General features: G+C 38.2%; 4 protein-coding genes, 3 long non-coding RNA genes and 1 pseudogene across 17 annotated transcripts; 2 read left to right on the forward strand and 6 right to left on the reverse strand.

Annotated features, from left to right (window-relative positions):
* The first annotated feature begins 21,861 nt into the window (after positions 1–21,861).
* LOC103406614 (uncharacterized) lies at positions 21,862–25,379 on the forward strand. The gene is made up of 3 exons (XM_008345608.4): positions 21,862–23,162; positions 24,049–24,310; positions 24,773–25,379. Exons 1-3 carry the CDS (start codon positions 22,138–22,140, stop codon positions 24,950–24,952), a joined length of 1,467 nt encoding a protein of 488 aa, XP_008343830.2. The 5' UTR covers positions 21,862–22,137; the 3' UTR covers positions 24,953–25,379.
* Positions 25,380–26,537: 1,158 nt separating this feature from the next.
* LOC103406623 (large ribosomal subunit protein eL43-like) lies at positions 26,538–27,662 on the reverse strand (annotated as a pseudogene).
* A 26,175-nt stretch (positions 27,663–53,837) lies between these two features.
* LOC103406634 (metacaspase-1) lies at positions 53,838–57,765 on the forward strand. Its single transcript, XM_008345625.4, has 5 exons — positions 53,838–54,489; positions 55,869–56,199; positions 56,813–56,933; positions 57,007–57,261; positions 57,543–57,765. The coding sequence occupies exons 1-5, from the start codon at positions 54,111–54,113 to the stop codon at positions 57,600–57,602; spliced, it is 1,146 nt and encodes a 381-aa protein (XP_008343847.1). The 5' UTR covers positions 53,838–54,110; the 3' UTR covers positions 57,603–57,765.
* Positions 57,766–66,296: 8,531 nt separating this feature from the next.
* On the reverse strand, positions 66,297–67,472 carry LOC139191582 (uncharacterized). The gene is made up of 2 exons (XM_070812499.1): positions 67,119–67,472; positions 66,297–67,049 (listed from the first exon to the last, which is right to left on the reverse strand). Exons 1-2 carry the CDS (start codon positions 67,470–67,472, stop codon positions 66,297–66,299), a joined length of 1,107 nt encoding a protein of 368 aa, XP_070668600.1.
* Positions 67,473–69,580: 2,108 nt separating this feature from the next.
* On the reverse strand, positions 69,581–78,637 carry LOC103406650 (eukaryotic translation initiation factor 4G-like). 8 transcript variants are annotated; one of them, XM_070817320.1, is made up of 11 exons: positions 78,432–78,637; positions 78,123–78,329; positions 77,736–77,872; positions 77,389–77,538; positions 77,100–77,173; positions 76,922–76,978; positions 75,109–76,473; positions 74,959–75,013; positions 71,913–74,922; positions 70,186–70,377; positions 69,581–70,085 (listed from the first exon to the last, which is right to left on the reverse strand). In XM_070817320.1, the coding sequence occupies exons 2-11, from the start codon at positions 78,281–78,283 to the stop codon at positions 69,755–69,757; spliced, it is 5,532 nt and encodes a 1,843-aa protein (XP_070673421.1). In that variant the 5' UTR covers positions 78,284–78,329; positions 78,432–78,637; the 3' UTR covers positions 69,581–69,754. The 8 variants fall into 8 exon arrangements, with proteins under 8 accessions (XP_070673421.1, XP_070673425.1, XP_070673424.1 ...); XM_070817324.1 differs by having other exon boundaries at positions 77,389–77,508; positions 78,432–78,620; XM_070817323.1 differs by having other exon boundaries at positions 78,123–78,289; positions 78,386–78,613.
* Positions 78,638–119,653: 41,016 nt separating this feature from the next.
* LOC114823774 (uncharacterized) lies at positions 119,654–122,161 on the reverse strand. 4 transcript variants are annotated; one of them, XR_011574798.1, is made up of 5 exons: positions 121,872–122,161; positions 121,702–121,770; positions 121,515–121,609; positions 121,044–121,102; positions 119,654–119,925 (listed from the first exon to the last, which is right to left on the reverse strand). It is a non-coding gene; the product is annotated as an uncharacterized lncRNA (long non-coding RNA). The 4 variants fall into 4 exon arrangements; XR_011574794.1 differs by lacking the exon at positions 121,044–121,102; XR_011574795.1 differs by lacking the exon at positions 121,044–121,102 and having other exon boundaries at positions 119,654–119,976.
* Positions 122,162–123,758: 1,597 nt separating this feature from the next.
* On the reverse strand, positions 123,759–124,289 carry LOC139193736 (uncharacterized). Its single transcript, XR_011578188.1, has 2 exons — positions 124,097–124,289; positions 123,759–123,929 (listed from the first exon to the last, which is right to left on the reverse strand). It is a non-coding gene; the product is annotated as an uncharacterized lncRNA (long non-coding RNA).
* A 340-nt stretch (positions 124,290–124,629) lies between these two features.
* Positions 124,630–126,995, reverse strand: LOC103406643 (uncharacterized). The gene is made up of 4 exons (XR_524611.4): positions 126,859–126,995; positions 126,656–126,777; positions 125,402–125,468; positions 124,630–124,811 (listed from the first exon to the last, which is right to left on the reverse strand). It is a non-coding gene; the product is annotated as an uncharacterized lncRNA (long non-coding RNA).
* Positions 126,996–144,179: the final 17,184 nt, after the last annotated feature.

The following is a 144,179-nucleotide window of genomic DNA, read 5'->3' on the forward strand; positions in this document are numbered from 1 at the left end:
CTCGACCAATCGTAAAAGGTCGAATTGGGAAGTGGACAATGGCGTTGTCTGAGTTTAGCTTGCAATACGTGCCCTAGAAAGCGGTCAAAGGCCAGACACTGGCTGATTTCCTTGCTCAACACCAGTCCCCATATGGTTTTGGGGGCAACGACGTCGAAATCGGCATGGTTGAAACGCGCGATAACTACTGGACGATGTACTTTGACGGCTCAAGTACTTCATCCTCAGCTAGCGTTGGAATTGTTATTCAATCCCCAAACCACGATCGTTGGTATTTTTCGCTCAAGTTGGATTTTGAATGCACAAATAATCCGGCCAAATACGAAGCCCTTATCATCGGCCTTGGAATCCTTCATGACTTGCGGGTGACCCGTGCCCTCATCCTCGGCGACTCCGAACTTGTGATTAACCAACTTAATGGTTCTTTTTGATGCATGAGTTGTACCCTGACACCCTATCACATGGTCGCCAGCTATTTGGCCGAATCCTTCGACAATATTACATTTGAACATATTTCCCGAATTCATAATACCGACGTCGACGAATTGGCTCAAATCTCCTCTAATGCACAACCCCTAGGGGGCAAGCTAGGCCGAGAAATACCCATGTTACGACAACTATACCCGGCCTTGGTTAACCAACAAATCCTCCGCCGCGACAACGTGATACGCACAAGAGTCATGTCCTTACCTTCGTTGTTAGACCGACAAGACCTTATAGATGTTTGCGCCATCGAGGCAATACCAGATGATTGGAGAAAGCCCATTATGCAGTATCTTGACAATCCCAATGGAAAACACAGTCGTAAAACAAGAGTTCACGCCACAAACTATGTCATGTATCAAAACAAGTTATACCGAAAAGGTGAGGATGGTCTATTACTGTTATGCCTCGGCCCCCAAGAGGGTGCTCAAGTAATCACAGAAGTCCATGAAGGGGTTTGCGGAGCTCATCAGTCCGGATGTAAAATGCGATGGTTGCTTCGACGACACAGCTATTTTTGGCCAAGAATACTATAGGATTGTATCGAGTTCGCACGAGGGTGCATACAATGTCAGATTCATGGTCCTATACAAAGGGTCCCGGCTGAATCATTACATTCGATCACCAAACCATGGCCGTTTAGAGGATGGGCCATGGACGTAATCGGTAAAATCACACCATCTTCCAGGGCTGCCAAGCACGCATGGATACTAGTAGCAACCGACTACTTCACTAAGTGGGGCGAAGCAAAATCGTATGCGAAGCTAACATCTAAGGAAGTTTGCGACTTTGTGAAAGAACACATTGTGACCAGATTCGGTTTACCAGAAGCGATCATAACTGACAATGGCACAATCTTTACAGCCAAAAGGTTTAAAGAATATACTGCAAGTTTGAAAATTCGGCTTGAACGGTCTACACCGTATTATCCACAAGCAAATGGGCAGGCCGAGGCAAGTAACAAATTGTTGATCGGTATTCTCGAGAAAATAATAAAAGAAAGGCCTGGCATATGGCATTTAAAGTTAAATAAGGCTTTATGGGCATATCGAACATCGCTCCGATCGGCGACTAGGACAACCACGTATGCACTAACCTACGAACATGATGCAATGTTACCAGTCAAGTTAAGCATAAATTTGTTGCAAATAATTGAACAAAGTAGTCTGTTCAGCGCCGAATATAATCAGTCCATGAGACAGGAGTTAGAAGATTTAGAAGAAGCGCGACTTGATGCTTATAACTTGCAGGTGGCACAAAAACAGATTGCCGAGCGAGCCTATAATCAAAAGGTCCAACAGAAAACATTTGGCGAAGGAGAATTAGTTTGGCAAACTATGTTGCCCATAGGAATTAAAGATCCTAGGTTCGGCAAATGGTCATTGAATTAGGAAAGGCCGTTAGTCATACATAAGGTTCTCGGCAAAGACGCATATCATCTTAGAGATCGGACCAGTTTAGTTCACAAATTACCAATCAATGGGAAGTTTTTAAAGAAGTACTATCCAGTCACATGGGAAATGTGGGAATAGAAATTCATTTCATTAAGATCGATAAAAGAATACACAAAGTGAATAGGTCGATCAGTTTACATTTGAATAAATTCAGGGTGAAGAAAGAAGAAGAGTGCCGAGAAGGGCCTTCAGCTCCAACCACCGCACCTCGCCCATTATGACCTCGGCTTGCCGGTTCTTCTTGTCCATCTTCAACTGCTCGATTCGTTTCGCTCTCACCACATACTCGGTTAAACAATCTTTGCAGCCCGACTCAAAGTCCTTCACAAGCTCAGAAGCAATAGCCGACCTTTGTTTTGCCAATTCGGCTATTTGACGGTCGAGGTTAGCCAAGGCTTCTCCTTTCGCCTTTAAGGCATCGATCTTCAGCCGAATAGCGTCTTGGACGGCCACGACCACTTTTAGATCTTGTTCAGCCCTCAGAGCGTTCTCGAGGACACTAAAGGTTTCCCGAACGCGCTCCAAGGCGGACGATGCTTGAACAATAGCCTCGGTGCTCATTTGACCATCGGCTCCGAGATCGTTTAGGCATGTACCCAACAAATTAAGACCTTTGCACTCAAGGACTTGCGATGCCGAGAGAGACAAAGCTTCTTGCAACCAAGCCAGAGTAGTTGAATCAGCGGGTTCAGTTGTGGTGGTCGAAGAACCAGCCGCTCCAGTAGTGCTTGACAAGAGAGCTTTGAACTCGACTTCCCATGAAGGCTGCAGCCAAAAATCAGTGTAAGCTCAAGGACATCACAAAAAAGACAGCAAGAAAGTTTTATGTTAAACCTGCCGAGATGAAACTTCGGCCATATCTTCAGGTTCGTTGCTAGAACCTAAAGAACTTAATGGCTGAGCCCAGTGTCTTAAACTGCTTCTCAGTTCACGCGGTCGATGGAGGTTATCTACGTTCGATGGCCATTGAGGCGGCTAATAAATATAGATAACACCTTTCGACGCTTAGATTTTTCGATGAAAAGAGTGGGCAGACATTTAATATTTTCCTGGTTTAGAGCTCTAAGACAGAAAAATAACCAAGGAAAGCGGTAGGGTTACTTACGAAGGCCGAAGTGGCTTCTTGGGGAGGAATGTTGAAGTCCTGGTCCTGCGGGTGAACGGGCGTCTCCGCCGCCACTTCTGGCTCTACGGCAGGTCGTTTGCCACGATCGACTGCAGAATGGCCAATTTGGACAGCTGCCTTGGACCTAGAGGGAGGTTGATTACGGGGTTGAAGGCGACCCGCCAGCGGAATCTCGTGACTCCCATCGCTCTCCTCTGGCTCTACAACAGGTCGTTTGCCATGGTCGGCCGTAGAAAGGTCGACTTAGACAGCTGCCTCGGACGTAGGGGGAAGTTGATTGCGTGGTTGAAGGCGACTCGCCAGCGGAATCTCATCGCTTACGTCACTCTCTTCTAGAACGACTACCGCGTGTTTTGGATTTTTAGGGGGAGTTTTCTCGGCTAGAAGGACTGCCTCTTCCACGACAGGTGCAACGACCGACCCAGAAACTACAGAGGGCTCAACCAATGGAGCAATCCTTGGCCCAGTCACGACTGGAGGGTTAAGACGAGCTTTAGAGGCCTGACTTGTCGGAGCCGGCTACACGACCATCGGCACGCGTACAGCTGGGGTGGAAGGAGAAACATCAGGAGTGGCTGTTCCCGATGTTTGGCTAGAGATGACATGAATTTCTCGTTGCCCTTTATTTGCCAATTTCTTGACGAGTTTTGTAGGATGAGGGACTGCGGCGGCCGTCTCAGTCTCCTATCGGGGTCGTTTGCTCGGCTTTTACCTTTTTCTTGGCTGCAATTACAGCCACCACTTTTACCTTTTTTGGCGCTCGGCTGTTTGAGAATTGAAAGCCAAGTCAATAACAGTAAGGATATATATATCCAAATATATCCAAAAATGTAAATGAAGCTATATACCATGGGTAGCCTCTTTAGGTTAGGGAGTATGAGCTTTATGGGGATGATCGTCGAAGATCTTGTTAATGACGTATTCGACCAGTGCGTTGAAGAAGCTATGAGTGTATTCTTCCCACCAATTATCGAAGGTATCGGTGCTAAGACATTTTGCAGTGACCGGTTGAAGGTAGAATTTTTGGCATCGCTCCTGGAACTCTTTGTTGGCGTCATTGCATTCCTTCTTCAAAGAACCGGGTTCACGTATGCGGCTTAGGACGGACCTTGAGGAGAGAAGGGGGACCGGGCAACCTTAGAGGTAGCCAAGCTGCCGAGCGAGGAAGTTGGGATGATACACTTCCCAACCCGCTCGGCGACCCTCACAACCGAGAGGCAGGTCACAGGTAAGCACGAAAGACCCTAGGATTGACGAAGGTCAACATCTTCATCTGCGCCCTACACGGATGTAGGAAGCCTGATCAACAAAGGGTATTCTCGACGACGACAGATCAAGAACTCGTCATTAGAAAGATCGTCGAGAGTGAAAAAGTATCTGAACACCTCTTCAGCTTGGTGAGGGGGTGTTGGCCGAGAAGCCAGCTGAGGGCCGAACGCTTCCGTAGGTGAGAAATCAACGATCGTTGGCCAAAGAGGGGCGAAGTAGACCTGCAACCAAAGTTGGAAAACCCAGAGAGGACCATTCTGGTGCGTGTTAACCTTATCTAGGGTCGTTTCGGCCAAGCAGCATAGGAGATGGGCGAGAATGGCCAGGCTGAGTGCCAGAGTGTGACTGCTAGCTAGGGCTTCGGCCACTGGCATGTTCTCGACCGGACATTTAATAGATTTGGTACAACAAATAAATTTGTTGTACCAATAGAAGAGGAAAGCCTCGTGTTCCCCTTCTCGCAGAGCCTCTTCTCCTCGACCGAAAAAATGGAGATAGAGGGTGTTATAATTGAAGAAGTTCTTGTGAAGTTTGTGAACTTCTTCTTTTGAGGGTGCTTGGCCTTCACCGCTCAGCGTCTCTAGGGCTCGTTTGTCGAAAAGCACCTTCAAGTCAAGGTTCGACGGGTACTCAGAGAGGGTGGCGTCGATTGGGATCCCAGTCAGGGAAGTCCCCAAGATGGCAGTAATGTCAAGGATGGTAGGACCAATAAGGCCGAGAGGGAGGACCATGATGTTGGTAACCGAACACCAGAAGCATAAGGCTGCTAAGAGGAGCTCCTTGTCCAGGATGACTTCCATGAATGAAAGGTGAATGGCGTCGTAGATGCCTAGGGCTTTCCATTGCTCGCCGAAGAGTTTTTCCATTCGTACGACCTAAGCTGCCCAGGCTGTAGTAGTCGAGGGCCATAAACTTTGAGGCCTTGCCAGGTCCCACTTCGACCATTCAAACCCTTGCAGCAAGGGTGATATGCAGTGCTCCTTAAGAAGTCTAATGATGGTTGGTGGTACTACCACTTTGAAGAGAGGACCCAAGATTTGATGAGGGGTGCCCATGTCACTTTCAAAACGGATGGTTTTGATCGAACTTCGATTAATAATTTTCTGGCATTGGTCACATTCCTTGGAAAGCTTGGAGATGAAAGAGGCCATTGTAAGTGGGTTGAAGATGCGACACGAGTGGAATTTTCTGGGTTGGGGGGTTTGAAGACGAAGATCTAAAAGAAAGGGATTCACTGGAGAATGAGGGCAAGAAATTTCAGAAAGTTTGAAAGCGTAAAGTACAAATGAGAGAATTTCGGTATTTATAGAATTGTGGAAAGAAGGGCAATCGTTCGAAATTCAAAATGAAGGGTAAAATCGACCAAAGAATTCGCTAATCATTATGAACATTCAGAGAATCCAGTTGAAAAGATCGAAGGTTTCGTGTTTTGAGGGGCGCACGATTGCGTGTGGCGACGAGATTTATGGTGAAAGACGTTTTGGGGTCTGCACGATGGTGAATGGTTCGCGGATCAAGGTGGCATGTTTGTGCTCAGCAACAAGGTTATGATGGTATGACGGTTCAGGGAGCCGCACGCTTTAAACGTCATCATTAGGGATTAGCCGTGTTAAAGGATGCCACGTGGTGTATTGGTTAGCAGGATCAAGATCGTGCAATCGTGCTCAATAAATACGCCTTGGAAATAGAGTATTTGGATTTTGAGTATTAGTTTCGCTTCTTCAAGGTCGGAGCTCGACTAGAGGATTTAGGCCAAAGACCTTAGAAGCGAGGGGCAATGTTTGGGCCCAAAATATTAGTTTGGGCCGAGTATAGAATCATTCTCGGCCTGGAAGGCCTTACGACAAGGTTACCATGGAGCGTTTAGTTCGTGGGCTTTCAAACCTAGGTCGGTTAAGCCATACTGCAAGACGAGTCGAATCCTGGCGCAATAAGGAGTCTCGGTGAGATTAATAACTCGGAAGTGAATCCGGCTCGATAAAGGATTGGGTTCAAAATCGAGGTGAAAAAGGACTGGTCGAGTTGGTTTTTGATTAAGAGAAGAAGTCCTAATCCGAGTAGGGTTTTGACTCGACCTAGAAGGTATCCGGTGCTATAAATAAGGGAGGTTGTGCATCGTTCAAGGCTCTCCAATTCAACACACAACTGCCCTACGCAAACTCTCTCAACAACTTGATATTTTTTATTTTCTCTTTTCGCTGACACATCTTCCATTGGCATCAACAGCACTGTGAAAGCAACCGGTGATATCTTCAGTCGGCATAGATAGCTCTATCGCCGTAGAATCAGCCAATCTCACAGCATCTTCCGTTGGCATCAACAGCACTATGACGAGGACGGTTGGTTACCTATCCAAGTCTCGGTTGAGAAAGGTTTCTGAATCCTTATTAATTGAGGTTATCTCATTAGCCTTCTCGGCGAAGTGAGGTGTTACAACTTACTGAGCTCGGCGCATTGCACGCCGAGTTATTTTATGATTGGATACTCTCAAGTGGGATTTAGAGTTCGGCATTCAGACGGTCGAACCACGTTCACTATTGAGACTCATATCCGCTTTAAGTATCTGTGCCCTTACACTTTGGTGTCGATTCGGCGTGAGTTTACTCTGACGAATACCATCACTATGACCGAATCCGACGACGACAATTCGTGAACTTCGTAAGAATAGTAGCCTTGTCTTCAGGTTCGAGAACCCAAGAGGCCGAGACGTGTTCCTTTCTCGGCCGCAATCGTAAGACGCAAAAGTCAGCCGCGCACCAAACGCAACATCAACAAATTTACTCCTCGGCCGAGCTCGGCCGACGAGTTGGCACGCCCCGCATTCACCGAAGGACGTAGTTAGCTTATAGATTACTCGGCCTGCGCGCCACGTAGGCTTAGTAGTTTTTAGGGTCAACACTAATATAGTATTTGTATAGACAAGAACTCAGAAGATATACATACAAATATGAAAAATGTGAAAGAATATATAAACACTCGTGATTCATTATTATTCCTCCACAAATAGATAATGGTTACACTTACATTATCGTTTAGATTTTTAAAATCCTCCAAACCTTCATGAATAATGTTTTTTATTTGAGGGAAAAATTAATAAAATTAATAATAATTATTATAGAAGTGTAAAAATGTAAAAAAAATATACAATCACTCATAATGACAAACTTTACAACTTTCATGAAAGGGTCAGCTTCAAAATCCAACACTATAATTCATAAACCTTAAATTTATATTTAACCATCGATTGCCATTTACGCTTTATTCTTCTTACTGAATTTCATTTTTTAAATTTTCTTTTTTGAAAGCATGATCATCTAGTGGATGTAAGAAGATGAACGGTTCAGATCTATGATATCACATTTCGATATTTACGATTAACTGAAATATGAGTCAATGTTATGTTTGTAGAAACTTTATAAACATCAAGCAATATTTTCACTAACCGTAAAACACTAAATATAATATCACGATCCAAACTGTTCATCTTCCTACATCCTCTAATAGATCAAGTTTTCAAAAAAGAAAATCTGAAAAGAAAAATAACAAAATTTGATGAGAACAATGAAGCGTAAATGTAAACAACAAACAACAACAGTTAAATTTTGATCTATGCTTTATATGATTATAGTGGCGAATTTCGAAGTTAAGCTCTTCATGAAAGTCGTAAACCTTGTCATTACGAGCATTTATATATTTTTTTCTATATTTTTTTACACTTCTACATTAATTAAAAAACTATTAAAGACTTTAGGTAAGTGAAAATATACTTAAAAGAAAAATGCGTTTTTATGTTTTGGATGTGACAATATGGTATATACTTATTTAGTATTATGTTTTTCATTTGATTATTTATTGGTTTAAAATATATTTTCCTTAATGGGTAATGGATCGGATCATATTACCTGTTAATATTATCGAGTCGATTTCGGGTCGGGTCATTTTACCCGTTTATTTTAACGGGTGTTACACGACACGACCCGTTAAGATATCGGGTATGACATGAAAACGACATGAACACGGAAAACACGACACAAATGCCAGGTCTATGTATGATCTAGAAGTTAAATGCGTAGGAGTGTTTGAAGTGTGGCATTTATGGCCGGTTTGGTATTGCTGTGCTTTGAAAAAAAAATTGTTTTTACTGTGCTACGAGAATAAACAGCTGTGAAATAAAGCAGTAAAGTGTTTGGTAATTTTTTTTGTAAAAGTGCTTTTAGCAAAAAAAGCAGTGTTAAAGTGTTTAGTAAATTTTTATGTAAAACCGCTGCAACTATGTAAAATGACTAAAAACGATATGATGTTGAATATTATATAATAATTTTTTTTTTATCTTTTCTTTTATTATTACATTTATAAGATTCATATAAACTATTTATAAACAGTTGTGAGAGGACGGAAGAGAGACGTGGCGGGGTCGACGACGAAGTCTACGAGTATAATGTATAATTTATTTAATTGCTAAATGTCATTTTTGGTATTGGAAAATTTCATTAAAGGCATCAGCGCCTCTTGTGAAATCGGTTTGCGCAAAAGCTGGGCAAGCGAAAAAAGCCGTTTTTTTCAACGTTGGGTTTTGCAGCTTTGTGTTTTTGGCTTTTTTAACCCAAAACTATGAAGAAAAAAAAACTGAAGTTGAATGCTTACCAAACATAAAAAAGCTGGAAGCTTTTTTTGATACCCACTTTTTTCAGAAACACCTCAATACCAAATCAGGGCTTAGTCTCATGAGTTTGTGGTGTGGGATTTAAAATTATCATATTCTAAGCTATTCTAATTTATGATGATGGATTCGAACTTTGGAGACAACACACTGTCTTGACCTACAACCCTAATTCATGTCTTCAAAAGGGATTATAAAGAAACCTAATTAAGGAAGCGAAACGACAAACTAACAAAGTCTTAAATTACAAAAAAAAAAAAAAAAAAAGTAAAAAAGACATAAAAAATGCTTACAAGGGAAGGAACCCGTTGGACTTTATAGAAATCCTCTCCTCCTTCGTTAAGCTTATTAAAGAACTGCGTGATGGGATTTGTTGGTAAAATAAAGATTACGTGATGGTAAAGTTTGATTATTGGATAGAAATTTATTGATAATTTTAGTTTTATTGTTACTTTCATCTTGTACATGATGGTAATTATGCAATAAGGTAAAAAGGACAATTCATATTTAAAGTTTAAGTTCAATATATAGTAATTGTAGGGATTGAAATAAAATTTCTCTTATTTTTTTCTATGGTTTAACCTTTTGAACAATCTAACTCGGTAACTATATTGAAATGGCCAAAAAATGTGGTGTGAATATTATACAAGTATTCAACTTTGGTTCTCTCTCAGTCTCGACATGAGAAGAATATAATATCAGATATCGTTGCATTTGACCGCCAAAATTCTTTTTACTTTTTTTTTTCTGAAAAAAAAGAAAAGAAAAAACATTCTTACTACTTGATGTGCTAATTAAATGGGATTGCAAACAACTTGCTTTTACAACAAAGTTTGTTTTGTTCACGTTGGTTAGAGCTGTGTGTTTCTTTATTTGCTTATAAAATATGAATTTCCTTTCTTGTAGTTTAAATTAATTTAGCACAAACTACTCGTTGGTGGTGTAATGCAATCCCATCTAAGTATAATATCCTACGTTTTACAAGATATATGATTATGCTAAGGTTGCAATGATTAATACAGATTGTTATTACTATCATATGGTTGGTGGTTACGTTGTAAACGTCATATTACACTGTTATTGTAAGTTAATTTACACTGTTAGTGTAAGTTAATAACTTACACTATCAGTGTAATATAGTGTACTTGCAGTCAATCGTTTTTTTTTATTAAAAGGTACGGTAATAGATAATTGTTGATTTTGTTATCTCTAATTTTATGTTACATCTAATTAAGAAAATAAAAAGTTTGTCCACAACCAAACAATTTGGCATTCAAACAGAGGAAATAGATTATTGTTGATTTTGTTGTTATGATAGATCATTGTACTTGCAGTTAATTGTATTGGTTTCTTGTCTGAGGCAAATTCCAATGATTGGACAAGTTCAACCCATTAATTTCGACCTTGGTTCTCCAAATTTGGAAAGAAAAAGGAAACTGGTTGGTATGACTTAGAAACATAAAACATATGTACATTTTTAAGTTGTGATTGTGGCTCATGTGAATAACATTTGGTTATTCCTACACACACACACACACACACTAATTAGTTGACCAGTGGTTCCGTTTTCGGATTAATGTAGTTTTTGTTGTCTCGCTTAACAAGTGTTGTAGTCGTGCTTTTGCAATAGTTGTATGTGGTCTTTGCTTGTGAGCTATGAATTTTGTGGTCTAGTCTATCAACGATAACTTTATGTGTTATCAATCTTTTCTGATGACTTTATGTTGTCTAAGCAATGATTGATGTGTGTGCCAGTATAGGTCTGTTGCGTCTACCATTTGAGACGGAATCTGTATTGGTGCTGATTTGTACGGTTGTGCTTTGTCATATAGGAGTTTCACTCAATTTGTGTGTCTGCAAATTCACTCCAGATCACTATGAACAATGTACCTAATTGACACCTTTGTATTAATGAGTGAAATACTATGTCCTTTCTTGTCACAGAAAAACTATATCTTTAAAATTTCTGAGATCGTATCTGTAAATTTTCTATATTTGGTTGCTTTCCTTGTCATTTCATGGCAAATTATGGAACAGTGTACCCAGTTACTAAATTCATTGTTCAATTAAGAGAACCCTAACCCTAAGCAATCACAAGAGTCGTACATAGCCAAAGGGTCTGAAAGAACAAATGAATATCTTTTTTTATATAATGAAATACTGACAGTCAGAGGTATAAAGAACAATGAAAAGAGTACCAAAAAATAGTTTTCACTTTATTTGTCTTCCAAATAAAGACAAATATCACTGATCCGTACAAAGAAAAGAGTACCAAAAAATAGTTTTCACTTTACACCCATATGACTCTTCATTGATGATGAAATATTTTGGACCAAAGCTTGAGCCTTTTATAATTGAGCAAAAAGCTACTTCAATCATTTTGAGATTTCATCATTCTTTTTCCATATTTGAGCAAAGGGTTCAAAAATACAAAAGAAAAACAACTTGTGGCGATTGGCCCATGGCCAAGTTGCAGATTCATACAATTGTATATTTAATAAATAAATAAAAATAACTGCAGAAATATGTTCAAGTGCCACCATATGTGTCTGTGTTGTACAATGATAAGCCGATCAGTGGTTCTGTTCTAGGATTAATGTAACTTTTGTTGTCTTACTTAGCGAGTGTTGTGGTCGTGTTTTTGCAATTGTTGAATGTGGTTTTTGCTTGTGAGCAAGGAGTTATGTGGTCTCGTCTATCAACGATAACTCTATGTGATCTTGCTCTTCTGCGAAGACTTTATATCACCTCAACGATGACTGAGTATGTGCCAATAAAGGTCTGTTACGTCTACTGTTTGTGACGAAATCTATATTGGTTCCGATTGTACAATTGTACTGGTGGTTGTCATATAAGGGTATTATACTCAATTTGTGTGCGTATGCAAATTCACTCCAGATAATTTATGTCACTGAAGCAATGTACCCAATTGGTCTTTCTTGTAAAAAAAACATTATATATGTTTATACCATACTAAGGGTCTCCGTATTTAGACCTCGTATAAATACTCGGGGGACTCAAATGTAATTATGTAATAAATGGAGGGGGCAAATATGTACTAAGTGAGGATCCCTTATTCTATAAAAGGGCCTACTCACCCTCACAAACGGGAAAGAGCCCCCTCACCCTCACAAAGCTCTCATCCTCACATACAGAGCTCTCTCCCTCACAATCCTCTCACAAACAGAGAAATACAATATCAGTGTGGACGTAGCCCAAACATTGGGGTGAACCACGATACATCTTGTGTTCTTTACATTTCTTGCGGATTCACGGTCGGATTTACGTTGTTCCAAGACCCCTCCGGTTTTGTGCATCAACATTTGGCGCCGTCTGTGGGAATCGACACGAAAAACTATGTCGGTTCTCTTTCATTTTTTCACCTCCACCGTGAATCTGCAAAATCTGCAAAATCTGCAGAAACCCAAAACCTCCTTGGGCTTTTCCAGAAAACCCCCACAAAACAAAGCCACCATGTCATCTCCTCTCTCTTTCTCTATCTCTCTCTCTCGGTCTCTGCTCATAAAAAAAAAACCCCAAAGATTCTCTTTTTTCTTTTTCAAAGTCCTCATTCTTTTTCCTTTTTTGGAGATCGAGATCTCTCAGCATGCATCAAGACCAGATCTCTCTCTCTCTCCTCAGCAGTAAAACTTCATCTTCTAAACAATGAAGGACAACGATCCATCCATCACTCTTGCTCTCTTGATGTTGTCCAATCAAAATGCAAAGGCAAACACTAACAGACAGATACAAGACCGGCAAGTGCTGCAGTAGAAGACAAGAGAGTCTACAAAGATAACTGGTTCAATCGAATGGCCATTAATCATCTTTCACAGAATGTCCAAGCTGCAACAAGGTTGAGAAACAATAAGAGCGGGTATGAAAGCTTGGTGGAGGCAACAACAGTTGCATCCAGGAAGTTTAATCTAGAAAAATAAAGAGAACTAGTTCTTCAAGCTCTTGATACTGCCTTCCCAAAGCCCGTATTTTCCTTGGGCCCTCGAACTTGGGTTGCTCCCAAAAAATCATAGCTGAGGCCAATTTACTGGTGGTGCACTGAGCGCACCCTCGACTGAGGCCCCGGTGGTGGACCATATCTGATCGTCGACGACGGTGGTGACGCCACCCATTGCCCTGCTCCCCAGTCATCGTCAACACCAAAACCTAGGTGGCTCCCTCCAATCTAGGCTTTTCATCCGCCGTCTCTAAGCCCATCAACCTTCTGAGAGCCAAAGCTACCCGCAGCGGTATTATCTCCAGCATTGGCTCAACTCTCGGAGCTTGCATGGTGTCACTGCAGTCACGAGGAGAAGATCAACCTCGCTAGTCACGAGGAGTATATTGATCACCGAATAGGTTCTGCATCAACTGGAGCTGCTTCTCCTCCCCCATCACTGCTGCTATGTGTTGCGCCAACGGTCATCTCGGTCCGTCCATCAAAGACCAAGGACAGCGCAAGCAATGTGAAGAATGAATACAGGGATGTCGGTGATGGTGGGCCCACCTTTGATATAAATTCTGCAACTTGTATGTATTTTCACGATGTTTAGTGCGAAGATGAGCAGCCACAGGGAGTCCACCATCCCACTATCTGAAAAAACACTCACGAAAAAGATAAGCTTTTTCAATACTCAGCCTATTATTATTCCTGCCATCTGCCAGAAGCAAAAGCAAAGCAGAAAATCAAAAGCAAAGCAGAAAAACAAAAGCAAAAGCAGAAAGCAAAAGAAGATAAAAAGAAGCAGACATAATTGCGGTGGTGATGGCATGTAGAAAGGGGAATTATGGGTGTGACCCATTGAGCAGAGGGTTAGATTTATTTTTGAATGATGTAATTTATTTTTCTTATTTTTTCGGAGACATTTTTATAACCCCATCAGAGGGTAATTAAAAAAAAAAAGGGCAAGCCCAAAATAATGGGCTGAAATGTTATGGAGAGGGTCAAGGCCCATATGCCCAAAAGAGCCAAGCCCTATGGCTCCAAATTTATTCGGCACCCTGCTGCTATTATCACCAACCAGGTGATTAAAAGTACGCCCAGTACTCCGAATTTATTCGGCACCCTGCCGCTATTATCACCAACCAGGTGATCAAAAGTACGCCCAGTACTTCAAATTTATTCGGCACCCTACCGCTATTATCACCAACAAGGTGATCAAAAGTACGCCCAGTACTCCAAAATTATTCGGCAGCCTGCCGCTATTATCACCAACTAAGTGATCAAAAGTACGTCCAGTACTCCAAAATTATACATGACCATCACTCATATCAATCATACATAAACATTCATGAGCATCACTCATGTCAATCATACATAAACATTCATGAACATCATTCATGTCAACATTCATGAGCATCACTCATGTCAACATTCATGAGCATCACTCATATAAACATTCATAAGCATCACTCATGTCAATCAGCTTTGAAAGCTTCATTTACAGAGCTCCAACTTCTAAAGCTTCATTTACAAAACCTCCAACTTCAAAGCTTCACTTGCAAAGCTTCACCTACAAAGCTTCAGTGCAAGGTATACAAATACCGCCTCCGAACAACCGCCACTTCGGCCCATACATGGATTTAATTTGAAGTCTTCAGTCAACAGACTTTCTTGACTGAAGACTTGAGGGACTACTGTTTATACCATACTTAGGGCCTTCCTATTTAGACCTCGTATAAATACTCGGGGGACTCAAATGTAATTATGTAATAAATGAAGGGGGCAAATATGTAATAAGTGAGAAGCCCTTATTCTATAAAAGGGCCTCTTCACCCTCACAAACGGAAAAGAGCGCCCTCACCCTCACAAAGCTCTCATCCTCACATACAGAGCTCTCTCCCTCACAATCCTCTCACAAACAAAGAAATACAATATCAGTGTGGACGTAGCCCAAACATTGGGGTGAACCACGATACATCTTGTGTTCTTTACATTTCTTGTGGATTCACGGTCGGATTTACGTTGTTCCAAGACCACTCCGGTTTTGTGCATCAACAATATATATATATATATATAGATAGATAGATATCTTTCCAACCAGTTACTAAATTAGGTTGCTTTCCTTTGTCATCTCATGGCAACTTATGGATAGGCCAAGAATTAGAATTAACTTTAAACCAGTTACTGAATTATTGTTCCATTTAGAAAACCCTAACCCTAAGCAATCACAAGAGTCGTAGCCATGGCCGAAAGGTCTGAAAGCTCTTTCAAAAATGAATGTCCTCAGTCTCAGATTGATTCGTTACATGAGTGGTGAAGCAAATTTTTGTTGAGATCTCGTCTACCAGATATTGAGACACATGAAGCATGGATAGCAGTGTAATCGACTACACATCCGGTGGTTTCAAGGCCCCTGGCGTGCTAGACCCTCGAATGGTTCCGAAATAAGGCATTTGAGGGTGAGAATTGAAATACTTGTCCTGGCCATTAGGATAATTTTCTTTTAACTCACCCGTGTTCACGGTTCAAACCCTTTTTCTTTTTCTTTTTTTATTGTAGATCAGTGTAAAATATCGTTTGTAATAAGGAAAAAAAATATATATATATGTATATAGCAAAGACTTTGACTCCAATTGTACAGAAAAATAGAAGACTTTGTCTCCTAGCTGGTACTGCCCCTTAGCTAGCCTTGTAACTTAGCATCCCCGTCTTTCTCATTTTTATTTTTTTTTAACAAATGATTTTATCTACAATAAGAAGGTGAAGGAGTGGGCTAAACCTTAATAGGCTTGCAAATAATACGGTTCAAATTTATTTTTGGTGAAAATCGAATAATGTACACAAAAATCACCATGTATATGTAGTAGAAATTATCACTTTATTCACCAATGATTCTCACTAAAATGTAAAATGGAATGACATGAATGGCTATTTTCATATAGAATAATAGAAAATTAGAGTACACATAATATACAAACAACACAACATTACAAATATATTTAATTTGAACAGAAAATCAAATAAATACGTTGCTAAGACAATTACAAACTGATGACTACATTTTGAATAACAATAGTTAGAAATAAATTAATGCAAAAACTCTTATACAGAGAGAAAATTAAAGCAAATACTAATCCTTAGCTGGCATGAAACCGAAACATTGGCTTATAAGAAAACCATAAATAATAAAATAAATAAATAACTAATTTTTCAACAAAAACATCACACGATGAATACGAATGTACTTCTATAAACTCTATGAATTATTCTAAGGAGAATTCTGCACACCTCCTTTTTAAGATTTATGATCTTTAATATAAACTTTTGTTACTCTTGAGGTTAAGACTTACAAATTTTTATGGAGTAATTGGCATCTTCTACATTTTTCCAACTTGATTAAACTAAACATTGGTTACTTTACAAAATTTAATTAAGATGCTTTGATCAATTGTCAACTTAGCATTTTTCTACTTATTTAATATGTATCATATTGACACATCCTGACCCGGGATATCCACTAGGACTCTGAATCGAGCTGTGCTGACCGACACCTGGAAGGTGACGAAGCCATATAAGGTGTGATGATATGGAAAAATGTGAATAAATTTAAACCTAAGAGTGCCTAAGAACCAGAGTGCGCTGGTGATGTAACACCCCACCCCGAAAATTTTTATTTTCGGCAATAATTATCGGTGATAGGCCATTAAGTTCCTTAAGTTCCTTAATTCCACACGTTCTATAACCTGAATTCTCTTAACAAAGCATAACAATTATATTTGTCAATTTACTACCTTTACTGCACTTAAATAAATTTACGATCTAAGAATAATTCTCAACTAAAAATTAAATTCTCGGTTATTTAAAGTTGCATCTAACACTGTTAGACTGCCTACGTACCCTTGAGCAGGATCAAGCCTCTCGTAATTCACATACACTTCCCATTAACTTTAATATCTTAGTGACCAACAATCACAAATTCAGTCCAAACATTTTCACCCACCATGTGAAATATAAACTATGGATTCAAAACATCAAAATTAGCATAAAAAATGGTAGAGTCGGCCCACTGGCTAGGCACCGCCACACGCGCTGCCGCGGGTGGCGGTCGGCCGTCCCGACTCGTGGGAAAATCAACTTTTTCCAAAAATTTGTAAATTTTACAGTCAAGTAGATCTTAATGAGCAGAACAACTTTCATACCTGTGGCCAAAGCTAATTTGGTCGGGAAACACCTCAAATTGTCCACGAACCGTCAGAACCCTTATTTTTTGGTGTTCTTGATTCGGCTCCAAAACAACTGCAACGCCCTAACCAAATCATGGGCTTTGTTCCTGGGTTTAAGGAGAGTGTTTTGGTAGCGGAAATGGGAGGAGTTAGTTTCAGTTCGTGGCGAATTTAAGCTCAACCCGTGCACCCCTCCATACGGGTTTCACCCAAAATCCACCCAAGTTTCCTACATTTTCAAATGAAAATGGAAGTGAGATCGATGTTTCTCGAGGTAAGGATCATTTTGACACCAACCTTGTCATCAACGGTGACCGGAGTTGGGAGATTACGCCGGGTCGGGTCACGGGTTGGGGAAAACCCCAGTTTCCCCATCTTTCTCCCCTTTCTCTCATTTCCTCCGGTCCTCTCCCTCATTGGTCCTCTTCCCTCCTTATTCCTCTTCGCCTTTTAATCCCTAACATCCACGTGGGTGATCAGATTTCTCCAGAAATCTGAAGCCTTCCAAATTAATGACCAATTTACCATTTTGTCCCTAACTTTAAACATTAATAACTCTTTCGTTATAACTCTGTTTCATGAACGGTTTGCGCCCACGTGTTCGTGAGGTCGAGCTCTATTCTCAAATATAAATTGACCTAAAAAGGTCGACGGATTTTAAATAATTAATTTCCAACTTCAAACTTCATAACTATTTTAATTTAATACTAGATTCAAATAAATTAATATAATTTCTCAATGAATAACATAAAATCTCAATAACACTTTACATAACTTATAATAATTTTCGGAAACAAAACTTTAAAATTTCCCAATTCTATTACCATAATCATAAATCGATTTATTTTCGATTTTTCCCACATATTCATAATTATGAATAACTATTTCATATATTTAAAATTTTCAGGATATTACAGGTGAGAGGGAATGAACCCACTTCACACATGACGTTAGAGCATGAGTAAGTACAGTAGAGTGGGTTGAGAATCATACCATCGAAAGAAATCTCCAATACTATGATTTGCCACGAATCCTCGTCGATAAGAAAGCTCAACTAATAAACTTGGAGGGTGAAAACAAAACAAGGGTGAGTGGCCCAGGAAATAAAATTTTAATAGAAACCTTCTAAAACTTTATAACTCCTCGCTGCAACACCTGTTTAGTTTCTAGAAAATCATACCACGTATCCATGTGAAATCAAAAGTATATCAATAGTAATTCCATAAATATACCACGACACAGCATCTCATCAACAATCTAAATAATCATGTACTCAATAATCTATATTAGCACGCAAGTTAGAGTCACCTAATGTGGCATGTATGACTACACCCATAACATATCAATCAATGCTAGCACATAAGTCGGAGTTACCTATAGTGACCTATACGACTTACCCTTCTCATCAATCAACGCTAGCACATAAGTCGGAGTCACCTATAGTAACATAATACGACTTACCCATATCTCATCAATCAATGCTAGCACATAAGTCAAAGTCACCTATAGTGACCTGTACAACTTACCCATATCAATCAATGTTAGCACATAAGTCGGAGTCACTTATATAGTTCACCTACCAATTCCTGCACACGAGTCGGAACCACCTAAAGTGGTCTATACGACAAGCTAGGTGTAAATAAATACGCTCAAGTGCTACGATCACGTGAAGGCTGTGCGAAGTATCGCAAGTCACCTACGAGTCAGAACCATCTAATGTGGTCTGTACAACAGGCTAGCACCTACCTTGGATCCAAGGTGAGCGTGTGGTGCTGGAGGTGAACGATTACGTGAAGGCTAGACCCTGTCCTCGGGCGGAGCACTAACACCGAGGTGCATGATAATGAACATTAAATGCATATAAACATAACTATACACACTGCAATCACTATCATCAACATGTACTCACCTGAAGCTTACTTGGCGTCCGCAGCATCATTTGGCATAACCACTTTAACACCCCAACATTCTTAATCAGAACTATACCTAGTGATAGGCCAGAATAAAATCAAGGTTAATCTCTACGCTGTTAACCATTATAACTTCTTTCTTTAAAGAAATCAAGTACCATGTTAAATTCGGATTGTTTTATGGCTGCATCTAACTGTCTTGTTAGACTGCCTACGTACACTCAAATGGGATCAAGCCATTTGTAGTTCAACTTAGTACTTCAAAGCATTCATAGTAATTATATGCCGATAGTATGCATATAGATATACCATAATGCAATCTAAAACTCAACCATACCATAGTATTTTACCATATATATAACATGGCATAAAATGCATAGAACAATTTAAAAGCATTTGTGGAATTATCAATCATAACTATATACAATAAAAGAAAAAGACCCACTCACCTGAGGTTCGCGCTACGACTCCCTATCACGAATATCGAGACATCATGAACCATCGTCGCCTAGAACAATTATCAAATCACGTCTCAGAGTTTTTATCAATAGAACACGTAACTTACATAAAACATATCATCAAGGACGTTCTATAATGATTTGTAACTCATTGACCAAAAGTCAACCGTCGATCAAAGGTCGACGGTAGGGTCCATAACTCTATCTGGGGGATCCGCACCTCGGGCTTTTGATACGTAACTTCCACAAATTCACATTATACTTTTGAAAAATTATACTAAAGTTTTATTACAATCCAACGGTTGGATCTCCTCCAATTACCAATTCAAGTGGTGGTTAGCGTTTTATTTTACGAACTTACAAATCCAATTTGGGAAGATCCGTACGTCAGATTCTCAATCCGTAAGTTTCTAATATCCTCAAATATTACTTACTATAATTTATTAAAAGTTAATGACGATCCAATAGTCGAATCGTCGGTTGCTGTAATAATCAAATGGCGGACCTTAATGAAACTAAGTTCAAACGACGGAATTTCGTCAATCGGACTTCATAAACGGAACCAAGGTATTCAACTTTATCCTAGGAAAGTCAGGGGACCCCTCGGCCCACGCGGTGGCGGTTGGCCGCCTCGACTTGCCGGAAAATTTAACTATATCTAAAAGTTACCAAAATTCACAGAAATGAAGATCTCAAAGAGAGTACCAACTTTCATACCAGCGACGAAGTCCAAAAGTGGACGGAAGATAGTCAAATTTGCCCACAAAGCTAGCCGGTGCCTAAAGCTTCCCGGCGTCAATTCGTCGTCTACGGTGTTCCAACGGGGTCAAGGTTGGTTGGTATTTTCTCCTAGGATGATGGGATATAAAGCCCAAGTGGTGGCATCGGCCATTGTTTTATCGATTCGTCGAAAAATTGAAAATGGTGGCTGGAGCACCGCGAGAACCGTCAACTTTCGTGGTCTCAAACCGCCTCATATAGTGGTTAATCAAGGTGGTTCTTGGTTGGGTTTTGTAGAGGGGAATGAGAGCTTCGAGATGGTGGTGGTGGTGTCGAAAAACTCCATCAGAGTTGGGCGGAATCGGCCTTGGAAGATGGGATGTCGAACTGGGTTGGTGGCGTGCACGGGAAAGCTGGGAGCTTTCTCTTTTTTTTTTTCTTTTTTTTTTTTGATTGGCTGATTGGTCCCTTTAACCCATTTATCTAATTGGTCCTTTACTAACACAAATCTGATTGGCCACTTTCCCACAAGGTGGGAATACAAATAATTTATAACTAAACTTTGAATAATGAAAATCAAACGTCCGTACCTAGACCGTTATAATTTGGACTCGCAAACGGCTTTCGTCTATATGTTCGTACCAACGAGTACTACGAGGATATGCTAAAAGAATAAGTCATACGTCTCTCTAGCCGATGGTCAACGGAAGTCAAAGTCCTTGCCTCTAGGGCATTTTCGTAAATTCACGCTTTTAAAATTAATAAAAACGTAAAATTTGGGACGGGTTGTCACACATAACATTAACAAAATAACCTTTTTTTTTTGTCATTAAATTTAATTAGTCTCTTCCTCCATAACATTTATGAAAACTTCATTAATTGTTAAGAATTTATGTATAGTTACATAAAAAATGTATTTAAAACTTATGGTAAATTTGAAAATAAATGTTGTACGTTTAGATTCTACAACAAATAAAACATACTAGAAATTCAAATGTACCAATATTATAGGTATTCAAACATAGCAATATAATCATCACTCAGTATTACCGAGAGTTTTAACAAAACACTCTCGATACTGTTCACTTTTAACGAAAAACTACATTTTTACCTTTCTCTGGTACTATTCACTACACTTCTAGTTGTCATTTTTCATTAAAACTATTTTTTTTTAACTTTTCATTAATTTTTCTTATAATAAAATGTATGTCTAATAAAATTATAAATAAATATTTTAAAAAATAAAAATTTAATTAATAAAATGAAAAAATGATTTCACATAACGTGGATCAAGCAATGATTTGAAGATGGAAAATTCTACCCATATTTGGGGGAAGGCGGATTGTCTGCCCTCCTGTTTGGGTGCCTTTTCCATCCCTTTCTATTTGTGCTATCACAATTAAGTTGCGTCAAAATTTTATATTCTTATTTTTTGTTTTGTTTTATTATCTCTATAAAAAAAATTAATATAAAATATTAACATGACTTAACTGTGACCGTACAAAATAAGAAGGAATGAGAAAAGCACCGAACAGGAGGGTCTGCCCTCCCATTTGAGGACCCTCCAAATCCCTATTATTTGTCGCCTTGAGTTGTCAGATATAGTCGGTGGACCCCTCTGTTTCTGTCTGTAATATTTTCAAAATCGGAAATCAAGGATTGTATATCACTCTCCACTCTTAAGCCATAAACTCAGCGCACGCACCGCCATTCCCAACATCTCATCTTCCATCCATCTCTCTCCCAATCATCTCAACCTAATAATACACACAAACATTCTCCCAACCCCACAATCGAATCCAACACAACACAAAAAAATAACCCTCTGTCCTTTTTGGTCGTCGTTTTTAATCGTTGGTGTTTTTTGTTACTGTATTATGTTTTTCCATATGTAATGCATCAGAAGAAATCTGAAGCTCAGATCGGAAAAGAAAGCATTGGCGTCTCTTCCGATTACAACCCAGTCTCAGCCTCAGCCTCAGCCTCAGCCGCCGCCGCACCACCGCCATCGGCGCCTTCTTCTTCCTTCTCTTCCATTTCCGACCAAGTCAATCACATCACCCAATTCCCTCGCTACCCATCTCAACATTTGCCCCACCATGACCCCCCAATCCCTCAAACCACACCTTACAAGCGACCCCTTTTGACCCAAACCCCCTCCTCCCTCTCCAAATCCCCGACCCTCTACAAATTCCCACCTCCTCCGCAAAACCCACCTCTCTTTTCCCCTTCTCTCGCTGCCAAATCGGCCTTCTTTCGCCTCCTCCGCCGCGTTCACCTCCTCCGCCGCCGCCTCCTACTGCTCTCTTTGCCCTTCTTTTACTTCCTGGTCTCTCACCCTAGCCACTCTTTCTTCCTTGACTTCCTCTCCGCCTTTGCTTTCTCCGCCGCATTGCTCTTCTCCCTCAATCTCGCCCTTCCCCGCCTCCCCTCCATACGGCTGTTCCTGGCCAGGTCTTTCCCAAGCAAGCTCAAGACCTCCTCTAGCCCGCCGTTGCCCGTGTTTTGGTCAATCGGGTCGCGGCCGAAAGCCGAAAAGAAAGGGAGTTCCGGGTGTTGGGTTGAGGTTTACAGCAACGGTGACGTGTATGAGGGTGAATTTCATAAAGGAAAGTGTTCAGGAAGTGGGGTGTATTACTATTACATGAGCGGGAGGTTTGAGGGGGATTGGGTTGATGGGAAATATGATGGTTATGGTGTCGAGACGTGGGCGAGAGGAAGCCGGTACCGCGGGCAGTATAGGCAGGGCCTGAGGCATGGTTTCGGGGTGTATAGGTTCTACACTGGAGATGTTTATGCAGGGGAATGGTCTAATGGGCAGAGTCATGGGTGTGGAATCCATACCTGTGAGGATGGGAGTAGATATATTGGGGAGTTCAAGTGGGGTGTCAAGCATGGCCTTGGTCACTACCATTTCAGGTAACTTTTCGCATTGCTGTGTTTCGGGATTCTTGTTTTATGATTTTGTTGTTTATGTATTTTGTTATTGCAATATCGATGTTGTTTCCGCATTGTCCCTGAATTGTTTTGGTTGGTCTGTTCCCTGGTTGTCATTAGATTGTAAAACTGTTAATTACAGATTGTGCCACTTGATGTAGGTAGGTTTCTGCATTTCAATACTTCCCTTTGGTTTTACCGTGGGGATAATTCTGGATCCGTACACATCAACAGAATTGAGTTCTTTCTGTTAAAATTTGTTGTAGAACTTGAAAATAATGGGCTTCATCTCTGTTATATGTAGGCAAGTGAGATGATTGTTGCTGGAAATTCTTGGCAGCAAATACTTTAGGCATTATGTGTTAGGAACTTAGGATTGTTAATGTTGGGGGAAAAAACGAATGTGAATAGAAATAAATAAACGGATGTGGGTGATGCTCGAGGGAGTGCAACATATTAATCTCAAAGATCATGAAAGTGGAGATGATTTATAGGTAGTACTAGGGTTGTTTGCTTATCATTTATTGAAATGAATGGCATAAGTGGTGAAAAATCTTACAGTCTAGTGCTTTGAATTACGGCATTTGCATCAATATTTACAGTTACATGCTCATCGGAAGATGAGACTGGTGAATAATATAAAAACCCTTATTTAGGGAGAACAGTATATGTTGATAATGAAAACTTACATACAGAAATCAGTTGTGTTCACCATTCATCGGGATATTGAGATATTGTGATGATTTGCCATGCAAGTACACAGGCATGTTCCTTTAATGCCCAATTAGTTTTGTGTTTGGTTTCGACCTTATATGTAAATGCTCAGTATTTATTTTTGACAGAATTTCTGCTTCTTTTTTTCATTCAGAAATGGTGACACGTATGCTGGAGAATATTTTGCGGACAAAATGCATGGGTTTGGGGTCTATCGATTTGCAAATGGGCATGGGTATGAGGGAGCTTGGCATGAGGGTAGAAGGCAAGGGCTTGGTATGTACACATATAGAAATGGGGAAACTCAAGCTGGTCACTGGCAAAATGGAGTCCTTGATGTTCCAAGCACACAGAATGCAACTTCTCCTGTATCTCCCATAGCTGTTAATCATTCCAAAGTACTTTATGCGGTTCAGGTACTTACTATTACTTAAAATATTTCTGTAAACCCTCTGCATGATCTGTGGAATGCAATAGTAGTGGATGTGTGACAATTTTGTGCCCTTAGTTCGTTTAGCCCATTGAACAGAATGGTTGGTCAACACCTGTATAGTTTTCAGTGTCGCCATATCACGTTGTGTCAATTTAAAGAAAGATTGCTGAAGCCAGGAAAAAATTATAATTAGCGTGACTTAAAATTCATTCTAGCTCACAATTTCAAACCTGTAATATTTAATGAACTTTTGCATGATTGTTTTTCATGTGTTAGCATTGAAAGAAACACATGGAGCACTTATACTCTGCACTTCAAATAATCCTTGGTTTCTGCAGCAATGACGTTCTTAGTGAAGCACGAAAATGGGTTGAGAATTATTATACCTCTATGAATAGACAATGATTTGTTGTTAATCTGTTTTGTTATTCTGTGTTACAATCAGGAAGCGAGAATAGTGTCCGAGAAAGCCTATGATGTAGCAAAGGTGGATGAAAGAGTGAACAGGGCCGTAACAGCAGCTAATAGGGCAGCAAATGCAGCTAGAGTAGCAGCGGTGAAAGCTGTCCAGAAACAAATGCAGCATAATACTAGCAGTGACCACATGCCAATTCAAATTGTATGAAAATCCCGGGAGGACTCATTTATCCGTACAAATTTGGGAGGTGTGAGAACAAGAGGAAGTTTTATGGTTTCCCTTCTCCGGCAGCTTTAAGTTTTAGGTTTGTGTTCTCTTCGGCATCTTGCGTTGAGATGATGGTGCTTCTTTAAACTTATTTATGGGGAGTATCAGAGTTTACATCTATAAAGTTTCTCAGATTATGTAAACGTATAGGGGGAGAGAGAGAGAGAGAGAGAGAGAGAGGAGGGAATGCCGATCGGCATCCGGATGCTTTAGTAATTTTCGTCTGCAATCTTAGTGCGTAGTGTATAGATGAAGTAGATGTAATATATAAGTGCTGTGACCAGGTAAAACCTTGAGCCAGCCAGTGCTGTATGTCAATTGCTACTTTGTTAGTACTTTAACAAGCAGAAAAAAATTTATGTAACCATTAGCGGTTCCACCTATGCAAATCTTCTTCTGTTTGTCCATGAACAGGAGTACATGGAGTGCAAGTTCAATGGGAGCAGACGTTCAAATGAGTTAGAGGTGAGGATTAGAGATCAAGACGTACTAAAGAGCAAACACTTTTGCTATCTTGTAACATAACATAGAATTGGATGGAGACCTCAATCATAGAATATAAGTTGGATGAATGAAGTGGAAGAGTATCGTGCCATTAAAGCTTAAGGAATAATTTTATAAGACGGCAATAAGGTCAACAATGTTTTATGGCACAGAATGTTGGGCACTTAAGCATCAAGATGTACACAAAATGAGTGTAGCGGAGACGAGAATGCTTCGTTGGATGTGTGGGCATACGAGAAAGGACAAGATTAGGAATGAGGATATTCGAGGTAAATTAGGAGTTGCCGAAAGTGAAGATAAAATGAAAGAAAATCAGTTAAGGTGGTTTGGACATGTGAAACAAAGACCTACAGACACTCCAGTTAGAATATGTGATTACGAGACAGAGGCTTAGGATCAAATGGTAGAGGAAGACTTGAAAAAAGACCAAGAAGAGACGTAGACTATTTGGATTTAACGGAAGACATGACATCTAACCGAATGCAATGCGTTCTAAGATTCATATAACGAGCCCTAGTTAGCGGAATAAAGTTTTATTGTTGTTGTTGTACATGAACAGGAGCACAAAATGAATCATTTACTCTTATGTATCTCGATTCCAAATCGATCTGTGCATAAACTCTTTCATTGTGTGATTTGAATGAGTCACTCCAGCATAAGACTCGTGGAACGTGTAAGGCCGCCAAGCGGCATTCGGCCACTCGCTATTGCGCAAGTCTAGAGTTGAAGCATGATTAGACCGCTATAGTTAGATGACTCTCCTTATTTTTTGCAAAATTTGTTTCGAACAAGGAACAGAAATTATCAAGGTTGGTTGCAACTTGCAACTTGCAACTTGCCAATTTTGGTAAGACAATGAATGGTTTTGCAGGCATTGGGCTTCGATGTCACTTCTATTCATTAAGAGCGCGACGTGCGACGTACGACTCAGATATATTTTGTATGAAGGGAGGTGTGCGGATTTCATACCTACAAATTCGGTAATTACTCAACATGACATTCATCTCACGAACAAAGATCCTTTACTCGGTAACCATTACTCCAATTCATCAAAAAAGCTCCGCATACGAGTATATAACATAAATCAAAGTTTAAGAAAAGGATAGATCGTTTCAACAAAAACGAGAATAATGCAGCTCTAACTCTCAGTCTGCTCCCTCAGCCTTCGGATGGTGCTCCTAACAGTCACTGCACTAGAAGTACTGCAAAATATAACATAAAACACAATTATAATCTCAGTAGAACGTCAGAGACATGACAAACAAAGCCTATCACCGGAAACTCCTTACTTCAGCGTGTAGGCGCCCCCGGCTTTCACTTTGCCAGTCTTCGCAGCCCCATATTCCAACAGCCTTACGCTTAATGGCGTACTGCAACCAAGTATATTTATTAGAAAAAATTGCATCTTCAAAACTGAAGTCTCGTACGAAAACCACAAGACTAGAAAATAATCATAAAAGAGATAGGGCAACATAGTAGAGTAAGTACCTTCCCACAGAACTCACAAAAGTACTTGCTGTGCTGAGAGACTTCCATCTTCTTGATTTGCTTCCTCAAACTAGCACCATATCGGGTGCCTTGATGGACAAAAAAATAAGTAATCCACAATTGTAACATAAACATGTTACAACAACAACAACGAAGCCTTATCCCACTAAGTGGGGTCGGCTATATGAATCATAGAAAGCCATTGCTCTTGGTTTTGTGTCATGTCTTCCATTAGATCATGGGTATTGAATCCATGCTAAATATAAAAAATATCATGGGTAGTGAATCCAGACCTATGTGTCCCCCTTTTGAACAAAAAACTGTAATCGTTTGATCATATACCAATAACAAAGCACCCACCAATTCAAAATCCAAAAATTTTCTAACTGAACTGTGACCGAGTTTCACAATCATTATAAGCATAAAACTAGAATAATCATTGAAAAGTACCCTCTGCCGGCCTGCGTGCGTGAATGCCACACACAAGTTAAACCGTTTCCTCATAGGACCTTACTTGTCATTTCACAACAAAGCTTTTTTTTTTTTTAAATTAAAAGGAAGAAGAAGGCACATACCGTACTTCCCAACGACACCCGCCTTCTTGGTTCTCTTCGTCTGCATAACACCAGTGAAAATCAGAATGGAATGCAAGGCAACAAATTCAAGTTCTTACTAGAATTAGAAAGGAAGAAAAATGTACAAACTACAACGATAACACTAAAGGTGTTCATACCCAAAGGTGATATCAATTGAGATGGAATCGCCTAAGAAAAACTTCCAAGGGAAAAAAAATACAATTGAACCACGACTGCTGCATTTCTTCGAAACAGAAACAGAACAAGAGGAACAAGGCACAGAATCTAAAAAAAGGGCACAGAAATCAGCAAACAGCGACAGTAAGGTGTTGGGTTTTTGGCTCAAAATTAGGATGATGCAATAAATTATGTTTGTGTTATCTATTTGGTTTTGGTGTCCTATTTGGGTTTGGATTTGACTTCTTAGTTAGTTTCTTTGGTGGAGAGATTTTGTTAAGACATTTTATATTAGCATTCCACAAAATGTTGAATGTACCCTACATTAAAATTTAATATTAATAACTTATTTACCCTACTATGCAATTACAATTTTGACCTTATTAGGTTTAAAGAAAATAAAAAATTTCTAAATACACCCCAAATCACTTTTAACGTATTATTTATCTACTTCAACAATCAAAACCCCTCCCACCCTCCATTGTTGAATAAAACCCTAAGCAATGAAACTACAAACATGTTTATTGAGAAAAATTATTTTTGACCGGAACATGAAATCGGTGTTTCAAAAGCTTTACATGAGGTAAGACTTCATATTTTTCTTTGTTTTAGTGATTTCGACGACATCGATAATTATTTAATCTCACTCAATCTAATAATTCAAGAATTAGCACTTATGAATCTCATAATTCAAAAACCATGGCATGTGAACTGATTGCAGATTGAGTCAATGACATTCATAAGGTGCTTTCTTGCAGGTCGACTTGGTTCGACCAAAATATGCACAAGAAAATGGAAACAACATGGTAGCTTTGAAATCATTATTATTGTTATTGAAAAACGTTCAAATGAACCTAAACATTTTTTCAAATCATTCAATTTGAAATCATTCGGCAAACTAACATTCAGATGGTTTGAAATCATTCGGCAAAATTAAAAATGAGTGTTACAAGATTTGAGAAATGTGAGGCTATATGTAGAAAATATAAGGTGTATATTAAGAATGTGGGGTGTGAGGGTATTATGGGGAAGGAAGTGGGGTGTATTAAGATAATTTTTAATTGAAAAAGTAAATGTGGGCTGTATTAAGTATGTGGGGTTTATTCAACAATTTGTGGGGTGCTAATATAATTAGCCTTTGTTAATTACCTATTTGATTAGGATTTAGATTTATTTCCTATTAGGATTCTTATTGTAACCTAAGCCCTATGCACTATAAATAGGACCTGAGGGTTAATGTATTTAGTGTGGCTCATTCGTGTGGCAATTTGGTGAGACTCAATTTGTGAGTTTGTGAGTTAGAGAGCAATTTGGGAGAATCTTTTCTGTTAGTTTTGGGTTCTCTACTCATTTGGTTTAGGGTTTGTAATTTATGGGATTTGGGTTGTGAGAGTTTAAACACTCTTTTGTAATCTCCATTTGTTTAGTGAAATTCATCGATGTGCTTTGCTCGTGGACGTAGGCATTACGTTGAACCACGTAAATATCTTGTGTTAGTTTGAGATTGTTTGTTTTAGCTTTCACCTACAACGTTGATATTGGTACTTTGTTAGAATTTGTTTCCGTTTACGCATAAAAGTACAACAAGTGGTATCAGAGCCTAGTTTTCGGCTTGGGCTTTGCTTGGCAGTCACTATGAAGCCTTTTGTGTCATCGGTGAAAGTTGATATTGAAAAGTTCGACGGCAATGACTTTGGTATTTGGCAATTGAAGATGCGTGCTTTGTTAGTTCAACAAGGGCTTTTGAAAACGCTAAAGGGTGTGAAGGCTTTGCCGAATTCGTGGACTGATGAAGAAAAAGAAGATGTTATGGAGCGGGCACTTGGAGCAATCCTGCTGACTTTATCGAATGAAGTCTTGCGTCAAGTTGGTAGCATCAAATCTCCAAATCCCTTGCTAAACGGTTGTATTTGAAGAAAAGTTTGCATACTCTTCGTATGGATGAAGGTACTTCAATTCATAAGCATGTTGATGAATTCAATAAACTTACGATGGATTTGAAAAGTGTGGACAACCAAATTAGTGATGAGGATTATGCGATAACTTTATTGTGTTCTTTATCTCATTCGTATGAACACTTTGTCGATACCATGCTATTTGGTAGAGAAAGTCTTAGTTTGGAAGATATTAAAGTCGCTTTGAATTCTAAAGAGCTAAAGAATAAAGTGTCTCACACACAAGATGGAGCTTTGGTAGTTCAAGGAAGGAATAAGGAAAGGAGCAAACTTGGAAAGAACACTTGTAGCTATTGTTATAGGGATGGTCATTGGAAAGTAGATTGCCCTAAACTCAAGGGCAAAAAGAAGTTGTTTGATAAGTCTTTTGCTAGTGTTGATGCAAACATTGTAGAAGATCGTTGTTCTGAACTCCTCTAAAGGTTATGTGAAGAGGTGGAGCTTGGTACTACTCAAGCTCTTTGGGTGGAATGCAATTCACACTTTTTGTTCATATGTTCAAACTTTTGCTTGGATTTTTGTTTCGTATTTGTGAGTTTCCATAATGGAATTTGTTGGAGAAGGCGTTGGAGGAAATTTCACGTTTGAAGACTTTTAGATTTTTTTTTAGTCTAGGTGGAGGTCAGTTTAAAAAGAATTTGGTGCACATTTGTGTTTGTATTTTGGTATCCCAAATTTGAAGTTTGGATTTGATTTGGAAGTTTGCTAATTTCTCGCCGAGGTGGAGATTGTTGGGTTTTTGGCTCAAAATTAGGATGATGCAATAAATTAGGTTTGTATTACCTATTTGGTTTTGGTGTCCTATTTGGGTTTAGATTTGACTTCCTAGTTAGTTTCCTTGGAAGAGAGATTTTGTTAATTACCTATTTGATTAGGATTTGGATTTATTTCCTATTAGGATTCTTATTGTAACCTAAGTCCTATGCACTATAAATAGGACCTTAGGGTTAGTGTATTTAGTGTGGCTCATTCGTGTGGCAATTTGGTGAGAGTCAATTTGTAAGTTTGTGAGTTAGAGAGCAATTTGGGAGAATCTTCTCCGTTAGTTTTGGGTTCTCTACTCGTTTGGTTTAGGGTTTGTAATTTGTGGGATTTGAGTTGTGAGAGTTTAAACACTCTTTTGTAATCTCCATTTGTTTAGTGAAATTCCTCGCCGTGCTTTGCTCGCGGACGTAGGCCTTACACTGAACCACATAAATCTCTTGTGTTAGTTTGAGATTGTTTGTTTTAGCTTTCACCTACGATGTTGATATTAGGGGTGGGCGCTTGGAACCGAAAACCGAAACTGAAACACGAAACGAATCGGACCGCACCGAACGGTTTGGTTTTACAGTTTTGAAATGGTTGCAGTTTCGAAATCGAACTGCGGCAAAGAAAACGGTTTGGTTTCGGTTTTGGGTTTTCAAAACCGCACCAAACCAAAACCAAAACCGCACCATATATCTTACTAGTTGTGATGTTATGTTGCGTGGGTTTGTATGCACATATCCTTGCTAGTATTCGGCATTTTCAATGTGGATCCTTACTACCGTTCTTTCAATCGTTTGTGCTGCTATGTATGTGGTATACATTGCACTATCTGAAACTTGCTACGTGATAATTGATAATGCCAATGGTAGTAATTTTAAGTACCTATGAAAGGCTGGATCACATATATCATTAATACTTTAACCAAAAGTTAGCCTCATTATTTCCAATAGATGGTTTCCTTCTCCAAAACAATGGACAAAAACTAAAATATGCCAATGGCAAGGGAGATATTACTCTGCTTGCAGATAGCATCGAAAAGTATGTTAAAAGTGATAACATCTGGTTGACATTCAGGCTCTTGACAATTTGACAAAGCATTTCATTGAAAAGTTTCAATCCTTACTACCATTATAATTGATAAATGTGTTGTATGGTTTACCTCGTAATGGTGCTAAGTTATTTCTACATTTTTGGTGTAGTTTTTCTGCAGTTTCGGTGCAGTTTTGATGCAGTTTTTTTTTTTTTGCAGTTTTGCTGCATTGTTGTTGCTGTTTTTGCTGCTTGTTCATTGATTAATATATGAAAAAAAATAAGACCGTCTTATGCTTAAATAAGTGTATATTTTAAATTGTACTTTTTTTTCTCGAAAACAGAATCGAAACCATTTGAAACCGCACCGCATCGAACCAAACAGTTTGGTTTCATTTCGGTTTTGGCTTCAAATCCGCACCGAACCGCACCGCAAAAAATTTCGGTTTCGGTTGCGGTTTCACTCGAAACCGCAGTGAACCACACCGCACCCATCCCTAGTTGATATTGATACTTTGTTAGAATTCGCTTTCGTTTACGCATAAAAGTACAACATAAGGCACCAACTATCTAACGAATTATCTTGAACTAAAAGACAAACCGTCAGCAATACCATTCGACAAAAGATTAAAGCAATAAATTCCTTCAATATCCCACACCACAACACATAGAAAACCCTTCACATTCACACTCCATTAGCTACAGATTATATATTATATATGTGTGTGTAAATACATATACATATACATATATATATATATATATATATATATGTGTGTGTGTGTGTGTGAGAGTGTCTATATCTTCCTCTTTTGCAATTCCCATTTGAACACAAAAATAAAAAACGAAGAAAATAAGTTTGCAGACGCACAAACTTATGCAATATATTCACGAAATAAAACTAAAAATTTAAAAGGTTTTGCGTGAAAAATATATAAAAAAAAGTTATGAACGATTATTATGCATTGATCCTCAGGATCGTTAGTAAGAGAATACGGAGAAGATCTAAATCCGTTTTTATATATGGTCGCCTACCGCAACCGCAGGCCATCCCTCAGAACGGAAGATGTGTCACGTATGCGTGTGTGTGGGGGGGGGGGGGGGGGGATTTTTTTGCAGTGTTATTCTTCTTATATAATAAAATAATAGTTTCTCTGCACGCGTTCACGCACATGCAAGAGGTTTTTTTTAATCACAGGCGCTACACGCCCCTTAAGATGTGTTGTGGTAGTTGTTTTCTTTCTCATATGGCATCCTAAAAATAAAATACAACATACAATTACAAATAAAAAGTATTGAAATATAATTGAGTTGGGTGTAAAATGCGTGATAAAATAAATGCTCCTTATACGCGTGGAAGCACATTCAAAGAGATTAGGAAAAAAATACTTCAATGAATCAAATAATAACGTAAGAGAATAAATTAAACAATTAATCTATGACATTAAGTTGAAGAGTAAGAATTCATATATATATTTTTTCCTTACAGTACCACAAAATACATTGACTTTTATCACATTTGTTTGAACAATTTATCTTATTAAAAATTGCTGAAGATGGAGTTACATAGTATGTTATCTATTATTTCTTGATATATTTCTTACCCTTTCCCATTCCGCATGCAAAGTGCTTTGTCAATTTTATGCTGCCACAATTGTAAGAACTCAATTTAAAAGCAAACTCCATTTGAATGAAGCCACCTATTAAGAAATCAAATATTATTATGACACACATAAACTATGGACTAACCTAGGAGCGAAGATTCTCAGTTTTATCTACCAACAACTCAATCTTCTCACAGCGATCAAGAACCCGCAAAACATATGAATTTCGATGACCAAAATCGATCCACATTTACGTACATGTAATGAGAATGGAAAAGGAATATGAATAGTAAAAATGAATTAGAGTGAGAAAAGTCAGAATGACTATTCTCCAAATGAAACAGGCATCAAGTTCAACAATAATCGTTCCATATATAGATTTCCCTATAAGAAGAAGGAGAGGGAGAAATAAATCATTCGGTAATTGAAAAGCATATTACGAACTTAAATGAAAACCCTAAATACTCTATAGACATTCTACCAAAGAAAACTCACAGCTCTTATCTTGTCTTCTCCCATGTTCAAAACTCTATAGCCATTCTACCAAAGGAAAAAAAAAAAAACTCTATACCCATGTTTTTACCTTTTTATCCCTCTACGTGGTAGTTTTGTTTTGCTAGAAGACTACAAATTGAAATAATTTTTTTTTTTAAATCTGAATCAAATAAGAGTATTTTTGGATTGTGGTCATTTTAAAATTTTTGCCCTATGGATTTATATATATAGAAGAAGAAAGTATAATAATAGTAAATAATATTATAAAAATCCATGCAAAGAAATATTGCATGCCAAGAAATTGAAAGAAAGCAGGATAAAGAGGGAGATCGAGGATTTGGCCTTAATTCATCAAAAGCTTGGAACTGCAAGAAAAATAATAATCAATAAATGGTTGTTATAAGCACATGAATAAGAATGCATACATTATAAATAATTAGATAGAATCTCACACAGAAAGGATAAACAACAAAGAATTAAAGCAAGAGAGATTTAGTGAAATCATTACTATTTGTAATCCTGTCATACCGTTACAAACTACAAATTTATAAAAATTGCTAATATACAAACCAATGAAGTGAAACACCTCTTTCTTATGGATCTGCCACATTTGAAGTAAAGGGAGAATTAAAAATTACCATCTTCTAATCCCTCATCAAAACCAAATCCTTACCAAATGGCTAGAACCTCCACGTTGTCACCTTCACCGCCCCTTTCTACATACAGTGGTAAAATGCCCCAAGCACAGTAGATTTTTTATGGGATTTTATTGAAAAACTTGTTCCTGTGGAATTTCATGATCATGGGATATGCCTACAATGGATGTCCGTTCAAGTCTTTGGTTTTGTACTGTGAAATACTTAGTTTGGATAGAAAGCGGACAATTTTACGTACCCCTTTGTTTTCAATGCTTGCAGTGAGATGTTCGCTGTAGAAATTGGGAGTAAGGTTTCAATTCCTCGTAAGTTATTTGCAAACCGAGTTGCTCCGTCACAGAGATTACTCAACTCAAGTCGGAGTCGCATGCTCAACTCCACCAAATAAGGTTGTTGCTGCTTTGGAAATCGGGGTTTCACTACCCACTGCAGCATGCTTCTAATCTCACCTCGATCGCTGTCATTTCAGAGTCGCATCTAAATCCACCGATGGATTCCTTCCAGATTTTTTCCTCTATATTTTTAGCCGTAATTTAGACTTCAAATTCATTCTTGATAAGACATGATGGAGAAAGAAATCAACGCTAAAAAGAGCAAGAGAATAGAAGAAAGAAGAAAATAAAGAAAGATACCTGAGAGACTAAGGCGATTGAGTTTTTGAGTGGTGGATGGTGGAAGAAAGAGAGAAACCGAACGCAACTACTCATAGCAATTCCAAACCAAAGCACACTCATCTTTTCTCCTGTGTAGTAATACTGGTTTTACCATTTTATCCTCATTTTCTAAACTTTTTTGTATTCTGATTGTGAAGGAAACAAATGGGCATTTTTGGCATTTTGGAAAGCTTCACCAAATTGGGGCTCTCCCTTTATATATATATATATATAGATGATGTATGTGTCCGTATTTTGGTCATTTAAAAATCTCTCCATGGTTTGGTGTTGATGCGGGTATCATGTCATGGGCTTTCTGTAAATGTCTTGTCTTTGATTTGTCTTTGTCTCCTTTATCTGTAAGGAATTTTGAGGATATACATAAAATTACAACAATTATTGGATCAGTCACAGTTTCATACCCCATCTTTAAAAAAATTCAAAGTCATACCTCATCTACGAATTTGTTACAATTTCATATCTTCCGTCAATTTGTTTGTCAATTCGTCCGTTAAATAGTGACGTAACTTGAGATGGAGCCCACTATCTATAAAAAAATTAATTAAATATTAAAAACTAAAAATAAAATAAAATCATTTATTTATTTATTTTTTTGCATGGGGGACCCACCCCTTATCCCCTCTTACCCATCCTCTTCCTCCTTCAACTCATTGTCATAATCAACCATCGAACCCAGCACCAACTCTCGCCGGCCACCTTCTTCCAGATCCAAGCCACCAGCTTAGTCAAGCCACCCATCCTTGTTAATACAACGAATCTCACTATCTCAATGGCGCAGTTCCTGAACATCGGCGTCTTCCTACATTTTCAGAGGCGGCGCATTTTTCGCGGCCATGTCGATTCACGCCAATGCTTTTTAGAAACAACGCAGTGGAGCGATGGTGAGAGCCGCGTGATGAACCAGTTCTGGCCGCTTCTAGTTCGCTTCAAGCAGATGTGGTTTTCATCACCTATTTGGAAAGGTCGTTGATGGGTGCATGAAGCTCAATCAAACCCTAGTTCGTTGGGAACAGTGCGATGTGGTCTTCTCATGTGGCCACCTCGGATTTGATTCACCACCAATTGAATCAACCTAAAGAATTCAAATATGTCTTCAAAAAACTGGCGAACTATCTATCGCTTCCTCCTCTCCAATTTCTCCAACCCATGTGGTCCCTTTTTCCCTCATCTGATCCTTCTGGATTACTTAATTTATCCATTTTTATTGACACTAATTTCTAATTGCAGGTTAGTGATTGTGGATTTGAGCAACTATGGGACATCGGGCGAGATTAAAGGTCAGAACTCACTTCATGATTTGGTCAACGCGGCCTTGATTTTGGCTGGTTTGGTTAGGACCCAGGGTTGGGTTTGAACCAACCTATGTTCTCCTTCTTCAGCTTTCTCTCTCTCTCTCTCTCTCTCTCTCTCCTTTTCTGGGTTGGGGTGTTTCTAGTTTTGGGTTTGGGGAAGATGGGGGGCGGGGAAGAAAGGGTGAGGGGGATAAGGGGTGGGTCCCCCATGCAAAAAGAAAAAAAATAAATGATTTTATTTTTTTTACTTTTTAATATTTAATTAATTTTTCAATAGAGAGTGGGCTCCGTCTCAAGTCACATCACTATTTAAAGGAAAAATTGACAGACAAACTAACGGAAGGTATGAAATTGTAACAAATTCGTAGATGAGGTATGCATTTGAAATTTTTTAAAGATAGGGTATGAAACTATGAATGACCTAATAGTTGAGGTAGTTTTATGTAATTTACCCTACATAGTAATACTGTTTTTTAATGGAGAAACTTTAAATTATTAGAAATTTTAAAATAACAAAAATTAAATTATCGTTAAACTCAATTTTGTCAATTACAAATTTTATTGTTTGGAGATTATACATGTGGAATTATGACAAAAATTATAATTCTATTCTTTGAATAACTCATATAACTTGCTGAAAAAGTACTAATGAACTACAAATGCACCGGCAAAGCTACACCCACGACTACAGTGGCTTGTAGCCTGGGGTGGATTTTAACAAACTGTAGTTATAATAGTTTATATATAAGCTTGTTGTTGCTTATTGTAGGTATAATTGACATACCCCGATACTAGAATCAAGGCGTGCTGGCCGTCACGTGAGTGTGACGTAGCCAAAAGTGCAACACGGAAGCAAGATATAACAGAAATATGAAGGAATTTAAACCAACCACTAGCAGCATAACCTACTAGCATACAAGAGAGAGTTATAAAGTAAAACACACGAATTCAAAGCGTAGGTATAAGTGCAGTCAAGTAGGACCATAATTAAAGTACAACACCCGCAGGTGAGTCCTACATGCAGAACGTCTGTCAGAATGCCGAAAAAGACCTCGTGAGCCACCAACTGCTAACTAGAACCTGGAGGGGCACAAAACAAAGATGAGTGGGTCAGTAAAACCAAAATTTTCCAAAACATTTCATTTAAAACATTTCTAACCCCTCACCGTAAAACCTGTATACTTTCCCAGAAAAATAGTATATAAACATATATATATACACAAATCATCAAAACTCAGCTTACCATCTATCAACATAACATCTCAGAAAGAATATGCCATGCCATGCCAAAATATAATATGAATGCATCAATATAACTCAGGTGAAATAACAAATCAACCAGAGACCCTGCAGTGGTCCTGTACGGCTGATTCTATAGCTCAATATCCCATCCAGCCGGAGTCACCAACTGTGACCTGTACGGCCGTGCCGGAGTCACCAACTGTGACCTGTACGGCACTACACTGCACATAAGTCGGAACTACCTATAGTAGTCTGTACGACTAAGATGGTGAAATAATACGCTCTAGTGCTTCTCTTATCAATCATCTGTGCACATAATCTAAAGTCACCCACCAGTCGGAACCCCTCTAATGGTCTGTACGACTGGCATGTCGGAACCACCTCTAGTGGTCTGTACGACATCCACCTACTTGGATCCAAGGCGAGCGTGCGGTGTGGTGAATACTATAAGCACTAATACCAAAGGTGCAGTTTATGAGCTCACAACGCAATCACATCATCATTCATTCATATAAACCATATAAACTCACCGGATACTCACCTGTGCGTCCACGACACCAATTCACACATATATATGCATCAATTATCAATTCATAACTCAACAATTACATGCATGGCAATTTAAATCATATTTTCATATAAACGCATTTTCTGGGAAAAACAGTAGTATATAGGTAATACGAAAACAAAACTGCCCACTCACTGGTAAGTTGATGGGTCGTAACCCCCGTGACGTCCCTGGATGCGCTCGTCCTCGGGATAGGTGTCACCTATATGCGAAACAACTATAAAAACGTTAATTTAAACACATAACCAACAATTCGAAATAACTTCTCATACGATGCTCAATTTGGGTATATGAATATACCACATCGACCTAATCGACGTCACGAACGTCGAGAAATTTTTAGAAATTTTTTTGGAAGCTGCACACGCCCCCACGCGCCGGACAGGCATGGGGACACGCGCCCACACGCGCATCATCCCTAACCTCGGCTCGCCGGACTGAACTTTCCGACGGCCGGTTTCCGGCCAAATTTGAAACTCCTTGTTCTCCTTCGTTTCTCAACCATTTTCTTCGTATTTTATATCAATTTGAAGCCCCAAACATGTAGATTCACGATATACTACTTTAAAGCTCTAAAAACAACTAAATCTCACCGGGAAAATCCAAGAAAAACCGGCCAAACTCGAACCTAGTGATCCCGACGTCCAAAACCTTCAAACGAAGCACTCCGAGCTTCCTTGGGACCTCACTAAGCTCACTATAAGCTTAGAATTCCCTGAAATGCAACATTTCACGTGTGCATGAACAGTGCACATTTTCGGGGTTAGGGTTTCACGACGATTCCGAGGGTTTTACTTCCTAAAATTAGTACCAATCAACTCAGAACATCACAAGGATAAAGAATCTTACCTTGTTTGCTTCGATCCACGGAGTTTTGGAGGGTTTTGGGTGAGGTCTGTACGATATGGGTGAGAGAGAGTGAGAGAATCGTGAGGGAGGAGAGAGAGAGTTACGGGAAAGAGGGAGATGACAGGGAGTGTGTGAGGTGTCCAACACCAATCCTCACCATCCATTTCATCTAATTCCCTAACCACAAAATTAACAAAAGCCAAAATTTTAATCCAAAACTTATAATAAGTTAAACCAAATAACGTCACACACACATACCTTAATACCCGCTAAGGGTAAATCCATCATTTCACGTTCCCGATATAAAATTTTTGGGACGGGCTGTGACAATAATAGTCCAACCAAATCCTGCCAAAACTAATAGTTAATGTGTTTCTTAATTTACTAACCTTCATGCACGCGCTCACGCACGTGCAGAATGCATTTTTTGAATGACGGCGTCTACGTGCAACTTACACGTTTTAAATGTATTTATATGCGTAAATTGACAAAAGGAAAGTCAAATATGAAGTAAATGAATAATCTTAGATCATGCTAGAAGAAATCCCTCATAAACTAATTAAAGCAGCTGGATTCACATAATAAAATTAGTCTATATAGAATTTACATTAAGACTAGAGAAAATAATATTTAATAAACAATTGATTGAATCACATTATTGCTAGCTCATTGTGAGGCTAATCCCACACTCCTCCTCCTTAGTGTAGATAATATCGTTTGTTAAAAAAAGAAATCATTTAACAACTAATTTAATCACATTATTATTCTCGTGCGAAAGACCTTTTTTATAACCGGCATTCCACACCTCTTAAGATATTTTGAACGTGTTTAAAAATAGAGAAATTAAATCACATTACTGCTAGCCTATTATGTGGAACTAATTTAAAAAAAAAGGATAAAAAAATTAATTATTAAAAAAAGCACTATTGAAATGACGAAAATGCCCCTTCCTTATTTGATGCATTTTTTTGGGATAAGTTTTTTTTGTCATGGGAGCATTTTTGTTCAAATATTTTTGTTGAAGCTTGTGACACCAAAAATACTATTCACCTTTTGTGTTGGCTTTATATATAAGATAAATAATACTTTTATTACCTTATATATTATTTTATTATTTTTAGGCTAAAAGTAAAAATGGTAAATTAATACATAATTTGGTTTCTCCTACTCCCCATGCTTTTTACCCTATTCGTTCGGAAAAAAAAACCTCTACTCTATTCCACAAAGCTGCGTTGCTTTCCCAAGAAAAGAAAAACTATGAATCACCATCAAATTATTTTCTAATGAAATTCAACACTAGGTATGTTCTTCATCTCTTAACTTATTTCTTGATTCAATTGTTAGGTTAATTTTTTTTTAGTCCTTGAATTTGTTTATTAGGTTAAAGATTTTGGGAATAGTCCATGTGATAACCCGTCCCTAATTCTACAATTTTATAATCTTTAAAAGAGTGATATTTTGAAAATGCCCTTAGAGGCGAGGATGTTTAACTTTCATTGACCGTCTTTTCGTGACGTGTACTGTGAAATCTCGTCCCCATAATTTCACTATTCATTATGTATTTCATAATTTAAATTCATATTTCATGTTTATGTTATCTTTATAAGTTAATTTTAATTCCATTAAATTTAGTAATTTAAATCAAACAGTTAAATGTTATTTTGTAATCAAGTGGATTCCCACCTTGCGGGAAAGAGACCCAATTAGATTTAAGTAAGTTTAAGGGGACCAATCAAATAAAGGAATGGTGGACCAATCAAATTAGTGTTTTAGGGACCTATCAGAAAATTAGAAGAAAAAAAAAGGGCCACTCAGGAAGAGGGAGATAACCTCCCAGTTTTCCCCCATCGGCCCATACACCCGCGCACCCAACCGGTTCAAATTCTGGCGATTTTCGCCGTTTTTCCTTTGAAATTCACACATCCACCACCTGCAACCTCATCCAAAACCCCCCATCTACCTTATTCGTCCAAATTTGAGGATTTTTAGTCCAAAACCGTGTAAAACCATGAGGTTGACCAGTGGAGTTTCAACGTCGATTTCGCCGTTTCGACGAGTTGCACCACCAACCATCACCCTTAATCAACTTCCCTTGTACCCAGGAACAAGACCCAACTGGTTTTTGGGGCATCGGAGCATCGAGGAGGTCGAATTGAAGAACACCCAGCTTAGGGTTTCCGACAGGTTTGAGTGAAATTAGGGCCTTTCTCGGCCAAATTGGACTTGGCCACATGTATAAAATTTGCTCCACTCACTGAGATCTACTTGCATGTCAAATTTAACAATTTTGGAATTTGTTGATTTTTTTTCGGCGAGTCTGGGCGGTCGACCGCCGCGTGCGGCGGTGTGTGGGCCGAGACCCGACCTGCCCATCCTAGGCTAATTTGGATGCCTTGATTCCATATTAGACATCCAATTGATGAAATTTCGTTATTTGGTTATATTTCCGTTAAGGGCAACCACTTGGTTATTATATGATTCGATGATCCGACCATTGGATCATCACCAAACTTTAATATGTTATAGTACATAATGTTTAAGGACCGTAGAAACTTACGAATCAGGAATCCGACTGTCAAATCGTGGTAGGATTTTAGTATGTTATTTTAGAAGCTTAATGTGGATCTTTTGATGTTACGAATGATAAATCTGAGGTGCAGATCTTTCGGATCGAGTTACGTTGGGTTGTGAACCCTATAGTCGACCTTTGACCGACAATTGACTTTTGGTCAATGGGTTTCAAATCATTCTAGAACGTCATTGGGGATGTGTTTTATGTAAGTTACATGTTTTATTGATAAGAATTCTTAGACGTGATTTTGTCACATCCCGGCCCGGGCCTCTCCACATCCTAGGCTCGACTCCACCGTAGTATGATATTGTCCATTTTGGGCCCCGACCACGCCCTTACGGTTTTATTTTTGGGAACTCACATGAGAACTTTCCAGTGGATCACCCATCCTAGGATTGCTCTTGCGCGAACTTGCTTAACCTCAAAGTTCCTACGAAACCTGAAACCAGTGAGCTCCCAAAAGGCCTCGTGTTAGGTAGAGATGGGAATATACATGTAAGGCTTATAGGATCCTCACCCTTGAGCGATGTGGGATCTTATAATCCACCCCCCTTAGGGGCTCGATGTCCTCGTCGGCACACTTCCAGCCAAAGATTGGCTTTGATACCAAATTGTCACATCCCGACCCACACCCCACCACATCCCAGGCTTGACTCCACCGTAGCACGATATTGTTCACTTTAGGACCTGACCATGCCCTCATGATTTTGTTTATGGGAACTCATACGAGAACTTCCTAGTGGGTCACCCATGCTGGGATTGCTCTCGCGCGAACTCGCTTAACTTCGAAGTTCCTATGGAACCCGAAGCCAGTGAGCTCCCAAAAGGCCTCGTGTTAGGTAGAGATGGGAATATACATGTAAGGCTTACAGGATCCTCACCCTTAGGTGATGTGGGATCTTACAATCCGCCCCCTTAGGAACCCGACGTCCTCGTTGGCACACTTCAGGCCAAGGATTGGCTTTGATACCAAATTGTCACATCCCAGGCTCGACTCCACTGTAGCACGATATTGTCTGCTTTGGGCCTCGACCATGCCCTCACGGTTTTGTTTATGGGAACTCACACGAGAACTTCCAGTGGGTCACCCATCCTAGGATTGCTCTCGCGTGAACTCGCTTAACTTCGAAGTTCCTACGGAACCCGAAGCCAGTGAGCTCCCAAAAGGCCTCGTGATAGGTAGAGATGGGAATATACATATAAGGCTTACAGGATCCTCACCCCTGGGTGATGTGGGATCTTACAGATTTGATATTTGTTCTAGGCGACAATCGTTCTTGACACCTCGATATTCGTGCTAAGGAGTTGTAACGCGGACTTTAGGTGAGTGGGTCTTTTCCTTTTTGTAGTGTGTGTGTGTGTGTGTGTGTGTGTGTGTACGATTGATACTTTCCATTTATGCATTTGAAAAAAGAATTTCTTACGCCTGAATTAGACTAAAGTTTATAAGAATTAGCGAAATGACGGAATTTATGAAATATGCTACATTCTACGGGATGCACATGTATGCTTATAATCTTTGATACCATAATTATATCTATGGCTATGAATGTTAGTATGTTGATTAGAATTATCGAATGCTTATATTTATGTAGTCTGCTCATCATTGTTGCACCTCGGTGTTAGTGCTCGCCTAGGGCCAGGGCCAGTCTTTCACGTGTATGTTCACCTCCGCACCGCACGCTCACCTTGGATCCAAGTAGGTGCCAATCCTGTTGTATAGGTTGCATTAGGTAACTCTGACTCGTAGGTAATCGCGAATAGTGCCACTTTTCACATGATTGTAGCACTAGAGCATATATTATGATTACACCTAGTCCTGTCGTACAAGTCGCATTAGGCGACTTCAACTCGTGTGCTAACATAGATTGATGAGCATCAATTTAGTCATGCAGGTCGCATTAGGCGACTTCGACTTGTGTGCTAGCATAGATTGATGAGCACCTAATTTTACTTATATTACTATTGAGATTTTGTGATTTTGGATGTCCTGCCCTTAGTTACGAGATATTGTGCCGTAATGAATTCTTGAGATTTTGCAGGCTACTGTAAGTATTTTTATACTATACGTAGTAAGTATATTTTGGAAACTTTACTTGTTTTACAGCGAGGGGTTATAACATTTTCAAAGGTTTTTATTAAAACTTTATTTTCAGGTCCACTCACCCTTGTTTTTCGCCCCTCCTGGTTTTAATAGCTAAGCTTTCTTATCGACGAGGATTCGTGGCAAATCTTGGTATTGGAGATTACCTTCGATGGTATGATTCTCAATCCACTCTACTGTACTTTACTTATGCTCTGACATCACGTTTGAAATGGGTTCATTCCCGCTCACAGCGCACTCTTATATTTAGATACTTTTATGTTTAAATTTATTCCCATTTTCCACATCAGTACACTTTATGGCTTCGTTACCTTCCAGGTGTCGGCCAACACATCTCGATTCAGAGTCCTAGGGGACTTTTCCGGGTCGGGTTATGTCAGTCCATGTTTCATGGTTCTTGTATTTATATTGCTTTTTTGTATGCAAGTTTTATTTGTGTAAAAATTATTTGGATAGTAATTAATAAACTCGTTTGGATTAGTACTTCATGTTCTTACTTTTATGTAGATTATTATATAATTTTACGTAGGCAAAAAAAAAAAAATCATATGATTACATGCTAATAATTTTAGCTAGCCTACCCAAGAAAATTTTTCTAGCTCCCCTATTGTACAAATGAAGTTAACTAACACGGTGTGAGACTCATTAGACATCGAACTTCAACAATATGAACCATTTATTTTGTAAGTCTTGATTCATAGAACATCCTTACAAAAAAAATCAATTAAATTTGAAACTATATGTCTATTTAATTGTCACCATAAAATTTCAATGTTTCTTAGAACATAATGCTCGTTAATTTCTTTGAACTCAATTAAATACCTCAAATATTTACGATTTGACTAATTGACACACCTGGACCTAAATCAGGGCATGCTGGCCGTCAGGTGAGGGTGACGTAGCCATGTGCACAGTGTGGAAGCAATAGAGATATAAGGGAATTATGAAAGAATAAAAACCAAACTACTAGCAGAACTAGATAAGATAAGGTGCCATTGCGAGATTAAGTGTGAAATACACAAACAGAGCATAAATATTCTAGATGCAGTCAAGCAGGACAAGTGCTAATTATACAACACCCAAGGGTGATCCTACATTTATGATGTTCTGTCATAACCACCATCGAAATCCTCGTGATCCACCAAAACACTTCTACTTAAAACCTGGAGGGGTGCAAAATAGAAAGTGTGAGTAGGCAAAAACAAAGCTTTTCAAAATCATTTCATTTCTCAAAAGTTCTAACCCCTTGCCGTAAAACCTATATATTTTCCCAGAAAATAATAATAATAATAATAATAATAAGTTGTATCAGAAATCATACTCAAGATGAAAATCCATAGAAGTATATCATGCCAAAGTATCTCAATGCAATGCTATAAGTAATCCAAGCAAAATATATCAATGTCAAATATCGCATCAGCCAATCCTTCTAACTCAATCTATACGACTGAGTATATAGCTCATAACCAATCTCAATCATATCAAATCAAATCCTGCACATGAGTCAGAACCACACTAAAGTGGTATGTACGACAAGACTAGGTGTAAAGTAAATATGCTCTAGTGCTACGATCATGTGAAGACTGTGCGAATAATCGCGGGTTACCTACGAGTCGGAACCACCTAAAGTGGTATGTACGACAAGCCTATGCACCTAACTTGGATCCAAGGTGAGCATATGGTGCGGGAGGTGAACATCATGTGAAGGACTGTGCCCTAACTCTGGGCGGGAGCACTAACACCGGGGTGCAGGTTTATGAGCTCTAAATACATCAAATCATATCTCACATAACTGAAGGAACCTCAAATATTTAATTTATGAACTTACCTGGCACTTACCTGTGTGTCTGCAACACCAATCATAATTATATGCAACTATTGTAGCATAAATAAAATAGGCAGATACTTTGCATGGCAATTCAAAACGTATAATCATTCAAATTCATTTTCTGGGAAAAATCTCAAGTATATAGGTATATACGAAAAAGCAAAAGCCCACTCACTGATATGTCAAAGGGTCGTAGGCCCCGAGCCTCTATTGATGGCGCTCGTCCTCAGGATAGGTCTCACCTATATGCGAAATAACTGAATAAACATTATTTAAAGCACATATACAAATTTAGGAAATAACTTCTCATACATAGCTCAAATGGGGTATTTGAATATACCAACATGATTTACTCAACCTCAGGAACGTCCTCATATTTTTAGAAAAAAATTTCATGACCCCACATGCCAGCCAAGGTACGGCCAAACAAGCGGTTCAAGCGCAGGCACGTGCTTGGCACACCAAACGGATTCCCTAACGGCGTTAGGGAATATTCTGTTAAAAATTAGAATATGCCGTTAATTATACCTGACAGCGTTAGAATATTTCGTCAACTTTGACGGAATATTCTCCTCCTTCTTCCTTGGTTCGCCAGAGTCCGGCGCCAGCCACCGCTGCACTCGCTGGAAACTGGGAAATTTTAAAACTTCAATATCTCATTCGATTCTCAACCAAAACTCACGAAATTTGTCTCAAAATGAAGCTTAGAAGGATTAGAACACAACCTTACCAATTTCACGCCTTGAAATCCACAGGATTTTGCCGGAGAAACCTCAATAATTCGGCCAAACTTGAAACTTGTCAAACTCAACTTCCCGACGTCCAAAACACTTCGTTTTTCTTCTTCGAGCTTCACGAAGACGTTCTAAAGCTTCCTAGCAACTTAAAATCTCCTAAAAACTTCACAATCAAGAGTGCATGAATAGTAACCCAAAACTGGGTTCTCGGATTCTCAGGAAAATGAGGTCTTCACGTTCTAAAAACGGTATAGATGTGTTCCTGAGCTCACAAGGAACATGAAAGTGACTTCAAAAACCTCGATCCGCGAAGAAATTGCTTGGTTTGAGGTTTGTCCGTACATATTGTACAGACAATGGAAGAAACTCGAGAGAGGGAGGAGAGAGAAAGGTTAACAGGAGTTGGGTATGGGTGAAAGTGTGTGTGTGGTCCAGATTTGGGTTACTAACAACAACTAACCCCTCTAACTTTAAGTTCCAAAAACTTAGGAACTAACTAAATTAGTTTAAAACCCAAACTCAAGCCACAACACCACATAACGTACTCGACGTCCAAGGGCAATATAGTCATTTCACGCCATCAATAAAATAATTCGGGATGGGCTGTAACAACCTACCCTCTTAAGAAAATTTTGTCCTCAAAATTCAAACAATAATTACAATCCACTAATAATCATAAAATAACCTTGGATACATATCTCATCCGGTCCTCTATCTCCCAAGTGGATTTCTCCACTGAGTGATTTCTCCACAAAACCTTCACTAGGCACACTGTCTTATTTCTCAGAACCTTATCTTTCCAATCCAAAATAGTCACCATCATAAGTCAAATCTAAATTAATTTCTAGCGTTAAGGAGGTATCACATGAGAAGGATTTGAGATGTAATGACGAAGCATATAGACATGAAAAACATCGTGCACTTTTGACAACCCTGGAGGCAACTCAAGCCTATAAGCAACCTCACCGACTCGCTTGGTGATCATATACAGTCCAATGTACCTAGGACTCAGCTTGCCTTTCTTTCCAAATCATACTACACCTCTCCACGATGATAGCTTCAGAAATACCCAATCACCTACATTATACATTCGATCAGTGGTGTGTCGGTCTGCTAGACTCTTCTGTCGATCCTGGGCCACTTTCAGGTTAGACTTAATCACCTGAATATTCTGTGTAGTCTCCTCTACTATCTCATGACCTACCAAAACTCTTTCACCAACTTCTGACCAACATAAAGGTGTGCGACAAGATTGACCATAAAGAGCCTCGAAAAGTGACATACCAATATTGGAATGGAAGCTGTTGTTGTAGGAAAATTCCATTAAATCCAACCGCTTATGCCAAGCGTCACCAAACTGCAATACTGAAGATCTCAACATATCTTCCAACGTCTAAATAGTCCTCTCTGATGGTCCATCTGTTTGAGGATGATATGTTGTACTATAAAATAATCTCGAACCAAGAGCTTCCTGGAATGCTATCCAAAATTTGGAAGTAAATCTAGGATCACGATCTGAGATAATACTAACTGGGACTCCATGGTACTTCACAATCTTCAATACAAATAATTCAGCGAATCGGCTTAAAGAATACTTCTCCCTCACATGAATAAAATGTGCTGACTTAGTAACCCGATCAACTATCACCCAAATACCATTGAAACCATTATGTGTACGAGGAAGCTTGTACACAAAATCCATAGTAATATTTTCCCATTTCCACTGTGGAACGAGAAGTGGCTGCATCAATCCAAAAGGCTTCTTTCTTTTTGCTTTGACTTGCCGACAAATGAAATACCTACTCACATATTCAGCAATTTCTCTTTTCATACCTAGCCAATAATAAAATGGTCGAATGGTATGAAACATTTTAGTATCTCCTGGATGCATTGCATAAGCTGAAATATGTGCTTCATTAAGAATTGCCTTCTTTAATTCCATATTATTTGGCACATACATTCTACTCTCATGCATAAGCATGCCATCAGTTTCTCAAATTATGAAGTCTTTTCTTCTTCCCCCGATTCCTTGCTTGAATTATTTCCTGGGTCTCTTCATCATTCATTTAGGCTTCAAGCACACGATCAATTAAAATTGGCCTGACTTAAAGATTAGCAAGTAAGGCTTCCTCTCAATCTTCCACTCCTAACTTCACTCCAGTGGATCTCAAATCCACAAGAAGAGGAACATGACAAGCATACAAGGCATTTAGTCTAACTAGAGTTTTCCTACTAAGAGCATCAGCCACTACATTTGCACAACCAGGGTGATACTCAATCGTGCAATCATAATCACTAAGCAATTCAATCCACCTCCGCTGCCGAAGATTAAGATCCCTCTAAGTAAAAAGATATTGAAGACTCTTATGATTTATGAAGATCTTACATTTCTCACCATAAAGATAATGTCTCCAAATCTTCAAAGCAAAGATGATAACTGCTAACTCCAGATCATGAGTAGGGTAATTCTTCTCATGAGGTTTTAACTGTCTCGAAGCATAAGCAATCACCCTACCGTGTTGCATCAACACACAACCTAGACCTTTTAAGGAAGTATCACTATAGACCTCAAACTTACCACTATCATTTGGGAGTGCCAAAACAGGTGCATGAGTGAGATAATACTTCAACTGCTAAAAACTTTGCTCACAATTATCATCCCACTCAAACTTAACTTCTTTTCTAGTCAACCTCGTTAATGGCAAAGCAATGACTGAAAAATCGTTAATAAACCATCTCTAATAGCCTGCTAGGCCAAGAAAACTCCGTACCTCAGTGATGGTTCGAGGTTGCTCCCAATTCTCTACAACTGCCACATTTTGAGAATCCACTTAAATACCTTGAGCAGAAATGACATGTCCCAAAAATGCTACCTGATCCAACCAAAATTGACATTTGCTAAACTTAGCATACAACTAATGTTCCCTTAATTTCTTCAACACCAAAGTAAGATGTCGAACATGCTCTGCTTTAGAGTTAGAGTATACCAAAATGTCATCAATAAAAACAATGACAAGCCTATCTATAAATGGTTGGAATACTCGATTCATTAAATCCATGAAAGTTGCTGGTGCATTCGTTAATTTGAATGGCATCACTAGAAACTCATAATGACCATAACGAGTCCTGAAAGCAGTCTTAGGGACATCCTCACTGCTGATCTTCAATTGGCAATACCAGACCTTAAATCAATCTTAGAAAACACACAAGCACCTCGAAGCTGATCAAAGAAATCGTCTATACACGGCAACGGATAACGGTTTTTAATTGTTACCCGATTTAATTGCCTATAATCAATACATAGCCTCAAAGTCATGTCTTTCTTCCTTACAAACAAAAATGGAGCTCCCCAGGGTGAAGTACTAGGCTGAATAAAACCTTTATCAACTAATTCCTGCAACTAGACTTTCAATTCCCTCAATTTAGTAGGAGCCATTCTATATGGAGTCAAAGATATAGGATCCATACCTGGAAGCAAATCAATAGAGAACTCCACATCTCGATCCGACGGTAATCCAGGTAAATCATCAGGGAATACATCAGGAAAATGCCTGACTACTCGAACATCTTCCACACTACTAGAAGCAACATCATTCAGCACTACATGAGCTAAATATCCCTGGCAACCTTTCGATAACAACCTTTTTGCTCTTACAGCAGAAATGACACCATGCCCACTACGATCACCCATAAAAGTAACTTCAGGTAATCCAAGACGATGGAAAGTAAATATTTTCCCGTAGCAATCTATATTGGCACGATTATAATGCAACTAATATGTGCCTAAAATCACATCAAAATCAACAATATCTAACGGGATAAGATTAGCTAGCATAACCACATCCTCTACCATCACTGGACATCCTGGATAAACACAATCAACATAACATCTCTCCCCTCGAGACATAACAAACTCTAAATCATACCCTAGAGGTGTAGGATGAGGTTGCGTCACTTGAGCAAATGTATGAGAAATGACAGAGTGCGTAGCTTTACAACCAATTAAAACTCTAGCAAAGTGACCAAGAATGTTTAACGTACCCATGATCAAGTCCGGATGATTCTGAGCATCTTGCAGAGATATGTTGTTAATACGTCATTGGGCTTGCTATCGTCCCCCACGACCTCTACTAGCTTGATTACCTCACGCTTGCACACCTCGTCCCTGACTTGGCTGCCCAGATTGCCTAGAAGATCCTGCACTACTGGAAGCAATCTCTACTTGTTGGGGTTGTCCTCCCTGGTACCACTGAGATCCACCAGTTGGAATGGTAGGATACGGCGTATACCCTTCAGGATACTTGTTGGGGCTGTCCTCCCTGGAAGCAACCTCAAGACCTCGTGTTCTCCAACGATCCTAAGTTCAAAAGCCCCAATAGCGATTGAATTGCTGAATTGACTAAGTGCTTCATATTTGGAGGTAAGTCGTAGATTTAAGAACGATTCCATCGCCTAGTCGACTTGGTTGGAATGCAATTCCAAATCAATCAATCATCTGCATCTCCATCCACAACAAACTAAAGGAGATAAGATTGTTGTGCTTTGTTAGATTGCGCTCGCTGTGCTACATCAAGCAAATTCGATTTGGGTCATTGGTTCAAGTCGAGAGAGGAGGCGACGAGGTGTGGGGATCGGAAGGGTAGGAAAACGAGGGCGAATTTGAGCCATTGGTTGAAGTCGAGATCAAAGATATGGAGGCAGGATGGGGAAAGGAGGGACGGACGGATGGGATCAAACTTTTCCCTCTGTGAGGAAGACAATAGAAAAAAATTTATTTTATTCTGCCAAACTTTTTTATTTTATTATTATTTTTATTTGGCCACATGATGCCATAGTGACACATGGATGCACATTCATTGTCCATGTGGGAGCCACGTCATGTTTAAATGGAGTTACCCACGGTCAACCTAACATAACTATGAACTGAAAAAAAAAATTGTAACTTTAGGTATGAGACTGAGATGAAAAAACTTGATGTATAAAAGTTTGAAAACCACGATACTTCTGGATAGTAAAGTGAGAATTAGTCTTATGGTTATGGGTATACCTGTTTATTGAATTACCTAAAGGTTAGGCAGGTAATGGCTTGAACGATTATGAGTAAATACTCGAGGGTTACCCGTCTACCATAATCGTTGCCTATCCTTACTAAGGAGTAGGGGAAATAAATTAGATCAAACTCATTATTTTGAGATTTAAACTTAAGTCTTACACAAAAAACTAAAGACAAATACCAGCGCAAATTGATTTATTATTATTGTTATTGTTGTTGTTGTTGTTGTTGTTGTTATTATTTGTTTGTACCATACTTCACCAATCCCAAAATTACCAAGTACTGGTCAACTTCATACCTTCGGGAACCTATTGAAGGAGTCGTGTTAAGGCACCCCTATCAAAACACAAGAGTTTCTCTCCAACCAAGTGGCCAATTACAACATAACATGTGTCAACGTCAGAATAAAACTCCTAGAGTCATGTGATATCCCTTGGGTGATTTTGGTGTTTATGGAAAGCTCTTGACGAGCCCTACATCTTTGTAATACTAGATTTCCCATTTTCTTATCCATCTTTCCAGTTCGAAGCAGCAAAGTCATGTGGGTTTTTCGACGTTTTTAGCATTTTTCCTGTGATTCCGATCACCATTTCTGACAAGTGAGGTCCTTTGGAGCAATGTCGGTGAATCTGAAAGTGCGAAGAACTCCAGATGAGTGACTTTAATAATATGTGATATGGTTATTACCCATAAAATTCCTTGTTATATACTATGTGGATATAACATGGATTTTTAGATGATTTTATGGAAATATGTTACTATGCTATGTTATGCTTGAAATGATTGTGTTATGTGAGGGCTCGTAGAGGACCGCTAACCCAGTACATGTGGTAATGTGGGACAAAATCGAAATCTGCACCATGTAGTTGTGCATGGATGGTCCTGCATGGTTAATCTACAATGAAGGACCATACTACTTTAAGATCTTGCTTGGTTAATCCGCAATGGGCGATCCTTATTACTTAGGTATGACCATACATATTTAGGAGTGATCATGCTTGGTTAATCCGCAATAGGTGATCATTGCCTATTAGTATTCGTTGGAGTGGCTATGCTTGGTTAATCCGCTATTGGGGGGTGCGGGGGTCACTGCGTGTTCTCAAGAATGGTTTTGCTTGGTTAATCCGGAATTATGGACCATATCTTGATTGGTTATTTATTACATATATGAAAGAAGAGATTGAAAGCTTGTGAGGCTCAATCTAGGAAGTGATGATTAAATCAAATAGTTTACATGATGGTGTTGCCTAAAAGAGAATGGATTCGGATGTGACTCGTTCCTACTCGTAACAGAGAGATGCAATGATGAAAAAGATACTAATCTCATTCCTACACGTGATTGTATTATTGATGGTGTATCATTCCTACACAACTTCGGGTTGTATGATGATTGAATGTTATCTTAATAGATGTGTGGTGAGATTTGAAATTGAATAACCATTCCTATATGTATAATGAGGTGTATGGTGGTCAAATTATGAATTATGTGGCAATCGAACCCTTGTGATTACTTGGATGAGGAAAGGCAAGTGGCGAGTCACAATCAGAAGAGAATGATGAAATAATATTGACGGTGATAATAATGACAGTTGACCCAGTATTCAGAAGAAAGTCATGTGTGGACGTAGCACTGCTTTCACATTTAATCATTTGATGTTACTTTGTCGCTCACAAAAGTTTCGCAGCCTATCCAGGTTTTGCTTTGCCCTGTGAGCCATTCTTACTGCATAGGGTTGTTTTTGCAGAGTAATGGGTAGCAGTTAGAGGAGAAGATTTCAGGTGGTGTTGTTGTGTGGGTAGCGCACTCGATAATAGGTATTGTCACCCTTTATTGTAAGTTATTTCTGTTGAAGCTCTGATGTATATTGTACAAATAAGTCTCTGTGACTACATATTTTATATTGTACTGTTAATGTTTTACCGTCACGTGTCGATTTCAAGCGTATCTCGAGATTGGGGCGTGATATTCCCACATCAACCCTGAACGAAAACCGAAGACTTTCCTTAACTATAAAAGGAGACAATTCTTCTATAATTATACCCTAATGTCATAATTGTAGTTAAACTCGTCATTAGGAACCATTAATGATTATTATGCTTGAACCTATGCATTGTGTGAACTCTTCACTATTAATGAGAACTTCATTACTCCGCAGATGTAGTACATCTTGTTTTTACTTCCCTATCTCTATTTCTTTACATATTATCATCACTAGGTGATTGGAGCAACCGTGCGAAGGTCATAAACTTGACACTTTACATTGTTCCAAAGTCTCATTGATTTTGTGCATCAACATTTTTATTTTTTGAACAAATGAGGTTTATCTACACTAAGGGGGGAGGAGGACTTAGCCTCATAATGAGCTAGCAATAATGTGGTTCAAATTCGTCATTGGCGAAAATCAAACCTAAGATCTCTTTATTATAAGTGAAGAGGAATATCACTAGATCGTAGTACTAAGTAATAATTTATTATTATTATTAAACTTGCAATTTGTAATTTTGAACACACAGTTGCATATTTAATTAATTTTTTTTGTTAAATAGAATTCCCTAGTTGTAATCTTTAAAAAGAAAAGAAAAAAGAAGGGAAAACTAATTAATACGACTTTGAATTTTAACGAAAATGACAAAATAAACAGTACCGGATTAATTTTATTAGCATAAAAATATGATTTTTGAACTGCAGCGGTTTTCAATAAAATTGCCAAAAAAAATTGTATTGAATACGCGGATCCAGGCTTTTCTTTTTCTTCGCAGTTCGCGGGTACGGAAGGATCTAACACGCCATCTCTCTCCATTAATCCAATTTCGCAGTCTCCATTCATCCCAATTCAAAACCCAGTTTACATCTCTCTTTCTCAGCAATCACAGAAATCCATAACTTCAACTTCATTCCCATCCTACCCCTGCCCTTTTATCCAAATTCCAGTTTGACCCACCACCATGTATAACATGCTGGTGAACTGCGCCCACTGCCGCACCCCTCTCCAGATTCCCCCCGGCGCAGAGTCCATCCGCTGCGCCATCTGCCAGGGTGTCACTCTAATCGCCGACCCACGAGGCCTCCCTCAGCCTCCAGCCTCCCACGCGCCTCCACCTCCCGCTCCATATTCTCACGCGCCTCCACCTCCCGCTCCGTACTCTCACGCGCCTCCAGGCCCTCCCCCCAACGCGCACGGGCGGAAGAAGGCCGTGATCTGCGGGATCTCGTATAAGTACTCGAGGCATGAGCTCAAGGGTTGCATCAATGATGCCAAGTGCATGCGGTATCTCCTCATCAACAAGTTCCAGTTTCCAGAAGATTGCATTGTCATGCTCACTGGTACACACACACACACACACATATATATATATATATAATTTGAATTTTGCATAACCTAACATGTATATAATTGTGAATATTTGTTCTTGGTGTGCAATTATATGTTCTGTTTTGGTTTCTGGTGATGTGATTTGAATTGGTATGTTATGAAGAAAGTGAAAAAGACTTTGGAAAGTGAAAAAGGCTTTGGGAAAATAAAGGTTGCGGATTTCGGGTTAGGGTTTGTGAGAGAAAAAGGTTCGGATGAGAATTGCAGCTGAATATTCTTAGGGGTAGGGTTTGTGAGAGAAAAAGGTTTGGATGAGAAATGCAGCTAGGTGGAAAAGGTTTCGAATAGGAAAGCGGATCATTGTCACTGTGTTTGCCTCATTTTTGTGAGAGGGTTTGGATGAGGAAAACAGCTAAAAACCTTATGAAGTAACGTTTCAAATAGGAAAGTGGAAAGTTTAGTGTTCGGAGTCTTTGGACATTTATCTTAGGAGAGAACTGACGATATGAGTGATTTAAAGGTATGGAAATAATCATTGGTGATAAAAAGGAAATAATGACCCAAAATTTTGTGAATTACTAGGTGTTTAATTTGCATTGTGTGCATTATCTTTGGTAATTAATTACCAAGATCCCGTTAGCTAATCATTCTATGCTTCTAAATTTTCTTTTGAGAACATTAGATGACATTACTTATCAAGAAAACAATAAATTCTCTGGTAATGTAGGATTAAACTGAGCATCCTCCAACTTCCCTAGCTGAATAGTCAGTTCCAATGATTAGATCAACCCAAGGCATGTTGTATGTTAACTTAGGCGACAATGTGTTGTGCATGATTTGATTGTTAGATCATCAGGGCACTTATTCTATATTACACTTTTGGATGTTTGGTTGACTCTCATACTGGGCTTTTACAGTCCATAGGAACCTTAAGAGTGGATATGTACAGACTGTATTAGTACTTGCAGGATGTTTAGTTTATATCAGAACTTGCAGGTTAATATTACACCTTGGATTGTTGTCATTAACAGTTAAAAGCACAAAAATCAATCAAATGTGATTTTTTATTTTTTATTTTGTAGCTTTACACTGATCGTAATCTGCGGTTTTTTTCTTGATAACCTTTTCCCTCTTCATATCAAAGTTTCTTCCCTTTTCCGAGTTAACCAATGACAAAGCAATTGTTTATGTTGGGATTGGACTGCTAGCAGTTTCAAAGAATTAGTTGTATTGCAATTCCCTTTTCCAACGTACTAACATTCAAGTACAGAGTTTGCAGTTATTTTCGATGTACAAATTCACTCTCTGAACCCTTTGGCGAATCATATCTCAGTTTCTTGTTTTTAGTAACTTGTGTACTGTTAATTTATACTCATGTTCTGAACTGCAGAAGAAGAAACTCACCCCTCCAAGATTCCAAACAAATATAACATTAGAATGGCATTATATTGGCTTGTACAAGGCTGTCAAGCAGGCGACTCCCTCTTTTTTCATTACTCGGGCCATGGTTCACGGCAGAGGAATTATAATGGCGATGAAGTTGATGGATATGATGAAACCCTTTGTCCCCTTGACTTTGAAACTCAGGGTATGATTGTTGATGATGAGATAAATGCAGCAATTGTGAGACCCATTCCACCCGGGGCTAAGCTTCATGCAATAATAGATGCTTGTCATAGTGGCACTGTACTGGATTTGCCATTCCTTTGCAGAATGGACAGGTTAGTTTCCAATAAATTTCGTAATGATCTGTAGATTGACATTTGTCTGACATGCATGCTTATCATCTTATTAGTAACTGGAACCATACAAAATATCAACAAATATCATTTCTGAACATTGTACTTTCGGTGAGATGGACTTCCAGCTAGTAATCACAGCAGACCTGTCAGGAAAATGGCCAGCTCAGAGGGGCGACACTTAAGGCATTTGCCTTGAGCCCCTTTTGAGCAAAAGATTTCACACTATAAATTTTTATGGGTCCATTTTAAAGGAAATGGCGGCCCAATAAAGTCCTTCAAAATTCTTTTTTCTTCAAGTTCTATAGTTTCAGTCCAATGGTTTTGACCAGTTTTCATATGGTCAAGGCAGGATTTTCACTATGGTTCTATAATCTGAACTTGTACATGTATGATCTTTAATGTTCAATTACATGTGATGTTTATGAGTATTGTCATCATTCTCGAATTCTATTGTGTTCTGACCCTGATTTCCACTGTGCTTCAAGTTTGAAGTTTTTTCTCTTACTGATAAGTATCTTGTGTCTGCCTGCTCAATTACCCTTCATCTAAAATAGGATTTCTTATGATAAACAAATTTCACTTCTTGATTTAGGAGTGGACGATATGTATGGGAGGATCATCGCCCTCGATCAGGAATGTGGAAAGGATCAGGCGGTGGAGAAGTCATTTCCTTCAGTGGTTGTGATGATGATCAAACGTCTGCTGACACATCAGTAAGTTTGGGGGAAGAACTCTAGTTTGAACTCGTATTAGAACATTATCTGATATGATGCTATATGGGAACAGGCTCTATCAAAGATCACATCAACAGGTGCCATGACTTTCTGCTTCATCCAAGCAATTGAGCGTGGACAGGCGGGCACCTATGGAAGCATACTCAATTCTATGCGCTCTACCATTCGGAGTACAGGTACGGGTGGTGGTGGTGGTGGTGGTGGCAGTTTAACATCTCTTCTTGGTGGTGGTGGTGGTGGTGGTGGTGTGACATCCCTGGTCAGCATGCTTCTTACAGGAGGCAGTGATACTGGTGGGCTAAGACAGGTATTGTTTTGCACAACATTTACTAGTTTTTGAAGTTAAAATGGTGATCTATAGTCATACAAAAGCCCATAAGGCAAGTTCCATGTGCATGTTACTTAAAGAGAATTTCCTGCGACTGATGTGTCGCTCTAAGAAAAGACTTAGTACTTGGATCAAACGGAAGACATGACACAGAACCGAGCGTAATGGCGTTCTAGGATTCATATAGCTGGCCCCACTTAGTGAGAAAAGGCTTTGTTGGTGTTGTTGTTGATGTGTCGCTGTGTTTTGCTTTGTCGCAGGAACCGCAATTAACTGCCTGTGAGCCATTTGATGTGTATGCAAAACCCTTCTCCCTATGATTCTTTTCTGTCTACATGCAGCTTAACATGTATATCTACATTGCGAAAAGAAAAGGTATTTTAGGTCTGGATTCTGGATGATACAAATCCTTTGATGAGTAATAAATAGATGAACACATTTGTTTATTGATGTGGTGAAACAATGGAAGTTGTGAATTATGAATTTGTGTGCGTGTACTTGTTACTGTTCTCATTTTAACAGGTTAGTAATCTTGTATTGTGTTTTTGGTTGATTACATAAGGGCTTTGTTTTGCGTTAGGTTGTAGAAACAGTTACAGTATGATTCTACCAGAATTTTGGTTACTGTGTTTTGCGATGGCTTCTCGACATTTTTGTTTTTTTAAAGTTTTGCAGTTCTTAGGAGCCTAAAACTGTTAAGATTCAAATGAAGGAAATTATGGAAATTTCTATCCAATTGGTGGTTTGGTCTTTAATTTAAAATTTCATGAGCATTGATCACAAACGTGTTACAATGTGGAGCAAGTCCTTTTGGATTACACTGCTAGTCGTTAGAACTTGTGTCCCTTAATTGCTTCTTAAATCTTTTTATTTTCGACGGAAGTTCTAATAATGTTCTTAAACGACGATTGTTCTGCATCAAAGCTCCAATTGGGTCAAGTACAGAGACTAATACTGCAATTTTCTCTTTTCGTAACGAGACAGAAAATAAATTGAAGAATAAACAGTTTCTGCATATCTTATGAAAAAGGTATCAAGCATTCTCATCCATTTTCTTTTTCTCATCATATTTTCTTCCGGAATGAAACCCATAACGTAAGAGGATCCTTCAGGCAATTGAACATTATTGAGTAGACCTGGCATTCGTGTTGTGTTTTTTGTGTTTATGTTGTTTTCGTGTCATACCCGACATCTTAACGGGTCGTGTCGTATAACACCCGTTAAAATACATGGATAAAATGATCCAACCCGAAATCGATCCGATAATATTAACAGGTAATATGATTTAACCCGTTACCCGTTAAGGAAAATATATTTTAAACCAATAAATAATCAAATAAAAAACATAATACTAAATAAATATATACATACCATATTGTCATATCCAAAACATAAAAACGCATTTTTCTTTTAAGTATATTTTCGCTTACCTAAATTGATCAAATGGTAAAATTGGAAAATATTGGCATAGAGAAGGGGTTTTTTTCGTCCAAAAAAGTTCTAATAATGTAAGTGAAATAGAATCCAACGGTACAGATTTACTCTCGTTTATCTTACGACTATTATTTAAGTAAAGTCTTTAATAGTTTTTTTAATTAATGTAGAAGTGTAAAAAAATATAAAAAAAAATATTTAAACGCTCATAATGACAAGCTTTACAACTTTCATGAAGAGATTAACTTCGAAATTTGCCACTATAATCATATAAATCATAGATTAAAATTTAACCGTTGATTGTTGTTTACATTTACACTTCATTGTTCTCATCAAATTTTGTTTTATCAGATTTTCTTTTTTGAAAACATGATCTATTAGAGGATGCAGGAAGATGAACGGTTTGGATCGTTGATATTATATTCAGAGTTTTACGTTTAGTGAAAATATTGCTTGATGCTTATAAAGTTTCTACAAACTATATGACATCGACTCATATTTCAATTAACCGTAAATTTCGAAATGTGATATCAAAAATCTGAACCGTTCAACTTCTTACATCCGCTAGATGATCATGTTTTAAAAAAAGAAAATTTTAAAAATGAAATTCAGTAAAAAGAATAAAGCGTAAATGACAATCGACAGTTAAATATAAATTTAAGGTTTATGGATTATAGTGTTGGATTTCGAAGCTGACCACCTTCATGAAAGTTGTAAAGCTTGTCACTATAAGTGATTATATGTGTGTGTATATATATTTATATATATATATATATATTTATTTATTTATTTTTTACATTTTTTACACTTCTACAATAATTATTATTAATTATTATTAATTTTTCCCTTAAATAAAAAACATTATTCATAAGGGTTTGGAGGATTTTTAAAATCTAAACGATAATGTAAATGTAACCATTATCTACTTGTGAAGGAATAATGATGAATCACGAGTGTTTATATATTCTTTCACATTTTTCATACTTGTATGTATGTCTTCTAAGTTCTTGCCTATACAAATACTATACTAGTTTATTTTAAGAGATACTTTGGATGTGGTCCCTAATCCATAACATTCTTTAACTAAAACATTAATGGTATTCAAAGTTTGATCAAAGTCCCTTGACTTTGTACACCTCATTATATTACAATTTATATTTATATTTTTTTAGTTTTGACATTAATTGTTTGATATTTTATGAGATTTATAATCTTATAAATTTAAAATCCCTCATTATAATACTATTAGAAACGGTTACAATAAAAAAAATTCAAACATTTTGATTGAATAAATGGATAAAAACTATGTAAAAATAAGAAATAATAAATGGCAAAAGAATGTATCCATAGTGTTAAAAAAATTGGTACATTTTACAAAAAAATTGGTACATTTCACATATAACAAAGTGGTACATTAATAAAGAAGAATGGGTACATTGTAAATAAATCAGGGTACATAACAAAGATTAAAAAATTATGAGTACAAATGAATTTTTAAAAAATATAGGCGCTTAAAGAAATGAATACATTAGTACAAATGAATTTGGATGTGGTCCCTAATCCATAACATTCTTTGACTAAAACATTAATGGTATTCAAAGTTTGATCAAAGTCCCTTGACTTTGTACACCTCATTATATTACAATTTATATTTATATTTTTTTAGTTTTGACATTAATTGTTTGATATTTTATGAGATTTATAATCTTGTAAATTTAAAATCCCTCATTATAATACTATTAGAAACGGTTACAATGAAAAAAATTCAAACATTTTGATTGAATAAATGGATAAAAACTATGTAAAAATAAGAAATAATAAATGGCAAAAGAATGTATCCATAGTGTTAAAAAAATTGGTACATTTTACAAAAAAATTGGTACATTTCACATATAACAAAGTGGTACATTAATAAAGAAGAATGGGTACATTGTAAATAAATCAGGGTACAGAACAAAGATTAAAAAATTATGAGTACAAATGAATTTTTAAAAAATATAGGCGCTTAAAGAAATGAATACATGGGTACAAAATAAAACTAAAAATAAAATACTACAAATTAAAAAAAATGTTGCAAATTAAAAGTGGGAACAAACAAAAAATATAAATATATGATACAAAGTTTAGACATACAACATAAATATACCATATGTAATTTTTCTATCATTGATTAAATATACAATGTCACGTGACGGTATACACATGGGTACAAACATAAATAAAATTTTAAAAAATATGGGCACAAAAAGAAACTAATATATGGGTACAAATTAAAAATGAAAAAACAATTGGTACAAATTAAAAATAGGTACAAACTAAAAATAAAAATATATGATAAAAAATTTAGCCATAAATATAAATATTGTCACAGCCCGTCCCAAATAATTAATTTTTCGATAATGTGAAATGATGGTTTTATCCTTGGACGGGGAAATTGTCGTGTGTGTGTATGACATATTGAGACTTAAAGATTATTTTGTGGTTTTGGATGGGTGATCCACATGGATCACACACACACACACAAACCTCATTCTCTCTTTTCCTCCCCGTACACACTCTCTCTCAGTTTCACTCTCTCTCTCCTTGCTATTCGTACGGACAAGCTTCAAGATCACCCCAAACTTCACAGATTGAAGGTTTTGGGTGCACCATTGTGTTCCTCGTGGTGCTACGAGTTGATTGATACCCATTTCAGGTAAGAATCCCTTCGAAATCTCAAGAACCCGTACCCCAATTTTCATGCACTATTCATGTGGATGTAAAACCTTGCATTTCAGGGAATTCTAAGCTATAGGAAGCTTAATGAGGTCCTCACAAGTCTCGGGGTAGCTCGTTTGAGGAATTTGGACGTCGGGATCACGAGAAACGTCGAGTTGCAGTTTTGGTCAGAATTTCGAAGCTTCCCCGACGTGATTTCGTGAGATTTGAAGCTTCAAATAGGTATAACACCATTCTTCTCACTCTAAGCTTTCATTTGGTTCAAATTCCATGAAAAATGGTTGAGAAACGAGTGAGAATAGTGAGTTTGAAATTTTACCCAGTTTTCCGACGACTGGCGACTCACCGGGGACGAAGACGGAATATTCTCACGGTGTCAGTTAGATTAGACAGAATCTGTTAGGTTTAACGGAATATTCGCTAACGGTGGTTAGGGAATTCGTTAGGTTTGGGCCACGCGTGGGGGCGCGTTTTGCCGTGCCCTTGCCGGCGGGTGGTGGCGCGTGGGAGGTCCAAAAATATTTCTAAAAATATGGGGATGATCCTGAGGTTGTGTAGATCACTGTGGTATATTCATATACCTATTTTGAGCAATGTATGAGAAGTTATTAGCTAGTTTTGTATATGTGCTTAAAAATAACGTTTTTATAGTTAATTCGCATATAGGTGAGACTTATCCCGAGGACGAACGTATCCACAGGCGACTCGGGGGCTACGACCCTTCGACTTATCAGTGAGTGGGCTTTTGTTTTCAGTATATATTTATATACTTGATATATTTCCCAGAAATGCATTTTTAAGGAAAGTATGCTTAGAAATAATATGCCAAATGCTTCTATATTTTGAGTATGCATTGCATGGTTGCATATATATATGAATGTGGTGCTGTGGAGGCACAGGTAAGTTTAGGTAAGTTATATTCGGTTGTGTGAGTCATCGATGATGTGATATGTGATTAAGTAATGTTGAGCTCATAAAGCTACACCTAGGGTGATTGTGAATTAGCCAGAGATATGAATTACAGGCCTATTATTTACGTCACCTCCTGCACTATATGCTCATATTGGATCCAACCTAAGTGCACAGTCTTGTCGTACAGACCTTATTCATGGTTCCGACTCGTAGGTGACTAGCGATTTATCGCCCGACTATTATGAGAGAATAGAGTTGAGCATAATTATATTTCACCTAACCTTGTTGTACAGACCCTGCCTAGGGGTTCCGACTTATGTGCAATACATTGCCGTATAGGTCATAGTTGTTAACCAATATCAATGAAAGATCTATGATATATGAAGAACAGTTTTAGAGAGAGATAGAGAGAGAGAAGTTGAATATGATTTCCTTAATCAGCAAGTAATGCAATGTACATCACTATTTATACACAACATACTTAACTACCTAATCATCCTACAACTCCTAATATTGTGACAAGTGTAACAATCCTACACTCACTAACACATACTCTAACATCCCCCTGCAATCTCTTGCTTTGATAAGCTAAGCATGAGATTGTCACAATATGTTCGAAATAAAGGAGCACTCAATCCCTTGGTCAAGATATCGGCAAACTGTTCTCTGGAGGAAACAAACTGAAGAAATAGCTGATGTGTGGCCACTTGTTCCCTAACAAAATGCACATCGATTTCAATATGCTTTGTCTTTTGATGCTGAACTGGGTTAAAGGAGAAAGCAATAGCTGACAGATTGTCACAAAACAATACTGAAGCTGGAGATATAGGAACATGCAGAAACACAAGTAATTGTTTGATCTAATCGAGTTCTGCAGCAGTAGTAGACAAAGCACGATATTCTGCCTCATTAGAGGACCGAGAAACAGTTTGCTGTTTCTTAGAAGACCAGGACACATGATTTGATCCAAGAAAGACAACAAACCCAGTAGTGGATCATCGATCATTGGGGTCTCCTGCCCAATCATCATCATTGAAGGCTTTTAAAGTCAAATCACCTCGATGATAATTGAGTCCCAAGTGCATTGTTCCCTTAAGGTACCGGAGTATGCGCTTCACAGCTGTGAAATGAGCAACCATTGGATTCTGCATAAACTGGCAGACCTGATGCACAAAGAATGCAATATCAGGCCTGGTGAAGGTAAGGTACTGCAATGCCCCCACAATGCTTCTGTACAAAGTAGGATTGCCAAACAGTTGACCATCATCCTTAAGCAATCGGGTATAAGGTAGACAGGGAGTATCACAAGGTTTGGACTCATTCATTTCTGTCTTGAGTAACAAATCTTGGATATATTTGGTCTGAGACAGAAACAACCCAGTTTTGGTTTTGGAAATTTGAATTCCCAAGAAATAATGCAAATCACCTAAGTCCTTGATCTCAAACTCAACTGTGAGAGAGTCAATAACATCCTGAATTGCATTGGATGCACTACCAGTAATGATGATGTCATCAACATACAACAACATGATAACAATCTCAGAATGCACTTGTTTCACAAATATGGAAGAATCAGAATATGTATTTGTGAAGCCTAGTGTAGGAAGAAATGTAGTAAACCTCTCATTCCAAGCTCTGGGAGCTTGTTTTAACCCATATAAGGATTTATGAAGTTTGCAGACCAAATGTGGATGAGCAGGATCAACAAAACCAGGAGGTTGAGCCATATATACTTCTTCATTGATAATTCCATCCAAAAATGCATTCTTGACATCCAATTGCCTTAAACTCTAACCAAAGTGTGTTGTAAGAGCCAAAACAATGCGGACAGTGGTTGGCTTGACAACAGGACTAAATGTTTCTCCATAATCTAGACCTGGTTCTTGACTGAAGCCCTTAGCCACTAACCGAGCTTTATGTCTAGCAATAGAGCCATCAACATGCTTTTTAATCTTAAATATCCACTTGCACCCGACTAAATTATTGCTTGTAGGTAATGACACCAAACTCCATGTTCCTTGAGAATGAAGTGCATCAATTTCTTCTGTCATAGCTTTCATCCAAATAGGAACTGTTAATGCAGATTTGTAGTTAAGTGGCTCAACCAAAGACAAATCAACACCACCAGATTCTTGTAAAGTAGTCAACAAAGCCTTCTTCTTCATAATGCCACTTTTGCTTTGGGTTTGCATTGGATGCAAATTCATAGGAGGAACCTCCAGAACTACTTGCAAAACTTCAGGTTGAAATGAAGAACCTTGATGCATATGAGCAGAGGACATTGCTTCAGCATTGGACTCAGGTACCACAGGGATTGAGGGAGAAGATTCAAGTGTACCAGTAATGGACAGAGGTGAGGGTGGGACAAATGGAGAAGATGAGGATGCCAAGGGGGATGGTTGTGATGTTGAAAGACATGACTCAATAGAATTACTAACTGTATGAGGTGGATCAATGTTGGAAGTGACATGGGACACAGGTAGAACAACCACATTATTGTTTGTGACAGTAGGTAAGAGATATGAAGGTAGAGACATCACATAAGGTGGATGGTAGGACTGGGACTTGGATAAAGCTGGAAATGGATAATCATGTTCATCAAATATAACATGCCTAGAAATGTAGGTTCGGTTCCCAAATACATCATAACACATATACCCTTTATATTGTGAAGCATAACCTAAAAACACACATTTAATGGTTTTGGGTTGAAGTTTGTTACTAAGATATGGTTTTAACAAGGGATAACAGGCATAACCAAATATTCTCAAATGGGAAATTTGTGGAACAACCTCAAATAAAACTTCAAAGGGAGACTTATCAAGGAGAACTGATGTGGGCATTCGATTAATCAAATAAGAAGCAGTTTGAACAACATATGACCAAAAAGAGGAAGGTAACTTAGCATTCTGCAATAAAGTGATTGTGGTTTCTATAAGGTGCCTATGTTTTCGCTCAGCCAATCCATTTTGTTCAAGAGTATAGGGACATGATTTCTGATGAAGAATACCCTTATCTTTAAGAAAAGATTAAAACTGTTTGCTAACATACTCTCCCCCCCCCCCCATCACTTTGAAAAATCTAAAGACGACTTGAAAATTGCGTTTGAACATAGTTATAGAATGTAACAAACACAGAGAACAGGTCACTTTTATTGATTAATGGAAACAACCAACAGTGCCGTGTACATTCATCAACAAAAATCACATAGTACCTATATCCATCTTTGGAAGTACAAGGAGAAGAACCCCAAAGGTCACTATGTATGGTGTGAAATGGTTGTACAGATTTATGAACACTGTGGTGAAAAGGAAGTTTACAAAACTTTCCTTGTAGACAACTATGACACATGACTGGGGAAGAGACCTGTTTACAATGAATATGAGCCTTTTGCAACATCAATGTAACAATTTTATTGGAAGGGTGACCAAGTCTATGATGCCAAGTAGAGGATAGTACTAGCTGACCAAGATATGCTTAAGGTTTGGTGGATGTATTGCTGAGGGTAGAATGAGAAGATGCAAGAGGAATAGGATATAGTCCATTACTGCACATCCCTTTGTAGAGAATCTTCCCCGTGGCCTTGTCCTGAATCCAAAAGCAAAATGCATCAAAAATCAAGTAGCATTTGTTATCCAAGCATATCGATGTACTGACAACAAGTTTTGGGACAATTTTGGAACATAAAGGACATAATTCAAGTTTATCGGTTTCACTCTGGTGTTAATAACAGAGTGACCAATATGAGATACTAACAAACCTTCACCATTGGCAGTTTGAATCGTGTCATTGGATGGATAAGGAGTCGCCAAGGACAAGTTGGATAGATCGGCAGTCATATGATTTGTGGCACCAGAGTCAGTGAGCCAGACTTGAGGAAGGCCCTGAGATGGAGATGACTGAGACGGGTTAACCATAGTATGCATAGCATGCATAGAAGATGGCTAAGATTAGAACTGTTGAGAAGGATTGCGTCCACAAGTCTGAGAAGACATCGGAAGATAACTCTGATAGGAACCACCACCAATATAATTTGGGCCTTTGTCATTGTAAAAATAGCACCATGTAGAATGGTTTGATTTGCCACAGATGTGACATTTAGACCTCTCAGGAGGTTTAGAACCACAAAATGGTGCAGTATGACCTTCACTATTGCACAATTGGCATGTAGGAATAAGAAGGGCAGATGGAGAAGAACAATATTGACCTGGAGAATGACCAAGAACACCAGGAGTTGGAGTAGGCAACATATGAGTCTGTGTGTAAAGCTGAGGTTTTGGGGTAAAGGACCTCTGACCTTGATTAAACTTGCTCTTGCCCTTGTTCCTATTGAAGGACTTGTAACCACTATTAAGATAGGAAGATTGAACATGAGACCCATTAGACTGCTGAAGGAATGGTGCTGGAGACATCGGAGGTCCAGAGTTAGCAGCCATAGCAGAGAGATAAGCAGGAGCAACAGAAACATTATCCACAATACTTTCTTCAGCCAATAATTGTGATCGAAACTCTTTAAGAGAAATCACACTTTCTCTACCCCGAACCACACATCTAAAGGTATTATGCTCAGGAGGGAGTCCATTCAAGGCTAAAATGACAATGTCTTCATCAGCAAAATAAACCCCTGCAGCTGCCAAGTAATCCCTAGCCTCTTTGATTTTATGTAAATACTGACTGACATTATCAGACCCTTTTCTGATGTTCTACAAATTAGACTTCATATGAAATATGCTAGTTCTTGACACAGTGGAAAATTGTTCTTTAAGACGAACCCAAAGATCTTTGGAGCTTGTGTTACGAATCGCACAAGACATAGCAACCGGGGACAAGGTCGCAGTAATAAGTTGCATAACAGCCCTATCATGAATTTTCCATACTAACAACTCATCACATTTATCAGAAGTAGAAGAGTCAGAAGAATTAATACCAAAAGCACCGGGCATAGGGTAGGGATTGGAACCATCAACAAATCTCATAATGCCATTGCTTTCAAGCATAAGTTGCATCTGAAAGTGCCAATTCAGATAGTTGGAATCATCTAATTGCACATTCACAGATGTGGAAATTGTAGAAATGAGGGACGTAATTGGAGATTGAAGAATCGTAAGCTGAGCAGCAGTCACCATTGTCGCAGAAAAAAAACCAAATCCGATCACTGTGCAAGAAAAACTTCACTAAGAACAAATCACAAACACTTGGAGTGCACACGCTAGAGAGATATCAAAGAAAGATCAACCACCACACAGGGTCGAGCGAAACCCTAAACAAGGTAGATGTACGAAGACGAAGAAATCCTTGAGAATCAAGAAACATAAATCAGAGGCAGCCGAAGACAAAATCGAAGACAGCGGAAGCAAGAAGACGGATCAAAGTATCACGCGCAAGCATTAGAGGCGATTGATACCATGTTAACCAATATCAATGAAAGATCTATGATCTATGAAGAACAGTTTTAGAGAGAGAGAGAGAGAGAGAGAGAGAGAGAGAGAGAGAGAGAGAGAGAGAGAGATAGAGAGAGAGAAGTTGAATATGATTTTCCTTAATCAGCAAGTAATGCAATGCACATCACTATTTATACACAACATACTTAACTACCTAATCATCCTACAACTCCTAATATTGTGACAAGTGTAACAATCCTACACTCACTAACACATACTCTAACAATAGTAGTGACTCCGACTAAATTGAGTTTGAGCTATAAATTCAGCCGTACAGACTACCACAAAAGTTCCGGCTACATATCATATTTCTCTGAATTTATTATTACCTGGATTGTTTACTTTGTTACATTTTGGCATGACATTCATATGAATATGATTATGTGAAGCAGGAATTGAATTGATATGATTTCAGATATATATATGTATATGCTTGTATCTTGATTCTGGGAAAATTATACATGTTTTACAGCGAGGGGTTAATATATTGATAAATGAAATGATTTTGTAAAACATTTGTTTTTGTCCACTCACGTTTTCTGTTTTGCACCCCTCCAGGCTTCAAGTAAGCTTGCTGTTGGTGGCTCGAGGACGTAGGCTGTTCTGACTTGTCTAAATAATATTAGGACATTCCTGGTACTGTATAACTACTACTTGTCCTACTGAATTGCACCTAGACTTTATGCTCTGACTAGGAGTGTTATTGTTGTACTTTCTGTTTAGAAGTGCACTATAGTAATGTGGTTTTTAATTATTCGTATAATTGCTATCTTTATCGCTTCCGCACTGTACACATGGCTACGTCACTCTCACGTGACCAGCCAGCATGACTTGGCCTCGGTCAGAGTGTGTCAAATATACTAATTGTAACATTTTTAACACTAAAGGAATATATTTAAAAATAAAAATAGTTTATTATTCAAATAATTAATGATGTTATTAATACCCAAGGACCTTGATTAAAAATTGAAAATGAATAGGATTTTAATCAATGGAGTAGTAAAAAGAATTATGCGAATCTAACTTCTCCTTATTTTAATTTTGGACAACAATATGTTAAGTAAAATTTATCCTAGTAATGATAATAAGGAACTCTCATAATAAAAATCAATAATGACTAAAACTTTTTTTTTAACTTATATAGAATAATAATACAAAACTATATATTTAATATAGAATATATTGTATATATTAATATGGTTATTGTATTTTATAATAAATTTTTTAGTAATTAAACTTTAAAATTATCAAAATAATTTTTTTTTAACGGGTCACCCGATAATGACCCGATCAGTTATCGTGATGATCCGAAACCTGTTATTTTCGTGTCGTGCCAGAAATTGCCGGGTCTATGAGGAACCATAAAAGCCCTTTGGTCTCGGTTTGTACGAAATCGAAAACTGAACACGTGCTCACGCTTTGTTTGGAACAAAAAAACTGAACCTATTTTAATCCTAAACTCAATCAATCGACTTTAAATTTAGTCAATCAACTTTATTGGACAGAATCGAAACCTATGCCGATCGGCTTTATTGAACAGTACAAACTATCAACTTGTTGGAAAGAATCAAAACCTATGCCGATCGACTTTATTGAACAAAATTGAAACCTAGACATATTCTATCAACTTTTTCAGGTTCTTTTTCCCGTTTCAAGGCTTCAACTGGAATCAACAAAAATAGCTTACAGAAACCGACGGAAGAAATCGATCGAGCATTCCGATCTACAAAGTAGCCATGATTACAAGGAAAAACACACTAATTACTAATTAGGATAACAAAGATACCCAGAAAGAGCAATTAAATGGGGGCTAGAAATTTGATGCTCAATTGAACCGTTCATAACTGCAGTAAATATTGTTCAGAAATAACATTAAAACATGGAGAATGATTACCCCCCATCCCATCCCCTCCCCATCCCATTAGATAAATTCCTTCTAACACGATTACAACGAGCATCACTAATCTCTAAATAAATTTCTCTAGTAACCTTGATTTGAGAGGATCTGGGGGCCGAAAAGTCTCCAACCGTAAGTTGGAGGCCTTGCAGATCTCGTTCAAACCGCTATCTCCTTTCTTTGACATGATAATCTCCAATACATTCCCAAGAACGTTGCCTGCAAGCCCAACTTCCAGAAGATGCCCTGGCTCCTCTCCACCTTCACGTATTAATTGGCCAATCTGATTCAAGGAAACGACATTTTCTAAAATGACTTTGGCAAAGATAAGGCCAAGAAACTCTGGTGCTCTCGGAGCATCATTCACGGCATCCTCTAAGGTTGACAGAACAGTTTCAAACCTGGGCAGATATAACATAAGAAATTAAATAACAGAAAAATGCACAACACCGAGAAGACAAGCAATGTCAATAACCAAATGCAGACGTGAACTTTCCCTACCCTTTGATGAGCTGAGATTGACTAAATGTTCCATCATGGTTTGTAAGGTTGACTATAAGCTTTGCCAAGAGATCTCTCTCTGCATCCTTCCTCTCAAAAGAGTCTGTGACCCAAAGAGAGATCATTGACGGATGGAAGCTTGGTGAGTTCAATTCTTTAATGCATAAAGCAACCTCATTCTCGTCTCGAGCACTGAAAATATGAACGAAACAAAATTAAGGAAGAGCATATGAAAAATCTTAACGAGAGTTATCAGATAACATATCAGAAGTTCTATAATACATCACACCCATCAAAAGACAATGCTACAGTTATAATTGTCAACATAAACCATATATTAGGTGTGTAAAACGAAAAAATAAAACACTGCAGACCTATTCCAAAATGGATCCATACTTCTAGAACAATTCTGCTTGCTTTTCCGAAAGTATATAATTAAAATACACAAACCACATATATGTATAACATCATCTAAGACGAGTTCTTGGAAAGCCAATGGTTGAACATCAACAATATATATTAAATCCTTAATGTCAAAGATTGCGAGCATCATGCATCAGGGCAAGAATGAGTTGTTTTAATATGGTAAGGAGAAAGAGGGGGAAAAAAAGGAGACTGGTCACGATCAAATAAGCACATTTAGACATCACATTAATTGTCATTGCACTCACTGCATTCAAGTTTCCATGGTAACAGTTTAAATGTTGTACTACAACTCCATGCAAAACAACTTCCCAAGGTTTCTCAATATCCATGAATGCACAACACTAAATTCGGCAAAAAATAAAGAGGGCAGATAACCCTAATAAAATAAGACATACATGAAATTGATAAAAAGATTTTCACCTTCAACAGCATAAAACCCTGTTACATGCTAAAATAATCCAAACTTATTTATTTCTACATCTGTGTAACTTATGCACAGAAACCCTATAGTATATTTTTCAATAGATGTGAAAAAACATAAACATTTAAACAATTTCAAGCATGCGGTTTAACTAAGACAGCAACTAAAACAACTGGCCAACTGCACAGGAAGTGAATTTTCCAACTGAGATCTAACAATTAAAGATGAGTTGGTTACCAGAGGAATGTTAGAATAGATAGAAATCACTGTCTTTGGCCTACATTCTTTTATTTTCTTTTCTAACACAAATATTTGAACTTAGGACCTCTACCCACACCTCACTCATCCCATGCCACTTGAGCTTGGCTCATGGACCCCATATTCTGACACCAGCTACATTTCTGAGACTCCGAACAAATTGTCTCTACCACTTTATAACATAGTATACAAGTAATCTCACAACAAAATCCATCACAACTAACTCAACTCCTTCACTTTTATTGTTTTTTTTTTCCTTTTCCCTGTATCATCTGTGGGGTCCATTCAATGCCAGAGACGAACAATCTCAATTCTATTTATGCAACTTGAAGTTGACCAAAATAATTGGAAGATGACCAACCATTGCTCCTAAATCCTATCCATTCCCCAGGCACAGAACCATGCCCCATTTTCCTTTCAAGAATTGAATACACACTCACATTAAGAAAATTAGGCAGACTTTTTTCAAGCAGAGAACTATGACATCTGAAAGATGCATTGAACTAAGAAAATAAAAAAATAAAAAAAATTAGAACAGTCTAAAGCATGCATGAGACAAGAATTTCTTAACCTAAAAAAAGAGTACTGAGAAAGGACTGCTCTCTCAAAAATAAGAATATACCTGTAAAATTCTTTAATTGCTGCCAAAGACTTATCTCTAAGATGGTCTTCAGTCAACACATTTTCTGATGGAACATTTTGTGTTAAAGCTGCTCCATGTGCACGTGTGGGTGGTGAAGTTGGAAGAGTTTTATCAAAACTACGATCTGAACCCCTAGGGTCCCTACCACCAAAATTTAAATTACGCTCTGGCGCACTTGACTGATCATAAGCAGCTGGACCTGAAAATCTATCTGGCATATATCTTGGCACAAGATCCTCCCTTGGATTGTAAGTTGTCCGCTCTGAAAGAGAACTGAAACCATTCGAACCAGCAGTCATCCTCCTAGAGTCTCCAGCAGTGGGAGGCATCTCAGCCAAAGGAGCAGCTGACATTGATGGTGGTCCTCTGATGGACATTCCTTTGGCAAGACCACCCTGGGGACCCAAAGTAATAGAATCATCACCAATGGGTCTTTGAGTCAAGGGAACTGACAAGGTCCTACTCTCATAAGAATGTCTTTCATCTGTGCGGGCATCCTGACTGCCATAACCACGAGCCTGAGCAGGCATCCCACGGAAACCACCCATATGGGCATTAGGTGAAGATAACATAGTCGATCCTCTCGGACTGAATTCCATAGGAGGCCCCCTTCTAGCTGATGGGTTGATTCCAGGACCACGGGCCAGCCTACTAGACTGTGCCTGCCGTTCTTGTGCAGCATCTCTGTGCACTTCCTCAATCTTTTTTGGTCCTTCAACTTTCCTCCTCTGCTGCCATTTATTCTTTCTCAAATCAATTGCGTCCTTCAACATGAACCTAACTCTAGAAGATAATTTCATGTTATTCGATAAGCTTTTCATTCTTTCAAAATATGCATCCATGTGCTCCTTGGCCTTCGGATGATCAATCATCTCCCCAATTGTGCTCATTAGTTTGCACAAAGCTTCAATATCTTCCTCATCTGGAGTCTGTTGCTGACCTAACAACTTTTTAATGCATTCGTGCATTATTCTCTCGGTCAACATTTTCTTTTTGTAAAGCTCCCCAATTAATCTAATATTACCCAACATTCGTCTTCGCGCTTTAATTCTTTTCTCCTCTCTTTCTTCTTTAGACTGTTTCACCTGACCCTCCTCATCAGCCTTATTGGCCTCCTCTTGCTCTCTTTCTCCCCTCTCAAATTCCTCCTGGCACTTGTTCAAAAGCAATCTCTTAAAAGTAATCTTTTCATTGTCTTCACTGAAATCAGGTAACTCTCCGGCAAGATAAAAACAGAAGTTAGCATACATCTCACAGAAAGTAGGCTCCATAAGAGCCTTGTCAAAGATCTGTGAAATGACACCAGTTAGAGTCGTTGTATTATCTATATTAACAGCTTTTACTTGCTCGAAAAGTTTTTCAAAATTTTGTGGAGTTAACTTGTTTAGTATAGCCTTTAACTGCCTTTGCTTGGCCTGCTCTTCATCACTCACTTTACCCACCTCATACTTCCTGTCAGCTTTGTGCATCACCTGTAATGGAGTATGAGGAGATAGCATCAAGCCCTTTGGTTGAAAATTCGTAGCTCTCTGCCACCTGTCAGCATCAGAATTATTTCTTTGCATCCCTCCCTGATGGCCAGCAGAGTGAGCAGGCCCAGGCAGGATCCCTCTAACATGCTGCTGAACTGGTGCTGGTGCACGTGGATTCCTCAAAACACCAAAATTTGGCCCTTGGGCAGTTCGGACAGCAGCTCCCTTATTCCATCTATCATCATCCATCAATCCACTTCCGCGACGGTCAAGTCTTGCGGCCCCTCCTTGCCTGTCAATAATTCTTCCCGGACTAGGGAGTGAATCATAAGGAGCAGTATTCACATTAGCATTCAAGATCTCTGCTATATCAGGCATAATTTCAAAACCTTTTGGAAGCTCAGTAAATTGCACAGAAAACTTCAAAAGGAAATCTCTGGAATATTTATTCGCCCCATGTTCATGTCCATCTTTGTCAGAATCCTCCACTCCATGGACCTGCTCTCCAGTATCTGAGGTTTCCAGTTCTGGGGTAGAGATGTCAGCAGCATCTTCCCAATCCTCTGGCTCAACTTTAACTGGTGCATCTCTCTCCCCCCCTAAAACATCTCGCTGAGGAGCATCAATAGCTACCTGCTTTGAAATTAAACTGGTCATAGTACTTTCGGTGTCTTCAATACCCTTCTTTTCTTCAGGGTTCTTGTATGCCCCATAAAGATCAGAGGTCACGCCAGCAGCATCTGCCTTAGACAGATATTCTTTTCTTTTCTTCTTCCCCTTTGAAATAGTACTCTTAGTTCTACTCAGTTCATGTTTGTCCCTGAAGCCTGACACTGTAAGAGAATCCCCACCACTACCAATATTCTCAATATTTCCCCCACCAACACCAATATTCTCCTCACATGTACCTTCAGTTTTTGAAGTTCTGCCTGAAAGTTCGGTAGTTTGAACAGAAGCAGAATGCTGCTCTAATTTGCTGGGTTTTGAAAAAGAAACTTCATTGCCACCCATTCTATCACTTCCGCTTAAAGAGGCATCCATTCCGTCAGATTCTGCATGGAGACTTTCATATTGGCCCTGTCCTCCTTGTGCAGGGTCTGAGGTTGCAACTGTACTTTCTTTAGCTGTTGCCTTCACAACAGAATGCTCTGCAGGTACTTTAGCAGATTCCAGAGGTTCTACGGAAATAGAATCCGCAGAAATACCATGACCTTTAGTATCCTGTTTGTAATTTCCAGACAAACTTCGTTCTGCCTGTTTTTCTGCCCCCGTCAAGTCAAGTTGTCCTTGTTCATCTGGTTGTAAAGAATTGTCTAGTTGACTACGTTGAACAGAATCTGAAGTACCAATAATCATCCCAGGACCAGATATTTCAGAAGCGATGGGAATAGTGCCTTCCCCAATAGCTTCAGTCTTTGATTCAGAACGATCAGTAGGAGCACTAACATCTGACAGTGGTTCCTTCGCTGACTCTGACACAGATGCACTGCTTACTGGAGCAAGAGTTGTATTAGCTTCTACAGTTCCAGAAACATCACTACTAGAAGGTATACCATGTTGTGCACAATGAGACGGAACGCTTGATGTAGAGCTAGACTGCCCAACAACCTGTCATCAAGGGTGTAAAATGAAGACACAAATTTAAAAGCTAACGCTAAAGAAAAGAAAATGGAAGGTTATCTGAAAGTACAGAAAATAAGTACCTGAAGCTGTGGTTGAACATTTCCTTTCTTCCCTGTCTTCTTTTGCTGATCTTTAATTGAGTTGGACCGACTAAGAGTTTCCTTTCTTCTGGGTTCAGTGGTGGTCACAACTGGCACAGACTCCTCAGTTGGAGCAACTGAAGAAGAGGACAAAGGATTTGATACCTGTTTTTCAACTGAAGCAGTAGCAGGTCCACTTGCAGATACTTTTTCCATCACCGTCAATGATTTGAGGATGTTTTGGTCACCTGCAGATTGGATAACTTCTCCCGATTGTCTCAAAGGCTTCGATAATTCACCTTTTTCAACAGCAGTTGAGCTGTTTGGCAATGGGTCGATAGCCTTCTCTCCAACAGTTCCAGCAGGTGGTTTAACTACAACAGGAATAGTTGCTGATGGAACACAGGCACTTATATTATGTACATCGCGTGCGTGTTCCTGGTTAGGTGGATCCACCATATTGTGCACAAGGGACCCAGACTTGCTTACAGGCAGGGTATTATGTGATGATGGATTAATGAAAGGCACAGGTTGGGAACCCTGGCTCACTGGATAGCTGAACCTCGGTGCTTGTGAATTGGGTGGCAAATGACTACTAGTTAAGGGATGAGAACTTGGAGCCGGATAATATAGGGAACTGGGATTGTAAGAATTGGCATAAAAGTGGGTAGTATGAGGAGGTGCAAATGATGGTAGAGGCTGCGATTGAGGAGGAATACTAGGGTGAGTCCTGGGGGCTGATGGCCCACTATCCGAATATGAATCTGTTCGTTTATCAAGCCTCAACTCTTCATGTGTATCTGGATGTGTAATCTTGACAGGAGTTTTACGAGGGCCACCAAACTTCGCACCCTGTTGTTGGGGGTATTGTGACGCCATGCTGATCCCCAAGTTGCCTATCTGAGGTATCTGAGGACCCATTTGGGAGGTAAAAGTCAGGTTTGGTCCCTGATGTATAATTCCCTGGGGCTGCATTGGATGGGGCTGGTGACCTGGAACAAACACTGGCTGCTGTACTTGACTACTACCAATTGGTAATTGCATAGGCATTGGCATTTGAAGTGAACTGGCAATCATACTCTGAGATTGGATCTGCTGGTTGGGGCCACCAAATTGCACCGGAACCTGTGGCTGATGAAATGGCATTGGCATGGACATCCCCGCCATTGGATGAGTAGAAGGTTTCTGAGTTTGACTAGTAGGGGGTGCATGTGAGACTTGCTCATCCTTTTTAACCTTGGCTACCATATGAACCTCAGTAGCATTAGGTTGATCAATGGAAGCTGAATCTTTCCTTGGTAACTGCTGCTTAGGAACCGTAGGGACTGGCACTGAAGGCACAGCTCTAAAAGAATCATAACGCACCTGCATGCTCAAACATGACACAATGATTTCACAAATAAACAAAAGTAAAAAGTGTAATCAGCCATAAAAACTGCCCAAGGATGCGGAATTACTCATTGAAATTAAATAACATTTAAATACAAATACAAAGAATACTATTTCATTATATTAGCGAAGAGAAGGACATAATAGGAAGAAATGAACTACTGTACAGATATTCTGTCAAAGAGTCATGTGCAGTTGAACCCATCAGACTATTCATTCAAAAATAGGGAAAACTAATGAAAAGGGCTTGAAAACTTTGAGTTTTAACAATAAGGACAAAATAAAAGGTAAAGTGAATAGTACCAGGATTGACTTTTTAGTATAAAAATGTGGTTTTTCGTTAAAATGAACAGTACTGAGAGCTTTTCATTAAAGTTCCCAAAAAAATAAGTAGGAAGATAAGAGAAAAGGAAAATATGCTAACCTGATCACGTTTCTGCTCATCCAAATTTGGGGGAGCTGAGCTGGTTCGAGCAGGAATCTACAAGGAACACAACATTTCCGCTTTTAAAAACATGCTATAAATTTGTTCATCACGTAGAAATACAGGAAATTTCAGAATATACATCAAGTGTTCGCAAGCAATTAGCATATAACAATACCTGCATCCCATTCATCAAACCAGGGCTTATAGACCCAAACTGAAAGGCAAAGCCCTTGGTTGCATCTCCTGGGGCTAAAACCAACAGAAAAAGTTAAAACCTGAATGCTTGCATTTATCAATATATCATATATCAGCACGTTAAAATCATTATTAAATTGCCTATTTGGGAGAACACTGCCAAGAGAATCTAGCATTGACATCATAATGTTGCTATTTAACACTGAAAATATGCCAATATTCCCCAACAGCGAGTACAACAAAATCCATGGTCCAGAGTGTGAACTTACGCTTCGCTGGTGTAGTGGGTGTTCTTGTGTCAGATGCCACAGAGGCAGATTGAGAAGTTGGAGCCTTTGGAACAGTTCGGGAGCTTCTCTGAGGGGCTGATGCTTCAGCTGTCTGGGGAGCTGTGTTTGCAACGGGTGCATCAGAACCTCCTACATTAAATCAATCGCAGGAAAACATTGCAAGGAAATGAAAATCAAACAAAATAGGCAAAACAGATTGTAAAAGAGAACCCATTTATCTCATACTCCTATACTCCTTCAACTAACCATAAAACCCTACAAAACAATCACGATAATATCACATAAATTTTTTGACTGAAAGAGAACTGAAATTTTGAAATCTGTACCATGCAATTGGGGCTGTACATGGGCTCCATTTTGTACACTGCCATGTTGTGCAGAAGCACTACCGAAATCCTGAGGATTTACGTAACCACTTGCCCTGGATTGCCCTCCTTGTGCATTGTTATTATACTTCCTAGAACTGAATATTTAAAATAAAAATCATCAAACCCTAATTTCCAACATCTCATAAATTCCGAAACGTATAAAAAGAACACAAATTTAAAATCACAATCCAAAGCAATATAATTGCATAGATTGTTAAAAGTGAAGTATAACTGATCAGAAACAAACCCTACACAGGGACACAAATGCAAATAAGTAGATACGATACAGACACACAGATATATATATATGTATGTATATATATATATATATGCATATATGCATACCTGCGGTTGGAGGAGATGGAAGGGGCGGGCCCACCGGCGGCGGCGGTGCCCTTAGGGTAAGCGGATGAGTATCCCCTGTGCTGCTGATTAGAGCTAGCCGATCGCCCTGTTTTCCGGTACTGCGTCTCGTTCTTATCCGACCTTGATTGATTGAAGGACATATATTCCTACGATTAATTCCCAATTAACTTTTCCGCAAAAATTTCTCTGCAACCAAACACGCAGATCCACAAACGCCAAACCTAATTAACCGAAAATCGTACCGTAAAGCGAGTGATTAAGAGAGTGATCGGGGTCTGATTGCAGTACCTGGAGAGTGAGAGTGTGGAGAAAGATAAGGGTTTTATTGAGAAACCATGAGAGAAGAACTTAAACAGAGAGAGAAAGGAAAGGGGAGGGAGAGAGAGAGAGAGAGTTGTTTTGGTGTTTTTGGTAAGGGAGAGAAGGGGAAGGGGGAGGGGAGAGAGAGAGAGAGAGAGAGAGAGGGTAATTGTTTGTGGTAACAAACTGAACCCGTCAGGCGGTCAAAAGGTAGGTTCTTTAGGAGATCGGAAATCAGAAAATCGAATGGGTCTTGTTCGTTTTTGCCCCTCTCTTTTCGTTTTTTATTTTATTTTAATTACAAATTCTTTTAATTACCGTTCAATTTCCTCTCCTTTTAAATATTTTTACTTTTTACAATTCATTCTTACCATTCAAATTTTCTTTCCTCTCTCCTTCAATACCCTAGAGACTCACAGAGTACACTGTTGTGTAACCCACCTCACCAAGCAACCTAAAATAATGACAAAAACATAAAAAGATTAGTCGCGCCCTTTTAATTTTCTAGTGTCCCCGCGGCCACTTAGTCATATAGTCTCGTGATTTTTTTTTTATTTGTAATTGAGTTGTTTTAGTTTGTTAATATATTGTAAATGTGACTTACAGATTAACACGTATAAATGTCACACACACTACTTGATCAATTTAATGAAAGTTCGACAATTAATTCGGCCAAAAGTTAAACTCATACAAATTTAAATGAGAGGTCTAGTGGTATTCCTCTTCACTTGTAAGTGAGAAGTCTTAGGTTCGATTTTTGCTAAATGCAAATTTGAATCACATTATTGCTATTTTTATTGTTCACTTGAATTTTAATTTGGTATCTCTCTATGTGATTATGTTTATTTTGTTGTTGTGATTTTTCTTAGCTTGTGTGTCTTGATATTTACGTTTGTGTTTTAGATGAACCGTTTTGAGGTGTCCATTATATCTTCATATGGTGTTTTAGTGAAGCATCTTAGTCTAACAAAAAAAAATTGTGCATATCTCTCCCTTAGGCTATTCCAAGAGGGTTGAGAAATAACAAATAAATAAAATTAAAAAAAAAAACCCCAAAATTTGGGCCTAAAACCTCTCCCTGATGTGTATTTTGGGGGTTAGGCCATCTCCAACCGATCCGGCTAGAGGGCCGAAAATAGCCCGAAATGACACGAAAATTGTATCCAACCAAGGGCTAGGCCAAAAGACTCGTGGGCCCCACCGGGCCAAAAAAGAGGAATCAGGCCAATCGGCTAGCCAAAATGAGCCAGCCAGCTAGCCTTAGGCCAGCCCAAGTATTTGAATCCAACGACTACTTGCCAACGTCAACTAGCCGTTAAATTTGAATTTTTTTTTTTACAATTTTTTTTTAAATTTTAAAATTCAATTTTTTTTTTCTTCCTATAACTACCAAAGCCATTAAACAACATTAAATAACATTAAACTTAAACAACATTAAAAAAATATTTAACAACATAAAACAACATTAAATAACATTAAGTAACATTAAACAACATAAAACTGTTGTGGCCTATTTTATATGACAATATTAAAGAGGGCAGGCGGCAAGGGAAGAGAGAAAAGAGAGATGTGTTTGTAGAATTGCAGGGGAATGTGTGTTGTTATCCCTCCTACATTGTGCCTTTATTTATAGTAGTAAAAGGAGAGAAGATATTCCTTCTTCCCCAAGTAATACAAGTTGTAATAGGAAATGATAACTAGAATCAAATCTAATCTGGGATTTACATAATCACACTTAAACTAGGATTGTTTACAACACTCCCCCTTGAGTGTGTAAATACTCAAGGTAGATTTAGCATCATCCAGAAGTTGAGGAAGTCGACTCATCGACACTGATTCCAAGGAACAACTCTTATTCTCCATAAGGTAGGAACTTGCATAAGTAGTAAGTCTCACTAAAAAACCTTAAGGCTATGACAAAAACCCGAGAAGGGACAAAATCCATAGTCTAAGGAAAAATGCATGAGAAATGCAAAAGTCAAAGAAACGTCTACGGGACGTCATCAGGGATATGACTAGCCAAAGGTGGGTGCCTCGTTAAAACCTAGTTAGGTAGCAAAAACCCAGTGGGAAAAATGCCCCTAATCATAGGGAAAAAGAGTACATTAAGATCAAGCAAGTATCTACAGGATACTCCCCCTCTGTTTGACATAATTCCAAAGAGAAATAGCAAAGTTACAACTCAAAAAGTTTACGCATACCAATTCCATGAACAAGCTTCTAAAACGTCGTCTTTGGCAGTGATTTGGTGAAGAGGTTGGTCAGATTGTTTTGTGAACGGATTTTCATGACTTCAATCTTCTGATGCTCTTGTTGTTGATGTGTAAAGAAAAACTTCGGCGCAATGTGTTTAGTGTTGTCTCCTTTGATGTAACCCTTCTTGAGCTGTTCGATGCAAGTTACATTGTCTTCAAATATCATCATCGGGACATCAACGACGAGATGAAGATTGCAAGAGCTTCGAATATGGCCCACTACTGCTCTCAACCAAAAGCATTCCCGAGTTGCTTCATGTAAGGCGAGAATTTCAACATGGTTAGACGAAATGGAAACTAAGGTCTGTTTAGTTGACCTTTAAGATATTGCGGTGCCTCGAACGGTAAAGACATAACCCGTTTGAGAGCGCGCCTTGTGCGGATCAGATAAGTATCCTGTGTCGGCATAACCAACAAGGCAAGAATCAACTCGAGGAGCATATGGTGCGGCATCATTCGAGGATTCGTAGAGATAGAACAAGCCCAAATCCATAGTACCCTTAAGGTAACGGAAGATGTCTTTCACGCCAGTCCAGTGTCTACGTGTAAGTGCATTACTGTATCTTGCTAGAAGATTAACAGCGAAAGAGATGTCGGGTCTAGTGCATTGAGCTAAGTACAATAAAGCGTCTAGCACACTTAGATAAGGAACTTTAGGATCCAAAATCTCTTCATCATCTTCCTTCGGACGGAAGGGATCTTGTTTTGCATCTAGTGAACAAACGACCATAGGAGTACTCGAAGGCTTCACTTTATCCTCATTAAAGCGGCGCAACACCTTCTGGGTGTAGTTCGATTGATGTACTAGAATTCCATCCGAACAATGCTTTATCTCGAGACAAAGATAGTATCGAGTCTTACCTAGATTTTCATCTCAAATTCCGACTTCAGGTGCACGGTAGTTTTCGCGAACTCTTCAGGAGTTCCGATAAGGTTCATGTCATCGACATATACTACAACAATCATAAATTCAGAATGTGACTTATTAATGAACACACAAGGGCATAGTTCGTTGTTCACATATCCCTGACTAGTCAAATACTCACTCAGACGGTTATACCACATTCTTCCGGATTGTTTCAAATGGTAGAGTGAACGCCTCAGCTGAATTGAGAGCGTGTTCTGGGGTTTGGAAATATTTGAACCAGTCAATGCAAGTCCTTCGGGAACTTTCATATAGATTTTCGTATCAAGATCCCCATAGAGATACGCAGTTACTACGTCCATCAGCTGCATATCTAGTTTTTCGGAAACTACCAAACTGATAAGGTAGCGAAAAGTAATCACATCCATAACGGGTGAATAAGTTTTGTCATAGTCAATCTGGGGGCGTTGTGAGAAGCATTGTGCAACAAGACGAGCTTTGTAACGCATAATTTTGTTCTTCTCATTACGCTTCCAAACAAAAACCCACTTGTAGCCAACGGGCTTCACATGTGGAGGAGTATGAGCTATAGGTCCAAACACCGTACATTTCGCAAGCGAATCGAGTTTGACTTGGATTGCTTGTTTCCAGTTTGACCAATCAGTTCTACGTCGACATTCATCAACGGAACGTAGTTCAATGTCATCGCTCAACATGATCTCGATAGCTACTACAAATGCTAATGCATCGTCGATAATCATCTCATTCTACGCCACACATCATCTAAGCTAGAATAATAGACCGAAATCTCACGATTCTCAGAAGGATGACTCGTCTCTTCAAGGACGCTTCCATAATCTAGAATTTCCTCATGAGTTGGGTAGAATGAGTAAGCGATAGTTAGATTCAAGGTAGGTTCTTCAGGACCTTGTGCCATAGTTTTCCTCTTATAGGGGTGTGAATCATTTGAACCAAGGGGTCTGCCTCGCTTTTGTATAGGGGCAGATGATTGGCTAGCCACTAATGTACGTGGATCACCAAGATTGGAGTCCCGGGCTTCCAAGAAGGCAGTTCGTTGTACATTTGGTACATCTATCTTTACAAGCGTATGCGCAGCTGGAATATGTGATCTTGTCACGTGCGCTAGATCGGTGAAAGCATCTGGCATGCTCTGAGCTATGCTCTGGAGATCTAATATGTGTTGCACTTCAGTTTTGAACTGAGTGGTGCAAGGATCTAAATGAGACAAAGTGGGAGTCATCCACGATAATTTACGTCGTTCTTCAGGAATGTTGACATTCTTATCTCCCCCTAACGACGGGAAGACTGTCTCATAGAAGTGATAATCTGTGAAACGAGCGGTAAATAGATAGCTTGTTAAAGGTTCTAAGTAACAAATAATCGAAAGAGAATCATATCTAACATAGATTCCCATCCTTCGCTGAGGCCCCATTTTTGTACGTAAGGTCGACGAGATCGGCACATATACCGCACAACCAAAGATGCGCAGATGTGATATGTCGGGTTCGTATTCGGTAACCAACTGAAGGGCACTAAATGGTTGTGTCGCAACAGGCCTCAGGCGAACCAACTATGTTACGTGCAATATTGTATAGCCCCAAGCAGCGATCGGGGCTTGGTACATATGACCAACAATCGAGCAATCATTTGTAAGCGCTTAATGAAAGCCTCTGCTAGGCCGTTCTAGGTGTGAACATGGGGTACATGATGTTCAACTTCAACCCTAACCGACATGTAATAGTCATCAAAAGTTTTAGATGTGAATTCTTCAGCATTATCCAATCGAATATATTTGATCAGATAATTAGGGTGGTGAACCCTGAGCTTGATAACCTGAGCCAACAGTTTGGAGAATGCAGCGTTCCTTATGGACAACAAACACACGTGTGACCATCATGTGGAAACGTCAACCAAAACCAGAAAATATCTAAATGGTCTGTGGGGAAGGTGAATTGGTCCACAAATGTCCCCCTGAATCCGTTGTAGAAAAATGGGAGAACTCAAACGAATCTTGTCATAAGAAGGCTGAGTGATAAGTTTTCCCATCGAACATGTTTGACATGCGATTCCTTAGATCGAACCTAAACTTCGGGTTAGTCGATGCCTATGTGAAGATTTGAGGATACGGCACATCGCTATTTGTCCAGGATGTCCCAAACGATCATGCCAAAGTGTAATTTTGTGCGCGATCCCAGTAGTAGGGTTGGCCTCATAGTGGCATTCAATAAGGCGTATGGTCGTAGTATACAGACCACTCGGGATACACTCCATCTTCTTTAGAATACGCTTTTGGCCATATTCGTAGGAAGTTATGCACAGAAATTCAACTATGTTTTCTACGTGGGTTTCAGCATGGTAATTGTTATCTCTAATGTCCTTTAAACTTAACAACGTTCTTCTGGAACATGGAGAGTAGAGTGTCTTAGAAATGGTCAAGATTGTACCATTAGACAACATTATATGTGCCTTACCGTATCCTTCGATCAAGTTGGATGGGCCAGAGAGGGTTGTCAGAGGTGCATTATTAGATATGAAATTAGTGAAATAGATGCATTCACGTAAAACTGTGTGCGTGGTTGCACTATCTGCCAGCCAACTAACTTTCCCACTAGTCATACCTAGAATGAAAAATTAATTTGAATCGGTTACTTGCATAAAAGTTTATAAAAAACAGTTATCAATTCAAAATTTTCATTTATTCAAGGAAAAAACTTAATATCCAAAACAAACACCAACCAACAATCCAAACATAGAGGAAAATTGTTCAAAAATCAACCAAAACCAAAGGAGGGGTTCGGCCACTAGGTGGAATTCGGCCCTAAATGTCTTATTTTAACGAAAAATAAGTCTATGTCTAAGATTCTAATATTCCATAGGGGTGGTATCAGCCTGAAAATCAGAAACCTCCATCTTTATAGTCTCCAATTTGTCCACTTGCATGAAGTTTGATTCAAACTTTTTACAACGAGAATGATATTCATCTACAACCTTCTTGGGAGCTCGGCAAACACGGGACCAATGGTCCTTTAAACCACAACGATATCACATGTCCGCATCCATGGTTTCATGTGCTTTGCCCTTATTCTTGTAGTTCGGGGCCTTGGGAGAGAGGTTTGGGCACTTCTGGGCTTTGTTTCCTCCCTTGGATGGGCCTTGACTCTGTTGACCTTGGTGGGATGGCTTCTAGCCGCCCCTACCACGCCCCATTTGGCGTTTTGGGCGTTGGTGATTGCTATAATGTGCTTCAGGCACAGCAGTCGCCCCAGTAGATCAAGCTTGATTCTGCTTTTTAGCGAGAAGTAAAACAAAGATCAAATCTGAGGACTTAGTGAACTTCTAAGCTCTATATTGTTGCTGCAGGACAATATTAGAAGCAAAGAATGTTGAATAGGTATTCTCTAGGAGATCCTCTTCAGTCAAAGTTTCATTGCAAAACTTAAGAAGTGATCGGATTCGACTAACTTCAGAATTATATTCATTCATAGACTTAAAGTCTTGGAAGTGCAAATGTTGCCAGTCATGTCTTGCTTCAGGCAAGAATATGTCATTTTGGTGATCAAAACGATCAGCCAAAGCGACCCAGAGTGCACGTGGATCCTCCTCAGCATGATATTCAATTTGCAGAGCGTCATGAATATGTCTTCGGATGAAGATCATAACAGTGGTTTTTTTAGCTTCGGCAACAGGCTAGTCCGTTGCTTCTTCAATGGCAGGACGCAAGTTCTTTGCAATGAGGTGGAGCTTCACATCTTAGACCCACCTAAGGTACTTCCTTCCAGAGGCCTCTAAAGCGGCGAAGTCGAGTTTGTTCATATTTGACATGTTCCTATCACAAAATAGATGAACAAGATGTGGTTAGTGTAATGGAGAAAAATCAATCCATTCACGTAGGAGTAGAACATACAGGTTCGAATAGACATAATTTGGTTTAATTTTGCATGAAAAACTTCGGGTTTTCATGGGTGATTTGTTTAAATGAAAAATTTCGGGTTTTCAAACAAGGCATGTTTATAAGAAACTTCGGGTTTCAAAAATAATTATGAACTTTAGGTTCATATATTCCTGCAGGCAAACACAAATATATACAAACAAATATGCAACAAGAATATGCAAAGAAATAATTTAAGTTTATAAGTATAATTGAATTTTAATTATTTGGACTTCGGGCCAAATTAAAGTGTGGGTGAAAAAATATAAAACCCATTGGGCTTAAAATAATTAGGTGAATGAAATGCGGGGCCTAAAAGAAAAAAACTAAGCCATGGGTGGCTTAAAAAAAATTGTCCGTGAGACCTAGGCCTAAAGATTGGGCAGGGGAGGGTCTCAGGGTAGGACTACAGGCTTACGGGGAGAAGGTTGGGTTGATGCAGGTAGACCTTAAAGCTAATTTTTTTTTTCATACGGGTTAGGCTGTGAAAATGCACAGCAGCAGCAAGCCCAAAGGGTGCTGATGCAGGCCGAGTGATCGAGACCCAATTGGGCTCGGGCTGAGGAAGTTCGAGACATCCCAGTAACGCTGGATGTTGGAACGCGATCGGAAGGATGCTGGCGTCGCTTTAGGCGACTGTCCTCAGTGGTTTATGGCACGACGAAGCACGGGGAACCAACTGGGGACCCAAATAGGAACGGAGATTGGAGAAATCTCGGTGTTACATCAAAACCCTAAAAAAGACAAATCGGGATTTCAGAGAAATTCCGACGAGATTTGAAAGAATCTTTGGTCATAGAACACCGTGGACAATCTGTAGGTCGTCAAGGAGGCTTAGGCACGGCTGCAGGTCGTGCAACACGGTGATGGAGTGTTAGCGACGCCTTCTGGGTGTCGGGGTTAAGGGTTTGGGCTAGGGGCTTCTTGCTCCGCGGGTCATGGCTTAGGGATTCTATGCAGGCTGCAGGCCTGGCAAGGGAACGGGTTGGGCCATCATAGGTTGTGGGCCTGGTGGCTTGCGGTCTTGCATGGTGCAAAGGCACGGGTTCGAAAAGAACCCTAGATTTCCCGATTCCAAATATTTTTTTTCAATTCAATTATATGCATATATAATTCAATGAATCACATATGTAATTTGATGCATATGCAAGATAATATTTTCAATGCATGTACATATGTATGATTCAATTCATGACAAATATCAAATTCACATAATTCAACAATTATGATTATGAGGCATACACAATTTATGTAGAATCTAAAATTCGTAAAACGTAAAGTTGGGTCATGCATCATGGTGAATGTTCATGCTATCAGGGCTACAAAAATATCGAGTTAAAAGCCCTTGTTCTGAAAGAACCTGATTGCGTGATGATATGGATGAACTAGTTTGATGCAGAAAAATTCTTCAACGTCAGATTCCTAAGCGTAGCGGTAGGAGCGCGCTGATAACGTGTTGTGGCGTATTTTATCTGAATATTAAAGAGGGTCGGCGACAAGAGAAGAGAGAAAAGAGAGATGTGTTTGTAGAATTGTAGGGGAATGTGTGTTGTTATCCCTCCTACATTGTGTCTTTATTTATAGTAGTAAAAGGAGAGAAGATATTCCTTCTTCCCTAAGTAATACAAGTTGTAATAGGAAAGGATAACTAGAATCAAATCTAATCTAAGATTTACACAATCACACTTAAACTAGGAATGTTTACAACAAAAACTTAATTATTGACATTCCATCTTGAAAAATTATTGAGGTAGTTTAATTTAAATAACCATATTAATTCAATTAAAATAATAAATTATGTTTGGCCCTATGACCCTTTGGCCCCCTAAGTTGGAGATGATTTTTTGTCACAAGGTTATGCTTGGTCTATGTCCCTGTATCCCCTCTGTTGGAGATGGTAAGAAATATGACATGGCACTGTTTATGAAAATATTAATTTCTTTGAGGGCTATAAGGCTAAAACAAGCCCTCTGGCCCTCATTCGGTTGTCGATGGCCTTAGAAAAATAGGATTTTGGGTCTGGGGGTGGGAATTTATGATTGCTTCCCACCCAGGTGGATAAGGTTGAAGTGGACCAAGGCCCCAACTTTTCTCCTTCTGCACGTGAACCAAGCCCATGCGGGCCCCATGCCAGAGTTCAAAGCAGACAAATTGTCTTTAAGCAGGTGCACCCAACTCATTCTTTCTACAACCCAGATTATATAGTCGTGGCCATCCAATGGCTGGCACATGCTCTGGGTTTTGATCCAGTGTAGCGCCCAGCTGCATTAGTTTAATCTATTTTAAATCCAACGGCTCAAATCTAATTTAATCACTTTTAACGGTAAAAAAAAAAACCATAAAGGCTCAAATTTAAATCTAATGGTCAAAATAATATTATTAATTATCCTAATCAAATCCAAAACCAAAACTCTATAAATACCCATCCATTTGTACGAAATTTGAAATTTTTTTTACATCATAATATTTGTAAAATAAAACAAGGTAGATTGTACAAAAATTATTCCAAAATTATTAGCCAAAAAAAATCAACGAAATATTAAAGTTTAACAAATTATAAAGGTGGGGGTGGGAATTATAAGTCTCATACCGTTGGAGGAAAAAAAATTAGCTAACCTCATATGTATAAATGAATAGTTAAAAATACGGGACTAAATTTTAGAATTTTAAACGCTTGGGTTGGAGATAACCTTAATGCATGGAGCCCACGTGCCATTTTGCTTACCAAGTGTTGATAATTTTCTATTATAAGCGCAAGTCATCTAATGAGTTTTGTTCTTTTCTTTTTCTGTTTTTTGTTTTTTTTTTTTCATTTTGGTTGTTGAATTTGTTCTTATCTACCGTTTCTCTTTTAGAAATTTGATTATGTTCATTTATCCTTTTGCAGTTATTAACCAGTCAATTTCTCTTTTTTAAGATGCTTTTTATTTTCATTCTTACTGCTTCAATTTCTGTTAACTTTTAATCTTTATCTCCATCTATGTGTCCTTTTAATCTTGATAATGTTTCTATTATGCTCATGTGGGTACCTACTTGTCCCTCCACTTATGATTAACATATCTTCATCATTTGAACATCCTAATCAAAACAGTCTAAAAGTTATACATGCAAAAAATTTCATACACAGTAGATTTGACGAATTCCACCTACAAAAGAACAAACACTGTTAGCATAATTGGCAAACACCTTAAAAGGGGGGATGGTGTCAGCCAAAAGACCTTTGATGCCAAGTCATAAAAGTTGTAGAGAGAAAAATAGAATTTGAGAGAGTTCTGAGTGGTACATGAAGATTACTATTTTCTCTTAATGACTTGGATATTTATATGGAAAAACCCTAGCCGGCAATTGAGAGGTGAGGTTGCAGAACATACCAGCAATCTTTAATGGTTCAGCACAGTCTCCGCAGTTCTGTTTGCTAGCAGTTTGAAAGTCATGTGGTAAGAACGCAGTTGCGTTAGACCCCTAAGAGGAAATTCCAAAGAGTTGGTACCTTACATTGGACTGCATATGGCACGATGGCTGGACGTACTATGGGCGACTTGGAGAGCTCATAATAATGTCATAGGCAGCCTGGAGAGCCCATTACCCGTGTCATGTGTCACGTCTTGATCCAAGATACGTCTGAAATCGACACGTGGTAATAGAACACTAATGACACAATAATTTTTTTTTTATAAAAAAACACTAGATTCCGTACGTAAATATAATACAATTTGAACGAGGTGTCTCGCACATTTATACAAAGTTGACAATATAAAACGCTCGCAAACCCTTAAAATGAAGTACTGAAAAGGAAAATAAAATAAAGAACATAAGAACCTAGCCATTCTAGATGCTCAACCCCAACACAGTTACACTTGAAGTCCCTTGTATCTAATGATACTTGTCAACCGATGTCTCTACGGGGTGGATGACTTGCTGGCAATCTTCGCTTCAAAGATGTCCATGCGATTGTTTCGTCGTAGTTGACAATCTTGGCCTTCTCGGTCTTGAAGTGTTGTATGTACTCCCTGATAGACTTGTTAGGCTCCTTGACTAAAGAGGTGATCAAATAGTTTCTTAATAACTTGATAAGATGAATACTACTTTGTAAAAATGATGGTGAGTTCCTCAAAACTGCCAAAAGTATGGCAAAGACTTCGCACATCTAGGCTTCGTCCTAACTTTGCACATCAAGGCTTCATTAACACACCTCGACCCGAATATTTAGTGGCACCAAAATCGAGGTGCGTTGGCCATCATCTAGAAGGGTGACGAAGCCATGATGCGTATGAAGTCATTACTAAACTTATCAACTATTAGAATCGATCGAAAATCCAGCTGAACTTCCCATAAAATAGAGATAAGCTCAAATTAAAACACATGTAAATAACCATATTAATTTCAACACCTCCCCGAAATGGCCACAACTAATAGGTCTGTGACCCTTTAATACTTGCATGATAATACGTTCAGAGAAAAATACAAGTTCTACTAATAATGCTGAATAGATAACGTACCAAGTAAGAATGTGCTAGAGCTTTGGGAAGATGCCTCACCATCGAATATGCTTACTGCAACTGCTACTGATTTTGGTGATATATCATAAAATATCACACACTAGTTGTAACTAGTGTAACTGATAATATAATCATGTAATTACTAAGTAGTCTCGAAGTAATAACAAGCTGAGTATAACAATATAATCATGTCATTACGGAGTAATACCAATGTAATGACAAGCTAAGTATATATCATACACGTGTAAGTTGAATACTATGATTATACACTAGTCGTGGCTACTGTAAGCTGAATTATACATTCATATACTCTAAGGTCTGATTCTAATTCATAAAATCTATTTTCCCCATAAACATAATTAAAACCATATTTAGCTAAGCCTGCTTAATATTTGATATTGTTGACATATCGGAAATAAAGGTCCACTCACCCCTTCAGCTTGCTCCTTCTTAAGACCAATTCCAATTTAGACACCTCGACCCGGAATATCCACTTGGACTCCAAATTCAGTTGTGCTGGTTGACACCCGGAGGGTGATGAAGCCATAAAGTGTAGTGATGTGGAAAATGAAAATAAATTTAAACCTACAAGTGCTCAAGTATAAAAGTGCGATGGTGAGCAGGAATGAACCCATATCACACGTGATGTCAGAGCACAAGTAAACTGCAGTAGAGTGGATTGAGAATTATACCATCGGAGGTAGTCTCCAAAACCATATTTGTCAAGAATCCTTGTCGATACAAAAGTTCAGCTGTTAGTCCTGGAGGGGCGAAAAACATAGGTGAGTGGGCTTAAAAATAAAGTTTTATAAAAACCTTTTTCAAAGCGTTATAACCCCTTGCCGTAAAACAAGTATAGTTTCTAGAATATACATACTACGTATAGTATGAAAATACTTACCGTAGCTTGTAAAATCACAAGATTGCCATACGTCGCAATATTGCGTAATTGAACATATAACAACCAATAACACACAATCTCACCTAAGCAAACATATCATATCGGGTGCTCATCAACACATGCTGACACACGAGTTCATGCAGAGGTATTCTAACATGAACAGGGTTGGGTGTAACAATAATATACACTCTAGTGCTATAATCACATGAAGATTGGCGCTATTCGTCGTCATATATGTGTCGATGTTGCCTATTGCAACCTGTATGACAGGACTGGCACCTACTTGGATCCAAGGTAAATGTGCGGTACGGATGTGAACATACACGTGAAAGACTGGCCCTGGCCTAGGGCGAGCACTAACACCGATACAGCAAATGATGAGCAAATAACATAAATATAACCATGCCACAGTGATTCGATAATTCACATCGACATAAAAGAAATAAATAAAATATTAATCAAGGCTGTAATTAAAATCCCATAAAGGTACGCATACTTGTGCATCCCGTAGGATGTAGCATAACGTCGTAATTTCTATCAATGCGCTAAATCTTATTAACCTCACACTAATCTAAGCGTATTGTAGAAACTCTTTATGAAATGTATAAATGGAAACTAACAAGTGTATATACACACACACACACACACTATATATAAAAGAAAAGACCCACTCACAGATCACGTCGTCGAGTTGAACCCGTTCGAACTAGAATAGCCGAAGTCACCGATAATAATTGCACCTAAGCATAATATTAGGACCCATTAGTAAAACTCCACTAAAACAATTAAATTTGGGAAAACAAAGTGTGAATTTGGTATCAGGGCGTCGAAATTCGCTAAGGAGGGTCCTTGACAAATTTTGTAAAAAGTCAACAAGAAGGTCGACGGTCAACCCCAAAAAAAAATCAACCAAAACGCCCTGGTGGTCAACTACGTTAAAACTTCAGAATTTCAATAAATGGATGCCAAAATTAGACTCAGGGCGTCAAAATTAGCCTAGAAGGGTTTCCGAAAGATCGACATAAGGAATATTCTAAGAATATTCTCAGCCCATTTGGAAATTGGGCTGGGTTGGAACTTTTGGGCAGGTTGGGCTAATGATTTGGGCCAAAGGTTTTGGGCCGGATTTGGGCTTAAGGCCCTCTTTTTCTTTCTTTTTTTTTCTTCTTCTTCTTCTTTTCAGGCGAGTCGCCGGATTCTGGAAAAGAATTCGGCTAAGAAACGTTTCCGACTCCACTAGCTTTGAAACTCAACCAAAACTAGCAACCTAATATACCAAAATGAAGCTTAAAGGACAAGGAATCAAAATATACCATTACAACACCTGGCTGTGACCGGAGTAGGCCGGAAAACGGCTTGAAGCCATCGAGCTCTAGTCGAAAAAATATGGAAAAGTACACCTGAGGTGTTTTTGTACCAAAACATTACCAAAAGTCCATAAAATTATTAGGAAATCACACTACAACGTGATCCATAAGTTTTTGGGGTGGTTTTCGAACTTACCATCGTTGGAGATGTCGTGGACTCGTTGAATTCTGGTCGGCATTTATGTGCAGCGAGCACAGAGGAAGGAAGAGAGATGAGGGTTTAAGACGAGGGAGAAAGGGCAGTGCTGTGACGATGGTGGTGGAGAAGTTCGCTGGGGTGGCGACCGAGGTAGTGCTTGGGTCTTAGCGCAGCCGTTGCAGAGGGAGAAGAGAGTTAGAGAGAGAAGAATCGGGAGATGAGAGAGAGTTTAGAGGGTTAGAAAGAAGAGTGAGGTGGCAATCATCCATTGGAAGAGTGAGATGAAGGAGATTTGAATTGCAAGAGAGAGAATGATAGGTTTCAAGAGAGTGAGAGACACAAGGAAAAAAAGTATAGGTGACCCACATGGGTGGGTTCCAAGCGCACATATATCCAATAAGAAAATAAGAAAATAATAAACTTGAATATCTAGAACAACGAATTTACTAAAATGCTCTTCAGCTTTGTATTTCCTTAAAATCTTCATCGTAGCTCCAAATTCAATTCCGTTTACGCCCACGCGTTCATAAAGATAAGTTTTACATGGGTATGCTAAAAGAATGTTTCATACGTCTCCCAATACGCTGGTCAACGAAAGTCAACACCCTCGCCTCTAAGGGCATTTTCATCCATTCACTCTTTTAAAATTCATAAAATCGTAAAATTAGGGATGGGTTGTCACAATCTACCTACCTTAAAAAAAATTTCATCCCTAAAATTTGAAATAAGTTGCTATACATAAAATACTCAAAGATAGATAGAAAATACTTTAAGAAGAATTCAAGTTAGAGTGGTTGCATAAAAGAGAATGCCATTCTGTCGCAATCGGAATGCAATGATTCCTCCTTCATGCCTCTAAACTCGTACTTTCCTTCTCCTTCAGTTCAATACTAAAATATAGAATCCTTTATCAAAACATAAAGTCAAAAAAAAAAAAACCGATATATAGTAACATATTGTCACAAACGTATACAATAAAGTGAAGTTAAAATAATTGTATCGAAATCAAAATTGAAAATAGAAAAATTTTCACCTAAGCAAACGTATCATCACGTACTTTGAAGGTATGTGTATAGTATCCTTAGGTCAAGCCAAAACAATAATTAAATAACTAAAAATGCTAACGTAAAGGGACTTACTTGTCCACTTGCTTAACGAACTCAACGTATAAGTTATTGGTTAACTGTCTGCAGCCTGCAATACCGACAACTCATTGTTGTCTCGATAAGCAAGCAACAAATTCCCAAGGGTGCAATATTACCATCTTGTCCTTCATTGGGAAATACATATACATCGTCTGATCAAAGCCTCGATTATGCTCACACACTACCCTCTCGGGCAACATCATCAATATCACACAATTTTGCTACATCATAACCTCGATCATTCGAATACCTATTCATAATACTTCTCTGTCAATCATGTGTTAGGCATCAATCTCTATACAACATCTCAAATGGTACCATACCCAAAAACCGAAAGTGTAACCGTCGTTACACGTAACTCTAACAAAGATAAATGTATACTACTATCATGCTAAAACTATAGAACATATAACATAACATGCCACAAGGATCTGGATAGTTCGTTTGTGGTACATGACAACAACTTTGTACCCATTGCCTTTAAGGAGACTTCCCAAGGCTTGGAAGTGAACCACGTGTCACGGCAAGATGCAGTAGTGACAAACATAGTATATATTTCAACAATGCAGTTCACAATACCATAATGAGCATATTCATATTGAATTTCTGTTGAATTTAGCGAAAAATTATGTCGAGAAGGCTAACATAACACTCGAGAATTTGAGGGTCAAAACAAGTAATCTAGGATACAAGGTAACTGGAGTGAATGCATCACATCTCGCAACGATGGTAGCTTCTAGAAGATTCAATCACCAACGATAAAATTCGTTCAGCAGAGTATTTGTTGGGCGATTGAAGAATTAATGATCACAACTAGATTTCAATGTCTGAATGATTCTTCTAAACATTCTACCTGCCTCAGAAATGATACAAAGTGCAATAGGGTAGACACGTACCCAAGGTTGGTTGGAAAGCCTTCTGGCACAAGAAGTGAATATAGAATCACAATCAGAGTAAATGCTGATCGAAACATCAGAAAATCTGATAATTTCAATAATGAGGAATTTTAACAAGTGGTCTAAACATAGTCCCTCTGGACCAACGGAAGGTGAGTTGACTTGTCAAGTCGGTTAGTGATGCGAAAATAAACTTAACACACAAATTTAACCCTCTTTTGACAATTGTAGTATAAGTATAAGTAGGGATCATTCTGGACCGGGGATTATGAGGGCTTGCTAATAACCTCTAACTGACTCAAAAACATAAAACTAAACTTAAAAACACTTAACAAGACTCACAAGACTCAAAGCAAACTTAAAATACTCAAAATAGCTTAAAACAACCAAATAAACTTAAACTAGACACTAGGAATGACTTTGGACGAAAATTGACTTTTACTTGAATCAAAACACTTAAAAACACAAACTAAAACAGATTCTTTGAAATAAGAAACTAAAAGGGGGGTTTTGATTTGGATAAAGTTGTAACAAACAAACAAGTATGAAAAACTAGACAGATTGTAAAACGAATGTGAGAAATAAGATGATGGATGGGATAGCTAGAGGCTTTTTCTCCACACATGACATGTATGCAAATAACTCGATTTCCAATTACTACTTCATTGAATTATGAATGACAATGCTCCAAATTAACTGTGACATCACTAGTTAACTCTCAGATTTTCCTTGTTTTATTGGATTGGATGACATCTTTCGACAACCCAAAACATTCTTCAAAAGTTCCCTACATGACATTATAATAGAGATACAATCAAAGATCATTATATTTAATGAAAATCATAAGCATTGACAAAGCACTTGCAACTATGACATCATGTCACTCATGCTAGGAATTGAACTTAACGCGATCGTTTATAAGAGACCTTCATTACATGTGAATATAAGTTTGTAATGATTATGTGAAACTTCCTTATACTCTAGTGACGGATTTATGCATGCCAATTAAGTGTCGACCCTTAATTAACAAATACAAATAAGTTATCAATCAAATAGTTAAGCCAATTGCATTCACGATTCAAGAGTTCATAACTGGAATTTATCAAATCATATTACACACATAATCATGGCTTTCAAATCACCCCTAGCTAAGAGGGGTTTAGCTACTCATATTCACAACAAAACGAAACAAAATTAATTTAAACATTGGAAACAAAAGAAAGAAAACACCTAAACGCTCCACCGATCCAAGTTGGACAGCAAGCACATCCAAGCACTTTCCTTCCTTTCCTTTGCTACGGCACAAGGTGTTGGTGAGTGTTTGAAGGTTTGTTTGTATGGAGGAATGGATGTAAAGATGAAAGGATGTGTTTGGATGAAGGTTGTATTGAAATGGGGATGAATGATCAAGCAAAAACTAAACTCTATGGCTGCCACACACACTTCATTTTATAGAGGAAGTGCACGGCAAGGAAGGTGAATTGGTGGTGTGTGCAATGATTCAAGGGTGAAAATGAAGTAATGATGCAAAGCATGGGGGGTAGAATGGAGTGGTGTTGCAGCAATGAGTGCAAGGAATGGTGTTGAAATGATTCAAAGGTGAAAGTGAAGTGATGATGCAAAGCATGGGGGGTAAAATGGAGTGGTGTTGCAGCTAGGGAACATGAATGATTGTGCATATGGTATAGAAAGGAAAGGGGGTGGAATGGTGCAGAAATGAGTCAAAGGTGCAGCAAATGTCATGATGCACGGCATGGGATTCCAAAGGTGGTGGATGGTGCATCAATGAGTGCATGTAGTGGAGGTAAAAGTTGTATGAAATCTGATGGGTGAAGGGAACAAGGAGTGTGCAGCAATTGAGTGTAATGATTCAATGTATTGATGCATGAAATCAGAAATAATGAAGGAGACAAGGGTGGTGCACGACAATGAAGTGTAATGAGTGTAATGGTGCATGAAATGAGTGCAAGAAATCTGGTGCATGAAGGGGGCAAGGGTGATTATGCATGGCATGGGTGGAAAGGTGAGTAAGTGGTGAATCAATGAGTGCAAGAAGGTGAAAGGATATTGTGCACATGGTGGACAAAGGAAAGGAAGTGGAATGATGCAACAAATGAGTCAATGGAGGGAACATGGATGATGATGCACGGCATAGGAATCCAAAGGAAGTGCAATGGTGGTGCATGGCAATAATGGAAAGGTGAATGGTGGAGTGACACCCCTTTGTGGCTGAGCTCTTTGTCCTTTTTACACTAATTCTTCTTTCTCTTTAACACATTCCTAGCCTCTTTAGTCTTCAATTTCGTCCATCCACCTTGCTCCATGCATGTGCTATCCATTCTAAGCCCAAAATGCACCAAAATGCACCAAAATGCATCTTATTGCTTTATAAGGCCTATGGACCTACAAACACATGAAAATAACTTAAAATACATAATTAACTAAGAAATAACAACGTAAATGCATGAGAACAAGCTAACTCAGTGGCATAAATATGCTCCTATCAGTTAGTAATGACCAAACATCATCATATTCTCCACATGTACGAGGATGCCTTGTAATAGAAGCTTATGGTGATATTTTCCTATCTCTATTCAGATACAGGAAGTGATTATAACCACTTGAACGATTTCTTGATGATTTGTAAAAAGTCAAATCGATGCTTGTAAACTCCAGCTGAAATGGGATAGGAAAGGCTAGAAATGTTCAAGGGTAGATATATCTTTTGTAGTGGTAAACAATAACTACATTTGCACAACCGGGATGATACATGATAGTGTAGTCGTAGGCATTGATTTTGTTCTTCCATCATCGTTGTCAAAAATTTAGTTCTCTTCAAATGAAGATGCAATTGAGAGGTCTAAAGTTGATAAAGATTTTGGACACGTTTCTCCGTAGATAAGTGTCATCCGATTTTCGAATGAATAAGATAACTATTAACTCTAGGTCATGTATATAATGGTTCATTTCGAATGGTTCTACACGTTGGGAAATATAAGCAATACTTCGCCATGCTGCCTTTACACAGCCAAAACATCCAAAGAACACGTCATCATGGATTTTGAAATGATTGATGTCATCGAAAGGTATAAAACAGAGGTAAGGTGAGACAATAGTTTGGTTGTCAGAAACTTTATTCATAATCAATATCACAACTAAACTAACTGTCCTCGGTTGATATGTGACGAAAAACATTATAGCCAAAAAATCATTAACAATTTGTCGATAAAATCGACAAGACCAAGAATATTGCATATTTCACAATACTTTGTGAGAATTTTAACTTTCTTCCAGTACAACCTTTTGGGAAAAAGAAAGGAATATTGTCTGCTGAGATCATGTCTCCCAAGAAGAGTACCAATTTAAACAAAACTAACATTTGAGAAATTTGGTAGAAAGCTGACTATCGACGTTTAGAAATTTGACCTCATTGCTGAAGGGGGGGAAGTCGTCTATAAGACTACAATGAATTCATTAGGCTATTGTAGAAAACTCAAGTTCCAAGGATGGTCGGGTAGACCATCAATATGAAGTATGGATATTAACAGTTTTAATTGCCACCTGACTGAGTTGCTAAACTAGGTACAATCCTAAGGTTCAGTATTTCACCTTCGTGGATAGGTTTGAGGTTCCCAAGATAAAGCTTTTAGTTGGGTTAATTCCTAATCGGTAAGCTTTTGTTCCAAAGTTCTCTCAATAAAGTAGGAGTTGTTTGAGAGATACAAGGAAAATTGGTGTAGTACAAGAAAGTGAATCAACGGTGTACTTCACTTCACCATTTTAGGTTTTCATAGCTTTCTCAATACTTAATTCACTCTAACAGTAAGAAATTAACTTGTACTTCGATTCTACTGTCTACCTGTGGAAGTGATCGAAAAGGTGGCTAGTCAAAGAGGTTATGTTTACCTAAATAGGTGATAAGGTTAAACAACTATGACTTTACTAATCTCTAACAAAACTTGCTCCTAAGTTTCCACAATTGTAATTTCTTCGGCGTAGGTTGTTACTATTAATTAGTCAATCAATCGCGTTGCTAATTAACACATTTATGATATTTTGATATTATTCGTCACCCTGAAATCGTAAACCAGTGTTCTGGCACAAGGGGTATAATTCCCAGATACTAGCACCTGTGTCTAGTATCAGAAATCATATCGCCTGAATACTGGTTGACAGTTCCTGGATATCAAACAATATTGTCAATTAGTAGCGCCACAATAGACTGATTACATATTGAAGCCCGCTTGGTTGGATGATGTCGGACAACTGGTAAGGAATTGGTCCTAAGAGGTAGTTTCATTCATTCTAGGGAAAAATACTTACTACTTTGAGGATTTCTAGTAACCATAGGTATAACAACTCATGCACCTATGCTTATGCTCGTCGAAATGAAGAGTACAGCACCACAAGAATTTCTGGAAACTAGTATTGGTAGGCATTTCCTAAGGCTGAAAAAGGAATTTACTAGTAATCTACTTTAGGAAGGACTTAAACGGAAGTCGATCTTCCTCTTGAAGATCCGAAATGATCACTAGTGCGTTTCAAAATATTAGTGCTATTGGGGACCAAAAGTGGTTGTCCCAAGATGTTATTTCGTCGAGTGCTACCATTTTAGCATCAGGTTGTCACTTAAGACATTTCTGAAATCTCGATGAAAGTAAACTTCGTAAGAATTCTAATAAGTGATATACTAATGGGTACTGCCAAGGAATCAAAGCTATTTATGATTTGCTAACTTAGAATGGTTGGTAATGATGGCGTGAGAATAATGGTGGGATTGAGTGGTAAGTCTCTGGTGATACAAAACTATCGATACATTAGCCCTGCTTTAGGGTCATCAACTTGTTTCCATTTAGGATTTTTCCTTGGCAGAGAGGTTATTCGTTTAAATCTAGAGGCGTCCGTTAAAACAATATTCTAGAATGTCGATAAGTCATCTAGGTCACTCAAAACTTAGAAAAACCTAACACATTTCTCATAGTCGACGAGGTGGCAAGATTCAACACTTAGGTTAAAGGAGTAAGAATGCTTACATCACACATGTGATGAATGCAATACTGCCCAAACTTATGCTCTGATACCAAACTGACACACCCCGACTCAGAATGTCCACTTGGACTCTGAATCGAGCTGTGTTGGCCAACACCTGGAGGGTGACGAAGACATAAAGTGCAGTGATGTGGAAAATGTGAATAAATTTAAACCTAAAGGTGCCTAAGTATAAGAGTGCGTTGGTGACGGGAATGAACCCATATCACACGTGATGTCAGAACATAAGTAAAGTACAATAAAGTGGATTGAGAATTATACCATCGGAGGTATTTTCCAATACCATATTTGCCAAGAATCCTTGTCGATACGAAAGTTCAGTTGTTAAACCTAGAGAGGCGAAAAACAAAGGTGAGTAGGCCTAAAAGTAGAGTTTTATAAAAACCTTTTTAAAAATGTTATAACCTCTCGCCGTAAAACAAGTATAGTTTCCAAAATATACATACTACGTATAGTATGAAAATACCTACCGAAGCCTACAAAATCACAAGATTTCCACATGTCACAATATTGCGTAAATGAACATATAACAACCAATAACACATAATCTTGCCTAAGAAAACATATCATAGCAGGTGCTCATCGACATATGCTGGCACACGAGTTCATGCAAACGTATTTTGACATGGACAGGATTGGGTGTAACAATAATATACGCTTTAGTGCTACAATCATATGAAGACTGGCGTTATTCGCGGTCACATACGAGTCTGAGTTGCCTCTTGCAACCTGTACCATAGGATTGGCACCTACTTTAATCCAAGGCAAGTGTGATGTGCGGATGTGAACATACACGTGAAAGACTGGCCCTGGCCCTGGGTGAACACTAACATCGGTGCAGTAAACGATGAGAAAATAACATAAATATAACCATGCCACAATGATTCGATAATTCACATCGACATAAAAGAAATAAATAAAATATTAATCAAGGCCGTAATTAAAATCCCATAAAGGTACGCATACCTATGCATCCTGTAGGATGTAGCATAACATCGTAATTTTTATCAATGCGCTAAATCTTATAAACCTCACATTAATCTAAGCGTACTGTAGAAAACTATGTATAAATGGAAACTAACAAGTATATATATATACACACATTATATAAAAGAAAGGACCTACTCACAGATCACGGAACCCGTTCGAACTAGAATAGCCGAAGTCATCGATAATAATCTCACCTAAGCATAATATTAGGACCCATTAGTAAAATGATAAACTCATATTTATATATATTTTAAATCAAATTCAATTGTCTTTTCTTAGTTAGTTCCTTATATTTTTGAGCTATTTACTTTGTTTTTGTGTTTTGTGGGATTTGTCAAGCAAAGAAAAGAAAAATAGCACAAGTGGGATTTTAAGTAACAAATTCGTCAAAACTGCCTGTGCAGATCAGCTGACTTTGGAAGCAAGTTACGGACAACTCAGAATGCATTAGAGAATGAGCCTTATATGCTTGGAAAGCTACAGATATCTATGTTCTAGACCATTTGTGGATTGCTAATATCATTTTTCTAGAAGAAGTTATGGCCATTTTAACACTGAAAGGTTCCCAAGAGGCTAAGCAGTTTGTAACTAAAAGCAATAAATCTAGCAACCAAAACTGATGCAGCTAAGAACAAGTCAGCTGACACCTATTCAAATATTAGTGGAAATGGAAATAAAGATGAGAATTAAGTGGGAGTAATGGGCATAAAGGCTACCTAAAGAGTTACAATTATTTTACCATTTCCTCTCACTTATTGTCATCACTAAATGACTGTTATTGGGGTGAGTTATGGAGAAAAAACTGGGGTATCAAGCAAGAACAAAAAGGTGCAAGTTGTAGCGGCAAAAGGGAAGAAAAAAGATAGAAAAAAGAAAAAAAAGAAAGGAAAGGTGCAGCTGACGAAAATGGGAGGGAAGAAAGCAAGGCAGCAAGAAGTTAGACAAGGAAGAAGGCAGTAGCATTGAGGAAGGAAAGAGAGAAGAGGAGACTCGATTCTTTCGGTTTTATCTTCTCAAAACCCATGTCTTTCTTTTGGTTTAATTTAATAATTATGTGTAACTAAATTTTTAGTAGTTAGGGGCTGTTTTGAAGCCTATGATTGCAAGTTTGTTATGACTTTTTGTTTGAATTACTTTTATGAATGGATGAAAATTGGTTCACTACCTGTCTCTTGATGAATTCTTTATGTGTTTTGTACGGATGCATACTTAGTAAGTATATCTAGGAATCTAATGCTATGAATGTGTGTGTGCCTGCCATTGTCAAATGAGGACCTACATATGTTCTAGAGTAGTACTTGTTAATTGTGATGAACATGTGAACTAATTTCTAGGATAAGTAAGACAGCGCTAGTACTTACGATGCCTTGTGATGACGTTCTTAATGATTTCTACTTGTTAAATCTATGAACATGCCATTCTAGATTGCATGCTAGGGACTAAGTTAAGTTGAAAATGCCATTCTCTTAACATACCACATAAGAAAAAGTAATAGGTTGAGTTCTAACATTGAGCCAACTTGAGCATCTTCATCCGGAAATAAAAGAAATTTGAATGAAACATAACATGTTCGCATGATTATTTGGTGGTGGATATCAATTCCCCTAACTCATTTTTCTTAATTTGTGAACTACTTAAAATATGTTTATGTCCTGTTTTTATTCGATTTAATTTAAATAGCAAATCAACTCCAAAAATCCCCAAAATTTGTGTGTGTGTGTAGCTCTGTGTGTCTAGTGTCTTCATATATAATTTCGTAGACTTTAGATAAGTGTAAGCTGGTCTAATAATTATTTTTTGGTGGCTGGTCAGTAGGGACAACAGCCCAGTTTTTGTGACATTTTAAGTGGTTAGATAAACTATGAAAGACCCTTATTTTCATATGCTACAATTGAAAAATCTTAGTGTTAATAAGGAAAATCAATAGGACATTTGTGTGCTACATTGTGGTGTGCTTTTAATCCTATCATAAAACTCCACTAATAAAATTAAATTTGGGAAAACTGAGTGCAAATTTGGAATCAGGGCATCGAAATTCACTAAGGAGGGTCCCTGGAAAATATTGTAAAAAGTCAACAAGAAGGTTGACGGTCAACCCCAAAAAAAATCAACCGAGACACCCTGGTGGTCAACTACGTTAAAATTTTAGAATTTCACTAAATGGATGCCAAAAAATGGACTCAAGGCATCGAAATTAGCCTAAAAGGGTTTCTGAGAAATTTCCAAATGATCGACATAAGGAATATTCCAAAGAATAATCTTAAAATATTCTCAGCCCATTTGGAAATTCGGCTGGGCTGGAACCTTTGGGCCAGTTGGGTTAAGGCCCTTTTTTTTTCTTCTTCTTCTTATTCTCCTGCGGGTTGCCATATTCTCGAAAAGAATTCGGCCGGGAAATGTTTCCGACTCCACTAGCTTCAAAACTCAACCAAAACTAGAAACCTAAATACCAAAATGAACCTTAAAGGATGAGGAATCAAAATATACCATTACAACACCTAGCCGTGGCCGAAGTAGGTCTGAAAATGGATCGAACCCGTCGAGCTCTCGCCAGAAAAATCTAGAAAAGTACACCTGAGGTGTTTATGTGCCAAAACATTACCAAAAGTCCATAAAATTACCAGGAAATCACACCACAACACGATCCATAAATTTTTTGTGTGGTTTTCAAACTTACCATCGTCGGAGATGCTGTGGACTCAATGGATTCTCATCGGCGTTTATGTGTAGTGAGCATAAAGGAAGGAAGAGATATGAGGGTTTGCGACGAGGGAGAAAGGGAAGTGTTGTGACGATGGTAGTGGAGAAGTTCGCTGGGGTGGCGACTGAGGTGGTGCTCAGGTCTTGGTGCAGTCATTGCAGATGAAGGATAAAGTTAGAAAGAGAGAAGAATCGGGAAATGAGAGAGAGCTGAGAGGGTTAGAAGCAAGAGTGAGGTGGCAATCATCCATTGGAAAAGTGAGATGAGGGAGATTTGAAATGTAAGAGAGAGAATGAGAGATTTCGGGAGAGAGGGAGACACGAGGACAAAGGGTATAGGTGACCCACATGGGTGGGTTCTAAGCATACAGATATCCAATAAGAAAATAATAAAATATTAAAGTTGGATATCTAGAATAGCGAATTTACTAAAATGCTTTTCCGCTTTGTAGTTCCGTAAAATCTTCATCGTAGCTCCAAATTCGATTCTGTTTGCAGCCACATGTTCATAAAGATAAGTTCTACAAGAGTATGCTAAAATAATGTTTCATACATCTCCCAATATGCTAGTCAATGGAAGTCAACACCCTCGCCTTTAGGGACATTTTGATCAATTCACTCTTTTAAAATTCATAAAATCGTAAAATTAAGGACGGGTTGTCACACCAATCCTTGGAGTAAGTTCTAAAATTTCCCTTCTATTCCCCCCCCCCATTTCATTCTAACCCTTGTTTTAAAATTGGGTTAAGTGCTAGAACTCCAAAAAAAACTGAAATACCAGCCAATAAACTGGCATGGGTTAAATATCCTGGCCCACTATGCGTGTAGACACATTGTGAAAAAGAGAAAGCGCACTATTGAATGCGCTAAAAGCATGTCAACATGCCAAAAAGCAAGGAAAAAAGGACACTTTGAGGGGAAGTGAGGCCCAACCTGATAGGGTTGTTGGCCACCCATATGCAATCTCATCTCCTTTGTTTCTATCAGATGTCATAGATTTCCATCTCCTTTAAATCTAACGGGTCAGATTCATTCTTTAACAATCTGGGCCTAAAGTTTTGGGCTAGAATGGTTGGAGCAGAAAAGTTGTTTCTAGGTTAAAACCTAAATTTTCTGGGTTAAAAATTTTAGGTTTTACTCCAAGGGTTAGAGATGGTCTAAGAAGTTTTATTCTTGTCAATCTAGTAAAAGTCTGTATTTAGACCGAAGCACAATAATGTCCCATTCCAAAACATGAATGAAATATTTAATTATTATTTAATCTTATGGTTGCATATAACTTTTGACTTAGACTGCCTACTTACCGTGTAAAAGGATCAAGCCACTCGTAGTTCATCTCCAATAAGAGAAATTTAGCGTCTTCTTCATAATTGTTTGGAGCCAACTATTATACTTCCTTAGAAAAAAATTCAATACATTCAACACCCTTCTATTTCCTTGCATTTACCTTTATAGCTCTACTACTTTTCTTGTAGTATTGATTTCTTGTATTTCATTTCATTATAAAATCTTCCATTTGCTACTGTGTTTATCTTTATGTTCATATTGTAAATTAACAAGCACTTAACTTCATTTAACAAGTCTTTACTTAATTGTACTTTCAATCTTTTACTGTTTTTAGTTAACTTGCATTACTTTCTATCTTTACTTTATCACGAGGATTGCAAACTGATTTAGACTAGCTTTGATCAGTTTGTGGTTGTATCTAGGCATTCTATATAGGGAAAATATAAAGTCCTTGTCAACAAGGCATGGAAAAGAACTTAAACTTAGATTTAACCACTTTATGGATAGTCCCTTGGTAATGAAGCTCAATTTACTGGTGACGCAAGCAAATGACTTAAATAATAATAATAATAATAATAATAATAATAATATTCAATTAGTCTGTTGGTCTTAGCCAACAATGGCACACCTAAACAACTAATCTCAGCACTTCCACCCTTAATAAATAAGCTAAGCCAAGTCCATTTTTCAAGCCAACCCCCCCCCCCCCCAACAGAAAAAAAAAACTCATTCCACCCCACCCAATAGGTTGGCCCAAAGTCCAACTTAGCTTCTAGGCCAGCCCAGAATGGACTGAGTGAGGAACTGGCCCATCTGACGTCAGCCATAAGTTGAGTTTTTTTTTTGTGGCTAGCGCGTAGACGCGCGTTGCAGACAACAATCAGAGGGGAATACTAGGGCCATGTGGTGTGGCGATGGCCGATGGATTTCCAACAGATAGTGTCACGCCCCGATCCTGACATACGTCCAAGATTGACACGTGACATCACCAAGTATCCGTATACCCAACAGATCCCACCTTCGGGATATGTATGAAGCATAACTCAAGAATCTAATCGTATAGTAATTTTTCGTATACTTTATAGCTGCATCTAACCTCCTCGTTAGACTGCCTACGTACCCTCAAAAGGGATCAAGCCATTTGTAGTTCATCATTCGTGAAACTCTAATCTTTTCGTAAAATGCTTCTAGTAGAAAATCATAGAGCACCACACTATATATCAACCTTACGCCAAACAAAAATTATCATCTTTCCATGCATGCAGGTAAACCATTCTCACACATATTCTTTCCAATTCATCCATCATATAAATTACTATGTTTCACATAATACCGCAAATCATAGTATGTAACATATCAAAGAACCAACGAACCACAATGTTATTCTCAAGTCACATTAATCAACTAATCTAATCATAATAATCTCAATCATACCCAACGTCATTCCACAATCACGTCAATTAATCAATTCCATGAATCAAAGATGCCCGATATTAACATCTAACTACATTAATTAATCAATGAAAAAAAACATATAATTTCCCGAATTTAATTAAGGAACTCTTTATAATTCCCTACTTGAATTATAAGTAATAAACATGGTAATTCTGATTTATCTTTGCAAGGTCTATTATGGGTAATTCCCACTCACACGAATCTAGGGTTCTAGACTAACCTTATGGAAATGAGAAAGAGCAAGGATTCCGGACCACTCAACAAAATCCAACTAATCTATGATCACCTATTTCTATGATCACCTATTTCATATGTACTAAGTACAACTAATCATCATCACCTCTAAAATGCGTATGGTCCCCCATTGCAAATATACCAAGCAAAACCATAGGCATAATCTCTTCATGCAGGCAGTGATCACCCATCGCGGATATACCAAGCATGATCACCCCTAAATACATATGGTCCCCCATCGCAGATATACCAAGGATAACCATATACATAATCTAATAACATAGGCAATGATCACCCATCGCGGATATACCAAGCACGATCACCCTTAATAGTCCCCCATCGTAGATATACAAAGCAGGACTGTATTATGTAGCTCTAGGTAGTGATCACCCATTGCGGATATACCAAGCATGATCACTCCTAGAATGTGTGTGGTCTCCCATCGCGGATATACCAAGTATGATCATCATTGATGTATGTATGGTCTTCCATCGTGGATATACCAAGCATGACCATCTAAGTACCACTGCTACCTGGTGCAATCAATTCAGCACACTATCTAACCATACCTCAACCCCTATGAGTTACAATGTAGTCACCTACACCATCTACTTCCCATGGCCACCAACAAATATGTCACACCAGCCTATAAGTTCTACATCATACTTCTAATAAGATTCTAGGCACACATTGTCATAACATTTATCTTACTTAAAATTCTCATTACTAAAAAGATAATTAAACACATATATATCACCATCATGTCAAGAGGTGTAGGAAGGATGTGGACCATTGTTTTGGTATCTTGCAAGCTCGTTGGGTGATTGTCAGGAGTGCTGCTAGATTGTTTAATGTAGAGGCTCTTTGGTCCATCATGATGACATGTATCATTCTCCACAATATGATTGTGAAAGATGAGTATGATTATGATGTCATCGATGATTATGAGCCGGACACAATCAATAATTCTAGAACATGTATATATTGTGTTCATGACCGCACCGAAGACCCCATGCAACATGAGCCATTGAAAATGGATGGATGTTACAATCAATTGGAACAAGGTGAAGAAACTTAAAAGGAGCTTGTGGTCGAAGAATAAAGTTCTTAGTTTATTTGGTGTTTTTTTAAGTTTTATTTGGTGTGTTTTTTTAAGTTGCATTTGATTAAAGAATAAACTTTCGGATAATGACATGTGATGTGATAAGATTGGTTAAAATTCCTATTCAAAATAAAAAATAAAATATTTTTTATTATTTTGTAAAAAAATTAATAATATTTTAATACGAATTGACTAGACTCTTGCCCAACTCATTTTTTAGAGGTTGAGATGCACTTGGCCAATTACTGTTTATTACAGTCAATTACTGTTCATTGCAGTCAATTACTATTTATTTGGATGGATTATATAGACTTAAGGTTAGCTCATTTTTTTAGGGGTGGACTTGCTCTTAAGATAGCCTAAAGGCCCACTGATGACTTCCCTAAGGCGTCCTTAAACTGGCACAGAGTTCCCAACACTCGTAGGGAGAGTTATCTGTGGATAGCCATCAAACACATGATATACGATTCAACTTAATACATATGCATATTAATTCTTTCAATATAGGATTGCATGTAAAGGAAAGTAGCATTATCTTGTGCAATACAAAAAGAAGCTGCCTATAAAAGTGACAGAAGAAACCATAATTACTTAATGCTCATGGAAACAAATCTAAACAGTATTTGAGTACGAAGTTTTGAAATTTGACGTTCTTTTAGAGGTGAAAAAGAAAAGTGTGGCTGCTATGTAGGAACTGACAAACAATGAAATTAGGAAAATGGGTTCAAAGAAGCTGGGAAATGGGGAAAAGGTGGTCTTAGTTTCACCTTTTTCTCTTCTTATATTTAAAACGTGTGGCTGCTTGTGCTTCGTATCTGGACATCCATTGCAGCAGAAAATCCAAGCAGGTACAATATAGGATAATTAAGGAGAAAACAATTTGTTCTTAAGATCTGAACGATTTGTTATTTCTGGGAGGTTTTAAGGGTTGGTGAACGTGGTGTGTTGGTGTTTATGTGTAATTTGGTAACACATGTGGTGTTTTTAGGAAAGTTAAAATTTAAATTATTTGAATGGACTGTGGATAAAAATTGGGTTGAAGATAGATTAGTAGTGATGTTTAAATGAAAAAAAAACTCTAAATTAAATAAAAGGGTAAATTCAATATAAATCTAATTTTGTGAGCTATTATTAGGAATAGTCCACTTTTTTAAAATAGGTAAAGTGACTATTATTTTTTTGTTAAGTTTGTGATAAGACTGAAAATTTTAAAAAATTATAATAAGGAGTTTTAATGAAAAAAACTTGAGCTATTATAATATTCTAAATCACAAGAATTAAATCTCTTCAACCATGCTGCATTCAATTTATTACTTAATTTTTTCCGAGTCTTTTTTTATTTAATATACTTATATAATAGATTTCTCTCAAAATAATCTACCTATTTCACATCTATACCGTTTTTAGCTACCTATATTAAAGATTTTTTTTGCTTGTAATCTACCTTTTTAGAATTAGTTGTATTTGTGGAGCAAAATTATTTCCAAAAGTTCTAGAGATGACACGTGACTTTTTTGTCTCGAAGAAGACAATAATGCCCCCAAATTTTCCCACGCACAGTCCAACGTGCCCTCAATAAATGGGCAGAGCCCGCAAATATTTTACCACGCATAGTTTAACATCTATGGAGGCTTGAGCAGCAGACTTAGACACCACTAAGCTGGGCTCATGGAGGGGAAGAAAAGTTAAAGACATTAATGATAGGATTAATTGCCAAATCCTATATTTAATACTCTCCTAAGTGAACTCTCAAACAAGTAAGGAATCTTTACCATAATCAATCAAGGATACTACCATCATTATCCTCGGATATTATCTGATAATTAATATTTTTGAGATTATTCTTTCCTTATGACTCACCTTGACCAATGGGAAGCTGCCATTTGCAAGAAAAACCCCTCTTCCCCCACCTCATGGGCATGTGAGGCTTTGGCTTTATTTTAGGTACAATTTTGTCAAATACCTCTTACCGCATAATTTTGCTACCACAGTATTCAATTCTATCTTAAATATGTTTCTTGGAAAATTTTGTAGTCTTCTTATGATATAGGTATGTTGCAATTGAACTCAATTTAAAAAACATATTAAGGATCTGAATCTAATTGCCTTTTAAATAAATTAAAGAAGAATCAAGATACAAAAATAAATAAATAAATAAATAACAATGACTGCGCAAAGAGGAAAAACGATGTTCAAAAATCAGTTTTCTTTATATACGTTAAAAAGTTTGATCCCAACATTCTTGTTCTATACAAAGAGATTTTGTTGTTTTAAAAATTATTTATCATATTCTAGTAAAAATTGAGTGCAAATATGCTCACCACCTTAGCAAAGCGGTGAGCATCATCGCATTATAAAGACTAAAGGCTGAACACATGTTCCCTAAGTTAATTATGGTTGTCACTTAGTACTATGGTCTAGTGGTATTCTTCTTCATTTATAAGTGAGAGGTCTTAGGTTTGATTTTTCCTAAGGTGAATTCGAACCAAATTATTGTGGCTAGTTCATTGCGAGGTTTAACCCCTTCCTCCAACCCTTAATGTAGATAATATCAAGGGGTTTTTAGTTTAAATATCAGTTTTCATAAAACTTTGAGCCACAATACCGTATTTGACACACCCAGACCCAATAACTAGCAAGCTAAAGGGTGGTAATGTGTTGGTCGACCCTAAGCCGACATTGTAACCCCCACCATAGAATGACGTCACAATACCAATTTAATGATGAAAGTCATAGTAAAGAATAAACGATGTGAATGAATTTGAACAAAATCGTTATTTATTAAATTCAATTATCAACTATCCTGCAAATCCTAAACAATATCCCGACTTGGGGACATGAGTCAAGAGATACAATCTCATTATTATCGCATCATTCCAGAGCAGATAGTAGTTCATACAACAATTTATACAAAATAGTGCAGTGCTATGCATAGTCAAAAGTATGATCATGCAATTTATTGCAACTAGATAAAAAGTACAATAAAGGGATCATCATCAAAATCCATAGGTGACTACCTCACCTCCAAGCCCACTCATCACTCCCAAGAGTCTCCTTGTTCTTGCTATGTTCTGAGGGGTCGACAAATTAAATTGTGAGTGGATCAAGTTTATCTAGTCAAAATAATTTGAACATACTAACCCTCGTTTTGAAATCAATCAAAAGTTACATAATAGTAATACTACTATAATAGTAATAAAGTTCTCATCATACTACTCGTCATATCAAAGAAAGTAAACCTATCTGATAGCCTCTACTAGAAATATCAGTGCCTGCAATAAGCCTATGGCCGTAGCTAGCTAGATGATATGTATAATAACCATGTGGGGAAAATAAATCACCATGGTCTCAAGATATCATTTAATATCTAACTAGATTTAAGTCTCATCAAAGACTAACCGATAATATTAATATCAACATATACATAGTTTATTTAAAAACATTTAATTCTTTAAAGGATTCACTCATAGGTAAGTGGAGCGCTCTTCCTTATTAGGCTCCTTGCCTAACTCCTCCTTGACCTCATTTAAGCCTGTGAATGAAATATTAAGCTTAGATAAGCTTTTCTAACTCTTTTATGAACATATGTTCAAAACTACTATATAGGTAAAACTTTTGCACAAACAAAAGGTGCCACATGATTCAGAACATCGAAAAACCTAAGGGTATGTCATGGGTCTTGCATGCACCATTGTGCTCTGGTCACGCACGGCCACGATGATGCCACGCACCGTCACGTGTCACCCCGATGCACTGCTGCCAGCAAATGTGCCGCCATACTTGCCTCTACGGTTCGATGAGTAGGCGTCGCTTACATCATCGTTAGGCCACATGCCGGTTGTCGAAAAATGTTTAAAGGGTTAACGGTATATACCCTTTCAGTCAGTTGATTTCATTATTTTTAAAGAATCCGTCGCTGCCGTCGAAATCTATAGAAAACCTAGAACACGGCTAGGTTTAGTTCTAGGTCTAAATTCGATGGTTTTCATCTCCAAACTTAACCAAAAATCACCCTCGAGGTTTAAGAACTCACCCAAAATCATTTTAGGAGGATAGGAGGTCAAATCTACCTCGGATTTGATGAGTTTTCCTCGGAATAGTTCACTGGAATCTGAAATATGAAACCATAGATGCAGAGGTTACAACCTCTCGGATTTCAAATCCATGTTATGATCTTGTGATTGTCTTAGTTACAAGTAACAAAATTTGGGGTCAAATTGTAATTGTTTAGGGTTTCATTGCAATTTGCATTTCTTTCTAGTTCTATTTTTAATAGTTGGTTGTTATTGCCTACGTGGCAGCTCACATCAGTGTATCGAGCTATTATATAAAGGTCCACTTCCCATTCCAACGGTCTGATGAAATTATATATAATTTTACAAAATGAAAAAAAAATACTCATCTTCTCCATTTTGCCATTCTCCATTGCTGCATCTTGCATCTGTGGTTAAGGTTGAATAGGTTTCTAGAATTAGAGCTTATCATTGGTATCACCCATTTGCTTAATCCTAGTTCCCTTCCATTGCATGCCCCGCCATACTACCAATTCCAAACTCTCCATCATGGATAGCCGTGTCACTGCCTTTGAAGCCTCCATGGCCAACCTTGATTCCAAAATCGATTGGGCATGTGTCTAACACATTTGAGCATAAACTCCCTCTCTACTTCAAGCAACTTCGCCGCAAACTTTAGTTCGGTGTTCCTGGTGTCGGTCTTTCTGCTTCTATCGTCTCTTCCAAACCCTATCCTCAAGTGATTGAGCATCTCCATCCACCTTCTGACCAGATCCTTGTTTCTGGGGTCTCCAATCCTCGACCAAAGTGATTTCCTTGCCTTGATTTCCGTTGTTTAGTGGAAGGTGGTGACCCATTGGCTTGGATCTATAAGGCTGAGCAGTTTTTCACCTTCTATCAAACCCCTGATGCTCAGCGAGTCCTCACTACTTCTTTTCACTTTTAGGGTGAGGTTTTGCAATGGTTTCACTGGATGGATTGCACCCATTCCACTCCACATTGGGAGGATTTCACGAAGACCTTCTATCGTGAATTTAGACCTTTGGAATTTGAGGACAGTGCTAAATCTCTCTTCAAATTATGCCAAACAAGTACTCTTAAGGATTATATCATGTTTGGCCACTCGTACTTATGATTTAGGTCATGTGTTGCTCAAGAGTTGTTTTGTAAGGGGCCTAAAGAAGGAACTGAAATTCGATGTGAAATTGTTAAAACCAGTGACTGTTCATGAAGCTATTTTAATTGTTGTTCTGCTTGATGCCAAGCTTACTGAGTTGAAACCTTTTACCCTAAAACCCTTCCAACCCACTAAACATCATCCACTGTTACCCACTTCTCCACTTCATCCACCACCTAAGTCGGGTAACTTTGGTGTTAAGAAATTGTCTCCCGAGGAAATCCAACGAAAACGAGAGAGAGGTGAGTGTTGGTTCTGCCCTGATAAAGGGACTCGAGGTCACAAATGTGGGCTTAAACAGTTGTTGATGCTTGATGTGGACGATAATTGCTATGTCCAGGGTGCCACTGATGGCTCTAAATAGGATGAAATTGTAGGCAGATAAGAAAAGGACTGAAAAACACTTTGAGGTAGGAGATATGGTGTACTTAAGATTGGTACCTTACTAACTTTAGTCACTAGCTCCCCACAGTTACCACAAGTTACAACCTCATTTCTTTGGGCCTTATAAGGTGCTGGAAAAAGTGGGAACCATAGCCTACAAGCTCCAATTACCCCCATAAACCAAGGTTCACTTAGTTTCCCATATGAGTTGCCTTAAAAAGCAACTAGGAAACAATGTGATCCCAAGTCCCACACTACCATTGAGCACTGAGGATGGTCTTCAATTGGTGGAACCTTTTGCAATCTTAAATCGTATGATGTATAAGAAAGGAATGGTTGTTGGGGTACAACTCTTGGTGCAGTGGAAATGACAAGATGTTGTCGATGCTACTTGGGAGGATTATGAGGCATTTAAGGCTCGATTTCCAGAATTTGCATTGTAATCTTGAGGACAAGATTAGTTTTGAAGGAGGAAGTGTTGTTATGATCTTGTAATTGCCTTAGTCACAAGTAACAAAATTTGAGGTCAAATTGTAATTGTCTAGGTTTTCATTGCAATTTGCATTTCTTTCGAGCTATTATATAAATCTCCACTTCCCATTCCAACGGTATGATGAAATTAAATATAATTTTACAAAATAAAAAAAAATACACATCTTCTCCATTTCGCCATTCTCCATTGTTGCATCTTGCATATGTGGTTAAGGTTGGATAGGTTTCTGGAATTTGAGCTTATCAATCCAAAACTCAGAAAGCTAGTGGAGTAACTTGCCAGAATTAATTTCATAATGGATTAAGGGGATTTTTGACTTGAACTCAAAGGAAGTTAGCCAAAATTCGTTGCTAGTTTCTAGAATTCAAAGTAGAAGCAACACATGGTTTATAATCTTAAATCCAATGGCAGATCTAGGATTTCAAGATTGGGGGTCTAAGATAAAAGTAAAAAAAAAAATACTAGACTAATTTAGTTCCATATCACTATTTTCTATTGAATTTGTTTCATTGAATAAATCAAGATTAATCTCAAAAGTAATTCTCCTTAGCAACATAAAGCAATTAGTGACTCTACAAAGATAAAATTTGTTAAAGTAACATATATATTATCAATTGGGAATTGGGACTAGAGTCTAGGATTAAAAAAACTTATATGAATTTGGAAGAAATAAAATTAGGCAGCTAAAAGCGGTAGAACGGCAAATGGTGGTGGGGGATAGGGTAACTTGAGTTTAAAGTTGGAAGGTTGCGATGATTGGGGTTGAGAGTTCTTAAATATAATGTGGGATTACTAGAAAGATCGGGGTTCTTGGGCTCTATAGAGAAAATAGAGATATTTTAGTTTTTAAATTTTTTATAATGATTTGGCTCAAAACCGTTGCCGTTTTGACTAGGTCTTTTAAAACAAAAATTAAAATCCTCTTCTTCTTCGTTATAAGCACTGCTGCCTGCACATCCATAGAGGCAACAAGCCTCTACATTGCACCCAATAGCAGATGCAGGATTTTAAGATTGGGTGGTCCCAATATAAAAGTTCAAAAAAATATTAGACAAAAATATAAATTACAAAGACTAAATTTGTCCACTACGAAGTTTCATACTAAAAAATGTGTCATTATAGATTTATTGTCAACTAGAGCGAAAATATCCAGAATATAATTGAAATTATATAAAATTAGTAACTATTTAGTTTGTGAAGACTGGGGAGGAAACTAGGGTTGTTCTTAGAGATTTCAATAATAAATATATAATTATTATATATATATATATATGAGACTTGGTGTTGCATTGTGCAACATGTGTGTGCACGGGCCGTAACCTTTTATAAAAGGTTGGGTTTCATTCAACCTTTTATAGTTGTATATTTTGTTGAATGGTTGCAACTTTTGGTTAAAGGACATGATGCTTACTCAAATTGTATAAGTATAATTAAAAAATGTAATTAGTCAATATTTATTTTCTGAAAATATTAAATAGAGGACATGTTTTTTGGGTCAACACTATTAAGAAGGGTTGTATATCTTCAACTAGAATGAAAGGGCTCAATGAACGGGTGCTTTAATGCCTATAAATACTTATTGTGGCATAATGTTTCACACAATTTTCAGAAATTTGTTTCTACATTCCTTGCTCTCTTTTCTCTCCATCACATTCATACAATTTCTTTCTACTTATTTCTAAGGGAATACAATTTGGTTTTGCTAATCGAATATTTCATAATTTGTTGTATCCTGGAAGTGACTTGCCAATAACCCTTTAGCAAACTCATTCAAGTGGGGGCAAATAATACTTTAAGGAAACGATTCAAGTCGTACTTTAAAGTCATCATTCGGATTATTCTCTATGTTTCTACATTAACTCTAACAATCTTAAAGTATTATTTTCGTCATGGAGAACAAATATGATAACATGACTTTGAAGATTATCAATCAAGATGTCTACAAGCTAGACAAATTTGATGGATCAAATTTCACCCGATGGAAGGATAAGATGCGTTTCATGCTTACTGTTCTAAATGTCATATATGTGTTGGACCCGAAATTGAAGCCTATTCGTGAACTAAGTGACAAAGACTCGGACAAAATAGTTGCCGATCAAAAGAAGCGTGAAGAAGATGAATTGGTATGTTGAGGACACATCTTGGGCACATTATCTGATTGTTTATATGACCTGTAGGCACACATTCAATCTCCAAAGGAAATTTGGGAAGCACTTGAACACAAGTACACAACGGAGAAAAGAGGTACAGATAAATTTTTAATGTTCAAATATTATGAATTCACTATGTTTGATAACAAACCTATCCTAGACCAAGTTCATGAATTATTGGTCTTGGTCTCAAAGCTTTGTGAATTTAAAATAGTTATTCCGAATCCTAGGATAGTTAGGGTTATTATGGCAAAATTACCCCAAACATGGAATAACTATAGAAAGAAACTTCTACACATGGTGGAAGATATTAGTTTGGAGGATTTGCAAAAGGGTATTCAAATTGAAGAGGAAACTCAATATCGTGATAAGAATTTTGCAAATCAAGATTCCTCTAAAGTCCACATTGTCGAAGGAAACAAATATAAAACGAACTTCAAAGTCAAAATTGACAAAGAGAAGTTTAAGAAGACCAATTCCAACAACAATCAAAAGAATGCAAATGGTGTCTGCTACTATTGTGGAAAGAAAGGCCATTACATTCGTGATTGTAGACACAGAAAAGCAAGTGAAGAATATGCCAATAAGACCAATAGCGCAAATATGGTGGAAAACTTTGGAATTGATATCATTGTTACAATGGTATGGCATGATTATCGAACTGAATATGGCAACAGCAATAAAATCCTCCGATTGGTGGCTCAACTCAGGAGCTACTATACATGTGTGCAATGACAAGGCACAATTCAAGACATATGAAGTATCAACGGACAATCAAGAGGTTTTAATGGGGAATCATAATTCCGCCAAAGTTCTAGGAAAAGGAACCGTTGAACTTCAGTTTACTTCTGGGAAGAAATTGACGTTGCTTAATGTACTACATGTTCCAGAAATTAGAAAGAATATTGTGTCTGCAAAATTATTATGTAAGAATGATATAAAGATTGTTCTAGAGTCCGACAAGTTAATGTCGAAAAATGGGATGTTTGTTGGAAATGGATATTCTTTTGATGCGATGTTCAATCTTCCTCTCATTTATGGCATTTATGTTTAGCATATATAAATTTTAGATCTTTAAAATACATGCGCACACTTGGTTTAATTGCTTGCAATGATAATTATAACGATAAATGTGAAACATGTATTCAAGCGAAAATGACTAAGAAACCTTTTCCAACTGCCGAAAGAAATACAAATTTATTAGACTTTATACATTCTGACATATGTGAATTCAATGGTATATTAACAAGAGGAGGAAAAAGATATTTTATCACATTTATAGATGATTGTTCTAAGTTCACTTATGTTTATTTATTGTCTAATAAAGATGAAACTTTTGAGTGTTTTAAGCGCTATAAAGCTGAAGTTGAAAACCAAAAAGGAAAGAAAATTAAATGCCTTCATAGTGATAGAGGTGGTGAATATTTTTCACATGAATTTGATATTTTTTGTGAAGAGCATGGTGTTATACATCAAAGAACTGCACCCTATACACCACAACAAAATGATTTGGCAGAAAGAAAAAAAAGGAGGCTCACTAAAATGATTAATTCTATGATATTAATGCTAATACTCCAAAATATTTATGGGGTGAAACATTGTTTACTGCATGCCATGTATACAATAGAATTACATCAACAAAGACACGTGTCACCATATGAAATTTGGAAAAACAAAATTTGTCATATCTGAGAGTATGGGGTTGTGTAGGTTTTTATAAGGCATTCGATCCTAAGAGATCCAAGTTGGGTCCAAGAGGAATTAAAAGGATATTTGTAGGATATGCAGAAAATTCAAAGGCATATAGGTTACTTAATTTAGACTCAAATACAATAGTTGAGTCTAGAGATGTCGAATTTATAGAAAATAAATTTTATAATGACTACTCAATGTCTGGAAAAGATAATGATCAGATACCTTCCTCTAATTCGGCTACTAGTCATTCTCAATGTGAGAAAAGAAAACAGTCTGAAACTGTTAATGAACCAAGGAAAAGCCAAAGGGTAAGAAAAGAAAAGACTCTAGGCTCTGATTTTATTTCGTCTCAATCTATTGTATTTTTAGTTGAAAGAAATAGAAAGAAGGTTCTTAAAAAAATACCCATATTGTTGAATGTTGAGGATGATCCTAAAAGTCTAAGCGAAGAATTGACTTCAAGAGATGTAGCCTTTTGGAAAGAGGCTATAAATGATGAATTTGAATCATTAATATCTAATCAAACATGGGTTTTAGTAGACTTGCCCCAAGGATCAAAAGAAATAGGTTGTAAGTGGGTATTTAGAAGAAAATACAATACAGGTGGGTCTATTCAAACATTTAAAGTCAGGCTGGTTGCCAAGGGTTTTAAGCAGAAAAAGAGAATAGACTATTTCGATACATATGCACCAGTAGCTAGGCTCACATCAATTAGAATATTGTTTGCATTGACATCTTTATATAATTTGCATGTGCATCAAATGGATGTGAAAACAACATTTTTAAATAGTGATTTGGATGAAGAAATGGAACAATCAGAAGGGTTTGTTCTTCCTGGGAATGAAAAGAAGGTTTGTAAATTAGTAAAGTCGTTATATGGATTGAAGCAAGCAACAAAACAATGGCATGAAAAGTTTGATTTTGTCATTTTATCATATGGATTTAGACATAATAGTGCTGATAAATGCATATACTCTAAATTCACAAATGATTATGATGTTTTATATGTTTATATGTCGATGACTTGCTAATTTTTGGTACAAACATGAAAGGTATATCTGAAACTAAAGAGTAACTAAATTCAAAATGAAGGACTTGAATGAAGTAGATACCATCTTGGGAATTAAAGTAAAAAACATAATAGGGGTTACGCTTTGTGTCAGTCACATTATATAGAAAAAATGCTTCTTAAGTTTAAGCATCTACAAATAAAAGAAGCAAATACCTTTATGACCCTAATGAAACTTTGCTTAATAATTTTGGTAGGTCTGTTGCACAGCTTGAGTATGCTCGTGTAATCAGAAGTTTAATGTATGCTATGCATTGTACCAAGCCAAATATCGCATTTGCAGTAAACAAACTTTCTAAATACACTAGTCATCCAAGTACTTCTCATTGGAAAGCAATAAATAGAATTTTTTTTTTTTTTTTGTTATCTTAAAAGAACTATTAACCTGAGTTTAACTTACTATGAGTTTCCAACAGTACTTGAAGGATATTCAGATGCAAGTTGGATAACAACTACTAATGATAATAAGTCTACATCAGGGTGGATTTTTACAATTGCCGAAGGAGCAATTTCTTGGGCTTCAAAGAAGCAAACATGTATAGCACATTCAACTATGGAATCTGAATTTATAGCATTAGTGGCAACAGGTAAAGAAGCAGAATGGATTAGAAATTTGTCATTGGAAATAGAGTTGTGGCCACAACCAATGCCATCCATTTCTTTATACTGTGATAGTGAGACTACTTTGTCTAGAGCATACAATAAGGTATACAATGGAAAGTCTAGACATATTAGCTTGAGACATGAATATGTCAAGCAATTAATAACTGATGGAATTATTAATATTATTTATGTTAAATCAAGTAATAACTTGGTGGATCTGTTAACAAAAGCACTTTCAAGAGCTTTGGTAGTTTGTACATCTAGAGGAATAGGGCTAAAACCCTTTACTGAAAATTAGCCACCAATAATGGTAACCCTAGTTTAAAAGTTTAATGGGTAATAACAAGTTATTGATAAGTGGATGTGAAAGCACTAAAAATTAATATATAGCTCATTCCAGGATAATTAGTGCAAGACTGCTACATTTATGAGAATGAGTTTTATTTCTTAATGAGGTTATTTGTAGTTGTGTCTATAGTAGCAGTGACATGGGAAGGAACCTCAACTATGTGAACATAAGAAGTGGTGCCGCTTCTAGCAAGGGTTGGGTTTTCTTTTGTAAATGTTCATGAAACCAGGATGAAGCACAATGCCATAATAGTGCTTAATTAGTTCAGAAACTTCTTTAAGGAAATAAGACATAGTCATGTGTGTAGCGATTCCGGTTTTAACATAAGAATAGTTAGTTTAAACTTAGGTCACCATCGCATTCGTTATAATTTTGAATTACTTACACTAATTAAAGGTTTCATTCGAAAGACACCTTTATTGTATGCATGATTATATCAGTATGTTTGTGGTTAATTATAAAGAGAGAATTGTTATTCTATTATTTACCATATTATTGAAATTGGGAAGGATTGTTTGTCACGCCCCAATCCCGACATATGTCCAAGATCGACACATAACGGAAGACTGTAGGGTGATGTCAGGAAATACAAACTGGAGTACTCAACTGAAAATGAAATAATCACATCTTTTTAAGGAAAAGTATAGGGGTAACCTAACACTCCAAGCTCTCAGAACTCTGTCTGCTACCCCAAAGCTCATCGTATCTAATAATACCTGCACAATGGCCCCTACACCATCAGAATGGTGAACCAAGCACACAACAACCTGGATAAGCCGTGAAGCTCGTGTGAGTGACAATAATGCAACATATGTGATAATATTAAAAACCATCCATCAATCACGGTTTATAAACGTCAAATACAAAATCATATTTTATGAAATCATAATCAAGTTACTGAAAATCCCAAAGGAGTCACCCAAACATCCAACGGCTCGTCTAAAACAAATCACAAAAATTCACAACCAATAACTCATACAATACAATGAAACGTAGGGCTAGAGCGACATAATTCAGCCGAAGCCTACATCTCTAAAGCTATCTCAATTCAAACTCAGTCCGAAGAATCAACAAAGCAATTAATCGGGTTCTGAACCTCTCAACAGAGCCATAATACCAAACGGGATTCCAGACCACTTAACAGAATCCAACCAAGATACGATTCCAGAACACTTAACGGAATCACGGAGTAGAAGGGATTCTAGACCTCTCAACAGAATCCGAGTGGATACGATTCCGGACCACTCAACGGAATCACAGAGTACAATGCATATCGAACCACTCAATAAAATCCAAGCTGGATATGATTCTAGACCACTCAATGGAATCGCAGATCATGAGGGATTCCGAACCACTCAACGGAATCCAGATGGAGCAGGGAACCAGACCACTCAACGGAACCCCAGCTCTAAATCACTTAACGAAACCAAGTTGAAGGCCAACAACCATAATGTACAACAGCTCAAAGAAACGAAACAAGGCGCAAGTTACTCAATTTACAAAAGCTCAACGAAGTGAAACAAGGAACAAATACTATTTAGAGCAAATCAACGAAGTGGGAAATGAAACTATATCGAAGCAACAAATCCCCATCACAATGGGTTAACGGTCCACTACTAGCCCTCACATTTCATCACAACATGCCAATCATAAAAATCAAACCATATCTCAAATATACACGTAAAATCTCATTTCATAAACATAAATCGATGGCTAAGTATTAAAAATAACAATTCAGTAGAAAACATATTTATAAAACCAAGTCATATCCACACAGGATAACAATTACAAAAACAGGGTAATTACCAATATCACATATATTAAAGTCACTCACCTAGAGCCTGCACTAACGCACCCTAGCGCAAGAATTGAGATGTCACGCACTAGGGTCGCCTAAAACAAAGTACAAGTCCACATTTAGATTTCCTTTGATAATTCACATACTCAAAAACTCCCATATGTCCCCCACAACAACATTTAATGAGAATCAAACCGTCATTCAAAGGTAGGGTCCATGATCCTATGTCACTTGCTCCATAAGATCCAACCACTAGATTTTCGATTCGTAAGTTCCTAAGGTCCTTAAATATTACGTACTATAATGTACCAAATTTTGGTGACGATCCAATGGTCAGATCGTCAATTGCTATAATGTTCAAGTGGCAGACCTTAACGAAATTTCGCTGGATTCTGCAGATTTTTTGGGCAATCTTTAGAACTCCATATCTCACTCGTTTCACACCCAATTTTGACCCATAATATACCAAAACAAAGCTAGAGAAGTGTAGAACAAGATTCCACATACTTGGAGTCCAAATGGTGGCCAGAGATAGCCGGAAAATGGCCTGAAATATGGCTGTCCGCGGGAAAACAAGTAACTCGCCGGAATTTCTGGGCAAACTTTAAATGTCCATAACTTTGTCAATACTCAACGAAATCAAGTGATTCAAAAACAAAAATCATAGCTTGGAACGAGAAGAACAGGTTGGTACCTTTCCTGATGGATAAATCGCTGTGGTTTGGCCGGAAAATGATCTGGAAGGTCACGAGATCGCTAGAAACTAGGCAAATTTTAAATCGTTATAACTTTCTCATTTCTCAACCAAATCACACGATCCAAACATGAAAATTTATCTAATCAACGAGAGGAATCAATTTATACCTGTTCTGAGTTCAAAAAAATGGCTGAAAATTGTCTGAATCACGCCTAGAAGTCTCGGCCCAAAACCTTGTTCTTCGAACTCGAGGTTAGGATTCGTTTTCAATGAAACAAAACTCAAAACTGGGTTTATGGTGGTGAAGACATGCAGATAATAATGGTTTTGGTGTTCAACAAGCCAAAATTTTGGTGGTGGTGGTTTGTTTCACAAGAAGAAGGAGAGCCGAGAGAGATAGTGAGAGAACTCTAGAGAGAGAGAGAACGGGAGAGAAAATGGAGGAGAGAGAGTTCCAGAATTTTTTTGGGTGCCCACATGACACTCACCCAATGGTATCACATGTCCAATTAATTATCAATTTACCAAAATATCCTCGACGTTCAAAACCTTATAAAATCTTCGTTATAATTTTGAATCACATTCTGTTTGTGCCCACGCGTTCGTCTTGACAAGTACTATCCAAATATATAAAGATAAGTGGAAAAATACGCAGGGATCAAATACGCCGTAAATATAAAAGCATCGAAACTAAGAATACGAAATACGGAATACGGAATTTTAAACAGTGAAATCCGAGAACGGGATTTCACATTGTTAGAGATTTCAATAATAAATATATAATTATATATATATGAGACTTGGTGTTGTGTCGTAACCTTTTGTAAAAGGTTGGGTTTCATTCAACCTTTTACGGTTGTATATTTTGTTGAATGGTTGCAACTTTTGGTTAAAAGACATGATGCTTACTCAAATTGTATAAGTATAATTAAAAAATGTAATTAGTCAATATTTATTTTCTTAAATTGTTTTTCGTATCCATAATTGTGCAGGCGAAGATGGAATTAGAATTCGAGTTACGAGAGTTATGTTACAAAATTTAGTTGATTGAGGGATTTTTAATTTCCAAGAGGGAAAAGTATTAAGTGGTTGATAATATTTTAAGGTACGGGTTGTAATAATATTATTACAATTCTAAATACTTATTAGTACGGGTTGTAATAATATTTTAGTTTTTGGTACCAATGAAAAAGTCAACCAAAACAATTCTAAATACTATTATAATTTAAAATAATCACAAATTTTTCCCTCAATCCTACCATGTTTCAAACCAACCAACAATTTTCCAAAGATCGACTCATCAATTTTTCCGGTGACTTACTGATCAATTTTTCTAGTGACTTACAGATCAATTTTTCCAATCTACAGGTCATTGTCCAACAGTGAGTTTCAAAAAAAAGCATGTAAAGTGATGAATTTTCTCATTAGTTCTTTCATTTTATTGTGTATACATGTGAAGAAACGATGAGTTTTTCTATTTAACCCCATCACCTATCTAAGTTCACTCCAATTTCTATCTACTCTATTTTGCCTTAATCATTAACTTAAAATCTAATTATGCTTGTTTTAATTTGATTCAACACTGCAAGCAAACATTTCAATATTTACCATGTCGATCACCTAATTTTGTTTTGGGTCTGTAAATTTTGATTCGTGCTCATAATGTCACATTTGGTATCCTGTCCTGAATTTAGTGTCTTTATCGTGTTGATGGGCTAATCAGCTATGGCAATTGTGCAAACTGCTGTTGATGGCTACATGCTCACACTCGATATTTAACCACTGACGATAAAAGAAAAGGTCCTGGAATGCACAAAACTTGGGCCATTTAGTTCTATTATGTCTCTCTCAAGTTTATTTCCTCATTTGGGAGTAGTGGCGGATCCAGGAATCTTACCACAAGGGGTCTTAGTGTAAAAGTCCAAATAAAAATTTAGGATGGAAAAACATATTGAAAATGAAATCATAATATTTTCATTCATAATTCATAACGGAAACAATATTACAAGCTATAATTGTCCACGACGAGGTTTCATATTTTGAAAACGAAGCAATAAGACTAGAAAAGAATCATATTATCATGAATAAACAACAAATGGCCTACTGCACCTGTAGGCATTATTGCAATAAATATATGGGAAAACAGATCAAGGAAATAGAGAATTCACTTTTGCATAGAAAGATGATGCTCTAAGATAATCCTTGGCAGCAAATGCAGCTTCAGCCTGCAAATCAAATTACTTCGTTACTGACTACCCCGGTAAATACAAGATTGAGAAGACAAATACACAGCACAGCAACACAATAATCTTCACAAATTTTTTAATTAAGTGCCATAGTGAGAATAAATTACAATAAGTGACAATGAGTATAACCATCACTTAGATACGACCTGCACCAAATATACTTGGTCCCTCTGAAGTGGGTCGCGGCAATTTGCCAAAGCAGCAGCATACTCCTTCATGTCTAGGTAAACTTTCCACATGTCTCGGCCTTCATCATTAACAGACACCTACATTATGTTCTCAAATTCAGCAGTATGGAAAACATTATTGTCTGATGCAAACTGAACTAAATTCAGAAAATATTTAGGCAATCGAAGACACAAACATGAAATACAGAGTTTTGATCATATGCATAGAACAACCCAGCAGTGGCATCACTACACAATCCAGTGACACCCCTTGAAACTGCTTCAGGTGTTTGCTCAAACTGAAGTTCCTCAATAGTTTGCTCACTTATTCTATTTACAACCTACAAAACAATTACTCATAATGGAAGCTAAAAAGGGGGTTGGTGCAGTATTCAGCAGTATTCTGTGAATAATAAAAGAATCACATATCTAATGCATTTAACCTAATGCTTAGCACCAACAGCAGTTCATAACATGATACTCAACAGCCTGGGATGGAGTTGAGGGTTTGGGGGGGATTGAGTTTGGAACTTAGAGTTTGGAACAAAGGCAGCCTCATTCTTCTTCAATCTGCAAGCGAACTCCTTCTTCTTCTTTCAGACATTTCGTCAACCATATGGTGTGCAGCTCCAAGGTTATTTCCATGGCTTCCAAGAGGTCGTGCGACCCCATTGACCCCACTGTGGATCCGCCTCTGTTTAGGAGGAACAACATAATCACAAGATGCATAAAGCATCATAAGATTAGTCTTTTTTTTGTTGGAGAACAATATGAACAATTAGGGTTTGTGGTCTACAGATAGAAATATAAATCTTAAATTTAAGTAACTTAATACGTTTTGTTCAAAAAAAAAAATTAAGTAATATGTCTTATTTACTCTTTTCACACATTAAAAACCAATTTTTTTTTTTTAACAAACGATATTAGCTACACTAAGGGAGAGGGGGAGGACTTAACCTCGCAATGGACTAAGTAGTGAGGTGAACTTACATAGGTTGTGGTGTTTAAATACAAATACTCAACAATAAACATAATTAAAGATGACAAGTTGAACCTATTGACACACACCGACCCGGAATGTCCACTTGGATTCCGAATCGAGCTGTGATGGTCGACACAAGAAGGTGATGAAGCCTGAAAGTGTAGTGAGGTGGAAAATGTGAATAAATGTAAAGCCTAAAAGTGCCTAAATACAAGAGTGCGCTTGTGAGCGGGAATGAACCCATTTCACACATGATGTTAGAGTATAAGTAAAGTACAATAAAATTAGAATGAGAACTATACCATTGGAAGTAGTCCAATATCAGTGTTTGCCAGAAATCCTCGTCAACACAAGCACTGCCACTAAATCCTGAAGGGACGAAAAACAAGGGTGAGTGGGCCTAACAATAAAGTTTGTAAAACCTTTTTGAAAATGTAATAACCGCTCGCCGTAAAACAAGTATAGTTTCCAAAATATACGTACTACGTATAGTATGAAAATACTTACCGTAGCCTGCAATATCTCAAGAATGTAATAGGTCACGACATCTCGTAAATAAACACATAACGTCAGGTTATCACATAATTTCGCATAAACAACATATCATATCAAGTGCTCATCGACATATGCTGACACATACACAAGTTCATGCAGAGGTATTCTGACATGAACTGGACTGGGTGTAATAATGATTTACGCTCTACTATTACAATCATGTAAAGACTGGTGCTATGCACATCACATACGAGTCCTAATTGCGTATAGCAATCTAGGACAGACCTAGCACCTACAATAGATCCAAAGTGAGCATACGGTGCGATGTGAACATACACGTGAAGTTTGGCCCTAGCCCAAGCGAGTACAAAGACCAATGTAGCACACGATGAGCAAATAACATAAATATAGTTGTACCACAGTGACTCGATAAATCTAGTCAACAACGTATTGTTCAAATAAAATATTTATCATGGTCATATATAAAATCCCCTAGTAGTACGCATACCTAAGGATCCCATAGAATTTAGTACACTTTAGTAAATTTCGTCATTTCGTTAATTCTTAAAACATTCATTTAATCTAAGTATATGTAGTAAATTCTTTATTAAATATATATGTGGAAACTAAATAAATATATGGTATTTAAAAGTAAAGACCCACTCACAAAACCATTTACGTAAATGGTTTCATCCAGAAACGAAACCATTTACGTAAATATATAACGTATTAACTTAAATACGCATTTTCGTACGAACTATGGCTAATAAAAAAAACTATTTTAAATGGTCGAATTTCAAAAAATGAAGGGCGGATTCGGGTTCGGCACGTCGAGAAACCTAAAGAGGGATCTCGGGTTCCTCCACGCGCCGCCACACGTGCTGACAACCAACATAAGCCCATGCGCCTACGAGTACCATCGTACTCACCTTCCTCGCAAACGCATGCGTTTGCAGGTTTTAGCTCCGACTTTCATAGCTCATTTTGAGCTTGATACTCAACCAAAATCAATGATTCAAAAGCCATATTGAAGCTAAGAAATGTGGAGAACAAGTCCATACCAAATTGGGGCCAAGTTATCATCGACGTTGGCCGGAAAAATGATCTGAAGGTGGCCAAATGGTCATGGGTTCTTGCTAGAAATCTGGAGAATTTCTTCCCCCATGTCGGTTTTGTTATAAACCTTCACCAAAACGCCTAAGATGGGTCATAACTAGGTTTTGATCAATCTATAATGAAGGTTAGAGAGAGTCCCGAGTCTTACCTATGTTAGAAACGGTGAAACTCGCCAAAAAACTCCTTGAACAATGATGGTGCAACAGTGCAGTGTCATGTCCCATGGCTGGGTTGAGTTCGACGTCTGTGAACATGATTTGCTGGGTTTGAAGATCTGTAAATCTCATCAAGGTGGTAAGGTTGATGGCAGGTGGTGTATGGCTTCTGGTTCTTTACAGAATGAGAGAAATGAGAGAAATGAGAGATGAAATGTGAAAGGGAAAAGATAGGTGTCTCTGAGATTTTTGGGAAAAATGGGATTGGGTAAAAGACTTGGGAGAGATTTGGAGTGGGGAGTCCCACGTGGGTGGGTCCCACCAAAAAGAAAACTTAAAAGAAAATTATTAAATAATAGCCAAATTACCTAGAATAGTGAAATTACTAAAATGGCCATCACATTCGTAATTTTGTAAAATTTTAACTATAGCTCCGATTTCGATTCCGCTTATGCCCACGCGTTCATAGCAACGAGTACTATACCAATATGCTAAGAGAATGGTTCATACGGGTTACGATACGACGGTCAACGAAAGTTAAAATCCTCGCCTCAAAGGGCATTTTGGTCAATTCGTATTTTTAAAGTTTATAAAATCGTAAAATTAGAAACGAGTTATTACACCTATTGCTATTTTTATGTCATCGTTGGACAATGACTTGAAATTTTTTTTGGGCAACTAGAATTTTTTTTCGACACTAATAATGGTCGACGATAATTCTGCCACTAGTGTCAGTGACTTGCGAGTCATGTGTAAGGGATGAAAAATGTAAATGTTCCTATGCTTATAAATATCTTGTCCAACAATTTGTGGCTTAATCTAAATAAATGGGTTGAGCTTGGCAATTTTCCTTAATATTAATATTTTCTTGAAAACCTGTCCAAATTGGTATTTAATCCCAATCTACTTTACAATGAAACGTATTAAAAAAAGGATAACAAATTTTTTAACTAATATATGTGAAATATTATGATTATGAGATATATGCATTTAATTAAGAGTATGACACACGCCGATCTGGTATGTTCACTAGGGTGACGAAGTCATAAGGTGTAGTGATGTGAAAAAATGTGAATAAATTTAAACTTAAAAGTGCCTAAATATAAGAGTGCACTGGTGAGTGGGAATGAACCCGTTTCACACTTGATATCAGAGCATAAGTAAAGTACAGTAGAATGGATAAGGATTATACCCTCAGAGGTAGCCACTTATACTGAGATTTGCCAAGACTCCTCGTCGATACAAAACGTTCAGCAGCTAAAACCTGGAAGGGCGAGTCACCTAATGTGACCTATACGACTAGACCTATGCCTGCACACAAGTCGGAGTCACCTAGGGTGACCAGTACGACAGGCTACGTATAAATATGTACGCTCTGGTGCTACGATCACGTGAAAGCTAGCGATAAATCGCAGGTCACCTAAGAGTCGGAACTACCTAATGTAGTCTGTACGATAGGCTGCACCAAACTTGGATCCAAGGCGAGTGTGCGGTGCGGGAAGTGAACAATCACATGAAGGTTGTGCCCTAGTCCAGGGCGGGAGCACTAACACTGGGGTGCAGCAATGATGAGCTCTAAATGAATATATGTATGCTCATATAATGCAACCATTTCAACCACATAAAAACTTACCTGAACTTACCTGCGCCTCCGTAGGATCATTTAACATAATCACAAATCTCATCATAATGCAATATTTAAATATAACACATTTAAATCATGGCATACTATGCATAATCAATTTAAAACATTTCTAGAATCTGTAAGATATATATATATATATATATATATATATATATATATATATATATATATATATCGCCAACATAGCTCGATTCGAAGTCCTAGTGGACATACTAGGTCGGGGCAGAGTATTTATCAAATATAGCCAAATATTTGCTCCTAATTTCAAAAATGTCAGTTTTTATAAAAACTTTCAAATGTATCCAAAATATCACTTAAATAGATGCAAATACCCTTAAACTTTAAACCTAATAAATTAAAAATAAAATATATCATTGCATTAAAATAAATAAATAAATAAACCCTATTATATGAATGAATTCTCACGGCAAAACCTAAAAATGGTGTTTTCTCTTCGTATCTTACGGCTAATAGTAATCAAATAAGTTTCCCTTTGAAAATCTAGTAGTTGACAGGGAAGATGGAACAATACATCAAGCAGTGGTAAAGATAATCAGGAATAGATGAAGAAGTTGATGAAGAAGGCAATATACCAGAGTAAACAAATAAAAATAAATTAACTTTTAATTGTCTCAAATTTAAAGGATTGTACAACCAATAAAAATAATAAAATGCATTGTTCTAAAAATCCCTGCCTAGCGCCGCCTAGGCCCCCGCCTAGGCGCTGGCGGTTGGCCACCACCCAGATTAATGCCTAGGCGTTTGAAAATTAAGAAAGGACGCCTAGACCGATTGAGGCACCCACCTAGACTGCCTGGGCACCCGCCCAACCCGTCCAAAGGTTGTGACTCACTTAAACAAAAAATAAATAACTTTCATTTTGCATTTTATTTTTACAATAAATTGTAAGAGACTCGCTAAATACTTAAATAGATACACATTATATGCAAGTTCCCATGTTTTCATTATGTTCCAATACTTCCTAATAAATATGTTATTCTATTTTGTAGTTTATAATGAAATTATATAGATTTACTTAAATCCACCTAGTTCGACTAGGCACCCGTCTTGCCGCCTAGGCGCTAGGCCTCAGCTCACCGCCCGATTAGCGCCTAGCGTCTTTTAGAACCTTGATAAAATGATAGAAAGAAAATTGTATTCAATAAACTATAAATTTATAAGGGTTCTACAAAGTAGGATGAAGTTGAATGGGATTCCTACAAGTTTAATTATAATGGCCATTTCAACCACATTTTGAACACTTTCGAATTGATTTTTGTTCTCTACATGATGGGATCCTCTTTTCTTTGCGCCTACCATATCTTCTTCGTGTAATTGGTGGTAGGACAATTCTTTCACGCACATTATCAATTACTATCCAATCGGTCTGATCACCAACTGGCCATATAGCTTCTGCATACGCAATGACCAAGGACTTTGTCGTACAATAATGAGAATGCATAGGATAACATGAAATTTGTCGGTGTCTACATGCAACACAAGCATGTGAGCAAGGTAGTTGGTCAAGATCAAATTGCCGACATGTGCAACTCTTTTCCTATAAATTCACAACTTCAATACGAGATTCATCGTATATATGAAATGAGTAAGCTGCGATGGGCGATACCTACACACACACACATATATATATTACTCAAACAAAAGAAGAACTAAACAACAACAACAACAAAAATCCGTATAAAAACTACAAAAAGCAATTTGCATAAAACTACAACAAAATTACGTTGAAGTTACATTAGATATAGGTTTAAACTTTTTTTTTTGTCAAACCCAAGTTTTTAACTTTACTTTCTTACATTGCAAATATACATATATTTATTCTTGACTAAACATGGTACTGATGGATAAAGTTAAGAATTATTTGATATGATAATCAATAAAATAGTTCAAAAACTTGAGAAAAAATCAAAATGTGCCAAAATTAAATAGACAAATTAAAATAAATTCTAGTTAAGTGAATGAAGTAAAATACCTGGAACTATAATCCTTGCTTGTTATTTTCTCACACCAACTTGTCTACCCAATCTGTCAAATGTGTATTCATTTTGGCTACCTCGATTCAACTCTCATAAAACCACTTCTGGAGAATATTCATTCTTAAATACTCAATAAATCATGTGATAGGTAGCTTTTGAGCATCTCTAGTGATTGCATTAAGGCATTCAGCAATATTGGTTGTCATGATGTTTTACCCCTTTCCATCAAAGTACGCATGAGTCCACTTTTCATATCCAGCCAAATTAAGATAATCACCCATCTCAAAGTCAACTTTATATATTTCTGTCATGAAACGATGAAATTCAGGAACTCTGTATGCTTTAGCAGCTGTAAAATACAGTTTGTGTGATCTCTCATGCTTAAAATTGTGCCTAATGTTTTAGCTTATATGAAATATGCATGTACCATGATGGCCATTGGGAAAAACAGTTGAGAGAGCCTTCTAAATGCTTTCATGTCTATCAAAAACAAACACCAAGTCATCAATTTCCCCAATTGCTCCCCGTAATTTTGTCAAAAACCAATTTCATGATGCGTCATTCTCTGAATCTCCAACTCCGAATGCTAAAGGGTATATTTGTTTATGCCGTCCATGCATGTGGAAACAAATAGAGTGCCAAGATATTTACCCTTTAAAAATGTCGTCAACTGCTATTACCAGCCTAATAACACTTCAAAAACCTCTTATGCAAGGTCCAAGTGACATGAAACAGTACAAAAAACAATTATTCTCATCCGTTTTAATATGTGTTATCATACATGGAAGTAATGCGTAAGATTCATCTGGTGATCCCCTAACCAACTCCATTGCATGTCCCTTAGCTCTCCAAGCCTTCACATAACTTATACTCACACCCATGTCCTTCCACATATCTTCTATGATGTCACTTGGTCTATTTACTCATGATACACCCTCGTACTTAGACTTTATGCATTGACCAATAAGAGAACTACTTGCCTGTCGATGATGGCGATTGATAACTGTGGAGCCAAAAATATTCACTAGGCAACACATGGATTTTTGGACAAAAGAGGATAAAAATACCCTTAAGGCATAACGGGATTCATATGCGCGAACAACAGGGAAATCATCTTTCAACCAAGTCAAAAGTGCCCAAAATAGGTAACAATTTAAAACCTATTTCATCAAATCCTTTCTATAAGGTAATTCCCAAAACCTAATTTATTCTATATGTTTTATATTCCATTATTTAGCTAATCAATTAGCTAAATAATATATTCCTTTCATATTACCTAAAATCTTCCTTTAAAAACGTAATAATTGACTAATTAAGGGATTAATTGCCTAATCAATCCCTTAATTGTCAATTATATCACTCATTCAAACCCAAAACCACTCAAAGGTCGGCCATCCCCATTCAGAAAAGAGTCCACCACTTTTTCTACCTTTTTTTTTTATCATTTCTTCCTTTTTATTACACTAATTAGCTAGCTAATTAATTCCATAACCACGAAAACATTCCCTTTATGTTTAATTAGCCAATTAATTGGCCAATTAAACCAAAATTTAACCTAGAAAACCGGCCAATCCCTCTCCAAAAAGGATTGGCCTATCCCTATAAATAGGCTCCAATTTTCACCAAAAAAACCATCCCAACACTCTTGCAAAATTCCACAAACTCTCTAAACACTTTTTCTCTCTAAATTCTAACTCTGGCATTGGAATTTCTTTGGCCAAAGCGCCCCCCCCCCCCATTCATTGTGGGTGCGTGAGGCTTTTGGCCTTGACTCTAAGGTGTTAATTACTTTGTAGGTGCAATTTTGTCCAAGAAGAAGGAGAAAGAAATTTGCATCCACAAATTGGTGCTTTCATTGAGAGTTGAAATCCATACTCGTAGAAGACTCTCACACAAAAAGGTTTTTTCTCTATTTTCTAGTCCATTTGAATATTTTCATATGTTCTTATTATTAGAATTTTTTACTTGCAAAGGTTCTTTGATAAAACGTATAAGAAAAATATAATGGCTAGAAATTTAGAAAATACCACAAGTGAAAATTCTAATACTCAAGAAATGGGATTGCAGAGATCCACGAGGCAAAATACGGTCATAAATAGAGTGGCACCACCACTACGAGGTTCCACCATAGCCCAAGTCGTGCCATCCAAGTTTGCATAGGCCCAAGCCCAAGCCTCGCATTCGCATGCACCATGCACTGAGCAACTTGCTCCCGTGATCCAGCCTGCTCCTGTAGCCCAGCCTGCTCTAGTGATCCAGCATGCTCCCGTGATCCAGCCCGCTCCTACAGCCCAGCCTGCTCTCATGGCTTCCCAAGCTGCCCAAGTCGGCCCGAGACTATCTCAACCATCTGGACCAATCATCGATGTTGGGGCATTTTCACCACATTTCTCTGCAGATTTGACATTCCCCAACTCAAATCTCGCATTTGGAGTCAACCACCCTTCTATTGTTCAAGGAGGTGCATTTCATCCAAGTTCTTCCAATCCGAATGGCGAACAAAACTTTTCCCGACAAGTCATAGAATTGACAAGCGCCATTGCACAACAAACAACCTTAGTGAATCAACTTTTGCAACGCACCGAGATCCAAAGTGCCCGAAATGAAGTATCCCGAAGTAGGACAAGGGTAGACGAGGAACTTCTCAAGCAGCGTCCTGGAAAGCAGCTGCTTAACCAACCATAAATCGAGCATTCAAGCAGTGCACACTCTCGATTGGGCCCTCGAGATAGTGTATACTCCCGTCTTAGCACGCGGAGGAGCATGCACTCTCAACTAGGCCCACAGGCAAGTATACATTCACGGTTGGGGCCACGTTTTGATAATCAACATGGGCAGCCTTCCAGGCAAAGCATTCATTCACGGTTAAGCCTACAAGGAGTATCCTCCATATCACATCGAAGCAGGTAGCCTGACAAACGGAAGGAAACAATCGTTCAATCCAGCTTTAGTTCCACCAACAGCTTGCAAAGAAATCCCTCACCTGCTAGAAATCTATCTCATACACCGCAGCCATGACATAGACAAGCTGAGCGTGTAGAAGAGCAACCTAGACTAGCAGGTCAAGACCAAGGGTAGCCGAAGGCTCCGCTACCCCAATAAAGGCAAATCCAAGAAGAGGTAGAAAGGTTTTTCAATGAACGGATGCGTGATTTCCGACGCAACGAAATGATTGATGAAACACTAAGGCAAAATATGATCAACATAAGTAGGACACCTTTCACGGACGAGATTAAGCAGGTAGAGCCTCCACGCAAGTTTATCATGCCGCAATTCACATCTTTCAAGGGAGATGGGGATCCAGAAAAACACTTGAAGCATTATCGAAGCGCGATGGTCCTTTATCAGAATAATGGTGCCCTTATATGCAAAATATTCGCCACCACTTTGCAAGGCGAGGCATAAGATTGGTTTCATACCTTGCTGACGCGAACCATCCAAAACTTTGATGATCTTTCCTTGGTTTTCACCAAAGAATACTCATCTTATCATTCGATCAAGAAAAAGTCCGATCACTTATTCAACGTAAAGAAAAACCCAAAGGAGTCACTTCGCGACTACGTAAAAACATTCAAAGCAGAGAAGGTAAAGATCGTCGGATGCAATGACTCAATAGCAAGTGCAGCCTTCCAAAAAAGACTCCCAGTAGACCACCCACTGTTCGGAGAAATGATCATGAAAGAAGACCTAACTCTAGCAGATTCTTTTGCCCTGGCGAAGCATGCACTTTGGGATGAGGCTTGACGAGCAGAAAAGGAGCCCGAGCAGCTTCAAATAGAATCGACAACTACTCAAAGAAAGAAGGATAGGAAGTAGCCCAATAAGGGCAGGCAGAAGGCCAAGCGCAAGGACCGACCCACGACCAAAGAAGGCCCGATAACCAAGAGCTATTCTAAGTTCTCAATTTCGATTCATCAAATCCTTCGTGACATCAAGAATGAACCATGGTTCAAGCTGCCGAAACAATCAAAATGAGATATTTCCAAGTTGGACCACACCAAGTATTGTGCATTCCATCAAGGTCCTAGTCACACAACCGACGACTGCTACACTTGGAAGAACTACCTAGAGAAGCTCATGAAAGAGGGCAAAGTCGATAGATACTTGGACAAGCCAACTGCACAGCCAAAAAGGAATGCAGATGGAGATGAGGAGTCGCCAACCAAGATGTTTCAAATCAATGGCATTTTCGCCGAATCCGAGCATTTGGGGGCCACTAATAACTCCAAAAAGAGGAAGATCCAATAGGCTTTACTAATGTCACAAGTCCAAGCAGTCAATACCCAACCTGGACCCATTATTGGCTTCACCGAGTAGGATGCAGAAGGCGTCGATTTCCCACACGATGATGCACTAGTAGTACCTGTCCAACTAGCCCATACTATAGTTGACAGGATGATGGTTGACAATGGAAATGCAGTCAACTTACTTCAACTCTCAGTCATTCAGAAGATAGGCCTAGAAAGCACAATCATACGCAGAGCAGAGGTACTTACCGGATTCAATAGACACACCTCAACTGCCATCGACCATATCATACTTAACGTAAAAACACCGCAAGTCATCTCAAAGCAAACGTTCATGATCGTAAGCGATCCATCTCCCTATAATGGGATTCTTGAGAAACCTTGGTTGATCAAGCTGGATGCCGTCATTTCTGTCAAGTATCAAAAAATCTGATTCCGCATCCTGGGAAGAGGAGTCAGAGAGATCAAGTCTGACCAGGTTTCATCCCGACGGTGCATTATGCAAATGTTGAAAGAATAAAAAAAGATGACATTTACCCCCGTAAAGGTTACCGAAGTCCAAAAGGACAAAGAAACTACCAAATAGCAATTACAGCATGTGGATCAAGAAGATGGTGCCCAAGCAGACTAGATAGGATGGAAACTCAAAGAGACACCGAAGACATCATTCTTGATCCCTAGCAACCGGAAAAGATGGCTAAAATTGGCTCATGACTAAGCCTAGATGAGAAGGAAAAACTCACGATTTTCCTTAGAGAAAACCGAGATATCTTCACATGGTCACCATCCGACATGCCCAGTATTGACCCCAAGATGGCCTGCCACAAGCTGCATGTTGACCCTACCGCCAAACCGGTAATCCAAAAAAGAAAACATTTCGCACCCGAACGAGTAGCGATCATTGAGGCAGAAATCGACAAACTATTAGAGGCCGGTTTCATAGAAGATGTAGCACACTCGGCATGGCTTGCTAATGTAGTACTAGTCATGAAGAAAGAGAATGGCAAATTGAGGGTTTGCGTAGACTACACCGACCTCAACAAAACATGCCCAAAAGACCAATATCCTGTCCCCCGGATCGATCTATTAGTAGATTCAACTTATGGGAACTAGTTGCTCAGTTTCTTATACGCATACTCCAGCTACAACCAAATAGCCATGTATGAGCCCGACAAGAAGAAAATCAAGTTTATGATAAAGCGAGGCACCTACTGCTACAAGGTCATGCCCTTTGGCCTCAAGAACACGGGAACCACTTACCAAAGGCTAGTAAATATGATGTTCAAAAAGCAAATTGGGGTAACCATGGAGGTCTTTATCGACAATATCATAGTAAAGGGCAAGCAGCGATCAAATCACATTCGCAATTTGGCAGAAATTTTCAATATCCTTAGAAGGTACAAGATGAAGCTCAACCCTACCAAATGCACGTTTGGAGTATCTTCAGGCCAATTCTTAGGGTACTTAGTAACCCAACGAGGAATTGAAGCACATCCCAAACAAATCCAAGCAATCCTAGAGATAAAGTCTCCAACTACCTTGAACGAGATCCAAAGCTTGACCAGACGAGCAGCTGCCCTCAACCGCTTCCTCTCACGATCCACCGATCGATGAAAGCCTTTTTTCAAAGCTATCAAAAAGGCACAAAGAGACAAATGGGATGAAGAATGCGAAAAAGATTTCCATGACTTGAAGAATTATCTCACATCACCTCCCTTATTATCCAAGCCAGAAGAAGCGGAGGATTTATACATTTATTTGGCAGTTTCCGAAGTAGCAGTGAGTTCTGCCCTCATACGGGAAGAGTTGGGGGCCTAACTGCCTGTATTCTATACTTCCAAAGCTCTTCTTGATGTGGAAACAAGATATCCGAAGATCAAAAAATTAATTTTGGCGTTAGTTGTTGCAGCTCAGAAGCTCAGACCATACTTTCAAGCTCATACAGTCATTATCATGACTTAATATCCTTTACAATCCATCTTACATGGTCCAGACGCTTCTCAACGAGTGATGAAATGGGCATTGGAACTTGGCCAATATGGTTTAGTTTTCCGACCTCGCACAGTGATAAAGGCCCAAGCCTTGGCAGACTTTGTAGCGGAATTCACGCCTAGCCTAGACGACACAACAGAGCGGCCCAACGACGCCCCAGAAGTAGCCGAGCGCACCTTAGCCGCGCCTGCTCCATCCAATAAAGACTTCTGGCATTTGCATGTCAACGGAGCATCCAACTATAAAGGCTCGGGAGCAGGTGTGGTCCTTGTTACTCCAGATGGCTCAATGTTCGAGCAGGCAATCACTCTAGGCTTCAAAGCATCCAATAATGAAGCAGAGTATGAGGCCCTACTAACAAGCCTCTGAATGGCAAAAGACTTGGTGGTGAAGAAGCTTGTAATTCATTCTGATTCCCAACTAATCACCAGCCAGGCTACTGGGGGATACACGGCAAAACACCCAAGGATGGCACAATACCTAGAGAAAGTACGCCAGTAGCTTGAGGCATTTCAAACTTACACTCTCACTCAAGTTCTGCGGGCAAATAACTCTCATACAGATGCACTAACCGGTTTAGGCTCCGCCCTCGACCATCAATTTAAACGTTCCATTTCGGTGGAATATCTAGACAAGCCAAGCATAGAGATGCCGATAGCCGAAATATCACAGGTTAGTGTAACTCCCAACTGGCAAAGTTCTATTATAGACTACTTGGTCAGCAGCACACTACCCACCGAAAGATTGGAGTCAAGGAAGCTCCAAATCAAGGTGGCACGCTACTATATGTGGAATGGCATTCTCGTCCAAAGATCCTACACCGGACCACATCTCTGCTGCCTAGCACCTCCCGATGACTTGAAGGTTCTAAGCTTAATCCATGAAGGCGTTTGTGGGAATCACTCCGGAGGCCAATCCTTAGCACAAAAGACTCTTAACGCAAGCTACTACTAGCCTACCATGCACCAAGATGCTAAGGAGTTAGTATAAAAGTACGACCATTGCCAACGCTATGAACCGGTACCAGCGCTGTCTGCCAGCGAGTTACACCCGCAGACGAGTCCTTGGCCATTCATGCAATGGGCAATCGACCTAGTAGGGCCTATACCGCCTGCTACTGGGGTCAGATGCATGATGATTGTGGCAACCGATTACTTCACCAAATCGGTAGAAGCAAAACCCATGACGACCACAACTCAGACGGACATAGAACGCTTCATATGGAGGAACATCATTTACCGATTTAGCATCCCTCAGTCCATTGTCACCGATAACGGCCCGTAATTTGTGGGAAAAGATTTGGCAAAGTTCTTCTAAAAGTACAGCATCAAACAACACATGTCAACACCAAGATATCCTCAAGGCAATAGGCAGGCCGAAGCGTCCAACAAGATGATCCTCGACTGTCTCAAGAAATCCCTCACCAACAAAAAAGGAAAATGGTATTTTTCAAGGCTTAGCTAGTTGAAAGATTTTGGGTTTATTGGCCTAATCCGCATGGAACCGGGCCCTAGAGACGGAGGGGGCACATTACGCAGTACACCCTACGGGCGGCTGCCCTGGAAACCTAAAGCTGCTACCAAGTGCACTAAGGTAGCCTACGGATTTCTGAAAGACTGCTTACAGCTTGCCCTTCAAGCAATAAAACCACGCTAGACTTATGCAACCGTACACTCTTGTGAAAGGTTAAACAAGCTAGCATGCATACACGAAGCTTTATTCTCTACCGAGATGCTACGTAGTCGAGAAGTTTCACCTCTGCCAAGCGTAGAACAACTTACACCAAGTCCTAAAGTGTTGTGATACTTGCTACGCAACCTACGAAATTGGAAAAAGCCAAGATTAACAGCCTAGTGGTTACGCAAATTCGTCTGCTTATTTAAGTAAGGCATCCGGCTGCCAACCCTATGGCTAACAACTTTGCAAAAGTTCTACACCAATACCTACGACTGCGTAAGCTACGCAGGCCTGTCTGCTTATAAAAAAGTAGCACGCCTGCCACTAGTTTATAAGGTCTAAAGGTTAAGGCATGGACAAAAAGAAGCAAAGATGAAGAAAAGCGAATAAAGCGAGTTTATTAGATTTTCTAGCAAAATTTGATAAACAACTAGCAAATACCGAAGGAGTTTAAGCAAAAGCAACAAAGGAAAACAAAGAAAATCCTAAAGGCTAACCTAGAAGACTACTTTTTAATAGCTTAGACAGCTCACGACTACTCGGTCGTCACACCTTCAGCAGCCTTGATGTTCTCAGCAGCGGCATCATCCGACACCTTACCCTCAGTTGCCCCAACCTGGGCACCAACTTCTCCAACTACTTCACCAATAGAAGACTTAAAAGTAAAAGCGAGCAAGTCTTCTGGAGAAATAGACAAGGTCTCGAAGGTCTTTACCGGAAAATTCAAAGTCAGACGGTCGCCCATAGAGGTGATCCACATAACCCAGCTTGTAGAAATCGGCTTAACTCTGAGTAAGTGAAGCCTCGAACCTAGCCTTCTCACCTTTCAACTGCTTATTCTCCTCAAGCAGGCAAGCACGGACCCTCTACAACTCCTTAATTTCCTTCTTCAGATTGTCGTTGATCTTCAAAGCACTTTAAAGTTCCAACACTTGAGGCTCAAGCCTATCGACAACCTTTTTTAAATGGATCACTTGGTTGTAAACAGCAATCAATTCTTCATCATTTGCATAAGCAACGAAGCAGAATTCAGAGATAGAACGCTCAAGATCTTGAATTTGAGGTATGTAACCCTCGATTTCCTTCTCTGCACTTTCGTACTTTACTTGGATTGCATCAAGCCTAGTCTTCAAATCCATGATCTCTTGGCGAGCGGCCTCAAGCTGCAGAGAAATGAGGGTAGAAATGTTAGATCCCTTCAAAGCAGCAAGCTCAGATTCCAATTTCTTGATTTTTTCGACCGATGAGTAAGCTTCGGTAGCCATGGTTCTTGCCATCTCTTCAGCAGTCTTGGTATCCTTTTGGTCAATGAGCATAGACTCAGCTACCAGAATTGTTGTTTTCTGCATCATAGCTAGCAGAGCAGTCTTCCTATACTCGGAGGTGTGCTTGGCAAAAAGACTCGGACCAATAATCTCCTTGACGCCATCAACAAACTTTGCACATATATCCATGTCCTCAAGTAGATTTGGCTTCAAAAGCACGCAAACCTCAGCCACTTCCCTAGAAACAGCCTTGGTGGATTCATCAAGCCTACCTGAATGAGCAGTTTCTTTCTTATTAGCAAACGAGTTAGTTACAGCAGTGGAAGAAACAGGTTTTGGCGCCACTTTAACAAGCAGGGGCACCTTGTCACTCTTCATAGTAGCAAGCATCTCCAAAGGTGAGCCAAACTTAGCTCCAAACGAAAGCTTTGGCATAAACTTCGGTACCGGAGGCACAGAGGAACTTTTACGCTGGGCAATCATTTCAGCAATCAAGCTAGCAACATTCGGAGCAATAGGCGTTACGGGCATAAATCTAGCAGTTATTTCTTTCTCTCCCTTAGAGGAAGTCAAGTCAATCACAATCTTGGGAACAGTTGATGAACCCTCGTGAGCAGCGGAAGCAATCTTCAGTTTCTTCTCAACAGGTATTTCTTGAGCAGCGAGAAAATCCCTGTGAGCAGTCTTCAATTTCTTTCCAGCAGGTATCTTTTGAGCAGGCGGGGAATGTTTCTTTTTCCCACCTCATTGATAGCAGGCTCCATCACAGTGATAGGACGAGCCATCGCATCTATCTTGATCCGTTTTATCTCCTCTTTTGGGGGCAGCCCACTTTTTTCCTTACGAAGAGGACTAAGAAGCCAACGCCACTCACGATATTCGGAAGGGATACCCAGAGCGACATGTACTTTCTTCATGTCCGGAGAAACCTTAGGAGTTGAGCCAAATTCCGAATCTACAAAAAAAACAACGAAAGACAATTAGAAAATTTAAGAGTTACTTGGCATTAAAGCAAAGCAGCCAAGAAGATTAAGCAACCTACTTACCATATATGAAGACCGTTGGTACACGCAGCTCAGGGGAAGAATCAGATTCCCATTCTCCACTTATCTCCAAAGTCTCTTTGGCCCAATCATGATCGCCCTTGCTTGAGTTATCAAAAAGCTTATGACGAGATCGCAGTTGCCCAACTCCGTCAATGTGACCTATGTCAAAGAAATACCAAAATTTGTTGACAGTTAGATCTAAGTCAAAGAATTGGCTTAGATTGTGGAATCCCACCATCACACGGATCGCGTTCAGGGAACATTGGGTAGGGGCACATCTCATGGAGCAAAGCACTTCTTGGAAGAAACGCGGCATAGGGAAAGTAAACCCTAACACAAAATAGTAGGGGCTGTTACCATCCTTAACTCGCCTCACACGCACTCCCGACGGAATGGCATGCCAATACGCCTCAAGAAAATCTTTAAACAAATCATCGGAGCTAACCTTGAAGTGAGTAGCTTTGAAGTAGCCAACCTTGATCAAAGACCCACCTTGACGGTACAACGGTGGTACACCATCGTCATTCTTGTAGCTCGAGGAAGACATGCTTGAAAATTCTACAAAAAGCACAAGTGGAATTCGTTAGAGAGTTGTTTTCAAAAAAAAAAAAAAAAAAAAAGACATGAACTTTAGCCGCAAAAGTCCAAAGGGCATAAAGCCCCCCAGTTCTTCCCTAGGGCACGGGTCCAACAAAAAAAAAATTAGAAAGGCCTAAAGCCGCATGGCCCAGCTAACCTGCCAAGTCTCACGACTTGGCTTATTCCTCTTCAAGACCGCGCCCCTGCGCCCAAATCAAAGAAGCCGTCCACGGCACAACCATGCCATGGCCTCCCAAGCTATCTTCTCACGCAACCTCGACACCCCGTCGAGTCATTCACAGGTCCCAAGGCATCCAAAAAAATCAAGAAGACAAGAAAAGTAATTTTTTCTTACCTAGAAGCAATGAGAAGATGAAGCAAGCAACGAAAGACGATCCTTTGCACAGGCAAGATGTAGAAGATGGCTAGAGGAGGGGGAATAAATATCCTCTAAGCTTTCTCTCACTTGTAGGGTGAAATAAGTTTCTCTAAAAAAGTTGATTTAATAATCCACTTAAGGTGGACTTAAATAAACTTTGAGAGGGATTTATTTCCTTTTCCTAGAAGGATCTAATTTCCTATTAAAAGAGAGAATCATCACCAAAAAAGGGAAACAATTCAAAGTTTCCTAAAGCAAGAAAATCTCTACACCTATTGCCTTTTTCTGCAAGCAGCCCAACAGGTGTGGGGGCATTTGTGGAGCCAAAAATATTCACTAGGTGACACATGGATTTTTGGACAAAAGAGGACAAAAATACCCTTGAGGCATAACGGGATTCCTACGCACAAGCAGCAGACAATCATCTTTCAACCAAGTCAAAAGTGCCCAAAATAGGTAACAATTTAAAAACAATTTCATCAAATCCTTTTTATAAGGTAATTCCCAAAACCTAATTTATTCTATATGTTTTATATTCCATTATTTAGCTAATCAATTAGCTAAATAATATATTCCTTTCATATTACCTAAAATCTTCCTTTAAAAACATAATAATTGACTAATTAAAGGATTAATTGCCTAATCAATCCCTTAATTGTCAATTATATCACTCATTCAAACCCAAAACCACTCAAAGGCCGGCCATCCCCATTCAGAAAAGAGTCCACCACTTTTTCTACCTTTTTTTTTATCATTTCTTCCTTTTTATTACACTAATTAGCTAGCTAATTAATTCCATAACCACCAAAACATTCCCTTCATGTTTAATTAGCCAATTAATTGGCTAATTAAACCAAAATTTAACCTAGAAAACCCTAGCTAGTGGCCGGCCACTCCCTCTCCAAAAGGGATTGGCCTATCCCTATAAATAGGCTCCCATTTTCACCAAAAAACCATCCCAACACTCTTGCAAAATTCCACAAACTCTCTAAACACTTTTTCTCTCTAAATTCTAACTTTGGCATCGGAGTTTCTTCGGCCAAAGCCCCCCCCATTCATCGTGGGCGTGTGAGGCTCTTGGCCTTAACTCTAAGGTGTTAATTGTTTTGTAAGTGCAATTTTGTCCAAGAAGAAGGAGGAAGAAATTTGCATCCACAATAACGTCTAATGAGCCTGAGTACATAGTAACTTATTTTTAGGCCTTGAAATAGGATGATTGTCGTAATTTAGAAGCACATAGTTTCCACTTGCATTCATCTCCTACACAACCAACTTCAAACCTTTCTTTGCTTGATCTCTTCACTTTGAATTCATAATTGTTCTTCATAGCATCAATACCCAACTTTTTTTTTTAAATCCTCCTTAGTCTCGTACAATTGACCTATAACTATCTCTCTATCTAAATTGCACAGGTTTGCCATGTCTGATTCATGTACAATATTTTTATCCTTGTGAACCTCTAATCGGTTAGAGCTGGGTTCATCACATTGAACATTACTAGACATTTTCCAGAAATATAAGCAAAACAATAAGCAAAGAAGAAAGTGACATACACATTGAAAAAATTAATTTAATATTGGCCAAATTATTGGTACAATTAATTGACAATTGCAGACTAAAAGAAAGAAAGAAAAAAAAAAATATATATATATATATATATATTAAATGCAGTACATGAATTAATTTTCATTAAAGTTCCCTAAAGTAAACCCTAATGTTTCTAAATGCAGTACATGAATTTCTTGGTCCCCATGGCTGCGGGAAAACAACCTTGTTATTGGCCCTTGCAAGAAAACTCGATAAATCTCTCAAGGCAAGTATTGCAAACCACGAAGTTTTCAAACCTCATGACTATTCAGATGTTAATCTCAAAATAAATATATAATGGAGTGTAAACCAAGTTACAATCGTCATAAAACCTCATGTTTTTGTTTCTTCAAGTTGCGGGGGAAAATTAAATACGAAGGAAAAAACTACAAAAGCAAAGAGAAAAAGTAGACAAGAAAAAATGCAAGAAATTAACCATCTATACTCACCTTCGTTTAGGGGTGCACAAGTGACACACCCTGACCGAGGTCAAGGCATGCTGGCCGTCATGTGAGAGTGACGTAGCCATGTACACAGTGCGGAAGCGATAATGATAGCAAATACACAAATAATTGAAAACCAAATTATTAGAGTGCACTACTAAACAAATGTGATAGGAGTTAGTTACAACAAAGAACACTCCTAATCAGAGCATAATAAGTCTAGGTGCAGTCCAGTAGGACAAGTACTAGTTACACAGTACCAGGAATATCCTACTATTATTCAAATAGGTCAGAACTACCGACGATCGCGAGCCACCAACAGCAACTTACTTAGAACCTGGAGGGGCGCAAAACAGAAAACTTGAGTGGGCAAAAACAAATGTTTTAAAAAAAAAACATTTCATTTATCAACATACTAACCCCTCGCTGTAAAACATGTAAGATTTTCCCAGAACTA

This window comes from Malus domestica, chromosome 02 (assembly GCF_042453785.1).
Source record: "Malus domestica chromosome 02, GDT2T_hap1".
Taxonomy (NCBI): Eukaryota; Viridiplantae; Streptophyta; class Magnoliopsida; order Rosales; family Rosaceae; genus Malus; species Malus domestica.

What these genes read in the sequence shown, in the direction of transcription:
- LOC103406614 (XM_008345608.4), top strand. Translation starts at nt 22,138, where the DNA reads ATGCATCAGAAGAAATCTGAAGCTCAGATCGGAAAAGAAAGCATTGGC. An exon ending in CTTGGTCACTACCATTTCAG is followed by an intron (nt 23,163 to 24,048) that starts GTAACTTTTCGC and finishes TTTTTCATTCAG; the next exon opens with AAATGGTGACACGTATGCTG. An exon ending in AAGTACTTTATGCGGTTCAG is followed by an intron (nt 24,311 to 24,772) that starts GTACTTACTATT and finishes TGTTACAATCAG; the next exon opens with GAAGCGAGAATAGTGTCCGA.
- LOC103406634 (XM_008345625.4), top strand. Translation starts at nt 54,111, where the DNA reads ATGTATAACATGCTGGTGAACTGCGCCCACTGCCGCACCCCTCTCCAG. An exon ending in TTCCTTTGCAGAATGGACAG is followed by an intron (nt 56,200 to 56,812) that starts GTTAGTTTCCAA and finishes TTCTTGATTTAG; the next exon opens with GAGTGGACGATATGTATGGG. An exon ending in ATACTGGTGGGCTAAGACAG is followed by an intron (nt 57,262 to 57,542) that starts GTATTGTTTTGC and finishes GCTTTGTCGCAG; the next exon opens with GAACCGCAATTAACTGCCTG.
- LOC139191582 (XM_070812499.1), bottom strand. Translation starts at nt 67,472, where the DNA reads ATGGTGACTGCTGCTCAGCTTACGATTCTTCAATCTCCAATTACGTCC. An exon ending in CAAGCTCCAAAGATCTTTGG is followed by an intron (nt 67,050 to 67,118) that starts GTTCGTCTTAAA and finishes TCTAATTTGTAG; the next exon opens with AACATCAGAAAAGGGTCTGA.
- LOC103406650 (XM_017325342.3), bottom strand. Translation starts at nt 78,283, where the DNA reads ATGTCCTTCAATCAATCAAGGTCGGATAAGAACGAGACGCAGTACCGG. An exon ending in TGTACAGCCCCAATTGCATG is followed by an intron (nt 77,539 to 77,735) that starts GTACAGATTTCA and finishes GATTTAATGTAG; the next exon opens with GAGGTTCTGATGCACCCGTT. An exon ending in GCAATTAAAGAATTTTACAG is followed by an intron (nt 70,378 to 71,912) that starts GTATATTCTTAT and finishes TCATATTTTCAG; the next exon opens with TGCTCGAGACGAGAATGAGG.